At 41.1% G+C, this 139,800-nt stretch overlaps 6 protein-coding genes across 13 annotated transcripts in view; all 6 read left to right on the top strand.

The window, feature by feature from the left end:
* Positions 1–7,051: 7,051 nt before the first annotated feature.
* LOC148043052 (IgGFc-binding protein-like) lies at positions 7,052–98,078 on the top strand (the record flags this gene model as incomplete). Its single annotated transcript, XM_087728017.1, has 18 exons — positions 7,052–7,118; positions 10,923–12,125; positions 12,812–13,011; positions 14,026–14,164; positions 71,466–71,975; positions 72,479–72,843; positions 73,788–74,352; positions 74,793–75,388; positions 82,321–82,891; positions 83,758–83,957; positions 84,376–84,520; positions 85,110–85,619; positions 86,123–86,487; positions 87,432–87,996; positions 88,436–89,031; positions 95,916–96,486; positions 97,353–97,552; positions 97,971–98,078. Coding segments are annotated over exons 1-18 (7,461 nt in total), but the record flags the coding sequence as incomplete, so codon positions are not given.
* LOC148043053 (IgGFc-binding protein-like) lies at positions 14,361–22,562 on the top strand. Its single transcript, XM_087727916.1, has 6 exons — positions 14,361–14,430; positions 14,755–15,957; positions 18,167–18,768; positions 19,721–20,285; positions 20,724–21,319; positions 21,884–22,562. Exons 1-6 carry the CDS (start codon positions 14,361–14,363, stop codon positions 22,481–22,483), a joined length of 3,636 nt encoding a protein of 1,211 aa, XP_087584042.1. The 3' UTR covers positions 22,484–22,562.
* Positions 52,064–71,240, top strand: LOC148043054 (IgGFc-binding protein-like). Its single transcript, XM_087727918.1, has 12 exons — positions 52,064–52,152; positions 55,879–55,932; positions 56,650–56,759; positions 59,799–61,001; positions 63,926–64,516; positions 65,019–65,383; positions 66,328–66,892; positions 67,331–67,926; positions 68,426–68,996; positions 70,114–70,313; positions 70,732–70,876; positions 71,191–71,240. Exons 1-12 carry the CDS (start codon positions 52,064–52,066, stop codon positions 71,238–71,240), a joined length of 4,539 nt encoding a protein of 1,512 aa, XP_087584044.1.
* A 1,617-nt stretch (positions 98,079–99,695) lies between the features above and the next one.
* LOC148043055 (IgGFc-binding protein-like) lies at positions 99,696–106,434 on the top strand. The gene is made up of 7 exons (XM_087728019.1): positions 99,696–100,082; positions 101,027–101,591; positions 102,032–102,627; positions 103,128–103,698; positions 104,565–104,764; positions 105,183–105,327; positions 105,917–106,434. Exons 1-7 carry the CDS (start codon positions 99,696–99,698, stop codon positions 106,432–106,434), a joined length of 2,982 nt encoding a protein of 993 aa, XP_087584145.1.
* Positions 106,435–106,907: 473 nt separating this feature from the next.
* LOC148043056 (IgGFc-binding protein-like) lies at positions 106,908–115,593 on the top strand. Its single transcript, XM_087728020.1, has 7 exons — positions 106,908–107,294; positions 108,239–108,803; positions 109,243–109,838; positions 110,339–110,909; positions 111,786–111,985; positions 112,690–113,070; positions 114,017–115,593. The coding sequence occupies exons 1-7, from the start codon at positions 106,908–106,910 to the stop codon at positions 114,308–114,310; spliced, it is 2,994 nt and encodes a 997-aa protein (XP_087584146.1). The 3' UTR covers positions 114,311–115,593.
* Positions 115,594–131,331: 15,738 nt separating this feature from the next.
* The window catches only part of LOC148043057 (uncharacterized), a 20,321-nt gene continuing 11,852 nt past the window's right edge, over positions 131,332–139,800 (top strand). The window contains exons 1-7 of one of the 8 annotated variants that reach the window (XM_087727790.1): positions 131,332–131,392; positions 131,701–131,807; positions 131,936–132,005; positions 133,727–133,789; positions 134,431–134,507; positions 137,256–137,318; positions 137,959–138,034. In XM_087727790.1, coding sequence (XP_087583916.1) covers positions 131,759–131,807; positions 131,936–132,005; positions 133,727–133,789; positions 134,431–134,507; positions 137,256–137,318; positions 137,959–138,026 — 390 coding nt within the window. In that variant the 5' untranslated portion in view covers positions 131,332–131,392; positions 131,701–131,758 and the 3' untranslated portion in view covers positions 138,027–138,034. Of the gene's footprint in view, positions 131,418–131,700; positions 131,808–131,935; positions 132,006–133,726; positions 133,790–134,430; positions 134,508–137,255; positions 137,319–137,958; positions 138,035–139,800 lie in introns of all 8 variants that reach the window. The other 7 variants (XM_087727789.1, XM_087727791.1, XM_087727784.1 and 4 more) reach the window with 7 other exon arrangements.

The following is a 139,800-nucleotide window of genomic DNA, read 5'->3' on the forward strand; positions in this document are numbered from 1 at the left end:
TTTTAACTGCTCTCTTTCCCCACATCTGATGGCATTTGAATGTGAAAAAACGCCTATGTTAGAGGTGAAGCTGCTTGAGACTTGGTATCATCCATTCTTATAAATATTTATCTGATTTTTTTGTACATAATTCAAATTGAAGGAGAGATGAGATCTCTAATCGGAAAATGGTTCTCTATAAATTGACTGTGCTAAGATTTGTAAACTGCGGAATGCAAAATGACACAGAATGTAAACTAAGATCTTGAAGGGGCTGGAACAGTTTTTGAATGAGGAAAGGCTGCAATATTTGGGCCTATTTAGTTTAGAAAGGAGGTGAAGGAGAGGGAACATGATTGAGGGGTAGAACATGATGCATGGTGTGTATAAAAGGAGAAGGGGAAGTTATTTCCCCTTCCCAAAATAGTAGAACCAGAGCTCAGCCTACAAAATAAAACTGAATCCTCAAAATATCTGGATAGACAAAAGGGTGTTTTTTTTACATGACATAGAAAATATAGAAAATATAGAATAATAGAGTTGGAAGGGACCTTAGAGGTCTTCTAGCCCAATCCCCTACTTAGGCAGGAAACCCTACACCACTTCAGACAAATGGTTATCCAACATCTTCTTGAAAACCTCCAGTGTTGGAGCATTCACAACTTCTGGAGGCAAGTTGTTCCACTGATTAATTGTTCAAACTGTCAGGAAATTCTTCCTTAGTTCTAAGTTGCTTGATTAGCTTCCACCCATTGCTTCTTGTTCTACCTTCAGATGCTTTGGAGAATAGCTTGACTCCCCCTTCTTTGTGGCAGCTCCTGATCCATGATGTGCAATTCAACTTTGGAATTAACTCCTATGAAAGCTCCAGAGTCACCTTTTAGGAGAATCACCTTGTATGTGACCCAGAGACCTCTTGTAGGGGAGATGGGTGGATAAAAAATTAAATGAATGAATGAATGAAGAATGAATGAATGAATGCTGTGCAGGCTACCAGCTTGGCTGGCTTCAAACAGGGATTCAACCAGTTTATGGGATTCATGGAGATCCATGGCTCTTAGCCTTAATGGAGGTGTGTCTGTTTCTGAAGGCCATCTACTAGGAGATGTGTTGGCTTCTATATGCCATTGGTTGGTCATGGTGAGAACAGATTGCTGGACTAGGGGATTGGTTATGTTTGTATGTAACCCATGGTACTATCAAGAGTCTATACGGTTTACAGCAGTATGTAAATAATGAATGGATTGATAGGAAGGAGGGAGGGAGGGAGGGAGGGAGGAAGGAAGGAAGGAAGGGATAATAATCGACAAATGACCTATGAGTGACATGTGTGTTTCATACATGCCCATTCAGAAAGCTTAAATTAGCTGGTACTAAATATGTGGTAACATTTGGGGACAATGTTATGTGTGAATGCAGCCTGTGTTATTCCCATTGTCTGTTAGACTTCACGGTAGCAATAGCACTTCATACTGTTTTACAATTTCTCCACGCCACTTACAGAATCAGTATATTGCCCACAACTATCTGAGTCCTTTTTTGACCATTCTTGGAAGGATGGAAGGCTGAGTCAACCTTACGCCCATCAAGATCGAACTTCTGGCTGTGCGCAGAGTTAGCCTGCAATACTTATTCTAACTACTGCATCACCCTTGCTCTTCAAACCTTCAGTTTTATGGAGGCAAGTGTGCTTCTATGTGGTATCATGGTTAGACTATTGAATCGTGGTAAAGTGAAATCCTTAGAGTTCAAAAACCCATTGATCATAAAACACACACTGGTGATATGGGGCCCGTTACTTTCTTTCAGCTTAATCTTTTTCACCAGCTTGATGTTGAAGGGATAAAATAAAGATGGCTTCTTGTGAGTCATCTTGAGCTCTTTAAAAGCAGAGATGGATGGATGGATGGATGGATGGATGGATGGACAAATGAATGAATGAGGCTGCTGGATACTTCTCTGAACTACCGTATTTTCTGGAGTATAAGATGCTCCGGAGTATATTGGGGTGGGGGTGGGGGGAAAGATGCGTCTTATACTCCAAAAAATAGGGTAATCCTACTGTGGGTTTTCTATGCTTTTTGCAACACCCAGGGATATAACTGACTGCCTTATCTTTGAAACACAATGCAATGTAAGAAGATGTGGCCAGCTGGTCTGAAATAGAACCCATCATCATTGTAATTTGACAAAGTGTTCTTATTATTTTCTTTATCATCAATACTTTTATTAGCAATTTTGCAGCCCAGATTTATAAAGTGGTGTATAACCAAAGGGATCCAATTCAGGAAGTTATCAAAACAGTATTTGTGACGTGTCATGGTTGAATTCAGAGGAACTTCATGAGAACTTAATTCCTTTGCTGTACACAGTTTCAGTCAATAGCAGATTAAAGAGCCATGACGGTGAAAATCCCTTCCTATTTAATCCCCAGGGAAAGTGGGCAACAAATATTGATAGGATGGATCGGCAAACATTTAAATGTAAAGTTCTGAGAAAGGCTAAATAAAAAGAAAAAAGATTCTGGAAATACTTGGAGCAGAAAATGGCCTAAGGGCTAAAAGTAGAGAAAAATGATAAAGGCTCTGAAACTGCTCTGGAAATACTCCCATCCTAAATTATGTTATAAGATAAATGCTTAGTTGAAAACTATGTGTTAGACTGTAAGAAACCCAAACGGCCCAATTTTTCCTAAAATAGTTTTCCATTAAGGAGTATGTCAAACTCAACTTCTCTGGTCTTTGGGAGATAAGACTCAAGCAGACCTTAGCAACCTTTTTATTCCTTTTAACAACCCTGGGTGTCAAACAGAAGGCCCATGGGCCTGAGATGTGGTCAGATCCAGCCTGTGGCCCAGTGGTGGGTTTCAAATTTTTTTAGATCCTCTTCTGTAGGTGTGGCCTGCTTTGTGGGAGTGGCTTGCTGGCCATATGACCAGGTGGGAGTGGCTTTCCAGCAATGTGACCGGGTGGGAGTGGCTTGCCAGCCATGTGACTGAGTGGGCATGGCCAACTTGTAAAATGTGGTGAAACTCACTTAACAATGCTCTTGCTTAGCAACCAAAATGTTGGCTCAGAAACTCTGGCATTTGAAGCATGCAAGTCTTAAAGCTGTCAAGTTACAAGATCCTTGCACCCCTAACCCTTTAGGAAAAAACCCCAGGGGTGTTCAAACTTGACAGCTTTAAGACCTGTGGACTTCAACTCCCAGAATTCCTCCTCTCGCTCTTCATCTTGATGATGTGCGGACGGGTGGGGGGGAGGGAGCTGGAACCGGTTCTAAATGGCACTGTCGATTTGTGGAACCTCTTCTATAGAGGAGGTTAGAACTGACAGATACCCACCCCTGCTGTGGCCCCATCCTGGAAAATGTAAGGAGCCGGTCTGCATCACTTTAGCCTGGTCTACCCGTGTTGCTTCAGCCTGGTCTATTCAGTGCAAAGAAGAAACATCGAGCCAGCATGGCTTCAGCCCGGTCTATCCAGTGTGAAAAGGAAACATTCCAGCAGTTTGGGGAATGGTGTCAAGCTGGCCACACCCACCCAGTCCCCGAGGTCAACCACAGCCCTGATGCAGCCCTCAATGAAATTGAGTTTGACACCCCTGTGGTAATCCCTTGCATCGGGGTGCAATTGGGGCGACTAAATGGAGTTGAGCATTTACTAGCTGGAGGCCCTTCCTGATGCCTATGCAGAGGTCACAGCGGGTATTTCCTCATCCAGAGAGAGAAACATCTGCTGCTTTCTGGGATTGAGCTCAGAGCCTCCTGATTATGAGGTGAGTGCGCCACCTCTACTCCACCAGAACATAGCAATGTGTTTCCAAAAGTGTAAGACTCCACTTCCTTCAGAAAAGCTTTCTTCCAAGTAAGTGTACTTGAAGCTGCTTCAAACAAATAGCAGGTTGTCATGCAAACTGCAACTCAAATTACGAAAACTGCAAATAGACACTGTGTTTGGAATCCAGCTGCGATGTGAAGGAATTGCATTTAGATTTTTTTTAAAAAAAAAGACAAATAAAATAAATATGTTCCAGAATGCTAATTGAATAATTCATATGATGTGGATTTTTGAAATTTTAAATTTTAAAGATTAAGGCAATCCAAAAAGAGTTTTGAATGGAAATTTACACACCAGGTAAGAAATAATAATATCTGTCCATCTTGTGTTTTTTAGAGGTGGTATTCAGCAGGTTCTGATCAGTTCTGCAGAACCGGTAGTGGAAATTTTGAGTAGTTCGGAGAACCGGTAAATACCACCTCTGACTGGCCAAACCCCATCTATTCTCTTCCTCCTGAGTCCCAGTTGATTGGGAGGCAATGGGGATTTTACAATATCCTTCTGCTGCCACGCCCACTGAGACACGCCCACCGAACCGTGCCCACTGAGCCATACCATGCCCCCCCACACCATGCCTTGCCCACTGTGCCAGGCCCACAGAACTGGTGAACAATTTTGAATCCCACCACCGTTGTTTATGTAAACTCCAGCCCTATAACTTCTTATGTGGGACTGTACTTCCTTGATCTCAGAGTTACATCAATGAAAAACATCCATCCAATTATACTGTCAAAGAACTCTGCAGGGAAATTTTCCAAAAAGGTTAACTTTCTGTAAACATATCAGAGAACACAATTTATGAAAGAGCATGGGAAATTCCACCAAATAAGGTGATGTAGGCTGGAGATTTTTTTTTTAAAAAGAGAGAGGATTCCTTTAATTCTACTGAGCGGGGGGGGGGGGGACTATAGAAAACTTAGCTTGCATCCCAACCTCAATACTTTGATGAGGTGAATTAAATATCATTTTAAACAATCCAAACACTTTTGTGTTCCTGAGAATTTGTATTGACGCAAAAACCACTGGTAGCCTCCCTCCAGAAACAACAATGACTCAACTGGTCACTCCCATATTTGATTGAGTTTTAGATTCCCACCTATATATTAAGCCTGCAAAGGTGGCACTGGGATAGAGGCTCTAACGTTTTGCGAAATAAATATGGGAAGGTGGAGTCCTTGTAGGTATTGCCTAAATAGCAATAGCGCTCGGACTTATATGCCGCTTCGCAGTGCTTTACAGCCCCCTCTAAGCAGTTTGGGTCCTCGTTTTACTGACTTCGGAAGGATGGAATTTCCTGACGGTTAGAAAAAATTAATCCGTGGGATTGCTTGCCTTCAGAAGTTGTGGGGGCTTCAACGGTTTTAAGAAAAGACTGGACAGCCGCTTGTCTGGAATGGTATAGGGCAGGGCTGGCTAACCTTTTTGTTAATGCAGTGTGACCTCCCCCCCATGCTCCACCACCCCCGCATGACCCCCTGTGCTCCCTTGCCCATTTTTGGCTTCCAGGTTGGTGCAGGAGTCCTTCCAGGGCCAAAATGGGGCACAGGGGGCCACGCGAGGCCCAAAAATGCAATGTGAGTGCCCACAGCGCATGCGCCCCAGAGACCCAAAGTTATGCATGGTGGAGCTGGACTGGGGTGACCACTGGCGTGCCTGCAGAGGATTCTGCATGTCACCTGTGGCACATTGGCAATAGGTTCGCCATCATGGGGGTAGGGTCTCCTGCTCGAGCAGGGGGTTGGACTGGAAGACCTCCAAGGTCCCTTCCAACTCTGTCATCCTGTTATCTCCTGAAGATTATGTAATACAGGCTCTTCTTCTGGGAGCACCTCTTCCAAAATTCCCCTAATGGATGGGATTTCTATCCCATGATAGATTACAGGTGCCAAGCTGGGGAAAACTCTGTAGCAGATAAATTCCCTGGAAATCTGACAATAATCTGAGATATTTTTTCCCCCAAAAGAATGTGCACATTCTGAAAGATTTTCTATCTCTCTGTTCATGCAGCCTAGGACTGGGTTGGCTTTTTTATTTTTTAAATTTGTTGAACATGTACTAGATAACAGGTATAAGTATAAACATGGGCACGAAGAAGGAATGAGTGCAAGTAAATGAGGACGGTAGGACAGGGACGGTAGGCGCAATGATGCACTTATGTACGCCTCCTTTTACTGACCTCTTAGGAATGGGGTGAGGTCCACACTAGACAGTTTAAGGTTGAAGCTGTGGGGGTTAGATAATGTAACAATGGAGTCAGGTAGAGAATTTCAGGTGTTGACCACTGTTGCTGAAGTCATGTTGGCATTTTTGGCAACTGCAGCACACTATGTGCTCATATTTAAGTGATTGTCTGCTATGACTCCAAGATCCCTCTCGACAATTATTGCTAATATCATAATTGCTTATACTGTCACTTTAAAAATGACCATTTGAGAGATATGTTTACTTTCCCTTACTTCACCCAAACTTATTCAGTTTCTCTCAAAAGCCTCACAAGGACTAGTCCCTTAACTATAGGCTGCAACACTGAGGCATTTTCATATATTTATTGGCTCTGACCAAAGTTGGGTCATGTATTTCATCTAGTGTGAATTATACCAAATAATCACGCAAAGATGGGCAGGAACATTTCAAAAAAATTATTTCTGCTCAGAACTAATGCCTTAAAACAAGCGCACCAAATCTCCTCACAACAGGCATTGTATGCAATTCATATATTACATCGGCATTTCTGATTGGCTGGTTAAATTTACCTCACCAGCTACCTTAACTTTTGGCGGGCTTTTTAATCTCTGGGTTGATTTGCCTAACACCCTCAAGGGGGCCCCTAATAACACACTATATGTAACCCTTTTCCCTTCCAGAAACTTCTAGCCTCCCTTGTGTTGCCCTCCCATTGATACCAGTGTCATCATATTGAACCAAATATTCAAAAAATAAAGAATATTTTTGGGGTGGCTTTAAATATCACTGACTGATTATTGATCTGCTATCAAATTTGTGCCATTTCTTAATGACCACTTTGATTTTCTCTGATCTTCCATGGGTGTCCCAGCGTCAGGCTGCAAGGCGGTTTTGCTATGCACACAAACTAATTATCATCGTTTCACCTTTAAAATTTCATGCCAGTTACATTAATGATGTCTGCATGGTGACAGCTGGGCTTTGTTTCCCCAGTGGATCTGGAGGTGCAGGATGTGTCGGTGCAGAGAGAGAAAAAAATCCTTAATCTCTTCTCCTTTTGTAGGTATGGCACTGAGAAGACTTCTGCTCCTTTTGGCAGGTTTGGCCCAAATCTGTGGTGAGTAAACTGGACTGTTTGATGTATATTTCTGTTATTTCAAATGCATGGAAGGAATTTTGGGGTGTCTCTGTATTTGCCCACCCATGGAGGGAATGCTGAGCTTGGAACTATTTCTCCTCAAGATCGTTTTAAAGTTACTATCCCTCTAGCACAGTGATGGTGAACATCTGATGGGGGAAGCCCCCCTCTTAGAAGAATGAAATATTTTGGGAAGTATTAAAAAAGGCAGAATATTATACTTCCCTAAATGAGAAATAGAGAAACGTCCTCTTAAAAGCCAGAAAGGAGACTCAGTCTTCCCACCCACCCACCCCCAAAACTGAGGAGGCCACCTTTTTAAAAATGCAGATTTGGTAATCCATTCAAGACAGGACTAAAACCCCAAGGAAGGCAGGATCTACGATTAATTGTGTTTGTTAAACAAGATGGAAAAAAACCAAGGAAGCCAGCACTTTTAAGAACATATTTCTCTATTTCTCATTTAGGGAAATGAAATATTCTGCCTTTTTTTAATACTTCCCAAAATATTTCATTCTTCTAGGAGGGGGGCTTCCCACACGTGTCAAAAGTGACACATAGTGACATTTTGGGTGACACGCCAGTTCGCAACCTCCAAGCGTGCCCCTTTGTCGCAGGGGTTTTAGAGGCTGTGGAAGTGAGAATGGAGGGTGAATGGAGAGTCTCTGCACGGGGTGTGCTTTTGCGTGGTTTTGAAGGCTGCAGAGCCTTCGCCAAAGCCACTTTGAGAATGAAGGCCTGGTGAGTCCTGGAGCAGGTTCTGTTAGGCCGCAGAGGCCTCTCCAAAGAGAGAAAACACCACCTAAAGGTAAACAATGTGCTCACCTTTCCCCTCAGGTAAGCTCCTGGGGAGCCCTAAGCAGCGTGGAAAATTGCGCTGTTCCCTAAGGCAGCCTTTTTTGAGGGGTACTAGAGCCAAAGGTGCTTTTAAAAAGCCAACATTCTTGGGGTTTTTTTTTCTCCTTGAAAATGTAACATCCAGATAACTACAAACACCATAAATCTTTCTATTCCGCCACGTTCAGAAGAACGGAAGAAGCTTCTTGGATGAGAAGTGAAATGTTTTCAAGGAAAAAAATTAAATCCAGTTGCCTTTGGAACACACATTTGGGACAACCATGACCTGGATAATTGAGAATCTCCATAGACACTAGAATTGAAGTTGAGGCCCAGATCTCTACTTCAGGCCCAGCCTCGGCCCTGCCTCCCAGTAGGATAGCCTAGATGGGGGTCGGGGTGGGGTGGGAAATTGTCTCTGTTGTTTGAGGGAGGCATTTTGACACTGCAGTGTCAAGTTCGACATTTTTCAATTTTTTGACAGGTTTGCCATAAGTCCTCAAGCATTTAAATGCACTTGATCAGGAAAAATTACAACCCCTTCTTATCTATTGGGAAACTATTTGCTGTGGTTCTTTTTGAGCCGAGGTGGCGCAGTGGTTAAATGCAGCACTGCAGGCTACTTCAGCTGACTGCAGTTCTGCAGTTCGGCTGTTCAAATCTCACCAGCTCAGCTCAGCCTTCCATCCTTCCGAGGTGGGTAAAATGAGGACCCGGATTGTTGTTGGGGGCGATATGCTGACTCTGTAAAACGCTTAGAGAGGGCTGAAAGCCCTATGAAGCAGTATATAAGTCTAACTGCTATTGCTATTGCTATTGATGGCCCAATGTTGGCTCTGGGTTGGTGCCTCAGTGTGATGCACCTCAATTAAATACCGAGACAGGAAGACCATTTAATTCATAATTTAGGATTATTATTATTATTATTATTGTTGTTGTTGTTGTTGTACAATTGTATCACAGCGGCCAGTTGTTTCGCCGGATTTGGCATTGGTTACTAGTCGGGCCCCACCCAGGGGCCTAGGACGTCGTAACGTATTTTCGTAATATGCGTGCAGATCCAAGCAGTGCGGCTTTTTGCATTTGACTGATGGTGATTTTGTCAATTTTTAACTGTTTTAAATGTAATTCCAGTGCTTTTGGAATAGCACCCTGTGTGCCAATTACCACTGGAATTACCACTGCTGGTTTGTGCCATAGTCGTTGAATTTAGATTTTTAAGTCCTGGTATCTTGCGATTTTTTCATGTTCCTTCTCGGCGACCCTGCTATCACCTGGTATTGCGATGTCTATGATTGTGACCTTGTTTTTCTCAACCAATGTGATGTCTGGTGTATTATGCGCCAGTATTTTGTCGGTTTGTATACGGAAATCCCACAAGATCTTGACCATCTGATTTTCGGTGACTTTTTCAGGCTGATGTTCCCACCAGTTTGTTGCTGTTTTAATATTATAATTTTTGCACAAATTCCAATGGATCATTTGTGCTACTGAATTGTGCCGCAATTTATAATCAGTCTGCGCGATTTTTTTACAGCAGCTGAGTATGTGATCAACAGTTTCATCAGCTTCTTTGCAAAGTCTGCATTTGGCATCATCAGAGGATTTTTCGATTTTGGCCTTAATGGCAGTTATATCATGAAAAATTAGTCATCCAATAACATGTAAACATAAGGATTTTAAAAAAGAATTATATTCTGAATAAAAGTAAAAAAAAACATTTGCAAGGAAAAATGTCAGAATGGGTATTGGTAAATATACATTTCAGAGCTTTTCCAAGTTTCAACAGCTTACTTTTTAATTGAAGTTTGGGAATAGTAAAAAACAAAAGTACATTTTTACAATGTAGCAAATAATTTGGACAGTCCTGGTTTCCTAAATAAAATGCTTTTAGTTAAGGCTTTTAATTACATACATACATACATACATACATACATACATACATACATACATACATACATACATAGTAACAGTTCCCCTTGGACATATGTTCTAGTTGTTCCTGACTCTAGGGGGCGGTGCTCATCTCTGTTTCAAAGCACTGTCAAAAGATGTCTCTCCATGGTCATGTGGCCTGCATGACTAAATGCTGAAGGTGCACAGAACTCTATTACCTTCCCCTCAAGGTGGTTCCTATTTTTTTACTTGCATTTTTATCTGCTTTCGAACTGCTAGGTTGCAGAAGCTGGGACAAGTAATGGGAGCTCACTCTGTTACGCGGCACTAGGGATTCAAACTGCCAAACTGATGACCGTTCTGATTGACAAGCTCAGTGTATTAGCCACTGAACCCCTGCATCCCACACATACATACATACATACATACATACATACATACATACATACATACACGTGCGTGCGTGCGTGCGTGTGAACACACGGACACACGCAAACAGAATGGATTACAAATTTTATATCGAGTGGCTCTCATTTTCAATTCAAAATTTCATTAAAAAAAAACTAATAATCCAGGTTTAAATTTGTTGATCCATTTAGAAAGCACAGCACTGTGAAGAGCGATTTGAAGTTTACTTCTTCCTTGTGAGAACTCAGAAAAACTGCTGTCCAACTATGCAGTCCATTCAGACCAAAAATGTATTTTTTTAAAATAATACTTGCTCCTTTAAAGAACCACCAGGATGCTTTAGAGCAGTGGATGGGAGGAAGACTTGATCAATTGTTCTGCAAAAGCAAACCGTTTTTATTATACCAGTTTCCCAAAATAGGCTATGCTCATGTGGTAATTATGATTAAGCTTTACTTAAGCCGAATCTTTATGATCAGTCTTTATCTATCATCCTCAAGTTGTTAGGATCAGTCGGTCATCTGAGGTGGCCACATAGAAATGGTAAGTTTAACAGAGTCAAATCCAAGGAGGAAAGTATCCTAATTTAATACAAAAGTAGATCAATCCACTCCTACAAGACCTTCTTTTTTTTTTTTTCAGGAACTTGTCATTTAAGTTCCCGGGGAAAGAGTTTTGTTACTGCCTTCATGCAAAATCACAATCCTGGGCAAGCTACTCAAAAGCTTGAGTTGTACATCTCTGGATATAATTTTGTGACAAATATTACAGTGTCAACAAGCAATACAATACTACACAAAACCATCAATGAAGGAGAAGTCATTTCCATTCAATTACCACTGTCCTTAGCAATGGTGGGAAGTGACAAATTTAATAAGGTGGTGCTGATCGAAGCTGACCAAGACATTTCTGTCATCTCCTACAATTACTTGCCTTTTACAAGTGAGGGAACAATCACCTATCCCATCCACCAGCTGGGACAGTTATATTATGTGGTCACCCCCATAAGTAATGGGACAAAAGAATTTGCTATCATAGCCCATGAGGTTCTCACAAAAGTGACAATCCACCTGAAAGGCACTGTGACATACAAAAGCAAGGTTTATGGTCCTGGGTCCATCTTGATGACTGACCTCGAGGCCTTTGAAGCAATTCAGTTGCAAAGCACAGAAGATTTATCAGGCACCAGGATTGAATCGACCAAACCTGTGGCTGTCTTGAGTGGACATACCTGTGTTTCCAAGTTCACAGCCTGTGATCATGTTGTTGAGCAGCTCCTGCCAGTTCAGAGCTGGGGAACCACCTTCATCGTCCCTCCTCTTTCTTTCCAGACAAAATTTGATATTGCGTATATTGTTTCTGCAGAGAACACTTTACTCAAATATCAATCCAGCTCCAGGAAAGGATCTCGTCCCCTGGTGGCTGGAGAAGTGGTTCAACTTGAGATCCCGGCCTCTCAACCACTTTTTATCTCTGCTGATGCTAGAATCCAAGTCGTGTTTTTTTTCACTGGTGCCAAAAGAGGAGACAATTCCTATGACCCTTTCCTCATGAACATCCCTGCCATAACATGCTATTGCAATTCATACCACATTTATGGAATGAAAAACTTTACTAATCATGCCATGATTATAGCCAAATCCTCAGAATCTGGTAGAATCATAGTGGAAGGCAGGACGATCCGGTGGTCACAGATCCCAGGGACCAAATATTCATGGGCTGAAGAAGATGTGGAGATAACAGATCGTGCCCTGCCAGTGGAACACGAAAACTCTCCATTTGGACTTTTCGTCTTCGGAGGTGGTAAAGCTGATGGCTACGGCACTGCTGCTCTTTGTTCTTCAGGTAAGTATCCTCATAAATTGATGAAGCTGTTTACGTTGTTATTAGAATTGAATGGACACACAGGTTGTTCATCTTTATCAGGGATCACTTTGGGATCTATAATTCCGCCTGCAAGTTTCTCTTCTCAAAGATCCCTCTCACCCATTCCACTCCTTCTGGCTATTGTGAGAATGCAGGGATCCTTGCTTCACATGAATACTCTGATCCCATTCCCCCCAGATCCTGAAGTAATGAAAATTCTTTAACTTTCAGTCTACTAAAAAAGTGCATGAGATAAATCACTAAAGACTCTCCTCTTGCCATTCATAGGAAGTACATTACACTATGTGGGGTTTCTTGCTGATAACTGGAATGACTGATTGGAAAGTGTGAGGTTGTTTCCAACCATAAATCAACTCAGCTTTCAAAGCCAGCTCAGCTCATAGGTCCAGAGCTGCTCCTAAGGCTGGACAAAGCTCATGTCTGCTGACATTGAAAACTGATATTGAAATCTCAGTGTAAAAAAACCCTTCGTAATAAAAATATAAAATGTGTCTCAGATCCTTAAAGGGAATCCTACGGAGCATCTGAGCAGTACATTCAATGGGTAGCTACGTCCACTTCATTCCATTTTCCTCTGCCTTGAGTAACACCCAAGAAATGTCAACTAATATGTACCGTATCAATATATTTTTTTTCCAATGTAGTTCCAAGCTGCCCAGTCAATAGCCACTACCGGGTCTGTTCCAACCTGTGCCCCACTAGTTGTGCCAAGATCAATAACCCTGATCCATGCCCGGACACCTGTGCAAAAGGATGCCAGTGCGATGCCGGTTTCTTCTTTGATGGCCTTTCCTGTGTTTCTGTGGAAACCTGTGGCTGTTCCCAAGATGGACACGACTATGAGGTTAGCAAATATATAGATAGTCTTCACCTTACAAACACAATTTCTCCTGCTCAGTGATGACAGTTGTTATGGGACTTGTGCCTATTTTGCAACCTGTTTCGCCACATTGGTTAAGTGAAGCATGGTATCACTAGGAAAATTTGGCTTCCCCCATTGACTTTCTTTGTCAGCTGCCAGCTGGGAAGGTTACAAATGATAATCAAGGGAGAATGCTTCTTTTACACCAGTTGCTAAGGGCACAAATTTTGATCATGTGACCATGGGGATGCCGCAATTATGAATATGCTGCAACAGTCATAAGTTTGAAAACAGGTTGGGAGTCCCTTTTTCTTCTAATGCTGTTGTATATTTGAATAATCACTAAGCAAATGGTTTTAAGTCGAGGACTACATGCAGGCTACCTTCATCCAACACAAGAGATATATGTGCATGTATGTGGAAACCTATGGTTTTTCATGCTCAATTTTCTGATTTTTGTTAGTGATGAACTAAAAAAAACAGTCTGTTCACAAGTTCAGTTTGTTCTTTCACAAAAGAAGTATTTTCAGTATTATGTTATGTGGCTGAGGTTTTAAAGCATTCCGAGTAGCTTAAAACCAGAAATGGTTATGTCAAATTCTGAAGAAGTATCTAAAGTATTATTTTCTTCATATACGTACCTACTGGTGATTATTTCCCTGAATATTTCTTCTAAATTGACAGCATCTAAAGGAATTTATTGGGAAATTAGAAAATCAGACACATTTTTTTTCTGTTATGACATTTCGCAAAAACGTCACCTTTTTAAAAGCTAAAAGAACTCAAAGAAAATAATAATAAGAAAATAAGGGAGGAATATCGGCTGCTACATAGAATTGAACTCAGAGCCTCCTGACTGTGAGGCAAGAACTCTACCTCTAGGCCACCATGCCATTCAATAAATTCAAATAAATAATATAATTAAATAAAGTTTATATCCCAAAGTCAATATATATCTATATTGTAATTCCGAAAATCTCTGTTTCTTCCTACCAGCCCCATGAGACTGTTCTGCTGAATACCTGCCAGGAAAAATGTACTTGTGTCCCCGGTAAAGGGCTCCTATGTGAGGCCCACTCTTGTGCCGCTGATGAAACCTGCCGCCTTCAAGAAGAAGTCCTGACCTGTGTTAAGGGTAAGTATTCATTCCTTTATGTTCACTGGCTAAGTATCCTTGGGGAAAGATAATTGTAGCTTGAGAACTATAGCCCAAGAAAGTGTGGACTTCAACTCCCAGAATTCCTCAGTCAGCTATTTCAGAACGGTGGCTGAAAGGGGTTCTTAATACTTCAGAGTTATCTCAAAATACGATTCACAGGATATTTATCCACATGGAAGACAATCCAAACCAAGGGGAAAAGGTGAAATGTGCATATTGTCTTAAACCAATGATACCAATGAGTAAAAGATGGTCAGGGGCCATAGTGTGACATTTTGTCCTGTCTGAAGGTCACATGGGCATAGAGGGAGGTGTTGCACTGTCACCAAAGTCGATGTGATTGATATATTTTTTTAAATGTAGAAGGGGGAGAAGCGGATGATGGTGTGATAAAACGGTACCATTTTCACCTAGGGGTTACATATCTGAAGTTGCCAATGGCTCTTATGTACCTCGCTTTATTCTTGACTTTCTGATAACCAGAAACAAGAATAAAGATGGTGAAGTATTCTAATTTAAGGTATGATGAGATCTATCCTCTCCTAAGAGTCCTTCTTTTTTTTCAGGAACATGTCATTTAAGTTCCCGGGGAAAGAGTTTTGTTACTGCCTTTATGCAAAATCACAATCCTGGGCAAGCTACTCAAAAGCTTGAGCTGTACATCTCTGGATATAATTTTGTGACAAATATTACGGTGTCAACAAGCAATACAATACTACACAAAACCATCAATGAAGGAGAAGTCATTTCCATTCAATTACCACAGTCCTTAACAATGGTGGGAAGTGACAAATTTAATAAGGTGGTGCTGATCGAAGCTGACCAAGACATTTCTGTCATCTCCTACAATTACTTGCCTTTTACAAGTGAGGGAACAATCACCTATCCCATCCACCAGCTGGGACAGTTATATTATGTGGTCACCCCCACAGGAAATGGCATAAAAGAATTCGCTATCGTAGCCCATGAAGTTCTCACAAAAGTGACAATCCACCTGAAAGGCACTGTGACATACAAAAGTAAGGTTTATAGTCCTGGGTCCATCTTGATGACTGACCTCAAGGCCTTTGAAGCAATTCAGCTGCAAAGCACAGAAGATTTATCAGGCACCAGGATTGAGTCGACCAAACCTGTGGCTGTCTTGAGTGGACATAAGTGTGTTTCCAAGTTCACAGCCTGTGATCATGTTGTTGAGCAGCTTCTGCCAGTTCAGAGCTGGGGAACCACCTTTATTGTCCCTCCTCTTTCTTTCCAGACAAAATTTGATATTGCGTATATTGTTTCTGCAGAGAACACTTTACTCAAATATCAATCAAGCTCCAAGAAAGAATCTCGTACTCTGGTGGCTGGAGAAGTCGTTCAACTTGAGATCCCGGCCTCTCAACCACTTTTTATCTCTGCTGATGCTAGAATCCAAGTCGGTTTTTTTTCCACTGGTGCCAAAAGAGGAGACGATTCTTATGACCCTTTCCTCATGAACATCCCTGCCATAACATGCTATTGCAATTCATACCGCATTTATGGAATGAAGAACTTCACAAATCATGCCATGATTATAGCGAAATCCTCAGAATCTGGTAGGATCACAATGGAACGCAGGACGATGCGGTGGACAAAGATCCCTTACACCGAATATTCATGGGCTGAAGAAGACATGGAGATAACAGATCGTGCCCTGTTAGTGCAACACGAAAACTCTCCATTTGGACTTTTTGTCTTCGGAGGTGGTAAATCTGATGGCTACGGCACTGCTGCTCTTTGTTCTTCAGGTAAGCATCTTCATAAATTGATGGTGATGGTGGCGATGATGATGATGATGATGATGATGATAATTTCTGTCTTTTAAAGCTGGTTCTTATTAGAATATACATTTAAATGTATAAAGCTTTATTGGATACTCAGATTGTTCATATGTAACTGGGGCCACTTTCAATTCCTTATATCTTCCACTGACTTCTCTATTTGGAAATCAAGCCGAGTTGATCTAGATTCTATTTGCAGCTAACCAGGAGGAGAATGCAAAGACTATAAGAATCACTTCATATCCTTACATATTAAAAAAACTCCTTAATTTTCCCTCTATGGAAAAAAGGAACAAAAGAATTACCCACAGTAATACAAACACTCTCTTGCTCTCTCTCTCTTTCACTTTCTCTACCTCCCGCCATCTCCTTTATCCGTTCATCTTAGTATTGCCATTTGCTGAGAAACTTGGCATGACAGATTACAAGATGTAAAGGTGTATCCCTCCATTAAATATAACATGCAATGTGTACTTTGAAAATAGCAAGATTGTATTCTTTGACATCCAGGGCATGTTTTGGTGTGGGTAACCTTGGCTAAGGGTGCCAGTGGAAATTTCGTCTAAGCAAAAGCACTGAGATGCAAGTAAGTGAAGCTGAGAGGGGGGAGAGGAAAGAGTGATATAAATCTGAGATCCAGAAGGGAAGATGATGCAGCACGAAATATAAAGCAAGCAAGATCCTTGTAAAACAGCAGAGCCCAAAACCAAACAGCATCAACATTGTTGCAGATTGCAGATAATATGGTCATCCCATTTTGCTTAAAAATGCATTCATTGTGGGCAATATTTCTTTGGCCTGTATGGTATGGATCCTCTTTCCATGATTAAATCTCATGAAATGTACATGGGAGTAAATTTTGACTTCCTCGGACTGCAAATCCGTATTTTTCATTGAAAAATAAACTGACAATAAATCAAATCTTTATATGCAAGATTAAATGTGAAATCAATTTGCATTTCTCTTGCATTTGAATAATTGCTTATTTTGACTTAAATGCTGCTCTAATCACTGAGTTGCTTCCAAAACAGTAATAAAATAAAAAACCAAATCCAACAATATAACAGAATCTAACGGTAGAAACAAAGTCGTAAGGCAAAGTCCAAATGATCCATGGTTTCATTATTTCCCTACCAACCCACCCAACCTTAAAGTGTGAAGTAATACGTCTAAAATTTTAGGAATAGAAAAAAGAAATATTACATGTTAGGCTTGTTTTTTTCTTCCATGGTTCCCTGTACTCTGTAAATAATGTTTTATTAACTGGCAAATAAGAGATAGGGGAGTAAATAGAAAGTACTAACTTTTTCTCCTCTTGCTATGTGGGTAAGACAATGTTTCTCAACTTTGGCGGTTTGAAGATGTGTGGACTTGGCTTGCTGGGGAATTCTGAGAGTTGAAGTCCGCACATCTTCAAACTGCCAAGGTTAAGAAACATTGAGAGTAAAAGTATTTTTCTTCCTTCCACCCATTCCTGTATTACTTTTCCACAGCTTATTCATCATTTTTCAGTAATTAAGCTGAACAAGTGCAGTCCAGTAGCATCTTATCCAACCAACCAATTTTATTACAAGGTGTTGGCTTTTGTGGCTCTTTGCATCTGATGAAGGGTGTGCAGCTCACAAAGGCTTCTGCCTTTTAATAAAATAGGTTTCTTCTGATTTTTTTTCCTCTCATAAACTAACACAACTCTCCTCCCACAATGCAGAGTTTCGTGCATAAAGATGCTTTCCTCTCTTCCCAAAGCTTTTAAAGGACTTTCTTTTACTTTCTCTTTCAAAATCCCACAAGGAAAGCCTGCTACTCTTTTGATTATTAAGAGCCAAGGTGGCGCAGTGGTTAAATGCAGCACTGCAGGCTACTGCTAGATCAGCAGGTAAGCGGTTCAAATCTCACCGGCTCAGGGTTGACTCAGCCTTCCATCCTTCCGAGGTGGGTAAAATGAGGACCCAGATTGTTGGGGGCAATATGCTGACTCTCTGTAAACCGCTTAGAGAGGCCTGAAAGGCCTATGAAGCGGTATATAAGTCTACTGCTATTGCTATTGCTATTGCTATTATCCAGAACCAATGTGAATCTTTTTGTTGTTTTGCTTTAGACACGCAGGGTGTTTTCTCAGTAATAAGTGCATGTTAATAGTCACTAATCTTGTTTTAACCATGGTTTTGTAAAATAGTCCCAATATCCTGCCCTGAGAACAGCCACTATGAAGCCTGTGGAAATGCCTGTCCAGCCACCTGCTCTGACCATTGTGCTCCCAGCACCTGTAACAACACCTGTGCGCAAATCTGCCATTGTGACGAAGGCTTTGTCCGCAGCGGTGAGAAGTGCGTTCCGGTAGACACCTGCAATTGCATTTACCAAGGCGTGACCTATAAGGCAGGGGAAGAGTTCTGGGGAGATGAAGACTGCCAGAGTCATTGCAAGTGTGATGCTAAATTAGGCAAGGCTGTATGCCAAAAGTCTTCTTGCAAGGGCAAGACAAAATGCAGCGTGGTCAATGGTGTCCGGGGATGCCATGCTGTCACTTACAAGACCTGCATAGGAACCGGAGACCCTCACTATACAACCTTCGATGGGAAGAAATACAATTTCATGGGAACCTGCATTTACCAAATGGCTGGGCTCTGCTCCCAGGATCCTTCTCTGACCCCGTTTTTGGTCACCGTGGAGAATAACCACCGAGGCAACAAGGCAGTGTCCTTCACCAAAGTGGTGACCCTGGAAATCTACAACTTTACCATCAGTATGAGCCAAGAGTTTCCCAAAAAGATCCAGGTATGTAAACTAATCCAAGGGGGTGTTCAAATGTCCTATTAATAAACAAAAAAAGAGTCATTGCAAGTTTTAGGTTCTCAGGCATAAGAGCTTCATAGGTGTTAAGTTCTCAATGTTTCTTAGTTCTTGTATGGAGGTTTAGCTACGATTCAAACCAGGATGGGATTATAGTTGCAGATTTAGGGGTCAGATATATGGGACTTGCACAGGCCAAAATATTATCATGCTTAATTTAATTCCTCCAATATAAATGCTGGAATAGCAAAATAATCTTCTGCAAGGTGGAATCCCACAAAATCCTTTTCAAGACTTATTAATCTCACACAAGAATTTTCATGAGAAAAGCCAACTTGCATATGTTTTCATGGAACAACCCCAAAAACTCAGTCTAAAAAGATTGCTGGCTTCTGGTTTAGGGAGGTGATACTATATATAGAGAGTACTTTGTTTCTTATTTCTTAGTGAAGATATTAAAGGCAAGACCTCCCTATTGTTTTTCATCCAGTTCCCAAATGGATATTGGTTTAATGGGGAGGATGTCAGTCACTTATTTGAAATTATAAAAATATCTATTTATGATCTATAGTATTTAGAAATGTATACAGAATTTGTTCTTCGGCATAGAGAATTTCACGAGAAGTAGAAATTATTTTAGTTATCAAGCTAGCGTTTTAATTGTTTTGTGTAATTTTTACAACTTATTCTATTTGTTATATTGTTTCATCTTCTAGGGCTAAATTTAAATTACATCTTTTGCATTTGTTTTTTTTTTCTATGTCTAAATTTATTGTTATTAAATAGTGATAGAATTCTTACTTTGCTTATTTGTCAAACAGCCCATCGAGTGGAATAGGGGAGATGATGAGTCTGAAATCTAATAAGACCAAATCTACTCTTTAGTTTGAAATAATTGTTAATGCCTTGACTATTTTTTTTCTATATTTTAATTCAGGTCAATGGCATCTTTGTGGAACTGCCCTTTTCCTATGAAAATAAACTGAGCATCTATCAGAGTGGAGTTCACGGCTTCATCAACACAGACTTTGATCTGCGTGTCAGCTTTGACTGGTACAGCTATGCCAGGGTCATCGTTCCCGACTCTTATGCCAATGCACTCTGTGGCCTTTGTGGTAATGCCAATGAAGATCAAAATGATGACTTTCTCATGAAAGATGGAACCCAAGCAGAGGATGAAATTCAATTTGCAAACAGCTGGAAGGTGAAAGATATTCCTGGCTGCTCTTCTGGATGCACCAAAAATTGCCCAGTGTGCAGTGATGCTGATAAACAAACCTACCAAGGTCCATCCTACTGTGGGATTCTTACAAGAAAGAGTGGGCCTTTCAGGCAATGCCATGATGCCATTGATCCTCAGTCTTACCTTGATGATTGTGTCTATGATACCTGCGCATATCAAGGTCACCATGAGACCCTCTGTATTGCCATCAGCTCCTACGTGACAGCATGTCAAGCTCACGGCATCCAAGTTGAGGAGTGGAGATCACCATCCTTCTGCAGTAAGTCTTCCCTCCTGCATTCAAAGTTTACCGTGTTTTCTCCAAAATAAGACAGGGTCTTGTTTTCTTTTGACTCCCCCCCTTGAAATAAGCACTTGGCCTTATTTTTGGGGAGGTCTTATTATTTTTGAGGTGCAGGAGGCAGTGAGTATGGTCACCTCATGACTGCTGCTGTTTTGCAATATTTTCGGGGATGTCTTATTTTCAGGAAAACAAAATAGCTGGTATAAGAGATGAAAGAGAGCCTAAATCCAGTAATAGAAATGGGAGAGTCATTTGATGAAGACCCCATTTATATCACAGTAGCCTTCCTCAACTTTTTGCCCCCAGATGTGTTGAAGTAGTTTCCATCCATTTTTACTTATCTTGCCTTCTGCTTTAACCCCCTCTTCTTTGTGATAATTTGATAAGCAACATTCTCTTTATTCTGTTCTTCAGGTATGTCTTGCCCACCTAACACCCACTATGAGCTCTGTGGCAGTGGTTGTCCAGCAACATGCAAGAGCCTCATCTCACCGCAGGAGTGTGATGTTCCATGCCTGGAAGGATGTTTTTGTGACTCTGGATCTATCCGCAGTGGGGATCATTGTGTTTCAAATGCAAACTGTGGCTGTTTTGACCAAGGGCGATACTACAAACTGGGAGAAGAGTTTTATCCCACCACTTCCTGCCAGAAAAAGTGCATCTGCAAGGATAACGCAACCATAGAATGTCAAAAGTTCTCTTGTGAAGAAAATGAGGAATGCAAGATTGTAAAAGGCGTTCAAGGCTGCTACCCCATATGCTATGGAAAGGCCATTGTATTGGGGGGACCTCATTTCATTTCCTTTGATGGAAGGCATTTTGAACTCTACGGTTCCTGTACTTACACCATAGCTCAAGTCTGCCAGCACAATCCTCAGCTCCAGAACTTCACTGTGTGGATAGAGAATGAGAAGCTTGGTGATGGTCCTTTAATTCTAATCCGGAATCTGAAGGTCTTCATTCATGGTTCCACAATCACCCTTCAGAGGGGACTAAAGTGGCAGGCTATGGTAGGTGAAAGAGCTTATCACTAGGAAGTTTATTTTATGGGTTTTTATTATCATATTTGGGGAAAAGGCTTTGAATCCTAGAGCCAGCAAACTTTTTGAAGAATAGGGGCTACACACCCACACAGACATTTTATTTGGTCTTTGTATAACTTCAGAGAACATGGAAATATTGCAGGGATGGCGCCCAAATGACTGGAAGCAGAAATCTCTGCCTGTTTTCTTTTAATAAAACAGGTGCATTAAATTTATTAGGGGTTTAATGCAGCACAATCAAGCAGAAAAATTCAGTTTCACATTCAGTAGTGACATTTTGGTCTTAATCTCAGAAGATTTTTAAAAATTGGGGGGAGGGATTTGGGAGTTAAATGCATGCTTTCTACCTTTGATGATTTGCTAATGCAGACTGCAAGATCATAATTGAATCTAGATTTTATTCTTTTCCCAGAGTTGTGAAGAGGAAAACAAACAATATTAATTACTGCTATGAAGCAATGTGAAACATGCATTAAATTCTATGCATGTAAAACCAGAACTTATCCCCAATTTCATTCTTTGTTGGTACAGGTGGATGGACAGTTGTATACCCTGCCAATGAATGCAGCTGATGGGAAATTCTGGATCACCCAAGAAGGGAACAACATCATTATCTATACAACCTTTGGCCTCACAGTCCTCTATGATACTTCTTCATATATTCAGGTTTCTGTGCCCAGTACTTACATGGGTCATATGCGTTGCCTAGCTGGCAACTTCAATGGGTATAAGAAGGATGACTTCATGCTACCTAATGGAAAACTCACTGAAAATGTGGAAGAATTTGTGGCTTCTTGGAAGGTCCCAGTGAATGGTGTAATTTCTTCTGATGGCTGCGGGGACAGATGTCCAGTCTGCAACAAAGCCCAGAAAACAAAATATGAAGCTGAGAACTTCTGTGGAATGATCCCATCCAAGACAGGTCCATTCATAGGCTGCCATTCACTGGTGGACCCTGCAGAATATTTTGAACACTGTTTGAATGAGGCCTGCACAACCAATGAGGTTCAGGAGTCCCTTTGTCGCAGTCTTCAAGCCTATGTAGCTGCTTGCCAGGCATCTGGTGCCAACATTAGAGCCTGGAGAAGCTCTTCCTTCTGCCGTAAGTTTGTAGGAAGTTACTTTCCATAAATAGCCAACTCTCTGCCTCAAATGTCTTCGTCTATCTTCCTGTGCCTTGCCTTACTATTCTTATTCATGGCTGAGTCTATCCAGTTCACAACCATTTAAATCCTAACATCCTCTAGTGCTTAACCAACCATGGATGCATCCTGATTCAAAGAGATTCCAGAGTTGTTTCAGCAATTACTGTGTTTCCCCAAAAATAACACCTATCCCAAAAATAAGCCCTACCATGGTTTTTGCTTGTCTGCACAATATAAGCCCTATCCCCAAAACAAGGCCTTCTTAAGCATCTGCACAACTGCCCAGCTGCCCATTCCATCTGGTTGCTTGTGGTGTCCTGGCCGCAAGACTTCCTGCCCTGCCACGATGAAGCAGAAGAAGTGGGCCTCCCATGTACTCTTCAAGTACATGGACAAAGAAACAAGTCATTTCCCCAAAATGAGACCTAGTTCTTATTTTGGAGCCCAAAAGAAATTAAGACTGGGTCTTATTTTTGAAAAAACATGGGTACTTGTTCCAAGAATCCTTAACTTTATTGCCTACTTGCTTATAATCTCTCAATATTTTACTCAGGTTCTTTGTTATGTCATTCGTCCCAACATGAAGGAGGAGGGAAGATTAGTAGTTTGTGGGCCTAATTGTTTTGGTTAGGTTCTCGGCCACATTTTGATTTTTGGCTCCAGGGAGACAAGATGCCTCTCTAGATTGTACTCTTCTCCCCTGGAAGATGTGATTGTTAGTCCTTAGCACTTCCTTAGTGCAGTGTTTGTCACTTGGGCAATTTTAGGAGATGTGGACTTCAATCCACATTGACTTTAATCTATTTGCTTCTTCTGCTTTGCACAGCTCTCACTTGTCCGGCCCACAGCCAGTATGAGCCATGTACCAGAACTTGTGATTCCACCTGTGCCGCCTTGTCTAGTCCAAGTCATTGTTCAGAGAACTGCTTTGAAGGCTGTCAGTGTGATGAGGACTATGTCTTTGATGGATCTCAGTGTGTAACCATGAAGCAATGTGGCTGCACTTATCGCGGAGCCTACCTCAAGGTAATTTCTCTCTCCCTTGACGTGGCTGGGAGCAAAAAGGGGCTATTTCTCATGAGATGGAGACTAGGAGTGATTCCTGACAGACTACAGACTTACAACAGTTTATTTAGTGACCATTCCCCTTGGTCATGTGATCAAGACTCAGATGTTTGACAACTGGTTCATATTTATGACGGTTACAGTGTCCTGAGGTCACACAATCACTTTTTGCAACATTTTGACAAGTCAAGTAAATGGGCAAGCCAGATTCACTTAACAACCAGGTTACTAACTTAACAACTGCAGTGATTCACTTAACAACTGTGACAAGAAATGTCATTAAATGGGGCAAAACTCACTTAACAAATGTCTCACTTATGGTTGTGTAAGCCCATGAACACCATATATTTTATGTGGTATTTATTTTATCTCTGTCAAGATTATCTTCCTTGCTCTCCACATCATGCACCTTAGCTCCAAGAATGCATTTGTTTATGGTTAAATATATTGTGCAAATACAGAAAATGAAATAATCCAGTAAAGAAGTTAAATGTTTTATGCGAACTCCATTATCATTATGGCTTGAATGTGCTGGAGAACAACTGCATTTTTAAGCTTAGCCTACGGACATAGTGAAGTCGAACCAAGTTATACTCAATTCTACATCCAGCAAAGATTGGTGGGGAAACATTACTCACCACACTAGATAATCGTAAAGCGGTTTAGGCAATTGCAGGGCTGACTGCAAATCGCTCATAAGCTTGGTCCTCTCCTATGTTCCTCCCACTCAAAGTTTCAACTGCAATGGCAACTTTCCTTTTGTTTAATATTTAAAACCGCTTGCTTGTGCAGCACACATTACTCACGAAATATTACAGTAACCCTGGGCACTAATTCATTCAGAGATTTAACTGATGCAAATGTGAAGGAGAAACAACTAAGATATTGTTTCCATTTCAAAATGTCATAAAGTTGGTGTCAGCGTTCCAAGTATCATGTAGAATTAAATCAGAGACCAAGGCAAAACTATCCTTAAAGTTCCAATTTAATAAAGCAAAGATCTTAGGCACATCTGTGTTAATCCCAATACTGGAAATGACATCAGAATTCCACCCAGTTAAAAGTTCACAATCTTGTCCCCACATAAGAGACTGGGGAGGGCAAAAACAGCCTCCCCCGCCCACCCAGAGGCCCTCTGGAGGCTTCAGGAGCTTCCCTGAAGCCTCCGGAGCGCAAAAAATTAGCCATACCGGCAAACTGGAAGTTCGGGAACGGACTTTCGGTTTGCTCGTAGGGCCGGTTTAAGCCCTCCGTAGCATTCAGGGTCTTCTGGAGGCTTCCCTGAAGCTTCGGGAGGATGAAAAATGACCCTACGAACAAACCAGTAGTCCATTCCCAAACTTTCGGTTTGCTGGTGGGGCCGTTTTTTTTGCCCTCCGGAGGCTTCAGGGAACCTCCAAAGCCCCCGGAGAGCCTCTGGGGGGAGGCTGTTTTCGCCCTCCCCAGGCTCCTATAAAGCCTCTGGATCCTGTGAAGGGTGAAAAATGGCCTTAAAAAAAAGGCTCAAATCAGCTGACAGTTCAATGCCTTGTGTGCTCTGACAAACGGCTCCATGTGCCACCTGTGGCACGTGTGCCATAGATTCGCCATCCCGATCATAGGGCAACAATTTTTAAATCAAAATACCTCAAAAATGCTAATCTACAGTATATGTTAATTCTGGAGCCAGAAATAAAAGTTTTTCAAAGTTATGTCATTGTTGAAGTTACTGAGGAATCTGATAAGGAAATATCTCTGAAAATACGACCCAACAGCTACTTCTTATACTTTAACCAAAGTCACACTGTGTGAGTTAATTCATCAGGACAATAATTCTCTGCCACACTTAACCAGAGTATATAATAATACTTCATTTTTGAACAATAAATTCTATGACCCTAAAAATGGTCAACATTTTTAATAAAAGAACTGAAAAATTCAATATAAAAATTATCACAGAAAGACCTATAGGTTGAATAAGGCACTGCTAGGAATCTTAATTTGAAGTAAGAGATATTGAGCAGTTTTATGGCCTGGTATTTCTGTTTGTGTGCATACATATACACTGTATAATTATTGATTGATCAATTGATACAGACAGAGTTTGTACAATATGGGTTACCATAGTACCGTTTACCAAAGCTACCTAGCCATTCTGAAGTTTAACCACATCTATATTTTAACATGTCTGCAGTTATAACATCTACACAAGTGGGGGGGATTCAAATAATTTAAAAATTGGTTCTCTGCCCTAACGACCAGCTGGGTAGGAGTGATTCAGTGGTCATGTGACTGGGTGGGCGTGGCCAACTCAATGTCAATCAGGTCACTGGGCACTTCACTTTAATTGTTACACTGTAATAAGGGTTAACCCAGAGGCAGTTTCTGTAAACAGGGCAATAAAGATGAGGCTAGAAACAACACCAGAATGTTTCCTTCCTGCCTTCCTTACAGGATTAGCCCTGTAAGGTGGAAAAAAACAAAAGGATATTTCTTCCAACAACCGGTTCTCCGAACTGCTTAGAAAGTTAACAACCGGTTATTCTGAATTGGTGTGAACTGGCTGAACCCCACCAATGTTCTATACCTGCAGCTTTATCGGTGTTCCACATGGCATTTATGATTTGTCTATTTTGTTTTTCTTAACTAACATGGCACTTAAGTCTATTTTGAGGAATGTCACTACTGTTCTGATACATATCTCTAAAATACTCTCCCAGTGTGTTCTCACTTTAGTTTGTTCTCAAAATGTTTAATCACTTTTAATTTATTCACTCTCCTGGACATCCCTTGTTTAGCTTTCTTTGTCTATTTCCAGAACACATTGATTAATTCCATCAAAATCACCTTTCATTTTCTCCATCCCTTATCTGGCCCTTGTTCTCCTTGACTCCATTCCTGGCTTCTAAGAGACACAAATGGATATGTTCCCTAAATTAGGCAGGAAGCAGTTCCAACCTATGTAATCTCGTTCTCTCTCATCCTCCCCTCTCCTCTAGCACAAAAGACCAAGTCAATGTCCTTCTTTTCTTCCTTCCAACATTCAATTATGAGAGGACTGAAATCTATACTGTGATTTAATAAAAGACAAGTAGAGTGGAGAACAGAACAGAGATATTCTATAAGGCTCCTTGCCAAGCAAGGGAGTAAATCCCCTGATTAAAGGCATATGGCTGCAGCCTGGTTTAAGAGGAAGCCCTGAGCCATGATTCCTCATTGGAATCAACTGTGCAATTTCTGGATCATGTGTGAGGTTGTGATTATTCTACTTGTAAAAGTTTGACCTCTGGACCAGCTGATAACCCTGACCTGGGTCTTGGAACTCTGGCCTGATTTTTGATTATTCTTCTGTGTACCCTTATTAAAAACAAAACCCTTCTTTTGTGGATTCTGTTTTGATTGGCATTCCTTGTCTGCTGTTACCGTCTAGACCTTGAATAAATTGCTAATTGCCATAGCAACTCTCCATATGAATGTATAACTGTAATGAAACATCAGAGTCACTTGGTTGAGATGAACTGCTGTAGAAATTAAATAAATAATAAAGGAGGACACATGGTTTATATCCTTAACACAGATAACAGAGAATAGGATTAAATTGTAGCTATGTCCGCTTTGTTGATGAATTTAGGCATGGTGTCATGAGAGGTTTAACGTAAATTAGGAGGATGCCCCAATGCATCAGAGAAGAAAATGGACACCCTCCAGATATTTTGGATTATAACTCCCATAATAGAGAAGCTGTAGGATTATGTAAACTGTAGTCTAAGCCTGCAAACTCTATCTTATCCAGGGTTACCTTTATTCATGGCTTGTACCAGGTGGCTTGTACCAAGTTGAGGGAACTATCAGATACAAAATGGAAAATTGCACTTTTCCTGTTCAAAGATGCACAATCATAGGCACAAGTTATTGGGTACTTTCACAATATCACAGCTTTGTCCCTAAGGGAGATCGCAAAGTTTGAGGAATTAGGCATCAGTTACTTGCTTTTTCAAATGAAAAACTGACAAATATTTTCCTGTTCTTGGAAGTCATTAATAAAATCTGCATGGGCAGCACTCCGAGGATTTCAAGTTTCCATCCAAATAAACTAGCTAACCCCAAAATTATTATCTTTACTTTGAGAGTTTATAAATAGCCACAATGACCTTTGCTTTCTTTGGAATCAATCATAATCAAATATTCAATTTTAAAAAAACCCAGGCTGCAGCAGAAAAACATAGATTTAGCTTTGGAAAAATATGCTCAGGATTTCTTATTGGTTGATGATTTGAAAAAGTATAGATGAAAAATTAACACCTTATAATTGGCAGCTACTAAATACCATTAATTGACTCAACCAAAATTGAGCCCAAAATTTCTGTTGCTATGTGAGGCAGTTATTAAGTGAGTTTAGCCCCATTTTATGACCAGAGTTGTTAAGTGAATTGCTGCAGTTGTTAACTTAGTAACATGGTTATAAAGTGAAACTGGCTTCCCTATCGACTTTGCTTATCAGAAAGCTGCAAAAGATGATCACATGAGCCTAGGACACTGCAAGTGTCATAAATATGAGCCAAGACTGAATTTTGACCATGGGACCATTTACAGTAGATGTGTAAAAAATGGTCACAAGTCAGTTTTTCAGTGCCACTGAAGCCCTGAGCCATGATTCCTCATTGTGTAATTTCTGGATCATGTGAGAGGTTTGTGTGAATTCTACTTGTAAAAGTTTGACCTCTGGATCAGCTAAGAACCCTGACCTGGGTCTTGGAACTCTGACCTCAATTTTGATTATTCTTCGGCATACTCTGGTTAAAAGCACAACCTTTCTTTTGGGGATTTTGTTTTGATTGGCATTCCTTGTCTGCTGTTACCTTCTCGACCTTGAATAAATTGCTAATTTCCATAGCAACTCTGCATATGAATTTATACCTGAAATGAAGGTTCAGAATCACTTGGTTGAGATGGACAGCTATGTAAATTAAAAGAATAATATATAAAAGAAGGATACATGGTTTATATCAGTGGTGGGATTTATTTATTTATTTATTTATTAGACTTATATACCGCTTCATAGGGCTTTCCGCCCTCTCTAAGCGGTTTACAGATTTTTTAGCAAATTGAGTCAGCAACTTTCCCCCACAGTCTGGGTCCTCATTTCACCCACCTCGGAAGGATGAAAGGCTGAGTCGACCTTGAGCCGGTGAGATTTGAACCGCTGAACTGCAGATCACAGTCAGCTGAAGTGGCCTGCAGTACTGCACCCTAACCACTGCACCACCTCGGCTCTTAAATAAATTCAAATAATTCTAATAATTTAACAACTGGTTCTCTGTCCTAATGACCAGGTGGTAGGCAGGGCTTAGTTAGTCCTTCACTTACAACCACAATTGAGGCCAAATTTCAGTTGCTAAGTGACAGATGAAAATGAGTTTGGTCCCATTTTACGATATTTCTTGTCACTGCTGCACATACAGTTAGTAGTACATCTTAATTCTCAAAAATCAAAACAGTCAGGATTACCTGTTTATTTTATCTATTATGCTGTTGCCCCAAAGATGAACTGTTAGACTCATCAAATATTCTGGCCGACCATAGACCAATGCTAGACAAGGATTTGCAACCAGTCACTCTCTCTTTCCCCCAACCCACTTCACACAATTTGCTCTTTGGGGTCAAACAGGGGAGCAGCCAGTGCCATCTCCAGCTGGTGAAACAACCATATGATATAAATCACATTGATTTATTACATGCCATCAAGTCAGGTTTGACTTCTAGTGACCACTTAGATTTTTCTCCGTGGGAAATATATATATTTTCACACTTAGCGACCGTTGTGACATCCTCATGGTCATGCGATCAAAATGTTGATATTTGGCAACAGATTCGTATTTCTGATGGTCGCTAAGTGTGAAAAATGGTCATCAGTCGCTTTTTTCAATGCATTGTATCTTCCTGATTATTAAAAGTGCAAATTCACTCAGTGTCAATCATGACTCCTGAGTCTATTTCAAAGTATTGAGTATAGAATTTTTTTAAATGATTTTACTTCAATTTATTCTGTGTGGAATAGTTTGAAATGGTGACAGTATAAATTATTGCTGGTGTAATACTTAACAATGGTTTTTAAGGATTTCTTTTATTTATAGAATACCTTTTTTATTATTTTGGGGGGATTTTTATTTTTAATTTGTTTATAAAATATATTTACTACAAGAAATGTTCCTTTTTGCAAATGATTTTTTGTGATGCAATATGTTCAGACCAGGTTTATGTGTCTCAAAGTGGCTGCTATTCTATGGGCAGGGCAGGTTGGTGCAAGGCAGCTTTGCCAGATTTGGTGTGTTTCACCCTCGTTGAATTTTATATAGTGTAAAATCATATAATTTTAATTTTTTAAAGATTATTAACATAATGAGTAAGAAAAGAGGATGCAAATTCAACGATGATCTAAGAAGTGAATTTCCTTTTCTTAAAAAAACCAAAAGCGATCACATAGTAAGATGTGAGAAATGTAATGGTGAATTTTCTATTTCGCACGATGGGAGGCATGATATTACAAAGCACTTGGAGACGCAGAAACATAAAAGATATGTAGATGCTGCTGCATCTTCCTCCAGAATGCAGGAATATTTTCGTAAACCAACGTATTCAGACAAAGAAAAGAAATTAGCATTAGCAGAAGGACTTATGTCTTTTCATGCTATTAATCACAATCATTCCTTCAGATCTATGGACTATACATCACAAGTTGTCAAAAAGTTATCCAACAAAAAAATTACCTGTGCTAGAACAAAATCCGAGGCAATTGTGCGTAATGTGCTTTCCCCATATGCATTTTCAGAATTAAAAAAAAATCTAGAGAAAATTAATTTTGTATCCATATATTCTGATGCATCTAATCATAAGGATATCAAATTATTTCCAACCCTTATTAGATTTTTTGATTCAGGAACGGGAATGCAAATTAGAATTTTAGATTTTGTTTCTTTGCCTGGCGAAACTTCTGAAATAATTTTCAGTTCCATTGTTAATATTTTGGAACAAAACAATTTAAAACACAAAATAATTGCATATTGTGGAGACAATATGAATGCAAATTTTGGAAGAAAAGCGAGAAGAGGTACAAATAATATTTTTTATAAATTAAACAAAAAGCTTAATCAAAACATTATTGGTGTTGGTTGTGCAGCGCACATAATACATAATGCCATTCAAACAGCTGCTGACTTGTTGCCCGTAGATGTGGAAAATATTATTGTTAAAATATATTCTTATTTCTATATATACACTGTGCGCGTTGAAATGCTTAAAGAATTTTGTGAAAATGCAGAAGTCGAATATCGCAAAATACTTGGATACAGTAAAACGCGCTGGTTAGCTCTTTTGCCAGCTGTAAAAAGAATTTTGCAAATATACGATCCTTTGAAGTCCTACTTTCTATCACAGGATAAATGTCCTAGAATTTTAGAAGAGTTTTTTGAAAAAGAATCTTCAAAAATTTGGCTAGAGTTTGTACACAATCAAGCAGCTGTTTTTCAAAATAGTATAAAACTTATTGAAGGTGACAAAATTTTGGTAATCAAAGTAGCAAATGAACTTAATAATTTAATATTTCAGTGTCAGGAGCGGTTAGAAAATATTTTTATTCCCATAACTATCCGTAATAGTATAAGGCAGCTAGAAGAACAAGGTGCAATAAATCGTGCAGACACCATGAATCATGTTAAAAAGTTCTATAGTAACTGCGTAGATTATTTAGAAGAGTGGACGGTACATTATAATGATATTGAACATTTTAATTGGGTTGCATTAAAAAAAGAACTTGATTGGCATGATGTGCAAAAATCATTCAATCATATTAATCAAAATTTCCCAAATAGTGATATTTCTGAAACTAATCTTTTTACTGAGGTATCATATTTAAAACAATATATGAATAAGGATTGCTGTCATTGTTTAAATGTCATGAAATTTTTCATATGTTCAAGGGAACATATGGACTGTCCATTAAGACACCAGAAGTCTGTGACCCGTCAAAACCGCGGTCCACTAAAGCGTGCCTGATTAAAGCGCATACCTGACGTCATCAGCAGCGCGACAAATAAAATTAAAAATAAATTAAATTAAAATTAAAATTAAATTAAAGCAAGCCGATTCACATAAAGGTAAGGGTTAGGTTTAGGGTAAGGGTTAGGGTTTGGTTAAGGGTTAGGGTTAGGTTTAGGGTTACATTAAGCATTAGGGTTAGGTTTAGGGTTAGGTTAAGGGTTATCGTTAGGTTTAGCGTTAGGTTAAGGGTTAGGTTTAGGGTTAAGTTAAGGGTTAGGCTTAGGGTTAGGTTTAGGGTTAGGTTTGGGGGGGTTAGGTTTAGATTTACGCGTTAATTTTAAGTTTACCACTCACAGCGTGCTGTTTTCGTCACGCTGTGATGACGTCACGTACGCGCTTTCGTCGAGCGCGCTTTATTCTACCGCAGTTTTGTGGTGGAACCCCAGAAGTCAAACTCAACTTGAAGGAGATTTGAGCTTTGTCTGGCTAGAAAGGCATTTCATTGAGAGCATCCATAACCCACCATCTCTGCCTCTCCCCCCACCCCCGAATATCAGACAGGGGGTATTGAAATGCAATATTCAGCTTCTGGCTCACATATAAGTGGTCCCATCCCCAAAAATGTGGCTGCCAGTCTAATAAATCAGCTCAAAGTACATTTTTAAAATGAAATTAATGATGTACAAATACAACCACTCTCAATAAATGTAACCACGCTTCCCGTTTGCTATAGTGCAGATTACAAATTACAGACTACCGAGGGGCTCTCTGTGGATCTGGAGGGGTTGGAGGTACATGGGGTGTTTCCACCCCCTCCAGTTCTTTCTCCTAACAGCCATTTGGCTGCAGCCCTTCTGCCAGCAGCTGATTGGTTGGCAGCTAACTGTCCCAGGTGGCGAAAAAACCAGGAAAAAAACCCCTTTGGCTAATGGGCTGTGCCGAAGCGTGTGGGACAGAGGGATGGTGACCCATTGACCAGGGTGAATGGGTGGGGCATGTCAGCCAAGGAGAAAAGTCGGGAGATTTTGCCCAAGGAGGAGTGCTGGCAGAGAAGGAGGCACAGCCAAGGGTAAGAGACGAATAGTCCCAGACCCCTCGCGAGCATCTGTTAATTATCTGCAGTTCTGGTTTTCCCTTTCGGATTTAGCCGATAAAGTTCTGTTAGCTTTTCATCCATTCTGCAGCTTTATTAGTAGCAGTATTTTCCAGGGGGCTGTAATTTCAATTTCTGAGATCTCTGCAGAGTGTTTGACAGTAGTTATTTCCCACCCTTTGCTATAGTGCAGATTACAAATTACAGACTACCGAGGGGCTCTCTGTGGATCTGGAGGGGTTGGAGGTACATGGGGTGTTTCCACCCCCTCCAGTTCTTTCTCCTAACAGCCATTTGGCTGCAGCCCTTCTGCCAGCAGCTGATTTTCATCCATTCTGCAGCTTTATTAGTAGCAGTATTTTCCAGGGGCCTGTAATTTCAATTTCTGAGATCTCTGCAGAGTGTTTGACAGTAGTTATTTCCCACCCTTGGAAACAGAGTGGTGGATGGCTTATAGAAATGAGGGGATGACCAAAAAGAATTAATTCAAATTACAGATGTGCTCTCCCTTACTTGCCTAAGGATAAGGTTGACGGAGAAAATTCAGCAGAGAAATAACTAATCAGCCTACTATAATCATAGCAGTTAAAGCTCATATACATGCAAGCATGGATTTCTAGTCTGATGGCATGGTCTGTTAAGCTGAAACCAGAAAACAGGAAGCATCAGGAAATTTCTGTCCTGATTTGAATAATTTGGATATCTCAGTGGTTTTTATTGCATTGGTTTCATGGGGGAAAGAATAGGACTATATGAACTGGAAAACAATTATACACTGAATGCTCTTTTTTTTTAAAGATTTGCAAGGCAGTTTTCATCTTTAAAAAAAAGTGCACCCAGAAGTACATATTAGGGGGAAAATTTCCTTTGCACACTGTTGCAATTTCAAATACTTTAGGAACATTCAATTTTTACAAACATGTATATGTGTGTGTGTGTTTCTTACATGGGAAAAGACCCGAATACAACAAGAATACAAGACCAGCATATGTGTGTGTGTGTGTGTGTGTGTGTGTGTGTGTGTATCATTTTTGCTGATAAACAAATGAGACTAGCATAGATCTATTTCAAGCTATTTAGCTGTCATCAGCTAGCCATACCCTTACTGGGATTCAAACTTGGGCTGTTTTTACATGTTACATGGAAGACTCCTGGAGTGGGACTGAAAGGCAAAAGGGAAGCACTATGCTCCCTCCCATATTTGGGCTTACCAGGTGCTTTGACAAAAAAAAACAAAAAAAAACACTTAATCATTTCCCTGGCTCAGCTGATAAGGAAGGAGAGCTTGTGGCTTAGAGGTTAATATAACTGCCTAACATGTAAAAACAGCCCAAGTTCAAATCCCAGTAAGGGTATGGCTAGCTGATGACAGCTAATTAGCTTGAAATAGATCTATACTACTCTCCCTTCATTTATTTCCCCAGCCAGCATAGGAGTTTTGGGAATTCTGGGAGTTGAAGTCCACACATATTCTGATGCAGAAGGGGGTGCACAGGTAAATCCACCAGTGGCTGGCCAGGTTAGGAGATCCTAATATGCCGAATACTATAAATCCTAATATGCTGAATATTATAAATTTATGTACTTCTCTGTTTGTAACATTCCAAAGTGAACTTCTCCTTTTCGAAATGTCATGTTTGTCTCGTGTATGGAAACGCCTTGAGAATGCACAGTGTGGAACACGGCATAAAAGTAGCATCCTGGGCAGAGCCCAGGCAGTTCAGATTTTGGTGTGTTAGCACGCTGAACTCAATGCATCAATAAACCTGTTTCTTTCGCACCTTCGTGGTCTCGAGTCCTGGTCTTTTGTAAGTAGATTGCAAACCTCAATCTGCTGCAACATTTTTGGCGAGCCAGCCAGGAGTTGAGGGGTCTTGGGGCCCTCTGGAACATCCACCCCGGTGTCGGGGCTCATCCTGTCAGGGGGAACCTCCCTGGCGTCAACGGACCCTTGATTTGAGGGACTTCCCAGCGACAGAGGGCTCCGGCAGCAGCGGTTGGCGATTCCAAGAACCACCAGACAAGGACCAGAGACCAGGAATCTGAAGGCTGGCCAGCATCGCAGGAGGGAAGCCAAGTACAGGAGGCAAGTACTGTGGGGACCCCATTAGCCCCGGACTCCTTGTTGAGCCGGAGGCGAGGCCCGATCTCCCTTGCTAGGTGGAAGGTTTTGGGAGGATTGTTTAGAGTATGTGTGTTTGTGTGATTGAGGGGGGCTACTGCATTTCCCTACGGTGGCCGTGTCGATCCGGTACCCTGGGTCAGAGCCTGTGTGGGGTGACTGCTAAATCTTTGTTGTCTGGTGCCCTGGGAGGACCATGGGTGGTGGCAGCAGTGTTCCCCTGACCCCCTTGCAATGTATGTTAAAACATTTTAAAGAAGGGTATATGACCCAGGATTATGGCAGTGAGTGGAGCAGGCATGAGCTTAAAAAATTTTGTGAATCTGAATGGCCCACTTTTGGTTTTGGGTAGCCTGACAAAGGCACTTTTGATCCCACCATAGCTTTAAATGTCCATAGGTTAGTGTTTGATCCCGTTGTAGGACATCCGGATCAGGCCCCGTGTATTGACATGTGGTACAATTTGTTGAGGAGACAGCTTGGCTAGAAAGATGCAAAGACAAACAGCGTATGCTTATGGCTGTTCGGGTTAAGCGCCCCAAATGTCCCAAGCAGAGACCACCAATCCTAGCTAGTGCCCCAGAAGAGTTGCCCCAACCACCGCCCTACATGACCCCACCAGGGGTGGCAGTAAGAGGAAGAGGATCAGCACCACGACCCTCACCACGACCATACCTAAGGGGAGCCACACCTAGTAGCTAAGGAGACTTGAGGGCATCAACAAGCCGATCGTCTGTGGAGTGGATAGAGAGAGGGCTGGACGTTGTGACCTCTATGATGTCAGAAGAAAGTCCTGTCAGAAGGAGAGGGGATGTGGACCCTCTGAGCTCACCAGAAACACGGGGGGCAGAATTTTGGGAGAAGAAAGAAGAGGAGATAGAGCAGTTGCTGGGAGCTGTGGGAGGAAAGCCAGAACCAAGTGAGGACCAGCCAGTGGCAGCTAGAACCAGAGACAAAACTGCTCCTATTTTGACAGCCCCACTTCGGAGAGTGGATCAGTTTTTAGTGGATCCAAGCGATCCATGCCAAATCTCCACAGCCTCACTGTTTCAATATATCCCTTTTACCACCTCTGATCTGCTCAATTGGAAACTTCACTATGGCCCTTATAGTGCCAAGCCAAACGAGGTGGTTGATCTGGTTAAAACTATTGTGGACACCCACCACCCTACTTGGCTAGATCTCCAACAGCTAATGGCTACCCTGTTTAATGCTGTAGAGAGGGAGAAGATTAGAATTGCAGTGTCTAACATTCTAAAACCTGATGTCCCTGCCCACACCACTCTGGCTGACTTTACTGAGCAACACTTCCCTTCAAGGGACCCCAGATGGAGCCCCTATGACCCCCACCAGCTGACTCTGCTACGCAATTATCAACAGTTAATTGTAAGGGCTGTTCGGCTGGGAGGAAAACCAGCCACCAATATGTCTAAACCCAGCCTCATCACTCAAGGTGCTACCGAAAGCCCCGAGGCTTTTTATGCTCGATGGATAGAAGCCTACCAAATGTATACTCCTATCGACCCCACCCTTCCTGAAAAGGCTCGGATGCTGGCTATGGCCTTTATTTCTCAGTCAGCCCCTGACATCAGACACAAGCTGCAGAAACTGGAGGGGCACTAGGGAAGGCCCTCAGCGAACTTATGGAAGTGGCTAGAAAAACCTTTGTCAATAGGGATCTGTTGGAGGAAAGGAAGAAGGATCAAAAGATGCAGAAAAAAAGCAGAACTGCTAGCGGCAGCAATTATGACCATGCCAGGAGGGAGAAGAGGAACTAGGGAGAGGGACAGGGCCCCACCCTTGGGACGGAACCAATGTGCCATCTGTTATGAACATGGACACTGGAAAGGGGGGTGCCCCCATCGGGACTGGGCTCCACCCCTTGAGGAAAGGGAAGATGACCGCCCTAGGATGCCAAGGGATCCCCCTCCCCTACCAAGCCGCCCCAGGAGACGTGAATCTCACAGGAGGCCCTTCAATGGCATGCAGAGGCAAAATGGTTTTCAGTCATTGATTCAAAGTATGCTTTCTTTGCAATCCCCATCCATCAGAAAAGTCATCACTTGTTTGCCTTCGAATGCCCAGTCACAGGCAGGAAGCAACAATATGCTTGGACACGCTTGCCTCAAGGCTTTAAAAGCTCCCCCACCTTATTTGGAGCTGCATTAGCCATGGATTTGGAACTTTTAGACATTGCCCCACCCGATGTGGTTTTGCAAGATGTAGCTGACTTGTTGGTCACAGGCCAGATAGAGGAAGCCTGTCATGCCAATGCAGCAGCCCTACTGCTCCTCCTACAGGAGAAAGGCTACAAGGCCTCTCGGACCAAGGCTCAGTTAGTCCAGTTGGAAGTTAGATATTTGGGTTCCAACATCCAGCAGGGACAGAGGACTTTGGGCCATGAAATTGGCCATTTGCCAATTGCCAGCCCCACAAAATAGGAAGGAATTAAGGGGCTTTTTGGGAGCAGCTGGGTGTTGCCGCATTTGGATTCTCAACTTCGCATTGTTAGCAAAGCCACTCTATGAAGCTACCAAGGGGAATGAAAAGGAACCCTTGAGGTGGGAGAAAGAGGAACAGAATAGCTTTTTGGAATTGAAGCATGCTGTGACTCAGGCTCCTAGTTTCCTGACTTTGACAGCCCTTTCCAGTTGGCTGTGGACATTAAGCAGAATATGGCCTTGGGGTACTGACCCAAAAGTTAGGAACAGGGTATCGCCCGGTTGCATATTTGTCCAAACAGCTGGATCAGGTGGCCAAAGGGTGGCCAGCCTGTCTCAATGCTGTGGCAGGAACTGCCCTACTTACTCAGGAAGCCAATAAGCTCACCTTTGGACAACAATTAGACATCTACACCCCCCATGTTCTTAGAGCTGTCCAGAAAGGACATCTGTGGCTTACCAATCCATGAATGCTCAAATACCAGGGGCATAACCCCCTCATCAAGCTTGTCCAGTCATATGCTTTGAATCCAGCAACCTTATTGCCTGAACCAGATTCTGAAACAACCCATGATTGCTTACAAACAATTGAAAAGACCTATGCCAGCCACCCAGATTTGAAGGATGAACCCCTCTCCAACCAGATGCAACCCTTTTTACAGATGGCACCAGCTTTCTACATGAGGGCAGGTGAAAGGCAGCTTATGCTGTAGTCACCCTTGATGATGTGTGGGAAGCCATGCCCCTACTACCAGGAACCAGTGCCCAATTGGCAGAACTATATGCCCTCTCAAGGGCTCTAGAATTGGCATGAGATCTACGAGTCAACATTTACACAGACTCCAAATATGCCTTCCTAACCGTCCAAGTCCATGGAGCTTTATATAAGGAAAGAGGCCTCATCACAGCTGGAGGAAAGGACATCAGATATGGCCCCCAAATTATGCGTCTGCTGGATAGTGTATGGGCCCCAAGCAGGTTGCCATTATGCATGTACGAGGTCATCAGAAAGGGGTCTCAACAGCTGAAAAAAGGAAACAACAAAGCTGATCGAGTTGCCAGAGCAGCAGCCTTGGATCACCCTTCTTTACAAGCCACCTGCCTCACTCTGTGGACCCCGGCCCAGGAAGAACAGCCCCCATCGTATAGTCACTCAGAAATCCAACAAGCTGAAGCAATAGGGGTGGAACTACTACATGGGTGGTGGGTTCTGCCAGACAAAAAGGTGTTTATTCCCCAACAGTTGGCATGGGATGCTGTCTCCTCCCTGCATAAGCATTTGCACTTAGGGAAGACGGCTTTGGAAAAAGCCTTGGCTCAGGGAGGTCTATATTAACAATTTGTCTTGTCTAGCAGCCGCTGTTTGCTCTCAATGTCAGGTATGTGCTGCTAAAAACCGACGTCAAGGCCCAGTTCAGGTGGGAGGGTCGAGAGGGCAGATCACACCATAAAAGATAAGTTGGCCAAAATTTGTCACTAAACCCATCTCAAATGGCCGGATGCCCATATGTTAAATGTCCATAGGTTAGTGTTTGATCCCGATTTAGGACATCCGGATCAGGTCCCGTATATTGACGTGTGGTACAATTTGTTGAGGAGACAGCTTGGCTAAAAAATGCAAGGACAAACTGTGTATGCTTATGACTGTTCGGGTTACGCGCCCCAAATGTCCCAAGCAGAGACCACCAATCCTAGCTAGTGCCCCAGAAGGCTTTTGAGGTAACCCGGACACTGTTAAATTTAATCATCCCTCGCTATGGTTGCCTTCACGCATTTCCTCAGATAATGGGCCCAAGTTCATGCACAAGGCCACTCAGAAAATTGCTCAAATGTTGGGGATCACATGGAAATTGCACTGTGCTTTTCGCCCCAGTTCCACTGGGAAATTCGAGAGGGCTAATCACACCATAAAGGATAAGTGGCCAAAATTTGTCAGGAAACCCATCTCAAATGACTTTGGTCATTTGATTTTGTTCAGATTTTGGTGCGTTAGCACGCTGAACTCGATGCATCAATAAACCTGTTTCTCTCGCACCTTCATGGTCTCGAGTCCTGGTCTTTCAATCTTTAGAAAAGAGACTATTAAAAATCAATACGAGCAAAGACCAACTTGTGAACCTTAAAACCTTTCTCTATCTGAAATACCAGCTTCAATGTTATAAAAACCTCTTTTGTTTAATTGTCTTCAAAATGGCGTTTACAGCTTCTGCATTTGTTATCTCCGGCTTCCTGCTACAGAATTAAAGAAATAATCTCTTATAATTTAATCAGAGCTACTCCCTTAAAGCTTTCAAGACTCTTTGTTGATTCAGAGACATTCCAAACATTCCAAACGGACTTTCTCTTTTGAAATCCTCCGTAAAACCCCTTGAAAAAAAAAAAAAAAGAAGGAAAAAAAAGGGGGGGGGGAGGAATTTCTTTTTCTCCACATAGCACAGTGGATTAGTAATTTAGAATAAATAATTAAAACCAAAATATAATGGCATCCAAATCAACCTCTGTTAAATTACCTCCGAAAAGGTCTCCCATACCTGGCACAAAGTTGCAGCCCCCACCATTTATGCCCCCTAGTGGAGATGTACTAACAAAAGAATTTTTTCTGGAAATGTTCAAAGAATCCAGAGAACAGAACTTAGAAATGTTTAAAGAATTCAGAGAACAGAATCTAGAAATGATTAAAGATTTCAAAGATGAAATAAGGAATGAGATGGAAGTTCTATATGACAAATTCGATACCAGGGTCACTAAAATGAATGATAATATGATGGGAATTGTAAATGTGATAACAGAATATATTTCTGGAATGGAAGATAATTTAGAAACTCTCAATGAAGCTAAAACTAACCTGATATCCAAAACTGAAGTGGTGGAACAAAAAATTGATAATGCTGAAAAACAAATTATTATGATACAGTATAAGCAGATGGAGCTTGCATTAAGAGTGAGGGGGCTGCGTGAAGAAAAGCAGGAGAACTTAAAGCAAATGTTTTCTGAAGCTTTTGACCGTCTGGTGGGAAAACCGGGATCCAATTTTGATTGGCAGATTGACAGGATTTTTCGTGTTAACTCATGGGCGGCAAAACAAAGGCAACTTCCCCGAGACGTGGTAATATACTTTGTTACAAGAGAATTTAGAAATATGATACTACAAGAGTCCTACAATACTAAGCTTCAAATTGGTGGACAGGACCTGATTGTTTTGAAAGAAATACCGCCTCAGATGCTAAGAGCCAGAAGAGATTATGCTTTTCTGGTGGAAGAGCTCAGAAGGCGTCAGATACAGTACAGATGGGATGCCCCATTCGGTATTATAGTTACAATGGACAAACAAAGATATCGTCTCAGCTCTGTATGGAAAGCTCGTGATTTTTATCATAAGATTCTGAAGATGGGATACCCTGAACCTTCGGGATATGGTGAAAAACCACGAGACGAACAAGATAAACAGCAAACTACACAACCATTAGATAAAATGTATCATCTCCCTCTTCCGGAAGGGCAAGGAGTCAAGGAAAAAAGATCCAACCGTAAGACCACCAGACAAATGGATAAACAAGCTACTATGCAACAATCTCAACAATCATTGGCCACTGACCAAGGAGCTACTGCAACAAGCTCAGAAGCTGTGGGAGGAGCCAAACCAAAGGTGAGACAGGCCTTGCGGGAGGCTCTAAAAAAGCTTCAGGCAACCAAAAATGACAACTAAGATTTTGACATGGAATGTTAATGGACTGAACTCTCCACAGAAAAGAAAGAAAATATTTCATTATCTTAAACAGTTTAAGAATGACATAATTTGCTTGCAAGAAACTCATATCAAATCAACCGATCAAAAATATTTGTTTAACCCCAAACTGGGCCAACATTTTGCGACCTCAGCCATGGAAAAGAAAAATGGCATAGTAGTATATTTAAGAAAAGACATTAAAGCTGAGCTAATTGAAGCAGATCCCTTTGGAAGATATATTGCATTAGATTTAATCTTAGAAGGGAAAAAGACGTTACTTTTGGGAATTTATGCTCCTAATCAACAACAAGATGGATTTTATAGAAATCTCCATGCTAAACTAGTACAGTGGGATTTTGAGTCTTGTATATTAATGGGTGACTGGAATGGTGTGATCGACACCAAAAGAGATAAGAAGACAGCTCGCCTGAACACCAAATTTCGAGCTAAGTTACCCAAACCCTTTTTTGACATGCTGGACGACTTTGAATTGCGAGACGCTTGGCGCGAGAGGCATGCAGAAGAATATGACTTTACCTTTTTTTCCAATAGACATCAATCTCTTTCAAGGATTGATTTTATACTAATTACAAATGATTTACTTTGTAGGGTGAAGAAGACAAAGATTATGGCGAGAGTTCTTTCAGACCATAATCCAGTCTGGATGGAATTGGGAAGGGTAGCCCAGGCAAGAAGGTCATGGAGGTTGAATGAAAACTTATTTAGATATGAAAAGTATGTTAATGATTGTAAAAAATTGCTATCGGAATATTTTGTCTTCAATATGAACAAGGGTACATCTTTGGAATATGTATGGGATGCAAGCAAAGCGTATATGAGAGGAGTATTAATGAATATAAATAAAATACATAGATACAAACAAGGGCAAAAACGAAAAGAACTGGAAGAGGAAATTAAAGGGAAAGAGTCAGAACTAACACTGAATCCAGGAGATACAAAGATTAGGGAAACAATTGCTATATTAAAATCTCAGTTTGATATGCTGATCTCTGACCAGGTAGCTACTAGTTTATTATATGCTAAACATAATACTTTCTGCAATGCAAATAAACCCGGTAGGTGGTTGGCTTATCAGATTAGAAAAAAAAGGAAAGCTCGAAATGTATCCAAATTGTGTTACAGAGGGAAGGAAGTGTTTCAACAGGAAGAGATTCAAAAGGTATTTCGGGAATTTTTTACAGAGTTGTATAAAGGGGATAAAATTAAGGACGGAGATATAGACAAATACCTAGATAAAGAGAAAATCCCCCTAGTCAGAGAAGAACATAGGCATAAGCTGAACCAACCTATAACCTCTGGGGAAATTTTGCAGGCAATTAAACAGTTAAAGTTAGGGAAAGCACCAGGCACAGATGGTCTAACAGCTGTTTATTATAAATATCTACAGTTAGAAATGGTAGAACCCCTCAGAGAACTATTCAATAAAATTCAATCGGGAGGGAAAGTGCCTCCCTCGTGGAAGACTGCGTTCATATCGTTGATACCCAAAGAAGATCAAGACCTTACCCAACCAAAAAATTACAGACCTATTTCATTACTCAATGTAGATTATAAAATTTTTACTAAAATATTAGCAAATAGGCTAATGGGGGTAACTCAGCAACTGATACATACCGATCAAACTGGTTTTATACAGGGCAGACAGATGAAGGATAACGTTAGATTAATTATCAACGCTTTAGAATACCTGGGAAAGAACAATCAAATCCCGGCCGCATTCATATTTTTGGATGCGGAGAAAGCCTTTGATCGAGTTAATTGGCAATTCCTGCTGAAGACATTGCAAAAAATGCAGATAGGAGATGGCTTTTTACGGTCAATTGGTGCAATATATCAGCAGCAAACAGCCCAGATCATTGTTAATGGAAGTCTGACAGACTCCTTTCAAATTGAAAAAGGTACAAGACAGGGCTGTCCTCTGTCCCCATTATTGTTTATTATAACTTTGGAAATACTGTTGAATAAGATACGGGGCCTGGGCGGTCTAAAAGGGATCAAAATTAGACAGCAAGAATATAGAGTTCGTGCATTTGCGGATGATCTGGTTATAATATTGGAACAACCGCAGGAAACTAGTAGGGTATTATTGAATACGATCAATCAATATGGTCAAGTCTCGGGATTTAAAATAAATCTAGGAAAAACCAAAATAATAGCTATAAATATGACTATCAAACAGAAGGAAGAACTGGGGGCGACGCTAAGATGTGAGGTAGTTAAAAAAGTTAAATATCTTGGAGTTAATATTTCAATTTCAAATGGGAAATTATACAAGTATAATTATGAATCACTTTGGCATAGTACACAGCTGGAGTTGAAAAGGTGGGAAAAACTGCATTTGTCCTTGCTGGGTAGAATAGCGGCAGTAAAAATGAACATTTTACCAAAATTTTTATTTCTTTTTCAAATGTTACCAATACTTAAAAGAGATGCGAATCTTTTAGAATGGCAGAAGGGTATTAACAAATTTGTGTGGGCAGGAAAGAAGCCAAGGGTAAAGATGAAAATAATGCAAGATGCACGTGAAAGAGGAGGATTGAAATTACCTAACTTAAAATTATACTATGACGCAGTGGCATTATCTGCAATTAGTGATTGGATTCATCTAACTAATGACAGAATTTTGAATATCGAGGGATATGATTTGTTATATGGTTGGCATGCTTACCTGTTATTTAACAAAAAAACGGATAAGAAATTTAAAAATCACATCTTAAGAAATGCTTTATTGCGGGTTTGGAAAAAATATCAACATAAACTAAATGATAAAGTGCCCATGTGGGCAATTCCTAGACATGCAATTGAAAATATGAATGTAGAACAAAAACACGATAGAACCACCTATAGACAACTTCTTATCTCAGAAAGAGGGGTGATGGAACTAAAATCTTTAGAGGTACTTAAAGAAGAGAAGGTAGTTCAAACGTGGTTTCAGTATGGTTAACTACAAGCTAGGTGGAAAACAGATAAAAAAACTGGCTTTGTAAAAGTTGAGGATAATTTGTTTAAACAAATAAGAGATCAAAGCTCAATGCATATAAAGAGGATATATAATGTATTAGTACAGATGGATTCTGAAACGGAACTGATTAAGGATTGTATGATAAAGTGGGCTCAGAATGTCGAGGAACCAATAATGCTTGAAACATGGGAAAGAATCTGGGTAAGAAATGTGAAATTTACACAAGCACAAAACTTGAGAGAAAATTTTTATAAGATGTTTTATAGATGGCACCTAGATCCTAAAAAGCTTGCCTCTATGTATCCAAATGTTCAACCTAAATGTTGGAGATGTGGTTCTTGTGATGCTACATATTTTCATATATGGTGGACATGTCGTAATGTTAAGGCATTTTGGATAAAAATATGATGGATCCTGCAAAACATCTTTAAAAGAAGGATAAAATTTACCCCCCAGTTGTTTTTACTGGGTATATGTATTGATTTTACAGTAGCAGAGACTAATTTGATCCTGTATTTAATAACGGCAGCAAGACTCTTGGTGGCGCAGTATTGGAAGAAGAAAGATTTACCCACAATTCAAGAATGGACTTTGAAAGTTATGAACTTAGCCGAAATGGCCAAAATCTCAGCATATCTCAAAGAACATTCAAACGAGAGATACAAAAGAGACTGGAAAAAGTGGATTGATTACATAAAAAGTAAATATGGGACTAAGAAACTCCAGATAGCGTATGCTTAGTATCAGTAATAATTTAAATTGTTTAAAATTTGGGTAACAGTAAGAAGCTGAGTTCAATGTAGAGATATTTCAGACTGTGATTGTTCAAAAATTATACCACGTATGGTCTTTGGGAAGTCGGGGGGAGGGAAGGGAGGTGGGGATTTAGGGGGAGGGGGGAGGGGGGAAATACAATATGTGCTAAATTCCATGATTGTATTTGTATACTGTGGCTTTTCAATGTTAGTGCGAAAATAGAACAAACCAAATATACTGGAAGGTAATAGATACCGAAGGAAAGAGTCGAGTGAAAGAAGAAGGAGGGCGGAGAGGGTGAGAGAGAGGAGAAGGGAGGGAGGGAATGGATTAGAGGGAGTGACAGGGTTAGGGTTAGAAAGAAGGGGAGGGGAAGTAGGCGTAGAGGGGTGTGTGAGAAGGAAGAATGAAAGTTGGAGGGGGTTGAAAGAGGGTGTATGGCAGGTCAAGGTGGTATACTGGGTTTGTATTGCAGAGGGCATTTTCTATATAAGTGAGGGCCGTGTTTATTATTCAATGTTATATGCCCTGATCAAGCACAGTGAATATGTGATTGTATAGAATGAAAACATAATAAAATATATATTTAAAAAAAAAAGAAACAGTGAAGGACCAGCCCTCAGTGCCTCTGCCAGAGAAAATGGAGCTCAGGAGGGCCGTAGGCTGCCCTTCCGAGCTCCATTTTCACTGGCAGAGGATTGCAGGAGGCCGTCGCAGCTGAAAACAGAGCTCAGGATCATATTTTCTCTGGCAGAGTGCTCGGGCCACCACAGGCACCCCCAATATGAGTTGAGCTGGCCATGCCCACACTGCCTCCCCAAGGTCAAACACAACCCTGATGCGGCCCTCAATAAAATCGAGTTTGACACCCCTGCTCTAGGACAACTGAAAGAACACACTTGCTCTGTTAACATCTCTGCCTGATTCTGCGCTATCTATGATGGCTTTCTACTGGTAATCAAGGAAACAGCCATAAATCATGGCTAAGTGTAATTTGTCATAGTTCAATGAGGCATTGGGAGATGATAGGACAGGAAATATTTGTATCATTGCTTTACTAAGAAATTGTCTTCATAGAATTTACTATTTGAGAATATTATTTAGATTCTCATCAGGCACTGTTCAGCATTGAATCAAGGAGCAACAATGACTATTGTGGCAAATATTTCATGACATCACAAACCCACGTTGGTTCTTTCTGAATCAGTAGATCGATGCTGGATTTCTCCTGATGCAAACTGAGATGGAAGGATTAAATTTCAACATGTGTTAAGTCTGATTTTTAACTGCTCTCTTTCCCCACATCTATGGCATTTGAATGTGAAAAACGCCTATGTTAGAGGTGAGGCTGCTTGAGACTTGGTATCATCCATTCTTATAAATATTTATCTGATTTTTTTTGTACATAATTCAAATTGAAGGAGAGATGAGATCTCTAATCGGAAAATGGTTCTCTATAAATTGACTGTGCTAAGATTTGTAAACTGCGGAATGCAAAATGACACAGAATGTAAACTAAGATCTTGAAGGGGCTGGAACAGTTTTTGAATGAGGAAAGGCTGCAATATTTGGGCCTATTTAGTTTAGAAAGGAGGTGAAGGAGAGGGAACATGATTGAGGGGTAGAACATGATGCATGGTGTGTATAAAAGGAGAAGGGGAAGTTATTTCCCCTTCCCAAAATAGTAGAACCAGAGCTCAGCCTACAAAATAAAACTGAATCCTCAAAATATCTGGATAGACAAAAGGGTGTTTTTTTTACATGACATAGAAAATATAGAAAATATAGAATAATAGAGTTGGAAGGGACCTTAGAGGTCTTCTAGCCCAATCCCCTACTTAGGCAGGAAACCCTACACCACTTCAGACAAATGGTTATCCAACATCTTCTTGAAAACCTCCAGTGTTGGAGCATTCACAACTTCTGGAGGCAAGTTGTTCCACTGATTAATTGTTCAAACTGTCAGGAAATTCTTCCTTAGTTCTAAGTTGCTTGATTAGCTTCCACCCATTGCTTCTTGTTCTACCTTCAGATGCTTTGGAGAATAGCTTGACTCCCCCTTCTTTGTGGCAGCTCCTGATCCATGATGTGCAATTCAACTTTGGAATTAACTCCTATGAAAGCTCCAGAGTCACCTTTTAGGAGAATCACCTTGTATGTGACCCAGAGACCTCTTGTAGGGGAGATGGGGGGATAAAAAATTAAATGAATGAATGAATGAAGAATGAATGAATGAATGTTGTGCAAGCTACCAGCTTGGCTGGCTTCAAACAGGGATTCAACCAGTTTATGGGATTCATGGAGATCCATGGCTCTTAGCCTTAATGGAGGTGTGTCTGTTTCTGAAGGCCATCTACTAGGAGATGTGTTGGCTTTTATATGCCATTGGTTGGTCATGGTGAGAACAGATTGCTGGACTAGGGGATTGGTTATGTTTGTATGTAACCCATGGTACTATCAAGAGTCTATACGGTTTACAGCAGTATGTAAATAATGAATGGATTGATAGGAAGGAGGGAGGGAGGGAGGGAGGGAGGGAGGGAAGGAAGGAAGGAAGGAAGGAAGGAAGGAAGGAAGGAAGGAAGGAAGGGATAATAATCCACAAATGACTTATGAGTGACATGTGTGTTTCACACATGCCCATTCAGAAAGCTTAAATTAGCTGGTACTAAATATGTGGTAACATTTGGGGACAATGTCATGTGTGAATGCAGCCTGTGTTATTCCCATTGTCTGTTAGACTTCACGGTAGCAATAGCACTTCATACTGTTTTACAATTTCTCCACGCCACTTACAGAATCAGTATATTGCCCGCAACTATCTGAGTCCCTTTTTGACCGATCTTGGAAGGATGGAAAGCTGAGTCAACCTTAAGCCCATCAAGATCGAACTTCTGGCTGTGGGCAGAGTTAGCCTACAATACTTATTCTAACTACTGCATCACCATTGCTCTCCAACACCTTCAGTTTTATTGAGGCAAGTGTGCTTCTATGTGGTATCATGGTTAGACTATTGAATCATGGTAAAGTGAAATCCTTAGAGTTCAAAAACCCATTGATCATAAAACACACACTGGTGATATGGGGCCCGTTACTTTCTTTCAGCTTAATCTTTTTCACCAGGTTGATGTTGAAGGGATAAAATAAAGATGGTTTCTTGTGAGTCATCTTGAGCTCTTTAAAAGAAGAGATGGATGGATAGATGGATGGATGGATGGATGGATGGACAAATGAATGAATGAATGAGTCTGCTGGATACTTCTCTGAACTACTGTATTTTCCGGAGTATAAGATGCTCCGGAGTATATTGGGGTGGGGGTGGGGGGAAAGATGCGTCTTATACTCCAAAAAATAGGGTAATCCTACTGTGGGCTTTCTATGCTTTTTGCAACACCCAGGGATATAACTGACTGCCTTATCTTTGAAACACAATGCAATGTAAGAAGATGTGGCCAGCTGGTCTGAAATAGAACCCATTATCATTGTAAGTTGACAAAGTGTTCTTATTATTTTCTTTATCATCAATACTTTTATTAGCAATTTTGCAGCCCAGATTTATAAAGTGGTGTATAACCAAAGGGATCCAATTCAGGAAGTTATCAAAACAGTATTTGTGACGTGTTATGGCTGAATTCAGAGGAGCTTCATGAGAACTGAATTCCTTTGCTGTACACAGTTTCAGTCAATAGCAGATTAAAGAGCCATGACGGTGAAAATCCCTTCCTATTTAATCCCCAGGGAAAGCGGGCAACAAATATTGATAGGATGGATCGGCAAACATTTTAATGTAAAGTTCTGAGAAAGGCTAAATAAAAAGAAAAAAGATTCTGGAAATACTTGGAGCAGAAAATGGCCTAAGGGCTAAAAGTAGAGAAAAATGATAAAGGCTCTGAAACTGCTCTGGAAATACTCCCATCCTAAATTATGTTATAAGATAAATGCTTAGTTGAAAACTATGCGTTAGACTGTAAGAAACCCAAATGGCTCAATTTTTCCTAAAATAGTTTTCCATTAAGGAGTATGTCAAACTCAACTTCTCTGGTCTTTGGAAGATAAGACTCAAGCAGACCTTAGCAACCTTTTTATTCCTTTTAACAACCCTGGGTGTCAAACAGAAGGCCCATGGGCCTGAGATGTGGTCAGATCCAGCCTGTGGCCCAGTGGTGTTTTTCAAATTTTTTTAGAACCTCTTCTGTAGGTGTGGCCTACTTTGTGGGAGTAGCTTTCCGGCCATATGACCAGGTGGGAGTGGCTTGCCAGCCATGTAACTGGGTGGGTGTGGCCAACTTGTAAAATGTGGTGAAACTCACTTAACAATGCTCTTGCTTAGCAACCAAAATGTTGGCTCAGAAACTTTGGCATTTGAAGCACGCAAGTCTTAAAGCTGTCAAGTTACAAGATCCTTGCACCCCTAATCCTTTAGGAAAAAATCCCAGGGGTGTTCAAACTTGACAGCTTTAATACCTGTGGACTTCAACTCCCAGAATTCCTCCTCTCGCTCTTCATCTTGATGATGTGTGGGCGGATGGGGGGAGGGAGCTGGAATCGGTTCTAAACAGCACTGTCGATTTGTGGAACCTCTTCTATAGAGCAGGTTAGAGCTGGCAGGAACCCACCCCTGCTGTGGCCCCATCCTGGAAAATGTAAGGAGCCGGCCTGCATCACTTTAGCCTGGTCTACCCGTGTTGCTTCAGCCTGGTCTATTCAGTGCAAAGAGGAAACATCGAGCCAGCATGGCTTCAGCCCGGTCTATCCAGTGTGAAAAGGAAACATGCCAGCAGTTTAGGGAGTGGTGTCAAGCTGGCCACACCCACCCAGTCCCTGAGGTCAACCACAGCCCTGATGTAGCCCTCAATGAAATTGAGTTTGACACCCCTGCGGTAATCCCTTGCATCGGGGTGCAATTGGGGCGACTAAATGGAGTTGAGCATTTATTAGCTGGAGGCCCTTCCTGATGCCTATGCAGAGGTCACAGCCGGTATTTCCTCATCCAGAGAGAGAAACATCTGCTGCTTTCTGGGATTGAGCTCAGAGCCTCCTGATTGTGAGATGAGAGCGCCACCTCTACGCCACCAGAACATAGCAATGTGTTTCCAAAAGTGTAAGATTCCACTTTTTTCAGAAAAACTTTCTTCCAAGTAAGTGTGCTTGAAGCTGCTTCAAACCATGGGAGCGGTAAGCCATGGGAGCGGTGAGTGCCTCCACATGTGTACTGGACCCGTGCCCCTCCTGGCTGGTCGCGAACAGCAGGGAGGTGACGCGGGGCTGGATCCAGGCGATGGTGAATGCCTCTCTTTGGGAGGGTTTCTTTCCACCGGCATTGAAGGTAGCGGAGGTGAGACCCCTCCTGAAGAAGCCATCACTGGACCCAGCCAGTTTGAACAACTACCGTCCAGTCTCCAACCTCCCCTTCATTGGGAAGGTTGTTGAGAAAGTGGTGGCCTCGCAACTCCGGCGGTCCTTGGATGAAGCCGATTATCTAGACTCCTTTCAGTCTGGTTTCAGGCCTGGCTACAGCACGGAAACCGCTTTGGTCGCACTGACCGATGATCTCTGGAGAGCCAGGGATGGCGGTAATTCCTCTATCCTAGTGCTCCTTGACCTCTCAGCGGCCTTCGATACCATCGACCATGGTATCCTTCTGCGACGGTTGCGAGAGGTGGGGGTGGGAGCCACCGTTTTTCAGTGGTTCTCCTCCTACCTCTCGGACAGGTCGCAGTCGGTGTTAGTTGGGGAGGAGAGGTCGACCTCTAGGCCCCTGAAATACGGGGTTCCTCAGGGTTCGGTCCTGTCCCCCCTGCTATTTAATATCTACATGAAGCCACTGGGTGAGATCATTCGACGGCACGGGATAAAACACCATCAATATGCGGACGATACACAGTTGTATCTGTCCGCCCCGTGCCAACTCAGTGAAGCGATTGACATGATGTGCCAGTACCTGGAGGCTGTTAGGGTCTGGATGGGGGTTAACAAGCTTGTACTCAATCCAGACAAGACCGAGTGGCTGTTGTGTTTCCCTCCCAAAAACTTGGTCAATATTCCATCACTCAGGCTGGGGGGTGAAAATCTACGCCCCTCAGACAGGGCTGGGGTCCTCCTGGATCCACAGCTGACTTTAGAACACCATTTGTCGGCTGTGACCAGGGGGGCATTTGCCCAGGTTCGCCTGGTACACTAGTTGCATCCCTACCTGGACCGGGAGGCGCTCACAACAGTCACTCACGTCCTCGTGACCTCAAGACTGGACTACTGCAATGCGCTCTACATGGGGCAGCCCTTGAAGAGTATTCGGAGACTTCAACTCGTCCAGAACGCAGCTGCGCGAGCGATTGTGGGTGCACCTCGGTACACCCACGTTACACCTATCCTCCGCGAGCTGCACTGGTTACCGATCAGTCTCCGGATGCGCTTCAAGGTGCTAGTCGTACCTTATAAAGCCCTTCATGGTATTGGATCTGGGTACTTGAAAGACCGCCTGCTGCCAATTACCTCCCACAGACCCATTAGATCTCACAGGGTTGGCCTCCTCCGGGTGCCATCTACCAGCCAATGCCACCTGGCTATTACCTGGGAGAGGGCCTTCTCTGTGGCAGCTCCGGCCCTCTGGAATGAACTCCCCGCAGGGATTCGGACCCTCACCTCTCTCCAGGCCTTCCGAAAAGCCGTCAAAACCTGGCTTTGCCAGGAGGCCTGGGGGTGATGAGTTCCTTCCCCTCTCGACATGTATGGTTGTGCGACTGTTGTCTACTTTTATTATTTGTATTTTGTCTTTTTATGTTCCCTCTTTTTTCCCCCTTGAATTGTTCGCTGCTCTGAGTCCTCCCGGAGAAGGCATACAAATAATAAAATACAATAAAAATACAATACAAACAAATTGCAGGTTGTCATGCAAACTGCAACTCAAATTATGAAAACTGCAAATAGACACTGTGTTTGGAATCCAGCTGCGATGTGAAGGAATTGCATTTAGATTTTTTTTAAAAAAAAGACAAATAAAATAAATATGTTCCAGAATGCTAATTGAATAATTCATATGATGTGGATTTTTTAAATTTTAAAATTTAAAGATTAAGGCAATCCAAAAAGAGTTTTGAATGGAAATTTACACACCAGGTACCGTAAGAAATAATATTATCTGTCCATCTTGGGTGTTTTTTAGAGGTGGTATTCAGCAGGTTCTGATCAGTTCTGCAGAACTGGTAGCGGAAATTTTGAGTAGTTCGGAGAACTGGTAAATACCACCTCTGACTGGCCAAACCCCATCTATTCTCTTCCTCCCGAGTCCCAGTTGATTGGGAGGAAATGGGGATCTAACAATATCCTTCTGCTGCCATGTCCACTGAGACACGCCCACTGAACCATGCCCACTGAGCCATACCATGCCCCCCACACCATGCCACGCCTGCAAGCCTGCAAAGGTGGCACTGGGATAGAGGCTCTCATCCACAGGTAAGTGGGGTACTCTAACGTTTTGCGAAATAAATATGGGAAGGTGGAGTCCTTGTAGGTATTGCCTAAATAGCAATAGCGCTCGGACTTATATACCGCTTTGCAGTGCTTTACAGCCCCCTCTAAGCAATTTATAGAGTCAGCCTATTGTTCCCAACAATTTGGGTCCTTGTTTTACCGACTTCGGAAGGATGGAATTTCCTGACGGTTAGAAAAAATTAATCCGTGGGATTGCTTGCCTTCAGAAGTTGTGGGGGCTTTAATGGTTTTAAGAAAAGACTGGACAGCCGCTTGTCTGGAATGGTATAGGGCAGGGCTGGCTAACCTTTTTGTTAATGCAGTGTGACCTTCCCCCCATGCTCCACCACCCCCGCATGACCCCCTGTGCTCCCTTACCCATTTTTGGCTTCCAGGTTGGTGCAGGAGTCCTTCCAGGGCCAAAATGGGGCACAGGGGACCACACGAGGCCCAAAAATGCAATGTGAGTGCCCACAGCGCATGCGCCCCAGAGACCCAAAGTTATGCATGGTGGAGCTGGACTGGGGTGACCACTGGCGTGCCTGCAGAGGATTCTGCATGCCACCTGTGGCCATTGGCAATAGGTTCGCCATCATGGGGGTAGGGTCTCCTGCTCGAGCAGGGGGTTGGACTAGAAGACCTCCAAGGTCGCTTCCAACTCTGTCATCCTGTTATCTCCTGAAGATTATGTAATACAGGCTCTTCTTCTGGGAGCACCTCTTCCAAAATTCCCCTAATGGATGGGATTTCTATCCCATTATAGATTGCAGATACCAAGCTGGGGAAAACTCTGTAGCAGATAAATTCCCTGGAAATCTGACAATAATCTGAGATATTTTTTTTCCCCAAAAGAATGTGCACATGCTGAAAGATTTTCTATCTCTCTGTTCATGCAGCCTTGGACTGGGTTGGCTTTTTTATTTTTTAAATTTGTTGAACATGTACTAGATAACAGGTATAAGTATAAACATGGGCACGAAGAAGGAATGAGTGCAAGTAAATGAGGACGGTAGGACAGGGACGATAGGCGCAATGATGCGCTTATGTACGCCTCCTTTTACTGACCTCTTAGGAATGGGGTGAGGTCCACACTAGACAGTTTAAGGTTGAAGCTGTGGGGGTTAGATAATGTAACAATGGAGTCAGGTAGAGAATTTCAGGTGTTGACCACTGTTGCTGAAGTCATGTTGGCATTTTTGGCAACTGCAGCACACTATGTGCTCATATTTAAGTGATTGTCTGCTATGACTCCAAGATCCCTCTCGACAATTATTGCTAATATCATAATTGCTTATACTGTCACTTTAAAAATGACCATTTGAGAGATATGTTTACTTTCCCTTACTTCACCCAAACTTATTCAGATTCAGATTCTCTCAAAAGTCTCACGAGGACTAGTCCCTTAACTATAGGCTGCAACTATATGGATATTTATTGGAGTTTAAATTGCATGAAGAACAAGTTAAAGAAACTATGATTGCTTGGGGGAAAAATTTTAAGTATGGGATTGATTTAGAGAATTGGCAGAAATTGTGGTCTCAAAATTACAAAATGACAATGTCTACTGCATATAGAGAAAACTTGTATAAGATGTTTTATAGGTGGCATCTACCCCCGACCAGAATCGCAAGAATGTTTAAGAATAAATCAGAAAAGTGTTGGAAATGTCACCAGATACCTGGCTTATACTACCACATGTGGTGGACTTGCACTGAAGCCAAAAGATACTGGACTAAAATCCACATGTGGTTGGAGAAAATGATACATAAACAAATAGACTTTAAACCAGAGGTCTTTTTATTGGGAATTTTACCAGAAACCTACAACAAAGACTTAAAATATTTGATTGTAAATGTTGTAACAGCAGCCAGAATTGTATTTGCAAAAAACTGGAAAAATGAAACAATACCAAAAGAGGAAGAAATCATTCGAAAAATAATGGACTGTGCCGAAATGAGTAAATTGACATTTGAAATTAGAGAGCAAGAGGATGAACAATTTTATAAGATATGGGACTTGTTTTATCAATGGCTAAGGGAAAAAGAACAAAATTTTGGAAATGAAAAATGATATACTTATGCCTTAATTGGAAAAAGTAAATGATGATATAATTATGCTGTGAAATAATTCAACAATGATATAAGGAAGTACTAATATAAGGTCTGGTGATATAATGTATAAGGTTAAGAATTTATTATAATGATATTTCGCTGCTGATAAGGCAATTCTAGTAGGGGAACAAATGAAAACTGGTATATATAGGCAGCGATGCCTTGTTGAACAATGAAGGAATAAGATCTCTGTTTGAAGGTATGAAATGCAAGGTTAACAATGAATAGAAGTATATTCTCTGGGGGAAAACAATGCTAATGTTAACTGAATATATATGGTAGAAGGAAAATGAGACCTTTAGTTACATTAGAGGAAATATCTGAGATGGTAAACATTATTTGAAGATGTAGATGTTAAAACAACCGTAATCAAATGACATGCTGCATGTGATGATGGTTTTTTTCTTTTTTTGTTTTTGTTTTTTTTGTTTTTTCCCCCCCCTTCCTTTTTGGACCTTTTTTGTCCTTTTTGGCCTTCCCCCCTCCCCCCACCCTTTTTTTTCTTTTCCCCTTTTCTTCTTGAACTTTTTTTTTTGTCCTTTTTGGCCTCCCCCCCTTCCCCCACCCTTTTTTTTTCTTCCTCTCTCCCTTGTTTTATTTTGTTGTTTTTTGTTTTTTAAACCCTAGCTTATTGTGGTGCTTATTAAATATACAATAGAGAGATACGGGATGTATAAACTTAGTAGGGATGCACCTGTGATTAAACGACATATTGTTTGTGAAGATGGGTTTTCCCTCCCCCCCCCCCCATTTTTTTTTCTTCATCCTCTCCCTTTCCCATTGTTGCCTATGTAATAAAAAATAAAAATAATTTATAAAAAAAAAAAAACAATAAAAAAAATATAGCAAAAACAAAACAAAACTATAGGCTGCAACACTGAGGCATTTTCATATATTTATTGGCTCTGACCAAAGTTGGGTCATGTATTTCATATAGTGTGAATTATACCAAATAATCACACAAAGATGTGCGGGAACATTTCAAAAAAATTATTTCTGGTCAGAACTAATGCCTTAAAGCAAGCGCACCAAATCTCCTCACAACAGGCATTGTATGCAATTCATATATTACATCGGCATTTCTGATTGGCTGGTTAAATTTACCTCACCAGCTACCTTAACTTTTGGCGGGCTTTTTAATCTCTGGGTTGATTTGCCTAACACCCTCAAGGGGGCGCCTAATAACACACTATATGTAACCCTTTTCCCTTCCAGAAACTTCTAACATCCCTTGTGTTGCCCTCCCATTGATACCAGTGTCATCATATTGAACCAAATATTCAAAAAATAAAGAATATTTTTGGGGTGGCTTTAAATATCACTGACTGATTATTGATCTGCTATCAAATTTGTGCCATTTCTTAATGACCACTTTGATTTTCTCTGATCTTCCATGGGTGTCCGAGCGTCAGGCTGCAAGGCGGTTTTGCTATGCACACAAACTAATTATCATCGTTTCACCTTTAAAATTTCATGCCAGTTACATTAATGATGTCTGCATGGTGACAGCTGGGCTTTGTTTCCCCAGTGGATCTGGGGGTGCAGGATGTGTCGGTGCAGGGAGAAAAAAAATCCTTAATCTCTTCTCCTTTTGTAGGTATGGCACTGAGAAGACTTCTCCTCCTTTTGGCAGGTTTGGCCCAAATCGATGGTGAGTAAACTGGACTGTTTGATGTATATTTCTGTTGTTTCAAATGCATGGAAGGAATTTTGGGGTGTCTCTGTATTTGCCCACCCATGGAGGGAATGCTGAGCTTGGAACTATTTCTCCTCAAGATCGTTTTAAAGTTACTCTCCCTCGAGCACAGTGATGGTGAACCTCTGATGGGGGAAGCCCCCCTCTTAGAAGAATGAAATATTTTGGGAAGTATTAAAAAGGCAGAATATTATACTTCCCTAAATGAGAAATAGAGAAACGTCCTCTTAAAATCCAGAAAGGAGACTCAGTCTTCCCACCCACCTCCCGGAAACTGAGGAGGCCACCTTTTTAAAAATGCAGGTTTGGTAATCCATTCAAGACAGGACTAAAACCCCAAGGAAGGCAGGATCTACGATTAATTGTGTTTTTTAAACAAGATGGGGAAAAAAACAAGGAAGCCAGCACTTTTAAGTGCATGTTTCTCTATTTCTCATTTAGGGAAATGAAATATTCTGCCTCTTTTTAATATTTCCCAAAATATCTCATTCTTCTAGGAGGGGGGCTTCCCACACGTGTCAAAAGGGACACATCGTGACATTTTGGGTGACACACCAGTTCGCAACCTCCAAGCGTGCCCCTTTGTCGCAGGGGTTTTAGAGGCTGTGGAAGTGAGAATGGAGGGTGAATGGAGAGTCTCTGAACGGGGTGTGCTTTTGGGTGGTTTTGAAGGCTGCAGAGCCTTCGCCAAAGCCACTTTGAGAATGAAGGCCTGGTGAGTCCTGGAGCAGGTTCTGTTAGGCCGCAGAGGCCTCTCCAAAGAGAGAAAACACCACCTAAAGGTAAACAATGTGCTCACCTTTCCCCTCAGGTAAGCTCCTGGGGAGCCCTAGCAGCATGGAAAATTGCGCTGTTCCCTAAGGCAGCCTTTTTTGAGGGGTACTAGAGCCAAAGGTGCTTTTAAAAAGCCAACATTCTTGGGGTTTTTTTTTCTCCTTGAAAATGTAACATCCAGATAACTACAAACACCATAAATCTTTCTATTCCGCAACCTTCAGTCAGAACGGAAGAAGCTTCTTGGATGAGAAGTGAAATGTTTTCAAGGAAAAAAATTAAGTCCAGTTGCCTTTGGAACACACATTTGGGACAACCATGACCTGGATAATTGAGAATCTCCATAGACAATAGAATTGAAGTTAAGGCCCAGATCTCTACGTCAGGCCCAGCCTTGGCCCTGCCTCCCTACTGCCAACTCAGTTCTCCATTGTTTCATCGCCTTTTCAGTAAAGGATGTAATATTTTTGCTAATGCCAGTTGTTTCTAAGCATTTTATCATCCAACTATGTGGCAGTGAGTCAAATGCCTTTTTGTAATCAATCCAGACCATATTCAAGTTCATTTTTCTGTTCTTACAATTTTCTAATATCATTTTATCAATTAGAAGCTGATCTTTTGTGCCCCTGCTCCTTCTTTTGTTGCCTTTTTGCTCTACTGGCAAGATGTTGTTTGTTTCCAAATAATCCATCATGTTATCTGCAATAATGCCTGTGAGTAATTTGAAGGTTGTTGGCAAGCATGTCTGTAGTTTTGTCTGTAGTTTTCAGGTGTTGTTCCTTTAGTTGCATCTTTCTGAATCAAGTATGTTTTTCCAGTTGTCAACCATTCATCAATTTGGCCCTTTTGTAAAATTTCATTCAGTTGCCTGGCCAATATTGCATGTAAACTGGTCAGATATTTGAGCCAGAAACCATCTAATTGGTCCTTTCCAGGTGATGTCCAATTCTTTACCTTTTTAACTCGATTTTTGACCATCTCAGTTGTTATTTCTAATACTTGCATGTGTTTGTTGCCAATGCTTTTCTCAAAGTCATGTATCCACTTTGCTTCCTTGTTGTAGTCCTTTGCATTTTCCCACAATTCTTTCCAGAATTCAACTGTGGCCTGTTTTTCTGGTTTTTCACTTTTGGTGTCACCATTCACATTAAGACTTTGATAAAAATGCCGTTGGTCTGATCGAAATTGCTGATTTTGTTAATATTGGATGATTCGTGCCTCATATCTTTCAATTTTTCTAGCTGTTGCTGTTATCTGCTGTTTTACAATCTCTACAGCTTCATTGATGTTTCTTGTATCCAATCTATATCTTCTGATTAGCCTATCTATGATTTTGTTGTTTTTAAGCCGTTGCTCATGCATGTTCTTTCAGTTACTAGCATCTGCCCTTAATTTTTTGACTTTTTGTTCTAAACGGATTTTTCACTTTGGCTTTGATGCTTTTTCTGTTGTGTGACTAGGTACTTTAATTTTAATGCCTAGTTCATTAGTGACTATTACAGCTGCGCTGTACATTAACTGGTTTGTTTCCAAGATGGATCCCGGTTCAATTGTTGAAAACACTGCATTAACCATTTTCATGATAGGGGCCAAAATTTTCTTAGGCACAGTTTTTAGTGATGGTAAACGTTGCCTTTCCTCATTAAGCAGAAAATGCTCCATGATCTTATCCTTCAATTCTTTTTGTTTTTGAGTTAGTTCATCAGTTGGTTCAGTGATAACTGGTTCTAGTGGTGGTGATGTTATTTCCTCCCCGAGAGCTTCTTCTGGGAGTTCTACTATAATGTCTTTAGTTGTTTCTTGAATATCAGTTATTTCCGCTTGTGATATTGTTTTTTGGGTTTTGCAATTTGCCTGAATTTCCTCATGTTCAACTTCACTAAACACTTTATTCCATATAATAAATCGCCTTTGATCTGCTAGTCGTTGTTCACTAACATTTGAATCTGGATATTGTTGTTTCCATAATTCATACATTCGCTTTAAATAGCCTCTTTTTTCTGGCTCTGAGTTGTAGTAACAGGCCATTATGGCACGATTTTCATCTGCACTATATTTTTGTCATTTTGTTGGCTGGTCCACTTGTAGCCCACTTGTCGACGGATGTCCAGGGACCCCAACATCCGCCGCGGACATATGTTCTAGTTGTTTCTGACACTAGGGGGCAGTGCTCATCTCTGTTTCAAAGCACTGTCAAAAGATGTCTCTCCGTGGTCATGTGTCCTGCATGACTAAATGCTGTAGGTGCACAGAACTTTGTTACCTTCCCCTCAAGGTGGTTCCTACTTTTCTACTTGCATTTTTATCTGCTTTCGAACTGCTAGGTTGCAGAAGCTGGGACAAGTAATGGGAGCTCACTCTGTTATGCAGCACTAGGGATTCAAACTGCCAAACTGATGACTGTTCTGATTGACAAGCTCAGCGTATTAGCCACTGAACCCCTGCATCCCATACATAGATACATACGCATGCGCGCATGCGCACACACGCAGACACACACAAACAGAATGGATTACAAATTTTATATCGAGTGGCCCTCATTTTCAATTCAGAGTTTCATTAAAAAAAATAATCAGGTTTAAATTTGTTGATCCATTTAGAAATCACAGCACTGTGAAGAGCGATCTGAAGTTTACTTCTTCCTTGTGAGAACTCAGAAAAACTGCTGTCCAACTATGCAGTCCATTCAGACCAAAAATGTATTTTTTTAAAATAATACTTGCTCCTTTAAAGAACCACCAGGATGCTTTAGAGCAGTGGATGGGAGGAAGACTTGATAAATTGTTCTGCAAAAGCAAACCGTTTTTATTATACCAGTTTCCAAAAATAGGCTATGCTCATGTGGTAATTATGATTAAACTTTACTTAAGCTGAATTTTAATGATAAGTCTTTATCTATCATCCTCAAGTTGTTAGGATCAGTCGGTCATCTGAGGTGGTCACATAGAAATGGTAAGTTTAACAGACCCGAATCCAAAGAGGAAAGTAACCTAATTTAATACAAAGGTATTATCCTCTCCTACGAGTCCTTCTTTTTTTTTCCCCAGGAAGTTGTCATTTAAGTTCCTGGGGGAAGAGTTTTGTTACTGCCTTCATGCAAAATCACAGGTCTGGACAACCTACTCAAAAGCTTGAGCTGTACATCTCTGGATATAATTTTATGACAAATATTACAGTGTCAACAAGCACTACAATACTACACAAAACCATCAATGAAGGAGAAGTCATTTCCATTCCATTACCACAGTCCTTAGAAATGGTGGGGAGTGGCAAATTTAAAAAGGCGATGCTGATCGAAGCTGACCAAGACATTTCTGTCATCTCCTACAACTACTTGCCTTTGACAAGTGAGGGAACAATCACCTATCCCATCCACCAGCTGGGACAGTTATATTATGTGGTCACTCCCATAGGAAAAGGCACAAAAGAATTTGCTATCATAGCCCATGAGGTTCTCACAAAAGTGATCATCCACCTGAAAGGCACTGTGACATACAAAAGAAAGGTTTATGGTCCTGGGTCCATCTTGATGACTGACCTTGAGGCCTTTGAAGCAATTCAGCTGCAAAGCACAGAAGATTTATCAGGCACCAGGATTGAATCAACCAAATCTGTGGCTGTCTTGAGTGGACATAAGTGTGTTTCCAAGTTCACAACTTGTGATCATGTTGTTCAGCAGCTTCTGCCAGTTCAGAGCTGGGGAACTACCTTCATCGTCCCTCCTGCTCCTTTCCAGACAAAATTTGATATTGCATATATTGTTTCTGCAGAGAACACTTTACTCAAATATCAATCCAGCTCCAAGAAAGGATCTCGTACTCTGGTGGCTGGAGAAGTGGTTCAACTTAAGATCCCGGCCTCTCAACCAATTTTTATCTCTGCTGATGCTAGAATCCAAGTCTTGTTTTTTTTCACTGGTACCAAAAGAGGAGTCCATTCCTATGACCCTTTCCTCATGAACATCCCTGCCATAATATGCTATTGCAATTCATACCGCATTTATGGAATGAAAAACTTCACAAATCATGCCATGATTATAGCGAAATCCTCAGAATCTGGTAGGATCACAATGGAAGGCAGGACGATCCGGTGGTCACAGATCCCAGGCACCAATTATTCATGGGCTAAAGAAGACGTGGAGATAACAGATCATGCCCTGTCAGTGGAACACGCAGACGCTCCATTTGGACTTTTTCTCTTTGGAGGTGGTAAAGATAAAGGCTACGGCACTGCTGCTCTTTGTACTTCAGGTAAGTATCCTCATAAATTGATGGAGCTGTTTATGTTGTTATTAGATTTGAATGGAAACACAGGTGGTTCATCTTTATCAGGGATCACTTTGGGGTCTATAATTCCGCCTGCAAGCTTCTCTTCTCAATGATCCCTCTCACCCATTCCACCCCTTCCCTCTGGCTATTGTGACAATGCAGGGACCATTGCTTCACATGAATACTCTGATCCCATTCCCCCCAGATCCTGAAGTAATGAAAATTTTTTAACTTTTAGTCTACTAAAAAAGTGCATGAGATAAATCACTAAAGGCTCTCCTGTTGCCATTCATATGAAGTACATAACACTATGTGGGGTTTCTTGCTGAGAACTGGAATGACTGATTGGAAAGTGTGAGGGTGTTTCCAACCATAAATCAACTCAGCTTTCAAAGCCAGCTCAGCTCATAGGTCCAGAGCTGCTCCTAAGGCGGGACAAAGCTCATGTCTGCTGACATTGAAAACTGATATTGAAATCTCAGTGCAAAAAAACACTTTGTAATAAAAATATAAAGTGTATCTCAGATCCTTAAAGGGAATCCTATGGAGCATCTGAGCAGTACATTCAATGGGTAGCTACGTCCACTTCATTCCATTTTCCTCTGCCTTGAGTAACACCCAAGAATTGTTAACTAATATGTACCGTATCAATATTTATATTTTCCAATGTAGTTCCAAGCTGCCCAGTCAATCGCCACTACCGGGTCTGTGCCAACCTGTGCCCCACTAGTTGTGCCAAGATCAATAACCCTGATCCATGCCCGGACACCTGTGCAAAAGGATGCCAGTGCGATGCCGGTTTCTTCTTTGATGGCCTTTCCTGTGTTTCTGTGGAAACCTGTGGCTGTTCCGAAGATGGACACGACTATAAGGTTAGCAAATATATAGATAGTCTTCACCTTACAAACACAATTTCTGCTGCTCAGTGATGACAGTTGTTATGGGACGTGCCTATTTTGCAACCTCTTTCGCCACATTGGTTAAGTGAAGCATGGCATCACTAGGAAAATTTGGCTTCCCCCATTGACTTTCTTTGTCAGCTGCCAGCTGGGAAGGTTACAAATGATAATCAAGGGAGAATGCTTTTTTATACCAGTTGCTAAGGGCACAAATTTTGATCATGTGACAATGGGGATGCCGCAATTATGAATATGCTGCAACAGTCATAAGTTTGAAAACAGGTTGGGAGTCCCTTTTTCTTCTAATGCTGTTGTATATTTGAATAATCACTAAGCAAATGGTTTTAAGTCGAGGACTACATGCAGGCTACCTTCATCCAACACAAGAGATATATGTGCATGTACAGGGCGGGGCATAACCTTTTCCTAGGGGGTCACAGCAACACTTGTAATAACAACACAAATAATTCATACACCATTCGAAAGCCCATCAAAAACTGAGTTTATTGACACGATTTAATAGTCAGTATGACCACCATTAGCCCTTCAAACAGCATTCAAACGAGGTGGATAAGAACACAACAAATCTTCAAACAGTTCCGTTCGATTTTCCAGATTTTTCAACACAGTTTCCAAATTCATTCTCAAAGTTTCAACCGAATATCGACACCTCATTTTAAAGCCCATAAAAAACTGAATTGAATGAGCTATTAAATGTTAAATTTGTTTCGGTTGAAACTTTGAGAATGAATTTGGAAACTGTGTTGAAAAATCTGGAAAATCGAACGGAACTGTTTGAAGATTTGTTGTGTTCTTATCCACCTCGTTTGAATGCTGTTTGAAGGGCTAATGGTGGTCATACTGACTATTAAATCGTGTTAATAAATTCAGTTTTTGATGGGCTTTCGAATGGTGTATGAATTATTTGTGTTGTTATTACAAGTGTTGCTGTGACCCCCTAGGAAAAGGTTATGTCCCACCCTGTATGTGGAAACCTATGGTTTTTCATGCTCAATTTTCTGATTTTTGTTAGTGATGAACTAAAAAAAACAGTCTGTTCACAAGTTCAGTTTGTTCTTTCACAAAAGAAGTATTTTCAGTATTATGTTATGTGGCTGAGGTTTTAAAGCATTCTGAGTAGCTTAAAACCAGAAATGGTTATGTCAAATTCTGAAGAAGTATCTAAAGTATTATTTTCTTGATATACGTACCTACTGGTGATTATTTCCCTGAATATTTCTTCTAAATTGACAGCATCTAAAGGAATTTATTGGGAAATTAGAAAATCAGACACATTTTTTCTGTTATGACATTTCGCAAAAATGTCCCCTTTTTAAAAGCTAAAAGAATTCAAAGAAAATAATAATAAGAAAATAAGGGAGGAATATCTGCTGCTACCTAGAATTGAACTCAGAGCCTCCTGACTATGAGGAAAGAACTCCACCTCTAGGCCACCATGCCATTCAATAAATTCAAATAAATAATATAATTAAATAAAGTTTATATCCCAAATTCAATATATGTCTATATTGTAATTCCGAAAATCTCTGTTTCTTCCTACCAGCCCCATGAGACTTTTCTGCTGAATACCTGCCAGGAAAAATGTACTTGTGTCCCTGGTAAAGGGCTCCTATGTGAGGCCCACTCTTGTGCTGCTGATGAAACCTGCCGCCTTCAAGAAGGAGTCCTGACCTGTGTTAAGGATTCTCAGAATATTTATCCACAGGGAAGCCAAACCAAACAAAGGGAAAAAGGTGAAATGTGCATATTGTCTTAAACCAATGATACCAATGAGTAAAAGATGCTCAGGGGCCATAGTGTGACATTTTGTCCTTTCTGAAGGTCACATGGGCATAACGGGAGGTGTTGCACTGTCACCAAAGTCGATGTGATTGATATATTTTTTTAAATGTAGAAGGGGGAGAAGCGGGTGATGGAGTGATAAAACGGTAACGGAACCAATGGTTCTTATCTACCTGGATTTATTCTTGTCTTTCTGACAACCAGAAACAAGAATAAAGATGGGGAAGTATCCTAATTTAATGTATGACAAGATCTATCCCCCCCTAAGAGTCTTCTTTTTTTTCAGGAACATGTCATTTAAGTTCCGGGGGAAGAGTTTTGTTACTGCCTTCATGCAAAATCACAATCCTGGGCAGGGTACTCAAAAGCTTGAGCTGTACATCTCTGGATATAATTTTGTGACAAATATTACAGTGTCAACAAGCAATACAATACTGCACAAAACCATCAATGAAGGAGAAGTCATTTCCATTCAATTACTACAGTCCTTAGCAATGGTGGGGAGTGACAAATTTAATAAGGTGGTGCTGATCGAAGCTGACCAAGACATTTCTGTCATCTCCTACAATTACTTGCCTTTTACAAGTGAGGGAACAATCACCTATCCCATCCACCAGCTGGGACAGTTATATTATGTGGTCACCCCCACAGGAAATGGCATAAAAGAATTTGCTATCATAGCCCATGAGGTTCTCACAAAAGTGACAATCCCCCTGAAAGGCACTGTGACATACAAAAGCAAGGTTTATGGTCCTGGGTCCATCTTGATGACTGATCTCGAGTTCCCTGTACTCTGTAAATAATGTTTTATTAATTGGCAAATAAGAGATAGGGGAATAAATGGAAAGTACTAACTTTTTCTTCTCTTGCTATGTGGGTAAGACAATGTTACTCAACTTTGGCGGTTTGAAGATGTGTGGACTTGGCTTGCTGGGGAATTCTGGGAGTTGAAGTCCACACATCTTCAAACTGCCAAGGTTAAGAAACACTAAGTGTAAAAGTATTTTTCTTCCTTCCACCCATTCCTGTATTACTTTTCCACTGCTTATTCATCATTTTTCAGTAATTAAGCTGAACAAGTGCAGTCCAGTAGCATCTTATCCAACCAACCAATTTTATTACAAGGTGTTGGCTTTTGTGGCTCTTTGCATCTGATGAAGGGTGTGCAGCTCACAAAGGCTTCTGCCTTTTAATAAAATAGGTTCCATCTGATTTTTTCCCCTCTCATGAACTAACACAACTCTCCTCCCACAATGCAGAGTTTCCTACATAAAGATGCTTTCCTCTCTTCCCAAAGCTTTAAAAGGACTTTCTTTTACCAAATTAGGCAAGGCTGTATGCCGAAAGTCTTCTTGCAAGGGCAAGAGAAAATGCAGCGTGGTCAATGGTGTCCAGGGATGCCATGCTGTCAGATACAAGACCTGCATAGGAACCGGAGAGCCTCACTATACAACATTCGATGGGAAAAAATATGATTTCATGGGAACCTGCATTTACCAAATGGCCGGGCTCTGCTCCCAGGATCCTTCTCTGACCCCATTTTTGGTCACCGTGGAGAATAACCACCGAGGCAACAAGGCAGTGTCCTACACCAAAGTGGTGACCCTGGAAATCTACAACTTTACCATCAGTATGAGCCAAGAGTTTCCCGAAAAGATCCAGGCATGTAAACTAATCCAAGGGGGTGTTCAAATATCCTATTAATAAACAAAAAAAGAGTCATTGCAAGTTTCAGGTTCTCAGGCATAAGAGCTTCATAGGTGTTAAGTTCTCAATGTTTCTTAGTTCTTGTATGGAGGTTTAGCTACGATTCAAACCAGGATGGGATTATAGTTGCAGATTTAAGGGGTCAGATATATGGGACTTGCACAGGCCATAATGTTATCATGCTTAATTTATTTCCTCCAATATAATAGCAAAATAATCTTCTGCAAGGTGGAATCCCACGAAATCCTTTTCAAGACTTATTAGTCTCACACAAGAATTTTCATGAGAAAAGCAAAATTGCATATGCTTTCATGGAACAACCCCAAAACTCAGTCTAAAAAGATTGCTGGCTTCTGGTTTAGGGAGGTGATACTATATATATATAGAGTACTTTGTTTCTTATTTCTTAGTGAAGATATTAAAGGCAAGACCTCCCTACTGTTTTTCAGCCAGTTTCCAAATGGATATTGGTTTAATGGGAAGGATGTCAGTCACTTATTTGATATCATAAAAATATCTATTTAGGATCTATAGTATTTAGAAATGTATACAGAATTTGTTCTTCGGCATAGAGAATTTCACGAGAAGTAGAAATTATTTTAGTTATCAAGCTAGCTTTTTAATTGTTTTGTGTAATTTTTACAACTTATTTTATTTGTTATATTGTTTCATCTTCTAGGGCCAAATTTAAATTACATCTTTTGCATTTGTTTTTTTTTTCTATGTCTAAATTTATTGTTATTAAATAGTGATAGAATTCTTACTTTGCTTATTTGTCAAACAGCCCATCGAGTGGAATAGGGGAGATGATGAGTCTGAAATCTAATAAGACCAAATCTACTCTTTAGTTTGAAATAATTGTTAATGCCTTGACTATTTTTTTCTTTATTTTAATTCAGGTCAATGGCAAGTTTGTGGAACTACCCTTTTCCTATGAAAATAAACTGAGCATCTACCAGAGTGGAGTTCATGGCTTCATCAAGACAGACTTTGATCTGCGTGTCAGCTTTGACTGGTACAGCTATGCCAGGGTCATCGTTCCCGACTCTTATGCCAATGCACTCTGTGGCCTTTGTGGTAATGCCAATGAAGATCAAAATGATGACTTTCTCATGAAAGATGGAAACCAAGCAGAGGATGAAAATCAATTTGCAAACAGCTGGAAGGTGAAAGATATTCCTGGCTGCTCTTCTGGATGCACCGAAAATTGCCCAGTGTGCAGTGATGCTGATAAACAAACCTACCAAGGTCCATCCTACTGTGGGATTCTTACAAGAAAGAGTGGGCCTTTCAGGCAATGCCATGATGCCATTGATCCTCAGTCTTATCTTGATGATTGTGTCTATGATACCTGCGCATATCAAGGTCACCATGAGGCCCTCTGTATTGCCATCAGCTCCTACATGACAGCATGTCAAGCTCAAGGCATCCAAGTTGAGGAGTGGAGATCACCATCCTTCTGCAGTAAGTCTTCTCTCCTGCATTCAAAGTTTACGGTGTTTTCTCCAAAATAAGACAGGGTCTTGTTTTCTTTTGACCCCCCCCCTTGAAATAAGCACTTGGCCTTATTTTTGGGGAGGTCTTATTATTTTTGAGGTGCAGGAGGCAGTGAGTATGGTCACCTCATGACTGCTGCTGTTTTGCAATATTTTCGGGAATGTCTTATTTTCGGAGAAACAAAATAGCTGGCATAAGAGATGAAATAAAGCCTAAATCCAGTAATAGAAATGGGAGAGTCATTTGATGAAGACCCCATTTATATCACAGTAGCCTTCCTCAACTTTTTGCCCCCAGATGTGTTGAAGTAGTTTCCATCCATTTTTACTTATCTTGCCTTCTGCTTTAACCCCCTCTTCTTTTTGATAATTTGATAAGCAACATTCTCTTTATTCTGTTCTTCAGGTATGTCTTGCCCACCTAACACCCACTATGAGCTCTGTGGCAGTGGTTGTCCAGCCACGTGCAAGAGCCTCATCTCACCGCAGAAGTGTGATGTTCCATGCCTGGAAGGATGTTTTTGTGACTCTGGATCTATCCGCAGTGGGGATCAGTGTGTTTCAAATGCGAACTGTGGCTGTTTTGACCAAGGCCGATACTACAAACTGGGAGAAGAGTTTTATCCCACCACTTCCTGCCAGAAAAAGTGCATCTGCATGGATAACGCAACCATAAAATGTCAAAAGTTATCCTGTGGAAAATATGAGGTTTGCAAGATTGTAAAAGGCGTTCAAGGCTGCCACCCCATAGGCTATGGAAAGACCATTGTATTGGGGGAACATCATTTCATTTCCTTTGATGGAAGGAATTTTGAACTATACGGCTCCTCTACTTATATCTTAGCTCAAGTCACCCAGCACAATCCTCAGCTCCAGAACTTCACTGTGTGGATAGAGAATGAGAAGCTTGGTGATGGTCCTTTAATTCTAATCCGGAATCTGAAGGTCTTCATTCATGGTTCCACAATCACTCTTCAGAGGGGACTAAAGTGGCAGGCCACGGTAGGTGAAAGAGCTTATCACTAGGAAGTTTATTTTATGGGTTTTTATTATCATATTTGGGGAAAAGGCTTTGAATCCTAGAGCCAGCAAACTGTTTGAAGAATAGGGGCTACACACCCACACAGACATTTTATTTGGTCTTTGTATAACTGCAGAGAACATGGAAATATTGCAGGGATGGCGCCCAAATGACTGGAAGCAGAAATCTCTGTCTGTTTGTTTTCTTTTAATAAAACAGGTGCATTAAATTTATTAGGGGGTTTAATGCACCACAGTCAAATAGAAAAACTCAGTTTTACATTCAGCAGTGACGTTTTGGTCTTAATCTCAGAAGACTCAGGATTTCAAAAATAGTGGGGGGGGAGGGAGATTTGGGAGTTAAATGCATGCTTTCTACTTCTGATGATTTTCTTAATGCAAAAGCAATGTGAAATGAGCATTAAATTCTATGCATGTAAAACCAGAACTTATCCCCAATTTTTATTCTTTCTTGGTACAGGTGGATGGGCAGTTGTATACCCTGCCAATGAATGCAGCTGATGGGAAATTCTGGATCACCCAAGAAGGGAACAACATCATTATCTATACAACCTTTGGCCTCACAGTCCTCTATGATACTTCTTCATATATTCAGGTTTCTGTGCCCAGTACTTACATGGGTCATATGCGTGGCCTAGCTGGCAACTTCAATGGGAATACGAAGGATGACTTCATGCTACCTAATGGAAAACTCACTGAAAATGTAGAAGAACTTGCGGCTTCTTGGAAGGTCCCAGTGAATGGTGTAATTTCTTCTGATGGCTGCGGGGACAGATGTCCCATCTGCAACAAAGCCCAGAAAACAAAATATGAAGCTGAGAACTTCTGTGGAATGATCCCATCCAAGACAGGTCCATTCATAGGCTGCCATTCACTGGTGGACCCTGCAGAATATTTTGAACACTGTTTGAATGAGGCCTGCACAACCAATGAGGCTCAGGAGTCCCTTTGTCGCAGTCTTCAAGCCTATGTAGCTGCTTGCCAGGCAACTGGTGCCAACATTAGAGCCTGGAGAAGCTCTTCCTTCTGCCGTAAGTTTGTAGAAAGTTACTTTCCATAAATAGCCAACTCTCTGCCTCAAATGTCTTCGTCTATCTTCCTGTGCCTTGCCTTACTATTCTTATTCATGGCTGAGTCTATCCAGTTCACAACCATTTAAATCCTAACATCCTCTAGTGCTTAACCAACCATGGATGCATCCTGATTCAAAGAGATTCCAGAGTTGTTTCGGCAATTACTGTGTTTTCCCCAAAATAACATCCCAAAAATAAGCCCTACCATCGTTTTTGCTTGTCTGCACAATATAAGCCCTATCCCCAAAACAAGGCCTTCTTAAGCATCTGCACAACTGCCCAGCTGCCCATTCCATCTGGTTGCTTGTGGTGTCCTGGCCGCAAGACCTCCTGCCCTGCCACGATGAAGCAGAAGAAGTGGGCCTCCCATGTCCTCTTCAAGTACATGGACAAAGAAACAAGTCATTTCCCTCAAAATAAGACCTAGTTCTAATTTTGAAGCCCAAAGGAAATCAAGACTGGGTCTTATTTTTGAAAAAACATGGGTACTTGTTCCAAGAATCCTTAACTTTATTGCCTACTTGCTTATAATCTCTCAATATTTTACTCAGGTTCTTTGTTATGTCGTTCGTCCCCAAGTGAAGGAGGAGGGAAGATTAGCTCATTTTTTTTTTAACTCATTTATTAAAATTTATAGGCCGCCCTTTTCCCTGAGGGGACTCAGGGCGGCTTACAATCACAAGGGAGGGGGGTGCAGTATCAAAAGACAAAACAAAATGTGAACAAAGAAAAAATAATAAAACACAACTTTCGTTCAGCAATCAACACTCGGGCGGGTAACTTGGAAACCTATCCCCAGGCCTGCTGGGAGAGCCAGATCTTGAGGGCTGCGCGGAAGGTCTGGATGGTGGTAGTTTGTGGGCCTAGTTGTTTTGGTTAGGTTCTCGGCCACATTTTGATTTTTGGCTCCAGTGAGACAACATGCCTCTCTAGATTGTACTCTTCTCCCCTGGAAGATGTAATTGTTAGTCCTTAGCACTTCATTAGTGCAGTGTTTGTCACTTGGGCAATTTTAGGAGATGTGGACTTCAATCCACATTGACTTTAATCTATTTGCTTCTTCTGCTTTCCACAGCTCTCACCTGTCCGGCCCACAGCCAGTATGAGCCATGTACCAGAACTTGTGATTCCACCTGTGCCGCCTTGTCTAGTCCAAGTCAGTGTTCAGAGAACTGCTTTGAAGGCTGTCAGTGTGATGAGGACTATGTCTTTGATGGATCTCAGTGTGTAACCATGAAGCAGTGTGGCTGCACATATCGTGGAGCCTACCTCAAGGTAATTTCTCTCTCCCTTGATGTGGCTGGGAGCAAAAAGGGGCTATTTCTCATGAGATGGAGACTAGGAGAGATTCCTGACAGACTACAGACTTACAACAGTTCATTTAGTGACCATTCCCCATGGTCATGTGATCAAGACTCAGATATTTGACAACTGGTTCATATTTATGACGGTTGCAGTGTCCTGGGGTCACACGGTCTCTTTTTGCAACCTTTTGACAAGCCAAGTAAACGGGCAAGCCAGATTCACTTAACAACTGGGTTACTAACTTAACAACTGCAGTGATTCACTTAACAACTGTGACAAAATATGTCATAAAATGGGGCAAAACTCAAAAAACTGAAAAATTGGAAGAACTGAGGGAGGGAGGGAATGCTTTCCTTATTGTAACTGACTCTGGGACTTTGCTCAACAGATTGGCGAGCACATTTACTTGGAAGGCTGCACAAAAAAATGCACCTGCCAGTCAGCAGGCCACCTCCAGTGCAAAGAAAGCAGCTGCCCGCTTGGAGAGACCTGTGCCCTTCGGGAAGGCGCGCGTGTCCTGACCTGTGTTAAGGGTAAGTATTCATTCCTTTATGTTCACTGGCTAAGTATCCTTGGGGAAAGATAATTGTAACTTGAGAACTATAGCCCAAGACAGTGTGGACTTCAACTCCCAGAATTCCTCAGTCAGCTATTTCAGAACGGTGGCTGAAAGGGGTTCTTAATGGTTCAGAGTTATCTCAAAATACGATTCACAGGATATTTATCCACAGGGAAGACAATCCAAACCAAGGGGAAGAGGTGAAATGTGCATATTGGCTTAAACCAATGATACCAATCAGTAAAAGATGCTCAGGGGCCATAGTGTGACATTTTGTCCTTTCTGAAGGTCACATGGGCATAGAGGGAGGTGTTGCACTGTCACCAAAGTCGATGTGATTGATATATTTTTTTAAATGTAGAAGGGGGAGAAGCGGGTGATCGAGTGATAAAACGGTAACATTTTCACCTAGGGGTTAGATATCTGAAGTTGCCAATGGTTCTTATCTACCTGGCTTTATTCTTGACTTTCTGACAACCAGAAACAAGAATAAAGATGGGGAAGTATCCTAGTTTAATGTATGACAAGATCTATCCCCCCCTAAGAGTCTTCTTTTTTTTCAGGAACATGTCATTTAAGTTCCCGGGGGAAGAGTTTTGTTACTGCCTTCATGCAAAATCACAATCCTGGGCAGGGTACTCAAAAGCTTGAGCTGTACATCTCTGGATATAATTTTGTGACAAATATTACGGTGTCAACAAGCAATACAATACTGCACAAAACCATCAATGAAGGAGAAGTCATTTCCATTCAGTTACCACAGTCCTTAGCAATGGTGGGGAGTGACAAATTTAATAAGGCGGTGCTGATCGAAGCTGACCAAGACATTTCTGTCATCTCCTATAATTACTTGCCTTTTACAAGTGAGGGAACAATCACCTATCCCATCCATCAGCTGGGACAGTTATATTATGTGGTCACCCCCACAGGAAATGGCATAAAAGAATTTGCTATCATAGCCCATGAGGTTCTCACAAAAGTGACAATCCACCTGAAAGGCACTGTGACATACAATAGTAAGGTTTATGGTCCTGGGTCCATCTTGATGACTGATCTCGAGTTCCCTGTACTCTGTAAATAATGTTTTATTAATTGGCAAATAAGAGATAGGGGAATAAATGGAAAGTACTAACTTTTTCTTCTCTTGCTATGTGGGTAAGACAATGTTTCTCAACTTTGGCGGTTTGAAGATGTGTGGACTTGGCTTGCTGGGGAATTCTGGGAGTTGAAGTCCACACATCTTCAAACTGCCAAGGTTAAGAAACATTGAGTGTAGAAGTATTTTTCTTCCTTCCACCCATTCCTGTATTACTTTTCCACTGCTTATTCATCATTTTTCAGTAATTTAGCTGAACAATTGCAGTCCAGTAGCATCTTATCCAACCAACCGATTTTATTACAAGGTGTTGGCTTTTGTGGCTCTTTGCATCTGATGAAGGGTGTGCAGCTCACAAAGGCTTCTGCCTTTTAATAAAATAGGTTCCTTCTCATTTTTTTCCCCTCTCATGAACTAACACAACTCTCCTCCCACAATGCAGAGTTTCCTACGTAAAGATGCTTTCCTCTCTTCCCACAGCTTCAAAAGGACTTTCTTTTACCAAATTAGGCAAGGCTGTATGCCGAAAGTCTTCTTGCAAGGGCAAGAGAAAATGCAGCATGGTCAATGGTGTCCAGGGATGCCATCCTGTCACTTACAAGACCTGCATAGGAACCGGAGAGCCTCACTATACAACATTCGATGGGAAAAAATATGATTTCATGGGAACCTGCATTTACCAAATGGCTGGGCTCTGCTCCCAGGATCCTTCTCTGACCCCATTTTTGGTCACCGTGGAGAATAACCACCGAGGCAACAAGGCAGTGTCCTACACCAAAGTGGTGACCCTGGAAATCTACAACTTTACCATCAGTATGAGCCAAGAGTTTCCCGAAAAGATCCAGGCATGTAAACTAATCCAAGGGGGTGTTCAAATGTCCTATTAATAAACAAAAAAAGGGTCATTGCAAGTTTCAGGTTCTCAGGCATAAGAGCTTCATAGGTGTTAAGTTCTCAATGTTTCTTAGTTCTTGTATGGAGGTTTAGCTACTATTCAAACCAGGATGGGATTATAGTTGCAGATTTAAGGGGTCAGATATATGGGACTTGCACAGGCCATAATGTTATCATGATTAATTTATTTCCTCCAATATAATAGCAAAATAATCTTCTGCAAGGTGGAATCCCACGAAATCCTTTTCAAGACTTATTAGTCTCACACAAGAATTTTCATGAGAAAAGCAAAATTGCATATGCTTTCATGGAACAACCCCAAAAACTCAGTCTAAAAAGATTGCTGGCTTCTGGTTTAGGGAGGTGATGCTATATATATATAGAGTACTTTGTTTCTTATTTCTTAGTGAAGATATTAAAGGCAAGACCTCCCTACTGTTTTTCAGCCAGTTTCCAAATGGATATTGGTTTAATGGGAAGGATGTCAGTCACTTATTTGATATCATAAAAATGTCTATTTATGATCTATAGTATTTAGAAATGTATACAGAATTTGTTTTTCGGCATAGAGAATTTCATGAGAAGTAGAAATTATTTTAGTTATCAAGCTAGCGTTTTAATTGTTTTGTGTAATTTTTACAACTTATTTTATTTGTTATATTGTTTCATCTTCTAGGGCGAAATTTAATTTACATCTTTTGCATTTGTTTTTTTTTCTATGTCTAAATTTATTGTTATTAAATAGTGATAGAATTCTTACTTTGCTTATTTGTCAAACAGCCCATCGAGTGGAATAGGGGAGATGATGAGTCTGAAATCTAATAAGACCAAATCTACTCTTTAGTTTGAAATAATTGTTAATGCCTTGACTATTTTTTTCTTTATTTTAATTCAGGTCAATGGCATCTTTGTGGAACTGCCCTTCTCCTATGAAAATAAACTGAGCATCTACCAGAGTGGAGTTCATGGCTTCATCAAGACAGACTTTGATCTGCGTGTCAGCTTTGACTGGTACAGCTATGCCAGGGTCATCGTTCCCAATTCTTATGCCAATGCACTCTGTGGCCTTTGTGGTAATGCCAATGAAGATCAAAATGATGACTTTCTCATGAAAGATGGAAACCAAGCAGAGGATGAAAATCAATTTGCAAACAGCTGGAAGGTGAAAGATATTCCTGGCTGCTCTTCTGGATGCACCGAAAATTGCCCAGTGTGCAGTGATGCTGATAAACAAACCTACCAAGGTCCATCCTACTGTGGGATTCTTACAAGAAAGAGTGGGCCTTTCAGGCAATGCCATGATGCCATTGATCCTCAGTCTTATCTTGATGATTGTGTCTATGATACCTGCGCATATCAAGGTCACCATGAGGCCCTCTGTATTGCCATCAGCTCCTACGTGACAGCATGTCAAGCTCAAGGCATCCAAGTTGAGGAGTGGAGATCACCATCCTTCTGCAGTAAGTCTTCTCTCCTGCATTCAAAGTTTACGGTGTTTTCTCCAAAATAAGACAGGGTCTTGTTTTCTTTTGACACCCCCCCCCTTGAAATAAGCACTTGGCCTTATTTTTGGGGAGGTCTTATTATTTTTGAGGTGCAGGAGGCAGTGAGTATGGTCACCTCATGACTGCTGCTGTTTTGCAATATTTTCGGGAATGTCTTATTTTCGGAGAAACAAAATAGCTGGCATAAGAGATGAAAGAGAGCCTAAATCCAGTAATAGAAATGGGAGAGTCATTTGATGAAGACCCCATTTATATCACAGTAGCCTTCCTCAACTTTTTGCCCCCAGATGTGTTGAAGTAGTTTCCATCCATTTTTACTTATCTTGCCTTCTGCTTTAACCCCCTCTTCTTTTTGATAATTTGATAAGCAACATTCTCTTTATTCTGTTCTTCAGGTATGTCTTGCCCACCTAACACCCACTATGAGCTCTGTGGCAGTGGTTGTCCAGCCACGTGCAAGAGCCTCATCTCACCGCAGAAGTGTGATGTTCCATGCCTGGAAGGATGTTTTTGTGACTCTGGATCTATCCGCAGTGGGGATCAGTGTGTTTCAAATGCAAACTGTGGCTGTTTTGACCAAGGGCGATACTACAAACTGGGAGAAGAGTTTTATCCCACCACTTCCTGCCAGAAAAAATGCATCTGCAAGGATAATGCAACCATAGAATGTCAAAAGTTATCCTGTGGAAAATATGAGGTTTGCAAGATTGTAAAAGGCGTTCAAGGCTGCCACCCCATAGGCTATGGAAAGACCATTGTATTGGGGGAACATCATTTCATTTCCTTTGATGGAAGGAATTTTGAACTCTACGGCTCCTCTACTTATATCTTAGCTCAAGTCACCCAGCACAATCCTCAGCTCCAGAACTTCACTGTGTGGATAGAGAATGAGAAGCTTGGTGATGGTCCTTTAATTCTAATCCGGACTCTGAAGGTCTTCATTCATGGTTCCACAATCACCCTTCAGAGGGGACTAAAGTGGCAGGCTATGGTAGGTGAAAGAGCTTATCACTAGGAAGTTTATTTTATGGGTTTTTGTTATCATATTTGGGGAAAAGGCTTTGAATCCTAGAGCCAGCAAACTTTTTTTTAATATATATATATATATATATATATATATATATATATATATATATATATATATATATATATATATATATATATATATATATATATATATATATATATATATATATATATATATATATATATATATATATATATATATATATATATATATATATTATGTTTTCATTCTATACAATCACATATTCACTGTGCTTAATCAGGGCATATAACATTGAATAATAAACACGGCCCTCACTTATATAGAAAATGCCCTCTACAATACAAACCCAGTATACCACCTTGGCCTGCCATACACCCTCTTTCAACCCCCTCCAACTTTCATTCTTCCTTCTCACACACCCCTCTACGCCTACTTCCCCTCCCCTTCTTTCTAACCTTAACCCTATCACTCTCTCTCCATTCCCTCCCTCCCTTCTCCTCCTCCTCTCTCTCACCCTCTCCACCCTCCTTCTTCTTTCACTCAACTCTTTCCTTCGGTATCTATTACCTTCCAGTATATTCGGTTTGTTCTATTTTCGCACTAACATTGAAAAGCCACAGTATACAAATACAATCATGGAATTTATTTCCCCCCTCCCCCCTCCCCCTAAATCCCCACCTCCCTTCCCTCCCCCCGACTTCCCAAAGACCATACGTGGTATAACTTTTGAACAATCACAGTCTAAAATATCTCTAAATTGAACTCAGCTTCTTACTGTTTCCCAAATTTTAAACAATTTAAATTATTACTGATACTAAGCATAAGCTATCTGGAGTTTCTTAGTCCCATATTTACTTTTTATGTAATCAATCCATTTTTTCCAGTCTCGTTTATATCTCTCGTTTGAATGTTCTTTGAGATATGCTGAGATTTTGGCCATTTCGGCTAAGTTCATAACTTTCAAAGTCCATTCTTGAATTGTAGGTAAATCTTTCTTCTTCCAATACTGCGCCACCAAGAGTCTTGCTGCCGTTATTAAATACAAAACCAAATTAGTCTCTGCTGCTGTAAAATCAATACATATACCCAGTAAAAACAACTGGGGGGTAAATTTTATCCTTCTTTTAAAGATGTTTTGCAGGATCCACCATATTTTTATCCAAAATGCCTTGACATTACGACATGTCCACCATATATGAAAATATGTAGCATCACAAGAACCACATCTCCAACATTTAGGTTGAACATTTGGATACATAGAGGCAAGCTTTTTAGGATCTAGGTGCCATCTATAAAACATCTTATAAAAATTTTCTCTCAAGTTTTGTGCTTGTGTAAATTTCACATTTCTTACCCAGATTCTTTCCCATGTTTCAAGCATTATTGGTTCCTCGATATTCTGAGCCCATTTTATCATACAATCCTTAATCAGTTCCGTTTCAGAATCCATCTGTACTAATACATTATATATCCTCTTTATATGCATTGAGCTTTGATCTCTTATTTGTTTAAACAAATTATCCTCAACTTTTACAAAGCCAATTTTTTGATCTGTTTTCCACCTAGCCTGTAGTTGACCATACTGAAACCACGTTTGAACTACCTTCTCTTCTTTAAGTACCTCTAAAGATTTTAGTTCCATCACCCCTCTTTCTGAGATAAGAAGTTGTCTATAGGTGGTTCTATCATGTTTTTGTTCTACATTCATATTTTCAATTGCATGTCTAGGAATTGCCCACATGGGCACTTTATCATTTAATTTATGTTGATATTTTTTCCAAACCCGCAATAAAGCATTTCTTAAGATGTGATTTTTAAATTTCTTATCCGTTTTTTTGTTAAATAACAGGTAAGCATGCCAACCATATAACAAGTCATATCCCTCGATATTCAAAATTCTGTCATTAGTTAGATGAATCCAATCACTAATTACAGATAGTGCCACTGCGTCATAGTATAATTTTAAGTTAGGTAATTTCAATCCTCCTCTTTCACGTGCATCTTGCATTATTTTCATCTTTACCCTCGGCTTCTTTCCTGCCCACACAAATTTGTTGATACCCTTCTGCCATTCTAAAAGATTCGCATCTCTTTTAAGTATTGGTAACATTTGAAAAAGAAATAAAAATTTTGGTAAAATGTTCATTTTTACTGCTGCTATTCTACCCAGCAAGGACAAATGCAGTTTTTCCCACCTTTTCAACTCCAACTGTGTACTATGCCAAAGTGATTCATAATTATACTTGTATAATTTCCCATTTGAGATTAAAATATTAACTCCAAGATATTTAACTTTTTTAACTACCTCGCATCTTAGCATCGCCCCCAGTTCTTCCTTCTGTTTGATAGTCATATTTATAGCTATTATTTTGGTTTTTCCTAGATTTATTTTAAATCCCGAGACTTGACCATATTGATTGATCGTATTCAATAATACCCTACTAGTTTCCTGCGGTTGTTCCAATATTATAACCAGATCATCTGCAAATGCACGAACTCTATATTCTTGCTGTCTAATTTTAATCCCTTTTAGACCGCCCAGGCCCCGTATCTTATTCAACAGTATTTCCAAAGTTATAATAAACAATAATGGGGACAGAGGACAGCCCTGTCTTGTACCTTTTTCAATTTGAAAGGAGTCTGTCAGACTTCCATTGACAATGATCTGGGCTGTTTGCTGCTGATATATTGCACCAATTGACCGTAAAAAGCCATCTCCTATCTGCATTTTTTGCAATGTCTTCAGCAGGAATTGCCAATTAACTCGATCAAAGGCTTTCTCCGCATCCAAAAATATGAATGCGGCCGGGATTTGGTTGTTCTTTCCCAGGTATTCTAAAGCATTGATAATTAATCTAACGTTGTCCTTCATCTGTCTGCCCTGTATAAAACCAGTTTGATCGGTATGTATCAGTTGCTGAATTACCCCCATTAGCCTATTTGCTAATATTTTAGTAAAAGTTTTATAATCTACATTGAGTAATGAAGTAGGTCTGTAATTTTTTGGTTGGGTAAGGTCTTGATCTTCTTTGGGTATCAACGATATGAATGCAGTCTTCCACGAAGGAGGCACTTTCCCTCCCGATTGAATTTTATTGAATAGTTCTCTGAGGGGTTCTACCATTTCTAACTGTAGATATTTATAATAAACAGCTGTTAAACCATCTGTGCCTGGTGCTTTCCCTAACTTTAATTGTTTAATTGCCTGCAAAATTTCCCCAGAGGTTATAGGTTGATTCAGCTTATGCCTATGTTCTTCTCTGACTAGGGGGATTTTCTCTTTATCTAGGTATTTGTCTATATCTCCGTCCTTAATTTTATCCCCTTTATACAACTCTGTAAAAAATTCCCAAAATACCTTTTGAATCTCTTCCTGTTGAAACACTTCCTTCCCTCTGTAACACAATTTGGATACATTTCGAGCTTTCCTTTTTTTTCTAATCTGATAAGCCAACCACCTACCGGGTTTATTTGCATTGCAGAAAGTATTATGTTTAGCATATAATAAACTAGTAGCTACCTGGTCAGAGATCAGCATATCAAACTGAGATTTTAATATAGCAATTGTTTCCCTAATCTTTGTATCTCCTGGATTCAATGTTAATTCTGACTCTTTCCCTTTAATTTCCTCTTCCAATTCTTTTCGTTTTTGCCCTTGTTTGTGTCTATGTATTTTATTTATATTCATTAATACTCCTCTCATATACGCTATGCTTGCATCCCATACATATTCCAAAGATGTACCCTTGTTCATATTGAAAACAAAATATTCCGATAGCAATTTTTTACAATCATTAACATACTTTTCATATCTAAATAAGTTTTCATTCAACCTCCAGGACCTTCTTGCCTGGGCTACCCTTCCCAATTCCATCCAGACTGGATTATGGTCTGAAAGAACTCTCGCCATAATCTTTGTCTTCTTCACCCTACAAAGTAAATCATTTGTAATTAGTATAAAATCAATCCTTGAAAGAGATTGATGTCTATTGGAAAAAAAGGTAAAGTCATATTCTTCTGCATGCCTCTCGCACCAAGCGTCTCGCAATTCAAAGTCGTCCAGCATGTCAAAAAAGGGTTTGGGTAACTTAGCTCGAAATTTGGTGTTCGGGCGAGCTGTCTTCTTATCTCTTTTGGTGTCGATCACGCCATTCCAGTCATCCAATAATATACAAGACTCAAAGTCCCACTGTACTAATTTAGCATGGAGATTTCTATAAAATCCATCTTGTTGTTGATTAGGAGCATAAATTCCCAAAAGTAACGTCTTTTTCCCTTCTAAGATTAAATCTAATGCAATATATCTTCCAAAGGGATCTGCTTCAATTAGCTCAGCTTTAATGTCTTTTCTTAAATATACTACTATGCCATTTTTCTTTTCCATGGCTGAGGTCGCAAAATGTTGGCCCAGTTTGGGGTTAAACAAATATTTTTGATCGGTTGATTTGATATGAGTTTCTTGCAAGCAAATTATGTCATTCTTAAACTGTTTAAGATAATGAAATATTTTCTTTCTTTTCTGTGGAGAGTTCAGTCCGTTAACATTCCATGTCAAAATCTTAGTTGTCATTTTTGGTTGCCTGAAGCTTTTTTAGAGCCTCCCGCAAGGCCTGTCTCACCTTTGGTTTGGCTCCTCCCACAGCTTCTGAGCTTGTTGCAGTAGCTCCTTGGTCAGTGGCCAATGATTGTTGAGATTGTTGCATAGTAGCTTGTTTATCCGTTTGTCTGGTGGTCTTACGGTTGGATCTTTTTTCCTTGACTCCTTGCCCTTCCGGAAGAGGGAGATGATACATTTTATCTAATGGTTGTGTGGTTTGCTGTTTATCTTGTTCGTCTCATGGTTTTTCACCATATCCCGAAGGTTCAGGGTATCCCATCTTCAGAATCTTATGATAGAAATCACGAGCTTTCCATACAGAGCTGAGACGATATCTTTGTTTGTCCATTGTAACTATAATACCGAATGGGGCATCCCATCTGTACTGTATCTGACGCCTTCTGAGCTCTTCCACCAGAAAAGCATAATCTCTTCTGGCTCTTAGCATCTGAGGCGGTATTTCTTTCAAAACAATCAGGTCCTGTCCACCAATTTGAAGCTTAGTATTGTAGGACTCTTGTAGTATCATATTTCTAGATTCTCTTGTAACAAAGTATATTACCACGTCTCGGGGAAGTTGCCTTTGTTTTGCCACCCATGAGTTAACACGAAAAATCCTGTCAATCTGCCAATCAAAATTGGATCCCGGTTTTCCCACCAGACGGTCAAAAGCTTCAGAAAACATTTGCTTTAAGTTCTCCTGCTTTTCTTCACGCAGCCCCCTCACTCTTAATGCAAGCTCCATCTGCTTATACTGTATCATAATAATTTGTTTTTCAGCATTATCAATTTTTTGTTCCACCACTTCAGTTTTGGATATCAGGTTAGTTTTAGCTTCATTGAGAGTTTCTAAATTATCTTCCATTCCAGAAATATATTCTGTTATCACATTTACAATTCCCATCATATTATCATTCATTTTAGTGACCCTGGTATCGAATTTGTCATATAGAACTTCCATCTCATTCTTTATTTCATCTTTGAAATCTTTAATCATTTCTAGATTCTGTTCTCTGAATTCTTTAAACATTTCTAAGTTCTGTTCTCTGGATTCTTTGAACATTTCCAGAAAAAATTCTTTTGTTAGTACATCTCCACTAGGGGGCATAGATGGTGGGGGCTGCAACTTTGTACCAGGTATGGGAGACGTTTTCGGAGGTAATTTAACAGAGGTTGATTTGGATGCCATTATATTTTGGTTTTAATTATTTATTCTAAATTACTAATCCACTGTGCTATGTGGGGAAAAAGAAATTCCTCCCCCCCCCTTTTTTCCCTTCTTTTTTTTTTTTTTTTTCAAGGGGTTTTACGGAGGATTTCAAAAGAGAAAGTCCATTTGGAATGTTTGGAATGTCTCTGAATCAACAACAATCAACAACAAAGAGTCTTGAAAGCTTTAAGGGAGTAGCTCTAATTAAATTATAAGAGATTATTTCTTTAATTCTGTAGCAGGAAGCCGGAGATAACAAATGCAGAAGCTGTAAACGCCATTTTGAAGACAATTAAACAAAAGAGGTTTTTATAACATTGAAGCTGGTATTTCAGATAGAGAAAGGTTTTAAAGTTCACAAGTTGGTCTTTGCTCGTATTGATTTTTAATAGTCTCTTTTCTAAAGATTGTCCTGAGGGGGAGGGGGTCCTGTCTAGTGCTGTGGATAACAGCTGCGAAGTTCAGGTCGGAGTTGAATGACTCAGCTTTGGGTTGATCCTCCCCCTCCGTCCACAGCTCACAAAGAAACAAACTGTGAACTTCAAAGAAGATTCTTACCAGCTGAGATTCCTCACTGCTTTTTTCTTGTCTGAAAAAAGAGTTATCTTCTTGATATTGAGTAGATAACGAACCTGAATTCTGGGGGCAGCTCTGTTAAGCTGCCGACGGCAACAGGCCACTCCCCGGACAGCCAGCAAACTTTTTGAAGAATAGGGGCTACACACCCACACAGACATTTTATTTGGTCTTTGTATAACTGCAGAGAACATGGAAATGTTGCAGGGATGGCGCCCAAATGACTGGAAGCAGAAATCTCTGTCTGTTTGTTTTCTTTTAATAAAACAGGTGCATTAAATTTATTAGGGGGTTTAATGCACCACAGTCAAATAGAAAAACTCAGTTTTACATTCAGCAGTGACGTTTTGGTCTTAATCTCAGAAGACTCAGGATTTCAAAAATAGTGGGGGGGGAGGGAGATTTGGGAGTTAAATGCATGCTTTCTACTTCTGATGATTTTCTTAATGCAAAAGCAATGTGAAATGAGCATTAAATTCTATGCATGTAAAACCAGAACTTATCCCCAATTTTTATTCTTTCTTGGTACAGGTGGATGGGCAGTTGTATACCCTGCCAATGAATGCAGCTGATGGGAAATTCTGGATCACCCAAGAAGGGAACAACATCATTATCTATACAACCTTTGGCCTCACAGTCCTCTATGATACTTCTTCATATATTCAGGTTTCTGTGCCCAGTACTTACATGGGTCATATGCGTGGCCTAGCTGGCAACTTCAATGGGAATACGAAGGATGACTTCATGCTACCTAATGGAAAACTCACTGAAAATGTGGAAGAACTTGCGGCTTCTTGGAAGGTCCCAGTGAATGGTGTAATTTCTTCTGATGGCTGCGGGGACAGATGTCCCATCTGCAACAAAGCCCAGAAAACAAAATATGAAGCTGAGAACTTCTGTGGAATGATCCCATCCAAGACAGGTCCATTCATAGGCTGCCATTCACTGGTGGACCCTGCAGAATATTTTGAACACTGTTTGAATGAGGCCTGCACAACCAATGAGGCTCAGGAGTCCCTTTGTCGCAGTCTTCAAGCCTATGTAGCTGCTTGCCAGGCATCTGGTGGCAACATTAGAGCCTGGAGAAGCTCTTTCTTCTGCCGTAAGTTTGTAGAAAGTTACTTTCCATAAATAGCCAACTCTCTGCCTCAAATGTCTTCGTCTATCTTCCTGTGCCTTGCCTTACTATTCTTATTCATGGCTGAGTCTATCCAGTTCACAACCATTTAAATCCTAACATCCTCTAGTGGTTAACCAACCATGGATGCATCCTGATTCAAAGAGATTCCAGAGTTGTTTCAGCAATTACTGTGTTTCCCCCAAAATAACATCCCAAAAATAAGCCCTACCATGGTTTTTGCTTGTCTGCACAATATAAGCCCTATCCCCAAAACAAGGCCTTCTTAAGCATCTGCACAACTGCCCAGCTGCCCATTCCATCTGGTTGCTTGTGGTGTCCTGGCCGCAAGACTTCCTGCCCTGCCACGATGAAGCACAAGAAGTGGGCCTCCCATGTACTCTTCAGGTACATGGACAAAGAAACAAGTCATTTCCCTCAAAATAAGACCTAGTTCTAATTTTGAAGCCCAAAGGAAATTAAGACTGGGTCTTATTTTTGAAAAAACATGGGTACTTGTTCCAAGAATCCTTAATTTTATTGCCTACTTGCTTATAATCTCTCAATATTTTACTCAGGTTCTTTGTTATGTCATTCGTCCCCAAGTGAAGGAGGAGGGAAGATTAGTAGTTTGTGGGCCTAATTGTTTTGGTTAGGTTCTCGGCCACATTTTGATTTTTGGCTCCAGGGAGACAAGATGCCTCTCTAGATTGTACTCTTCTCCCCTGGAAGATGTAATTGTTAGTCCTTAGCACTTCATTAGTGCAGTGTTTGTCACTTGGGCAATTTTAGGAGATGTGGACTTCAATCCACATTGACTTTAATCTATTTGCTTCTTCTGCTTTCCACAGCTCTCACCTGTCCGGCCCACAGCCAGTATGAGCCATGTACCAGAACTTGTGATTCCACCTGTGCCGCCTTGTCTAGTCCAAGTCATTGTTCAGAGAACTGCTTTGAAGGCTGTCAGTGTGATGAGGACTATGTCTTTGATGGATCTCAGTGTGTAACCATGAAGCAATGTGGCTGCACATATCGCGGAGCCTACCTGAAGGTAATTTCTCTCTCCCTTGACGTGGCTGGGAGCAAAAAGGGGCTATTTCTCATGGGATGGAGACTAGGAGAGATTCCTGACAGACTACAGACTTAAAACAGTTCATTTAGTGACCATTCCCCATGGTCATGTGATCAAGACTCAGATATTTGACAACTGGTTCATATTTATGACGGTTGCAGTGTCCTGGGGTCACACGGTCTCTTTTTGCAACCTTTTGACAAGCCAAGTAAACAGGCAAGCCAGATTCACTTAACAACCGGGTTACTAACTTAACAACTGCAGTGATTCACTTAACAACTGTGACAAAATATGTCATAAAATGGGGCAAAACTCAAAAAACTGAAAAATTGGAAGAACTGAGGGAGGGAGGGAATGCTTTCCTTATTGTAACTGACTCTGGGACTTTGCTCAACAGATTGGCGAGCACATTTACTTGGAAGGCTGCACAAAAAAATGCACCTGCCAGTCAGCAGGCCACCTCCAGTGCAAAGAAAGCAGCTGCCAGCTTGGAGAGACCTGTGCCCTTCGGGAAGGCGCGCGTGTCCTGACCTGTGTTAAGGGTAAGTATTCATTCCTTTATGTTCACTGGCTAAGTATCCTTGGGGAAAGATAATTGTAACTTGAGAACTATAGCCCAAGACAGTGTGGACTTCAACTCCCAGAATTCCTCAGTCAGCTATTTCAGAACGGTGGCTGAAAGGTGTTCTTAATGGTTCAGAGTTATCTCAAAATACGATTCACAGGATATTTATCCACAGGGAAGACAATCCAAACCAAGGGGAATAGGTGAAATGTGCATATTGGCTTAAACCAATGATACCAATCAGTAAAAGATGCTCAGGGGCCATAGTGTGACATTTTGTCCTTTCTGAAGGTCACATGGGCATAGAGGGAGGTGTTGCACTGTCACCAAAGTCGATGTGATTGATATATTTTTTTAAATGTAGAAGGGGGAGAAGCGGGTGATCGAGTGATAAAACGGTAACATTTTCACCTAGGGGTTAGATATCTGAAGTTGCCAATGGTTCTTATCTACCTGGCTTTATTCTTGACTTTCTGACAACCAGAAACAAGAATAAAGATGGGGAAGTATCCTAATTTAATGTATGACAAGATCTATCCCCCCCTAAGAGTCTTCTTTTTTTTCAGGAACATGTCATTTAAGTTCCCGGGGGAAGAGTTTTGTTACTGCCTTCATGCAAAATCACAATCCTGGGCAGGGTACTCAAAAGCTTGAGCTGTACATCTCTGGATATAATTTTGTGACAAATATTACAGTGTCAACAAGCAATACAATACTGCACAAAACCATCAATGAAGGAGAAGTCATTTCCATTCAATTACCACAGTCCTTAGCAATGGTGGGGAGTGACAAATTTAATAAGGTGGTGCTGATCGAAGCTGACCAAGACATTTCTGTCATCTCCTACAATTACTTGCCTTTTACAAGTGAGGGAACAATCACCTATCCCATCCATCAGCTGGGACAGTTATATTATGTGGTCACCCCCACAAGAAATGGCATAAAAGAATTTGCTATCATAGCCCATGAGGTTCTCACAAAAGTGACAATCCACCTGAAAGGCACTGTGACATACAAAAGCAAGGTTTATGGTCCTGGGTCCATCTTGATGACTGATCTCGAGTTCCCTGTACTCTGTAAATAATGTTTTATTAATTGGCAAATAAGAGATAGGGGAATAAATGGAAAGTACTAACTTTTTCTTCTCTTGCTATGTGGGTAAGACAATGTTTCTCAACTTTGGCGGTTTGAAGATGTGTGGACTTGGCTTGCTGGGGAATTCTGGGAGTTGAAGTCCACACATCTTCAAACTGCCAAGGTTAAGAAACATTGAGTGTAGAAGTATTTTTCTTCCTTCCACCCATTCCTGTATTACTTTTCCACTGCTTATTCATCATTTTTCAGTAATTTAGCTGAACAATTGCAGTCCAGTAGCATCTTATCCAACCAACCGATTTTATTACAAGGTGTTGGCTTTTGTGACTCTTTGCATCTGATGAAGGGTGTGCAGCTCACAAAGGCTTCTGCCTTTTAATAAAATAGGTTCCTTCTGATTTTTTTCCCCTCTCATGAACTAACACAACTCTCCTCCCACAATGCAGAGTTTCCTACGTAAAGATGCTTTCCTCTCTTCCCACAGCTTCAAAAGGACTTTCTTTTACCAAATTAGGCAAGGCTGTATGCCGAAAGTCTTCTTGCAAGGGCAAGAGAAAATGCAGCGTGGTCAATGGTGTCCAGGGATGCCATCCTGTCACTTACAAGACCTGCATAGGAACCGGAGACCTTCACTATACAACATTCGATGGGAAAAAATATGATTTCATGGGAACCTGCATTTACCAAATGGCCGGGCTCTGCTCCCAGGATCCTTCTCTCACCCCATTTTTGGTCACCGTGGAGAATAACCACCGAGGCAACAAGGCAGTGTCCTTCACCAAAGTGGTGACCCTGGAAATCTACAACTTTACCATCAGTATGAGCCAAGAGTTTCCCCAAAAGATCCAGGTATGTAAACTAATCCAAGGGGGTGTTCAAATGTCCTATTAATAAACAAAAAAAGGGTCATTGCAAGTTTCAGGTTCTCAGGCATAAGAGCTTCATAGGTGTTAAGTTCTCAATGTTTCTTAGTTCTTGTATGGAGGTTTAGCTACGATTCAAACCAGGATGGGATTATAGTTGCAGATTTAAGGGGTCAGATATATGGGACTTGCACAGGCCATAATGTTATCATGCTTAATTTATTTCCTCCAATATAATAGCAAAATAATCTTCTGCAAGGTGGAATCCCACGAAATCCTTTTCAAGACTTATTAGTCTCACACAAGAATTTTCATGAAAAAAGCAAAATTGCATATGCTTTCATGGAACAACCCCAAAACTCAGTCTAAAAAGATTGCTGGCTTCTGGTTTAGGGAGGTGATACTATATATATATAGAGTACTTTGTTTCTTATTTCTTAGTGAAGATATTAAAGGCAAGACCTCCCTACTGTTTTTCAGCCAGTTTCCAAATGGATATTGGTTTAATGGGAAGGATGTCAGTCACTTATTTGATATCATAAAAATGTCTATTTATGATCTATAGTATTTAGAAATGTATACAGAATTTGTTTTTCGGCATAGAGAATTTCATGAGAAGTAGAAATTATTTTAGTTATCAAGCTAGCGTTTTAATTGTTTTGTGTAATTTTTACAACTTATTTTATTTGTTATATTGTTTCATCTTCTAGGGCGAAATTTAAATTACATCTTTTGCATTTGTTTTTTTTTTCTATGTCTAAATTTATTGTTATTAAATAGTGATAGAATTCTTACTTTGCTTATTTGTCAAACAGCCCATCGAGTGGAATAGGGGAGATGATGAGTCTGAAATCTAATAAGACCAATTCTACTCTTTAGTTTGAAATAATTGTTAATGCCTTGACTATTTTTTTCTTTATTTTAATTCAGGTCAATGGCAAGTTTGTGGAACTACCCTTTTCCTATGAAAATAAACTGAGCATCTACCAGAGTGGAGTTCATGGCTTCATCAAGACAGACTTTGATCTGCGTGTCAGCTTTGACTGGTACAGCTATGCCAGGGTCATCGTTCCCAATTCTTATGCCAATGCACTCTGTGGCCTTTGTGGTAATGCCAATGAAGATCAAAATGATGACTTTCTCATGAAAGATGGAACCCAAGCAGAGGATGAAAATCAATTTGCAAACAGCTGGAAGGTGAAAGATATTCCTGGCTGCTCTTCTGGATGCACCGAAAATTGCCCAGTGTGCAGTGATGCTGATAAACAAACCTACCAAGGTCCATCCTACTGTGGGATTCTTACAAGAAAGAGTGGGCCTTTCAGGCAATGCCATGATGCCATTGATCCTCAGTCTTATCTTGATGATTGTGTCTATGATACCTGCGCATATCAAGGTCACCATGAGGCCCTCTGTATTGCCATCAGCTCCTACGTGACAGCATGTCAAGCTCAAGGCATCCAAGTTGAGGAGTGGAGATCACCATCCTTCTGCAGTAAGTCTTCTCTCCTGCATTCAAAGTTTACGGTGTTTTCTCCAAAATAAGACAGGGTCTTGTTTTCTTTTGACACCCCCCCCTTGAAATAAGCACTTGGCCTTATTTTTGGGGAGGTCTTATTATTTTTGAGGTGCAGGAGGCAGTGAGTATGGTCACCTCATGACTGCTGCTGTTTTGCAATATTTTCGGGAATGTCTTATTTTCGGAGAAACAAAATAGCTGGCATAAGAGATGAAAGAGAGCCTAAATCCAGTAATAGAAATGGGAGAGTCATTTGATGAAGACCCCATTTATATCACAGTAGCCTTCCTCAACTTTTTGCCCCCAGATGTGTTGAAGTAGTTTCCATCCATTTTTACTTATCTTGCCTTCTGCTTTAACCCCCTCTTCTTTTTGATAATTTGATAAGCAACATTCTCTTTATTCTGTTCTTCAGGTATGTCTTGCCCACCTAACACCCACTATGAGCTCTGTGGCAGTGGTTGTCCAGCCACGTGCAAGAGCCTCATCTCACCGCAGAAGTGTGATGTTCCATGCCTGGAAGGATGTTTTTGTGACTCTGGATCTATCCGCAGTGGGGATCAGTGTGTTTCAAATGCGAACTGTGGCTGTTTTGACCAAGGCCGATACTACAAACTGGGAGAAGAGTTTTATCCCACCACTTCCTGCCAGAAAAAGTGCATCTGCAAGGATAACGCAACCATAGAATGTCAAAAGTTATCCTGTGGAAAATATGAGGTTTGCAAGATTGTAAAAGGCGTTCAAGGCTGCCACCCCATAGGCTATGGAAAGACCATTGTATTGGGGGAACATCATTTCATTTCCTTTGATGGAAGGAATTTTGAACTCTACGGCTCCTCTACTTATATCTTAGCTCAAGTCACCCAGCACAATCCTCAGCTCCAGAACTTCACTGTGTGGATAGAGAATGAGAAGCTTGGTGATGGTCCTTTAATTCTAATCCGGACTCTGAAGGTCTTCATTCATGGTTCCACAATCACCCTTCAGAGGGGACTAAAGTGGCAGGCTATGGTAGGTGAAAGAGCTTATCACTAGGAAGTTTATTTTATGGGTTTTTGTTATCATATTTGGGGAAAAGGCTTTGAATCCTAGAGCCAGCAAACTTTTTTTTAATATATATATATATATATATATATATATATATATATATATATATATATATATATATATATATATATATATATATATATATATATATATATATATATATATATATTTATGTTTTCATTCTATACAATCACATATTCACTGTGCTTAATCAGGGCATATAACATTGAATAATAAACACGGCCCTCACTTATATAGAAAATGCCCTCTACAATACAAACCCAGTATACCACCTTGGCCTGCCATACACCCTCTTTCAACCCCCCCCAACTTTCATTCTTCCTTCTCACACACCCCTCTACGCCTACTTCCCCTCCCCTTCTTTCTAACCTTAACCCTATCACTCTCTCTCCATTCCCTCCCTCCCTTCTCCTCCTCCTCTCTCTCACCCTCTCCACCCTCCTTCTTCTTTCACTCAACTCTTTCCTTCGGTATCTATTACCTTCCAGTATATTCGGTTTGTTCTATTTTCGCACTAACATTGAAAAGCCACAGTATACAAATACAATCATGGAATTTATTTCCCCCCTCCCCCCTCCCCCTAAATCCCCACCTCCCTTCCCTCCCCCCGACTTCCCAAAGACCATACGTGGTATAACTTTTGAACAATCACAGTCTAAAATATCTCTAAATTGAACTCAGCTTCTTACTGTTTCCCAAATTTTAAACAATTTAAATTATTACTGATACTAAGCATAAGCTATCTGGAGTTTCTTAGTCCCATATTTACTTTTTATGTAATCAATCCATTTTTTCCAGTCTCGTTTATATCTCTCGTTTGAATGTTCTTTGAGATATGCTGAGATTTTGGCCATTTCGGCTAAGTTCATAACTTTCAAAGTCCATTCTTGAATTGTAGGTAAATCTTTCTTCTTCCAATACTGCGCCACCAAGAGTCTTGCTGCCGTTATTAAATACAAAACCAAATTAGTCTCTGCTGCTGTAAAATCAATACATATACCCAGTAAAAACAACTGGGGGGTAAATTTTATCCTTCTTTTAAAGATGTTTTGCAGGATCCACCATATTTTTATCCAAAATGCCTTGACATTACGACATGTCCACCATATATGAAAATATGTAGCATCACAAGAACCACATCTCCAACATTTAGGTTGAACATTTGGATACATAGAGGCAAGCTTTTTAGGATCTAGGTGCCATCTATAAAACATCTTATAAAAATTTTCTCTCAAGTTTTGTGCTTGTGTAAATTTCACATTTCTTACCCAGATTCTTTCCCATGTTTCAAGCATTATTGGTTCCTCGATATTCTGAGCCCATTTTATCATACAATCCTTAATCAGTTCCGTTTCAGAATCCATCTGTACTAATACATTATATATCCTCTTTATATGCATTGAGCTTTGATCTCTTATTTGTTTAAACAAATTATCCTCAACTTTTACAAAGCCAATTTTTTGATCTGTTTTCCACCTAGCCTGTAGTTGACCATACTGAAACCACGTTTGAACTACCTTCTCTTCTTTAAGTACCTCTAAAGATTTTAGTTCCATCACCCCTCTTTCTGAGATAAGAAGTTGTCTATAGGTGGTTCTATCATGTTTTTGTTCTACATTCATATTTTCAATTGCATGTCTAGGAATTGCCCACATGGGCACTTTATCATTTAATTTATGTTGATATTTTTTCCAAACCCGCAATAAAGCATTTCTTAAGATGTGATTTTTAAATTTCTTATCCGTTTTTTTGTTAAATAACAGGTAAGCATGCCAACCATATAACAAGTCATATCCCTCGATATTCAAAATTCTGTCATTAGTTAGATGAATCCAATCACTAATTACAGATAGTGCCACTGCGTCATAGTATAATTTTAAGTTAGGTAATTTCAATCCTCCTCTTTCACGTGCATCTTGCATTATTTTCATCTTTACCCTCGGCTTCTTTCCTGCCCACACAAATTTGTTGATACCCTTCTGCCATTCTAAAAGATTCGCATCTCTTTTAAGTATTGGTAACATTTGAAAAAGAAATAAAAATTTTGGTAAAATGTTCATTTTTACTGCTGCTATTCTACCCAGCAAGGACAAATGCAGTTTTTCCCACCTTTTCAACTCCAACTGTGTACTATGCCAAAGTGATTCATAATTATACTTGTATAATTTCCCATTTGAGATTAAAATATTAACTCCAAGATATTTAACTTTTTTAACTACCTCGCATCTTAGCATCGCCCCCAGTTCTTCCTTCTGTTTGATAGTCATATTTATAGCTATTATTTTGGTTTTTCCTAGATTTATTTTAAATCCCGAGACTTGACCATATTGATTGATCGTATTCAATAATACCCTACTAGTTTCCTGCGGTTGTTCCAATATTATAACCAGATCATCTGCAAATGCACGAACTCTATATTCTTGCTGTCTAATTTTAATCCCTTTTAGACCGCCCAGGCCCCGTATCTTATTCAACAGTATTTCCAAAGTTATAATAAACAATAATGGGGACAGAGGACAGCCCTGTCTTGTACCTTTTTCAATTTGAAAGGAGTCTGTCAGACTTCCATTGACAATGATCTGGGCTGTTTGCTGCTGATATATTGCACCAATTGACCGTAAAAAGCCATCTCCTATCTGCATTTTTTGCAATGTCTTCAGCAGGAATTGCCAATTAACTCGATCAAAGGCTTTCTCCGCATCCAAAAATATGAATGCGGCCGGGATTTGGTTGTTCTTTCCCAGGTATTCTAAAGCATTGATAATTAATCTAACGTTGTCCTTCATCTGTCTGCCCTGTATAAAACCAGTTTGATCGGTATGTATCAGTTGCTGAATTACCCCCATTAGCCTATTTGCTAATATTTTAGTAAAAGTTTTATAATCTACATTGAGTAATGAAGTAGGTCTGTAATTTTTTGGTTGGGTAAGGTCTTGATCTTCTTTGGGTATCAACGATATGAATGCAGTCTTCCACGAAGGAGGCACTTTCCCTCCCGATTGAATTTTATTGAATACTTCTCTGAGGGGTTCTACCATTTCTAACTGTAGATATTTATAATAAACAGCTGTTAAACCATCTGTGCCTGGTGCTTTCCCTAACTTTAATTGTTTAATTGCCTGCAAAATTTCCCCAGAGGTTATAGGTTGATTCAGCTTATGCCTATGTTCTTCTCTGACTAGGGGGATTTTCTCTTTATCTAGGTATTTGTCTATATCTCCGTCCTTAATTTTATCCCCTTTATACAACTCTGTAAAAAATTCCCAAAATACCTTTTGAATCTCTTCCTGTTGAAACACTTCCTTCCCTCTGTAACACAATTTGGATACATTTCGAGCTTTCCTTTTTTTTCTAATCTGATAAGCCAACCACCTACCGGGTTTATTTGCATTGCAGAAAGTATTATGTTTAGCATATAATAAACTAGTAGCTACCTGGTCAGAGATCAGCATATCAAACTGAGATTTTAATATAGCAATTGTTTCCCTAATCTTTGTATCTCCTGGATTCAATGTTAATTCTGACTCTTTCCCTTTAATTTCCTCTTCCAATTCTTTTCGTTTTTGCCCTTGTTTGTGTCTATGTATTTTATTTATATTCATTAATACTCCTCTCATATATGCTTTGCTTGCATCCCATACATATTCCAAAGATGTACCCTTGTTCATATTGAAAACAAAATATTCCGATAGCAATTTTTTACAATCATTAACATACTTTTCATATCTAAATAAGTTTTCATTCAACCTCCAGGACCTTCTTGCCTGGGCTACCCTTCCCAATTCCATCCAGACTGGATTATGGTCTGAAAGAACTCTCGCCATAATCTTTGTCTTCTTCACCCTACAAAGTAAATCATTTGTAATTAGTATAAAATCAATCCTTGAAAGAGATTGATGTCTATTGGAAAAAAAGGTAAAGTCATATTCTTCTGCATGCCTCTCGCGCCAAGCGTCTCGCAATTCAAAGTCGTCCAGCATGTCAAAAAAGGGTTTGGGTAACTTAGCTCGAAATTTGGTGTTCGGGCGAGCTGTCTTCTTATCTCTTTTGGTGTCGATCACGCCATTCCAGTCATCCAATAATATACAAGACTCAAAGTCCCACTGTACTAATTTAGCATGGAGATTTCTATAAAATCCATCTTGTTGTTGATTAGGAGCATAAATTCCCAAAAGTAACGTCTTTTTCCCTTCTAAGATTAAATCTAATGCAATATATCTTCCAAAGGGATCTGCTTCAATTAGCTCAGCTTTAATGTCTTTTCTTAAATATACTACTATGCCATTTTTCTTTTCCATGGCTGAGGTCGCAAAATGTTGGCCCAGTTTGGGGTTAAACAAATATTTTTGATCGGTTGATTTGATATGAGTTTCTTGCAAGCAAATTATGTCATTCTTAAACTGTTTAAGATAATGAAATATTTTCTTTCTTTTCTGTGGAGAGTTCAGTCCGTTAACATTCCATGTCAAAATCTTAGTTGTCATTTTTGGTTGCCTGAAGCTTTTTTAGAGCCTCCCGCAAGGCCTGTCTCACCTTTGGTTTGGCTCCTCCCACAGCTTCTGAGCTTGTTGCAGTAGCTCCTTGGTCAGTGGCCAATGATTGTTGAGATTGTTGCATAGTAGCTTGTTTATCCGTTTGTCTGGTGGTCTTACGGTTGGATCTTTTTTCCTTGACTCCTTGCCCTTCCGGAAGAGGGAGATGATACATTTTATCTAATGGTTGTGTGGTTTGCTGTTTATCTTGTTCGTCTCGTGGTTTTTCACCATATCCCGAAGGTTCAGGGTATCCCATCTTCAGAATCTTATGATAGAAATCACGAGCTTTCCATACAGAGCTGAGACGATATCTTTGTTTGTCCATTGTAACTATAATACCGAATGGGGCATCCCATCTGTACTGTATCTGACGCCTTCTGAGCTCTTCCACCAGAAAAGCATAATCTCTTCTGGCTCTTAGCATCTGAGGCGGTATTTCTTTCAAAACAATCAGGTCCTGTCCACCAATTTGAAGCTTAGTATTGTAGGACTCTTGTAGTATCATATTTCTAGATTCTCTTGTAACAAAGTATATTACCACGTCTCGGGGAAGTTGCCTTTGTTTTGCCGCCCATGAGTTAACACGAAAAATCCTGTCAATCTGCCAATCAAAATTGGATCCCGGTTTTCCCACCAGACGGTCAAAAGCTTCAGAAAACATTTGCTTTAAGTTCTCCTGCTTTTCTTCACGCAGCCCCCTCACTCTTAATGCAAGCTCCATCTGCTTATACTGTATCATAATAATTTGTTTTTCAGCATTATCAATTTTTTGTTCCACCACTTCAGTTTTGGATATCAGGTTAGTTTTAGCTTCATTGAGAGTTTCTAAATTATCTTCCATTCCAGAAATATATTCTGTTATCACATTTACAATTCCCATCATATTATCATTCATTTTAGTGACCCTGGTATCGAATTTGTCATATAGAACTTCCATCTCATTCCTTATTTCATCTTTGAAATCTTTAATCATTTCTAGATTCTGTTCTCTGAATTCTTTAAACATTTCTAAGTTCTGTTCTCTGGATTCTTTGAACATTTCCAGAAAAAATTCTTTTGTTAGTACATCTCCACTAGGGGGCATAGATGGTGGGGGCTGCAACTTTGTACCAGGTATGGGAGATGTTTTCGGAGGTAATTTAACAGAGGTTGATTTGGATGCCATTATATTTTGGTTTTAATTATTTATTCTAAATTACTAATCCACTGTGCTATGTGGGGAAAAAGAAATTCCTCCCCCCCCCTTTTTTCCCTTCTTTTTTTTTTTTTTCCAAGGGGTTTTATGGAGGATTTCAAAAGAGAAAGTCCATTTGGAATGTTTGGAATGTCTCTGAATCAACAACAATCAACAACAAAGAGTCTTGAAAGCTTTAAGGGAGTAGCTCTAATTAAATTATAAGAGATTATTTCTTTAATTCTGTAGCAGGAAGCCAGAGATAACAAATGCAGAAGCTGTAAACGCCATTTTGAAGACAATTAAACAAAAGAGGTTTTTATAACATTGAAGCTGGTATTTCAGATAGAGAAAGGTTTTAAAGTTCACAAGTTGGTCTTTGCTCGTATTGATTTTTAATAGTCTCTTTTCTAAAGATTGTCCTGAGGGGGAGGGGGTCCTGTCTAGTGCTGTGGATAACAGCTGCGAAGTTCAGGTCGGAGTTGAATGACTCAGCTTTGGGTTGATCCTCCCCCTCCGTCCACAGCTCACAAAGAAACAAACTGTGAACTTCAAAGAAGATTCTTACCAGCTGAGATTCCTCACTGCTTTTTTCTTGTCTGAAAAAAGAGTTATCTTCTTGATATTGAGTAGATAACGAACCTGAATTCTGGGGGCAGCTCTGTTAAGCTGCCGACGGCAACAGGCCACTCCCCGGACAGCCAGCAAACTTTTTGAAGAATAGGGGCTACACACCCACACAGACATTTTATTTGGTCTTTGTATAACTGCAGAGAACATGGAAATGTTGCAGGGATGGCGCCCAAATGACTGGAAGCAGAAATCTCTGTCTGTTTGTTTTCTTTTAATAAAACAGGTGCATTAAATTTATTAGGGGGTTTAATGCACCACAGTCAAATAGAAAAACTCAGTTTTACATTCAGCAGTGACGTTTTGGTCTTAATCTCAGAAGACTCAGGATTTCAAAAATAGTGGGGGGGGGAGGGAGATTTGGGAGTTAAATGCATGCTTTCTACTTCTGATGATTTTCTTAATGCAAAAGCAATGTGAAATGAGCATTAAATTCTATGCATGTAAAACCAGAACTTAGCCCCAATTTTTATTCTTTCTTGGTACAGGTGGATGGGCAGTTGTATACCCTGCCAATGAATGCAGCTGATGGGAAATTCTGGATCACCCAAGAAGGGAACAACATCATTATCTATACAACCTTTGGCCTCACAGTCCTCTATGATACTTCTTCATATATTCAGGTTTCTGTGCCCAGTACTTACATGGGTCATATGCGTGGCCTAGCTGGCAACTTCAATGGGAATACGAAGGATGACTTCATGCTACCTAATGGAAAACTCACTGAAAATGTGGAAGAACTTGCGGCTTCTTGGAAGGTCCCAGTGAATGGTGTAATTTCTTCTGATGGCTGCGGGGACAGATGTCCCATCTGCAACAAAGCCCAGAAAACAAAATATGAAGCTGAGAACTTCTGTGGAATGATCCCATCCAAGACAGGTCCATTCATAGGCTGCCATTCACTGGTGGACCCTGCAGAATATTTTGAACACTGTTTGAATGAGGCCTGCACAACCAATGAGGCTCAGGAGTCCCTTTGTCGAAGTCTTCAAGCCTATGTAGCTGCTTGCCAGGCATCTGGTGGCAACATTAGAGCCTGGAGAAGCTCTTTCTTCTGCCGTAAGTTTGTAGAAAGTTACTTTCCATAAATAGCCAACTCTCTGCCTCAAATGTCTTCGTCTATCTTCCTGTGCCTTGCCTTACTATTCTTATTCATGGCTGAGTCTATCCAGTTCACAACCATTTAAATCCTAACATCCTCTAGTGGTTAACCAACCATGGATGCATCCTGATTCAAAGAGATTCCAGAGTTGTTTCAGCAATTACTGTGTTTCCCCCAAAATAACATCCCAAAAATAAGCCCTACCATGGTTTTTGCTTGTCTGCACAATATAAGCCCTATCCCCAAAACAAGGCCTTCTTAAGCATCTGCACAACTGCCCAGCTGCCCATTCCATCTGGTTGCTTGTGGTGTTCTGGCCGCAAGACTTCCTGCCCTGCCACGATGAAGCACAAGAAGTGGGCCTCCCATGTACTCTTCAGGTACATGGACAAAGAAACAAGTCATTTCCCTCAAAATAAGACCTAGTTCTAATTTTGAAGCCCAAAGGAAATTAAGACTGGGTCTTATTTTTGAAAAAATATGGGTACTTGTTCCAAGAATCCTTAATTTTATTGCCTACTTGCTTATAATCTCTCAATATTTTACTCAGGTTCTTTGTTATGTCATTCGTCCCCAAGTGAAGGAGGAGGGAAGATTAGTAGTTTGTGGGCCTAATTGTTTTGGTTAGGTTCTCGGCCACATTTTGATTTTTGGCTCCAGGGAGACAAGATGCCTCTCTAGATTGTACTCTTCTCCCCTGGAAGATGTAATTGTTAGTCCTTAGCACTTCATTAGTGCAGTGTTTGTCACTTGGGCAATTTTAGGAGATGTGGACTTCAATCCACATTGACTTTAATCTATTTGCTTCTTCTGCTTTCCACAGCTCTCACCTGTCCGGCCCACAGCCAGTATGAGCCATGTACCAGAACTTGTGATTCCACCTGTGCCGCCTTGTCTAGTCCTCGTCAGTGTTCAGAGAACTGCTTTGAAGGCTGTCAGTGTGATGAGGACTATGTCTTTGATGGATCTCAGTGTGTAACCATGAAGCAATGTGGCTGCACATATCGCGGAGCCTACCTGAAGGTAATTTCTCTCTCCCTTGACGTGGCTGGGAGCAAAAAGGGGCTATTTCTCATGGGATGGAGACTAGGAGAGATTCCTGACAGACTACAGACTTAAAACAGTTCATTTAGTGACCATTCCCCATGGTCATGTGATCAAGACTCAGATATTTGACAACTGGTTCATATTTATGACGGTTGCAGTGTCCTGGGGTCACACGGTCTCTTTTTGCAACCTTTTGACAAGCCAAGTAAACAGGCAAGCCAGATTCACTTAACAACCGGGTTACTAACTTAACAACTGCAGTGATTCACTTAACAACTGTGACAAAATATGTCATAAAATGGGGCAAAACTCAAAAAACTGAAAAATTGGAAGAACTGAGGGAGGGAGGGAATGCTTTCCTTATTGTAACTGACTCTGGGACTTTGCTCAACAGATTGGCGAGCACATTTACTTGGAAGGCTGCACAAAAAAATGCACCTGCCAGTCAGCAGGCCACCTCCAGTGCAAAGAAAGCAGCTGCCCGCTTGGAGAGACCTGTGCCCTTCGGGAAGGCGCGCGTGTCCTGACCTGTGTTAAGGGTAAGTATTCATTCCTTTATGTTCACTGGCTAAGTATCCTTGGGGAAAGATAATTGTAACTTGAGAACTATAGCCCAAGACAGTGTGGACTTCAACTCCCAGAATTCCTCAGTCAGCTATTTCAGAACGGTGGCTGAAAGGGGTTCTTAATGGTTCAGAGTTATCTCAAAATACGATTCACAGGATATTTATCCACAGGGAAGACAATCCAAACCAAGGGGAAGAGGTGAAATGTGCATATTGGCTTAAACCAATGATACCAATCAGTAAAAGATGCTCAGGGGCCATAGTGTGACATTTTGTCCTGTCTGAAGGTCACATGGGCATAGAGGGAGGTGTTGCACTGTCACCAAAGTCGATGTGATTGATATATTTTTTTAAATGTAGAAGGGGGAGAAGCGGGTGATCGAGTGATAAAACGGTAACATTTTCACCTAGGGGTTAGATATCTGAAGTTGCCAATGGTTCTTATCTACCTGGCTTTATTCTTGACTTTCTGACAACCAGAAACAAGAATAAAGATGGGGAAGTATCCTAATTTAATGTATGACAAGATCTATCCCCCCCTAAGAGTCTTCTTTTTTTTCAGGAACATGTCATTTAAGTTCCCGGGGGAAGAGTTTTGTTACTGCCTTCATGCAAAATCACAATCCTGGGCAGGGTACTCAAAAGCTTGAGCTGTACATCTCTGGATATAATTTTGTGACAAATATTACGGTGTCAACAAGCAATACAATACTGCACAAAACCATCAATGAAGGAGAAGTCATTTCCATTCAATTACCACAGTCCTTAGCAATGGTGGGGAGTGACAAATTTAATAAGGCGGTGCTGATCGAAGCTGACCAAGACATTTCTGTCATCTCCTACAATTACTTGCCTTTTACAAGTGAGGGAACAATCACCTATCCCATCCATCAGCTGGGACAGTTATATTATGTGGTCACCCCCACAGGAAATGGCATAAAAGAATTTGCTATCATAGCCCATGAGGTTCTCACAAAAGTGACAATCCACCTGAAAGGCACTGTGACATACAAAAGCAAGGTTTATGGTCCTGGGTCCATCTTGATGACTGATCTCGAGTTCCCTGTACTCTGTAAATAATGTTTTATTAATTGGCAAATAAGAGATAGGGGAATAAATGGAAAGTACTAACTTTTTCTTCTCTTGCTATGTGGGTAAGACAATGTTTCTCAACTTTGGCGGTTTGAAGATGTGTGGACTTGGCTTGCTGGGGAATTCTGGGAGTTGAAGTCCACACATCTTCAAACTGCCAAGGTTAAGAAACATTGAGTGTAGAAGTATTTTTCTTCCTTCCACCCATTCCTGTATTACTTTTCCACTGCTTATTCATCATTTTTCAGTAATTTAGCTGAACAATTGCAGTCCAGTAGCATCTTATCCAACCAACCGATTTTATTACAAGGTGTTGGCTTTTGTGACTCTTTGCATCTGATGAAGGGTGTGCAGCTCACAAAGGCTTCTGCCTTTTAATAAAATAGGTTCCTTCTGATTTTTTTCCCCTCTCATGAACTAACACAACTCTCCTCCCACAATGCAGAGTTTCCTACGTAAAGATGCTTTCCTCTCTTCCCACAGCTTCAAAAGGACTTTCTTTTACCAAATTAGGCAAGGCTGTATGCCGAAAGTCTTCTTGCAAGGGCAAGAGAAAATGCAGCGTGGTCAATGGTGTCCAGGGATGCCATCCTGTCACTTACAAGACCTGCATAGGAACCGGAGACCTTCACTATACAACATTCGATGGGAAAAAATATGATTTCATGGGAACCTGCATTTACCAAATGGCCGGGCTCTGCTCCCAGGATCCTTCTCTCACCCCATTTTTGGTCACCGTGGAGAATAACCACCGAGGCAACAAGGCAGTGTCCTTCACCAAAGTGGTGACCCTGGAAATCTACAACTTTACCATCAGTATGAGCCAAGAGTTTCCCCAAAAGATCCAGGTATGTAAACTAATCCAAGGGGGTGTTCAAATGTCCTATTAATAAACAAAAAAAGGGTCATTGCAAGTTTCAGGTTCTCAGGCATAAGAGCTTCATAGGTGTTAAGTTCTCAATGTTTCTTAGTTCTTGTATGGAGGTTTAGCTACGATTCAAACCAGGATGGGATTATAGTTGCAGATTTAAGGGGTCAGATATATGGGACTTGCACAGGCCATAATGTTATCATGCTTAATTTATTTCCTCCAATATAATAGCAAAATAATCTTCTGCAAGGTGGAATCCCACGAAATCCTTTTCAAGACTTATTAGTCTCACACAAGAATTTTCATGAGAAAAGCAAAATTGCATATGCTTTCATGGAACAACCCCAAAACTCAGTCTAAAAAGATTGCTGGCTTCTGGTTTAGGGAGGTGATACTATATATATATAGAGTACTTTGTTTCTTATTTCTTAGTGAAGATATTAAAGGCAAGACCTCCCTACTGTTTTTCAGCCAGTTTCCAAATGGATATTGGTTTAATGGGAAGGATGTCAGTCACTTATTTGATATCATAAAAATGTCTATTTATGATCTATAGTATTTAGAAATGTATACAGAATTTGTTTTTCGGCATAGAGAATTTCATGAGAAGTAGAAATTATTTTAGTTATCAAGCTAGCGTTTTAATTGTTTTGTGTAATTTTTACAACTTATTTTATTTATTATATTGTTTCATCTTCTAGGGCGAAATTTAAATTACATCTTTTGCATTTGTTTTTTTTTTCTATGTCTAAATTTATTGTTATTAAATAGTGATAGAATTCTTACTTTGCTTATTTGTCAAACAGCCCATCGAGTGGAATAGGGGAGATGATGAGTCTGAAATCTAATAAGACCAAATCTACTCTTTAGTTTGAAATAATTGTTAATGCCTTGACTATTTTTTTCTTTATTTTAATTCAGGTCAATGGCAAGTTTGTGGAACTACCCTTTTCCTATGAAAATAAACTGAGCATCTACCAGAGTGGAGTTCATGGCTTCATCAAGACAGACTTTGATCTGCGTGTCAGCTTTGACTGGTACAGCTATGCCAGGGTCATCGTTCCCAATTCTTATGCCAATGCACTCTGTGGCCTTTGTGGTAATGCCAATGAAGATCAAAATGATGACTTTCTCATGAAAGATGGAAACCAAGCAGAGGATGAAAATCAATTTGCAAACAGCTGGAAGGTGAAAGATATTCCTGGCTGCTCTTCTGGATGCACCGAAAATTGCCCAGTGTGCAGTGATGCTGATAAACAAACCTACCAAGGTCCATCCTACTGTGGGATTCTTACAAGAAAGAGTGGGCCTTTCAGGCAATGCCATGATGCCATTGATCCTCAGTCTTATCTTGATGATTGTGTCTATGATACCTGCGCATATCAAGGTCACCATGAGGCCCTCTGTATTGCCATCAGCTCCTACATGACAGCATGTCAAGCTCAAGGCATCCAAGTTGAGGAGTGGAGATCACCATCCTTCTGCAGTAAGTCTTCTCTCCTGCATTCAAAGTTTACGGTGTTTTCTCCAAAATAAGACAGGGTCTTGTTTTCTTTTGACCCCCCCCCCCTTGAAATAAGCACTTGGCCTTATTTTTGGGGAGGTCTTATTATTTTTGAGGTGCAGGAGGCAGTGAGTATGGTCACCTCATGACTGCTGCTGTTTTGCAATATTTTCGGGAATGTCTTATTTTCGGAGAAACAAAATAGCTGGCATAAGAGATGAAAGAGAGCCTAAATCCAGTAATAGAAATGGGAGAGTCATTTGATGAAGACCCCATTTATATCACAGTAGCCTTCCTCAACTTTTTGCCCCCAGATGTGTTGAAGTAGTTTCCATCCATTTTTACTTATCTTGCCTTCTGCTTTAACCCCCTCTTCTTTTTGATAATTTGATAAGCAACATTCTCTTTATTCTGTTCTTCAGGTATGTCTTGCCCACCTAACACCCACTATGAGCTCTGTGGCAGTGGTTGTCCAGCCACGTGCAAGAGCCTCATCTCACCGCAGAAGTGTGATGTTCCATGCCTGGAAGGATGTTTTTGTGACTCTGGATCTATCCGCAGTGGGGATCAGTGTGTTTCAAATGCAAACTGTGGCTGTTTTGACCAAGGGCGATACTACAAACTGGGAGAAGAGTTTTATCCCACCACTTCCTGCCAGAAAAAGTGCATCTGCAAGGATAACGCAACCATAGAATGTCAAAAGTTATCCTGTGGAAAATATGAGGTTTGCAAGATTGTAAAAGGCGTTCAAGGCTGCCACCCCATAGGCTATGGAAAGACCATTGTATTGGGGGAACATCATTTCATTTCCTTTGATGGAAGGAATTTTGAACTCTACGGCTCCTCTACTTATATCTTAGCTCAAGTCACCCAGCACAATCCTCAGCTCCAGAACTTCACTGTGTGGATAGAGAATGAGAAGCTTGGTGATGGTCCTTTAATTCTAATCCGGAATCTGAAGGTCTTCATTCATGGTTCCACAATCACCCTTCAGAGGGGACTAAAGTGGCAGGCCACGGTAGGTGAAAGAGCTTATCACTAGGAAGTTTCTTTTATGGGTTTTTGTTATCATATTTGGGGAAAAGGCTTTGAATCCTAGAGCCAGCAAACTTTTTGAAGAATAGGGGCTACACACCCACACAGACATTTTATTTGGTCTTTGTATAACTGCAGAGAACATGGAAATGTTGCAGGGATGGCGCCCAAATGACTGGAAGCAGAAATCTCTGTCTGTTTGTTTTCTTTTAATAAAACAAGTGCATTAAATTTATTAGGGGGTTTAATGCACCACAGTCAAATAGAAAAACTCAGTTTTACATTCAGCAGTGACGTTTTGGTCTTAATCTCAGAAGACTCAGGATTTCAAAAATAGTGGGGGGGGGAGGGAGATTTGGGAGTTAAATGCATGCTTTCTACTTCTGATGATTTTCTTAATGCAAAAGCAATGTGAAATGAGCATTAAATTCTATGCATGTAAAACCAGAACTTATCCCCAATTTTTATTCTTTCTTGGTACAGGTGGATGGGCAGTTGTATACCCTGCCAATGAATGCAGCTGATGGGAAATTCTGGATCACCCAAGAAGGGAACAACATCATTATCTATACAACCTTTGGCCTCACAGTCCTCTATGATACTTCTTCATATATTCAGGTTTCTGTGCCCAGTACTTACATGGGTCATATGCGTGGCCTAGCTGGCAACTTCAATGGGAATACGAAGGATGACTTCATGCTACCTAATGGAAAACTCACTGAAAATGTGGAAGAACTTGCGGCTTCTTGGAAGGTCCCAGTGAATGGTGTAATTTCTTCTGATGGCTGCGGGGACAGATGTCCCATCTGCAACAAAGCCCAGAAAACAAAATATGAAGCTGAGAACTTCTGTGGAATGATCCCATCCAAGACAGGTCCATTCATAGGCTGCCATTCACTGGTGGACCCTGCAGAATATTTTGAACACTGTTTGAATGAGGCCTGCACAACCAATGAGGCTCAGGAGTCCCTTTGTCGAAGTCTTCAAGCCTATGTAGCTGCTTGCCAGGCATCTGGTGGCAACATTAGAGCCTGGAGAAGCTCTTTCTTCTGCCGTAAGTTTGTAGAAAGTTACTTTCCATAAATAGCCAACTCTCTGCCTCAAATGTCTTCGTCTATCTTCCTGTGCCTTGCCTTACTATTCTTATTCATGGCTGAGTCTATCCAGTTCACAACCATTTAAATCCTAACATCCTCTAGTGGTTAACCAACCGTGGATGCATCCTGATTCAAAGAGATTCCAGAGTTGTTTCAGCAATTACTGTGTTTCCCCCAAAATAACACCCCAAAAATAAGCCCTACCATGGTTTTTGCTTGTCTGCACAATATAAGCCCTATCCCCAAAACAAGGCCTTCTTAAGCATCTGCACAACTGCCCAGCTGCCCATTCTATCTGGTTGCTTGTGGTGTCCTGGCCGCAAGACTTCCTGCCCTGCCACGATGAAGCACAAGAAGTGGGCCTCCCATGTACTCTTCAGGTACATGGACAAAGAAACAAGTCATTTCCCTCAAAATAAGACCTAGTTCTAATTTTGAAGCCCAAAGGAAATTAAGACTGGGTCTTATTTTTGAAAAAACATGGGTACTTGTTCCAAGAATCCTTAATTTTATTGCCTACTTGCTTATAATCTCTCAATATTTTACTCAGGTTCTTTGTTATGTCATTCGTCCCCAAGTGAAGGAGGAGGGAAGATTAGTAGTTTGTGGGCCTAATTGTTTTGGTTAGGTTCTCGGCCACATTTTGATTTTTGGCTCCAGGGAGACAAGATGCCTCTCTAGATTGTACTCTTCTCCCCTGGAAGATGTAATTGTTAGTCCTTAGCACTTCATTAGTGCAGTGTTTGTCACTTATGCAATTTTAGGAGATGTGGACTTCAATCCACATTGACTTTAATCTATTTGCTTCTTCTGCTTTCCACAGCTCTCACCTGTCCGGCCCACAGCCAGTATGAGCCATGTACCAGAACTTGTGATTCCACCTGTGCCGCCTTGTCTAGTCCTCGTCAGTGTTCAGAGAACTGCTTTGAAGGCTGTCAGTGTGATGAGGACTATGTCTTTGATGGATCTCAGTGTGTAACCATGAAGCAATGTGGCTGCACATATCGCGGAGCCTACCTGAAGGTAATTTCTCTCTCCCTTGACGTGGCTGGGAGCAAAAAGGGGCTATTTCTCATGGGATGGAGACTAGGAGAGATTCCTGACAGACTACAGACTTAAAACAGTTCATTTAGTGACCATTCCCCATGGTCATGTGATCAAGACTCAGATATTTGACAACTGGTTCATATTTATGACGGTTGCAGTGTCCTGGGGTCACACGGTCTCTTTTTGCAACCTTTTGACAAGCCAAGTAAACAGGCAAGCCAGATTCACTTAACAACCGGGTTACTAACTTAACAACTGCAGTGATTCACTTAACAACTGTGACAAAATATGTCATAAAATGGGGCAAAACTCAAAAAACTGAAAAATTGGAAGAACTGAGGGAGAGAGGGAATGCTTTCCTTATTGTAACTGACTCTGGGACTTTGCTCAACAGATTGGCGAGCACATTTACTTGGAAGGCTGCACAAAAAAATGCACCTGCCAGTCAGCAGGCCACCTCCAGTGCAAAGAAAGCAGCTGCCAGCTTGGAGAGACCTGTGCCCTTCGGGAAGGCGCGCGTGTCCTGACCTGTGTTAAGGGTAAGTATTCATTCCTTTATGTTCACTGGCTAAGTATCCTTGGGGAAAGATAATTGTAACTTGAGAACTATAGCCCAAGACAGTGTGGACTTCAACTCCCAGAATTCCTCAGTCAGCTATTTCAGAACGGTGGCTGAAAGGTGTTCTTAATGGTTCAGAGTTATCTCAAAATACGATTCACAGGATATTTATCCACAGGGAAGACAATCCAAACCAAGGGGAAGAGGTGAAATGTGCATATTGGCTTAAACCAATGATACCAATCAGTAAAAGATGCTCAGGGGCCATAGTGTGACATTTTGTCCTTTCTGAAGGTCACATGGGCATAGAGGGAGGTGTTGCACTGTCACCAAAGTCGATGTGATTGATATATTTTTTTAAATGTAGAAGGGGGAGAAGCGGGTGATCGAGTGATAAAACGGTAACATTTTCACCTAGGGGTTAGATATCTGAAGTTGCCAATGGTTCTTATCTACCTGGCTTTATTCTTGACTTTCTGACAACCAGAAACAAGAATAAAGATGGGGAAGTATCCTAATTTAATGTATGACAAGATCTATCCCCCCCTAAGAGTCTTCTTTTTTTTCAGGAACATGTCATTTAAGTTCCCGGGGGAAGAGTTTTGTTACTGCCTTCATGCAAAATCACAATCCTGGGCAGGGTACTCAAAAGCTTGAGCTGTACATCTCTGGATATAATTTTGTGACAAATATTACAGTGTCAACAAGCAATACAATACTGCACAAAACCATCAATGAAGGAGAAGTCATTTCCATTCAATTACCACAGTCCTTAGCAATGGTGGGGAGTGACAAATTTAATAAGGCGGTGCTGATCGAAGCTGACCAAGACATTTCTGTCATCTCCTACAATTACTTGCCTTTTACAAGTGAGGGAACAATCACCTATCCCATCCATCAGCTGGGACAGTTATATTATGTGGTCACCCCCACAGGAAATGGCATAAAAGAATTTGCTATCATAGCCCATGAGGTTCTCACAAAAGTGACAATCCACCTGAAAGGCACTGTGACATACAAAAGCAAGGTTTATGGTCCTGGGTCCATCTTGATGACTGATCTCGAGTTCCCTGTACTCTGTAAATAATGTTTTATTAATTGGCAAATAAGAGATAGGGGAATAAATGGAAAGTACTAACTTTTTCTTCTCTTGCTATGTGGGTAAGACAATGTTTCTCAACTTTGGCGGTTTGAAGATGTGTGGACTTGGCTTGCTGGGGAATTCTGGGAGTTGAAGTCCACACATCTTCAAACTGCCAAGGTTAAGAAACATTGAGTGTAGAAGTATTTTTCTTCCTTCCACCCATTCCTGTATTACTTTTCCACTGCTTATTCATCATTTTTCAGTAATTTAGCTGAACAATTGCAGTCCAGTAGCATCTTATCCAACCAACCAATTTTATTACAAGGTGTTGGCTTTTGTGACTCTTTGCATCTGATGAAGGGTGTGCAGCTCACAAAGGCTTCTGCCTTTTAATAAAATAGGTTCCTTCTGATTTTTTCCCCCTCTCATGAACTAACACAACTCTCCTCCCACAATGCAGAGTTTCCTACGTAAAGATGCTTTCCTCTCTTCCCACAGCTTCAAAAGGACTTTCTTTTACCAAATTAGACAAGGCTGTATGCCGAAAGTCTTCTTGCAAGGGCAAGAGAAAATGCAGCGTGGTCAATGGTGTCCAGGGATGCCATCCTGTCACTTACAAGACCTGCATAGGAACCGGAGACCTTCACTATACAACATTCGATGGGAAAAAATATGATTTCATGGGAACCTGCATTTACCAAATGGCCGGGCTCTGCTCCCAGGATCCTTCTCTGACCCCATTTTTGGTCACCGTGGAGAATAACCACCGAGGCAACAAGGCAGTGTCCTTCACCAAAGTGGTGACCCTGGAAATCTACAACTTTACCATCAGTATGAGCCAAGAGTTTCCCCAAAAGATCCAGGTATGTAAACTAATCCAAGGGGGTGTTCAAATGTCCTATTAATAAACAAAAATGAGTCATTGCAAGTTTCAGGTTCTCAGGCATAAGAGCTTCATAGGTGTTACGTTCTCAATGTTTCTTAGTTCTTGTATGGAGGTTTAGCTACGATTCAAACCAGGATGGGATTATAGTTGCAGATTTAAGGGGTCAGATATATGGGACTTGCACAGGCCATAATGTTATCATGCTTAATTTATTTCCTCCAATATAATAGCAAAATAATCTTTTGCAAGGTGGAATCCCACGAAATCCTTTTCAAGACTTATTAGTCTCACACAAGAATTTTCATGAGAAAAGCAAAATTGCATATGCTTTCATGGAACAACCCCAAAAACTCAGTCTAAAAAGATTGCTGGCTTCTGGTTTAGGGAGGTGATACTATATATATATAGAGTACTTTGTTTCTTATTTCTTAGTGAAGATATTAAAGGCAAGACCTCCCTACTGTTTTTCAGCCAGTTTCCAAATGGATATTGGTTTAATGGGAAGGATGTCAGTCACTTATTTGATATCATAAAAATATCTATTTATGATCTATAGTATTTAGAAATGTATACAGAATTTGTTCTTCGGCATAGAGAATTTCACGAGAAGTAGAAATTATTTTACTTATCAAGCTAGTGTTTTAATTGTTTTGTGTAATTTTTACAACTTATTTTATTTGTTATATTGTTTCATCTTCTAGGGCTAAATTTAAATTACATCTTTTGAATTTGTTTTTTTTTTCTATGTCTAAATTTATTGTTATTAAATAGTGATAGAATTCTTACTTTGCTTATTTGTCAAACAGCCCATGGAGTGGAATAGGGGAGATGATGAGTCTGAAATCTAATAAGACCAAATCTACTCTTTAGTTTGAAATAATTGTTAATGCCTTGACTATTTTTTTCTTTATTTTAATTCAGGTCAATGGCATCTTTGTGGAACTGCCCTTTTCCTATGAAAATAAACTGAGCATCTACCAGAGTGGAGTTCATGGCTTCATCAAGACAGACTTTGATCTGCGTGTCAGCTTTGACTGGTACAGCTATGCCAGGGTCATCATTCCCAACTCTTATGCCAATGCACTCTGTGGCCTTTGTGGTAATGCCAATGAAGATCAAAATGATGACTTTCTCATGAAAGATGGAAACCAAGCAGAGGATGAAAATCAATTTGCAAACAGCTGGAAGGTGAAAGATATTCCTGGCTGCTCTTCTGGATGCACCGAAAATTGCCCAGTGTGCAGTGATGCTGATAAACAAACCTACCAAGGTCCATCCTACTGTGGGATTCTTACAAGAAAGAGTGGGCCTTTCAGGCAATGCCATGATGCCATTGATCCTCAGTCTTATCTTGATGATTGTGTCTATGATACCTGCGCATATCAAGGTCACCATGAGACCCTCTGTATTGCCATCAGCTCCTACATGACAGCATGTCAAGCTCAAGGCATCCAAGTTGAGGAGTGGAGATCACCATCCTTCTGCAGTAAGTCTTCTCTCCTGCATTCAAAGTTTACGGTGTTTTCTCCAAAATAAGACAGGGTCTTGTTTTCTTTTGACCACCCCCCCTTGAAATAAGCACTTGGCCTTATTTTTGGGGAGGTCTTATTATTTTTGAGGTGCAGGAGGCAGTGAGTATGGTCACCTCATGACTGCTGCTGTTTTGCAATATTTTCGGGCATGTCTTATTTTCGGAGAAACAAAATAGCTGGCATAAGAGATGAAAGAGAGCCTAAATCCAGTAATAGAAATGGGAGAGTCATTTGATGAAGACCCCATTTATATCACAGTAGCCTTCCTCAACTTTTTGCCCCCAGATGTGTTGAAGTAGTTTCCATCCATTTTTACTTATCTTGCCTTCTGCTTTAACCCCCTCTTCTTTTTGATAATTTGATAAGCAACATTCTCTTTATTCTGTTCTTCAGGTATGTCTTGCCCACCTAACACCCACTATGAGCTCTGTGGCAGTGGTTGTCCAGCCACGTGCAAGAGCCTCATCTCACCGCAGAAGTGTGATGTTCCATGCCTGGAAGGATGTTTTTGTGACTCTGGATCTATCCGCAGTGGGGATCAGTGTGTTTCAAATGCAAACTGTGGCTGTTTTGACCAAGGGCGATACTACAAACTGGGAGAAGAGTTTTATCCCACCACTTCCTGCCAGAAAAAGTGCATCTGCAAGGATAACGCAACCATAGAATGTCAAAAGTTATCCTGTGGAAAATATGAGGTTTGCAAGATTGTAAAAGGCGTTCAAGGCTGCCACCCCATAGGCTATGGAAAGGCCATTGTGTTGGGGGAACATCATTTCATTTCCTTTGATGGAAGGAATTTTGAACTCTACGGCTCCTCTACTTATATCTTAGCTCAAGTCACCCAGCACAATCCTCAGCTCCAGAACTTCACTGTGTGGGTAGAGAATGAGAAGCTTGGTGATGGTCCTTTAATTCTAATCCGGAATCTGAAGGTCTTCATTCATGGTTCCACAATCACCCTTCAGAGGGGACTAAAGTGGCAGGCCACGGTAGGTGAAAGAGCTTATCACTAGGAAGTTTCTTTTATGGGTTTTTGTTATCATATTTGGGGAAAAGGCTTTGAATCCTAGAGCCAGCAAACTTTTTGAAGAATAGGGGCTACACACCCACACAGACATTTTATTTAGTCTTTGTATAACTGCAGAGAACATGGAAATGTTGCAGGGATGGCGCCCAAATGACTGGAAGCAGAAATCTCTGTCTGTTTGTTTTCTTTTAATAAAACAAGTGCATTAAATTTATTAGGGGGTTTAATGCACCACAGTCAAATAGAAAAACTCAGTTTTACATTCAGCAGTGACGTTTTGGTCTTAATCTCAGAAGACTCAGGATTTCAAAAATAGTGGGGGGGGGAGGGAGATTTGGGAGTTAAATGCATGCTTTCTACTTCTGATGATTTTCTTAATGCAAAAGCAATGTGAAATGAGCATTAAATTCTATGCATGTAAAACCAGAACTTATCCCCAATTTTTATTCTTTCTTGGTACAGGTGGATGGGCAGTTGTATACCCTGCCAATGAATGCAGCTGATAGGAAATTCTGGATCACCCAAGAAGGGAACAACATCATTATCTATACAACCTTTGGCCTCACAGTCCTCTATGATACTTCTTCATATATTCAGGTTTCTGTGCCCAGTACTTACATGGGTCATATGCGTGGCCTAGCTGGCAACTTCAATGGGAATACGAAGGATGACTTCATGCTACCTAATGGAAAACTCACTGAAAATGTGGAAGAACTTGCGGCTTCTTGGAAGGTCCCAGTGAATGGTGTAATTTCTTCTGATGGCTGCGGGGACAGATGTCCCATCTGCAACAAAGCCCAGAAAACAAAATATGAAGCTGAGAACTTCTGTGGAATGATCCCATCCAAGACAGGTCCATTCATAGGCTGCCATTCACTGGTGGACCCTGCAGAATATTTTGAACACTGTTTGAATGAGGCCTGCACAACCAATGAGGCTCAGGAGTCCCTTTGTCGAAGTCTTCAAGCCTATGTAGCTGCTTGCCAGGCATCTGGTGGCAACATTAGAGCCTGGAGAAGCTCTTTCTTCTGCCGTAAGTTTGTAGAAAGTTACTTTCCATAAATAGCCAACTCTCTGCCTCAAATGTCTTCGTCTATCTTCCTGTGCCTTGCCTTACTATTCTTATTCATGGCTGAGTCTATCCAGTTCACAACCATTTAAATCCTAACATCCTCTAGTGCTTAACCAACCATGGATGCATCCTGATTGAAAGAGATTCCAGAGCTGTTTCAGCAATTACTGTGTTTCCCCAAAAATAACACCTATCCCAAAAATAAGCCCTACCATGGTTTTTGCTTGTCTGCACAATATAAGCCCTATCCCCAAAACAAGGCCTTCTTAAGCATCTGCACAACTGCCCAGCTGCCCATTCCATCTGGTTGCTTGTGGTGTCCTGGCCGCAAGACCTCCTGCCCTGCCACAACGAAGCAGAAGAAGTGGGCCTCCCATGTACTCTTCAAGTACATGGACAAAGAAACAAGTCATTTCCCCAAAATAAGACCTAGTTCTTATTTTGGAGCTGAAAATAAATCAAGACTGGGTCTTATTTTTGACAAAAACATGGGTACTTGTTCCAAGAATCCTTAACTTTATTGCCTACTTGCTTATAATCTCTCAATATTGTACTTGGGTTCTTTGGTGTGTCATTCGTCCCAACATGAAGGAGGAGGGAAGATTAGTAGTTTGTGGTCCTAATTGTTTTGGTTAGGTTCAGCCACATTTTGATTTTTGGCTCTAGGGAGACAACAATCCTCTCTAGATTGTACTCTTCTCCCCTGGAAGATGTAATTGTTAGTCCTTAGCACTTTCTTAGTGCAGTGTTTCTCAACTTGGGCAATTTTAGATGTGAACTTCACTTCTGGGAATTGCCTACCCACTTTAATCTATTTGCTTCTTCTGCTTTGCACAGCTCTTACCTGTTCGTCCCACAGCCACTATGAGCCATGTACCAGAACTTGTGATTCCACCTGCGCCGCCTTGTCTGGTCCAAGTCAGTGTTCAGAGAACTGCTTTGAAGGCTGTCAGTGTGATGAGGACTATGTCTTTGATGGATCTCAGTGTGTAACCATGAAGCAATGTGGCTGCACATATCGTGGAGCCTACCTCAAGGTAATTTCTCTCTCCCTTGACATGGCTGGGAGCAGAAAGGGGCTATTTCTCATGGGATGGAGACTAGGAGTGATTCTTGACAGACTACAGACTTACAACAGTTCATTTAGTGACCATTCAAAGTTACAACGACACTGAAAAAAGTGACTTTATGACTATCTATCAAAGTTATGACCTTTGTACCATCCCCATGGTTGTGTGATCTAGACTCAGATGTTTGGCAACTGGTTCATATTTATGATGGTTGCAGTGTCCTGGGGTCACACGGTCACTTTTTGCAACCTTTTGACAAGCCAAGTCAATGGGCAAGCCAGATTCACTTAACAACCAGGTTACTAACTTAACAACTGCAGTGATTCACTTAACAACTGTGACAAGAAATGTCATTAAATGAGGCAAAACTCACTTAACAAATGTCTCACTTATGGTTGTGTAAGCCCATGAACACCATATATTTTTATGTGGTGCTTATTTTATTATTTATTATATTTTATTTGATTATTTTTCAAAGTCCATCTATCTTCATCTTCTCAGGACCATCAAACAATAAGTATTATCTTAACTGTTCCGACCCCTCTGTTGATGCCCCTGGTTATGGGACCGGCAATATGAATTTATATTACAGTAATTTAAAAATTGGAAGAACGGAGGGAGGGAGGGAATGCTTTTCTTATTGTAACTGACTCTGGGACTTTGCTCAACAGATCGGCGAGCACATTTACTCGAAAGGCTGCACAAAAAAATGCACCTGCCAGTCAGCAGGCCACCTCCAGTGCAACGAAAGCAGCTGCCAGCTTGGAGAGACCTGTGCCCTTCGGGAAGGCGTGCGTGGCTGCGTGACGCTGGAAACTCAATGCCAACTCACTGCCCAAGCGCGGTTCACTTCTTTCGATGGTGCCAGGGGGAGATATTCCTGCAGTGGAGTCTACGAAATAGCTTCTCTTTGTGACCAGAACTCTGCCTCATGGTTCAGGCTCTTAGTGAGCATTGGAAAAGTGTATACGAAGGAGATGGTGGTTGGAAAATCTGTCTTCTTTTACTTTCGAGGTGGCTTCATTCAGATAATAAACCGAGAAAGGTTTTGGGTAAGTGAAAATCAAGAGCAAATCAAGAAGTTATGGAACACTTAGTAGCCTTCAACATACATTCTTCAAAGTCTCTCCACCCCTCCACCCCCATCTCCACCCACCCCACCCCTAGAAGAATCCTTCATAAATTCTGGCTGGAGAATGCAGATGGGACAATTCATACTCTACCCTTACTCATCTTTACATATTTAAAGAATAATATTGCCTTTTAAATTTGGTAGTAGTAACTGAATAAAAGATACTCTCCTTTGAGTCAAGCTAGATTCTGGTTGAATTAATGGACACTCCTCTGTTATACAGAAAATGTTGCTACTGCCATGTTCAGGAATGCTCTTTGATATTTCAGTAAAAGGGCAGTTGAAACATTTTATTATAGAATAAAATACAAAGACACAAAACAAATAGTAGGATTGTGGGGAGGAGGAGAAGGAGAAAGACAAATGAGGAGGGGAGAGAGAAAAAAAATTGACTTCCGACTCCCTCTGTTGCAGTAGAATAAGGCATTAAACCTCAACTTTTAATGTTTCCATAATATTAGAAACTAGCCATTTCTATAACGATAAATCATTCTAATCAGCAAAACCCCAAATCAAAGTTTCATGTTTTTCCAACTCAAGGAAACCCCTTTCAATTGCTAACCAAGTTTCCATTGCTTGCCTTCCAAATCTAGACTATAATAGTCAGGAGCAGGTATAAACGAATGAGTTGACACCTGATGAAAAAAGTATGCAGATGTTTTTGCAAAAAATGGGGTGATACCTAATATCTTCTTTTCTTTCTAATCAGCTGTTGTCTGCAAGACATCTGATCTCTTGCAAAAGATTTTGTAATTAAGCTGAGGACTATTTGAGTAGATTCAAAGGAAGAAAACAAACATTTAAAAATGGATGCGGGGATGTTTTCAAGTTGCTAACTGTTTTCCTACCTCAATCATGTTTTCCAGGTAAACGGTCAGAATATAAAGCTGCCATATGAGAACAGCCCTGTGTCCATGAGGAAAATTCAAGATAAAATTGTTATTGACCATGATTCTGAAGTGCAAGTTTATCTCCATCCTGATGGGATGGTGACAATGGCAGCCAAGGAGAGCCTCAGAGGGAAGCTGTGTGCCGCCTGTGGAAACTTCAACAAGGACCATTTGGATGACTTGAAGCTGGCCAGTGGAGAGAGAACAAATAATTTTGATGAAGTACTCAAGTCCTGGGAGGCGGAAGATTTTCTTGAAAATTGCTTCTAGATTGTTCCATCTGTGCTTGCGATCTGATGTAACTAGACTACAGCAAAGCACAAGGAAAGCCCAACATTTTGTGTAGGATATGGTCAAATACTTTTTTAGGAGAAACAGCATTCTTGATATCCCAGAGTTTCAGCTTCTCTTTGAAGGACATCCCAGAAACATCCCTCAAAAGTGACATTTCAGAATCTCTAAACCCACAAATAATGGAACAGACAACTTTGATTAATTTCTGCATTTGGGAGGAATTATTGTTAGCCTCACTAGGTAGATCAGACCAGAAAATCACAAGAAATCTGAAACCACTATTATTGAGACTGGCTGTAGTAGTAGAATCTTGCAAATCTGACTCTGTTCTACATTGTCCTTATACTCCAGGGAATTAGAGAGATGTCTGCCTGAGATACTTTAGAATGTAATCTTCCTGCTAAGGACTTCATCTCCTTTTGCCTAGGTTAACAATTCCTGCATATCTCTGTCAAGATTATGACCTGTCAAGATGTTAAAGAAGAGATGGATAAAAGCCTTCTAATAGCATGGGAGGGAAATTTTGGCTATGAGATTGAAATGGGCAAATGGTGGGATCTATGGAGTAAGACTATTAAACTTACAATATCTACAGCGTTTAAAGAAAACATATACAAGATGGTTTATAGGTGGCACTTCCCCCCCAATGAGGTTAGCCAAAATGTTTCCTGGGTTATCTCCACTGTGTTGGAAATGTGGAAGAAAGGATGGCACATTGTACCATATTTGGTGGTCCTGTACTGAGGCCACGAAATACTGGAGAAGGATTCAAAACTGGCTAAAAGAGGTTACCGGGGCAAGCATGGAATGGAAACCCGAGACTTTTTTACTAAGCATAAAACCAGAAAACATGAGTAAATCTATATGGCATTTGAGCCTACATATAATTGTGGCCGCAAGAATAACCTATGCGCAATTTTGGAAATCTACTACCATGCCATCGGAAGATGCCATAATTAAAAAGATTTATGAATGTGCAGAAATGGACAGAATGACAGGTTGGCTGAGGGACAAGGAGAAACGGAACATTATCTTAGCTGGAACCTATGGTACATAGGTTTACATGTTAATAAAAGGGAAATGTAGATAACTAAAGCAAAGCAAATTAAATACCTCCCCTCCAAAAAAAGAAAAGAAAAATGAAAAACACTGAGTGGGTTTCCAACTTCTCCATTTTTATACACCTGCTGATTTACAGTGTTTGCAGATATTTAAATGCCATGCTTTAATTAATTATATTTGCCATGCTGCATGATGTATTGTGTACACTGGAATTTTTCTTATTTAAACTTGATTAAACCTCTGTTGTGAATATATATTGTTAATTTTGCCGTTGCTGCTTATTCTCCAATTTTAAGTTTGCATATAGGATATTGTCAGAATTGCATCTTTCTTACATTGTTGGGCACAATTTAAGTTTACCTTTCTTTATTCTGTTGTGAATATATACTGTTAATTTTGCCATTGCTGCTTATTCTCCAAGTGTAAGTTCTCAATCTGATATTGTCAGAATTTCATCTTTCCCCCAGTGTTGGTCAAATTTTAAGTTTCCCCTTTCTTTAAAGACAGAAGCAAAAGCCACTTTTCCACATATTAAACCAAAGGTTAGTAGTTCACCCAAATTCTCAAAAATAGAAATGCTATTGGCCCAAAGATGAACTGTTAGACTCATCAAACATGTTGGCTAATCATAGCTGTTTCATTTCCCTTTCCTTGTTAACTAGCGAGAGTTTATTCTTGGGAAATAGTAGCTGTTTCTAATATGTATTCAATCACAAAACAAGGCCAACCTTAACTTTTTTTAAAAAAAATTGTGATACGGTTAAGACCCTTCTCACAACTGTCTACAAATACATGGAACTGCGAAGCCAGCTGATTTAGAATATGGAAGATGGGGCCTCTCCAAAATGGACATTGATTGGCATCCCAGAATTTGTCCCATCTCATTCTGTATCCTTATTCTCAAACTCCAGACGTTGGAGAGAGATAGGTGAGTTTAAATGAACACAGTGATGTTCAAAAGACACACAACACATGTGCAGGATGCTTCATGTGCAAAAACAGTTGGAAGCACAATGTAGCTTTAATAGCAATAGTAATAGAATTTAGAATTACATAGCAATAGCACTCAGACTTATATACCACTTCACAGTGCTTTACAGCCCCCTGTAAGCGGTTTACAGAATATTGCTCCCAACAATCTGGGTCCTCATTTTACCCACCTCAGAAAGATGGAAGGCTGAGTCGGTGAGAATCAAACTGCTGGCAGTGAGAAGAATTAGCCTGCAATATTGCATTTTAACTTCTGGGTGAACAGGATTTCTTTAAGGACACAAAATGGTGGCAACCAACAGAGAAGCAACTGAAAGAAATAATTTCCAATTAAATAAAAATTGTGAAGAGCTGAGTTTAGGCCATAGCTGTGTATAGGACGAAGTGTTTCAATGCCTTTCTTCAGACATCACTACAAGCAGGATTGAAGGTGAACGTAAGGTCAGCAATGGCAGGAAAATGCAATGGAAATATTTTTAAAATGTTGTAGTTCAATGTTGTTTTTATCTAGAAACTAAACATAACCAAAAGGGAAGGCCCCAAATCTCATTGAATGTCCTCTTGCTATAACACAAGGCTGGACAATTCCTACCCTGAAGCTACCATTCATGTAGTTCTGGAATATATTCAGGAACCAGCTGCTGAAAGTTTGGTGTGACCATTTTTTTTTCACATTATAAAGCCAAACAAAAGTGAAAACAGATGCATTAAGTCCCAATGTAGTCCTACAGATAGTCCTCAACTTATGACCACAATTGGGACCAGATTTTCCATTGGTAAGTCAGGCAGTTGTTAAATGAGTTTTACTGGAGATGCAAGCAGCTTGTGAGCCATGGCTGTACATGATATAAAATAGTCTTTCCCAACCCTGGCAGCTGGAAAGTGTGGGGAATTCTGGGAATTGAAATCCACACAGCTGCAAGTGGCCAAAGGTGTGAAACATTGCTTTAACATATATAAAATTGATTAGATTTTGTCATCTATTGTCTTGTTGGGGGGATAGTTACTGGCTGGGAACAGAAACAAGAGAGGCAGGAAAGGATTATTAATACAATGGCAAAATTCATGATATAATTTTTGATCACCTCATGGATGAATTGCTAACAACAAATCAATAGCCAATAACTCTCAGTCAGAATTCTCCAATAACTGGTAGGCTAATTTCATTCCTCACATCTCCATAATGGGAGGCACTTATGGCTTCTCCCCACTTTTGTAGCTCTACTATCCAATCATTCTGTGAAAGGAACATTTTCAACCTTCTACAGATTCTGTTTTCTGCAAGGCTGCTGTTGATTCGAAGAAAGATTCACCAGGTATGGGTGTGTCAAACAATAATTGGTGTCAATTTTATTTGCCTCCCTTGTAAATCAGATTCATTCAACTGCAAACTACTACATGTTTTCCTTCAATTTAATATTGATTTGAGCAAATATATCAGAAGCAATTCTGTGGACCAACTGTATCAGAGGTGGGTTCCTACCAGTTCGCACCTATTCGATAGAACCGGTTCGTCAAATCTACCGAACCGGTTAGAAGAGTTTCCATCAGTGAACCCGGAAAGCAGGCCACATCTACAGAAGAGGTTCCAAAAATTTTTGAAACCCACCACTGGTCCTTGGATATGATTATTCTACACTATCATGCAATATTTATAAAACTCAGTGCCTCTGTGAAAGGTAAGGATGACTACTGCGTTTGTGGTGCAATCAGAACATTGCGTGTGTTGAAGTTGTTTTAACGCAAACCAAAGATGCCTTTTAAAAACCAAGTTTACATCATATTCTTATGCATGCCAGTGCTGTGTGTGAGGTAATTTAAGGTGGTTCTGACAAGTGTCGTTGGCATCTTCATATCCAGTGACATGGGCGGCAAGCCACTCCCATCTGGTCACATGGGTGGCAAGCCACTCCCACAAAGGAGGCCACACCCACAGAATAGGTTCGAACAATTTTTGAAACCCACCACTGAACTGTATAGTAGGTTGTTCTGATCCCCACCTTGTCCGTTCAGAAACGAAAGCCAAACAGAACGTTCAAAGGAATGTTTTTATCAGTCCCGGATCTTGCTGGCTGCGAGCCAAAAATAAACACAGATAAATGCTCTGGCAAAAGTCCTCACTCATAAACTACTACAAAACAGGATTATATAAATCAAGTCACTTATCCAAATGCTTTTCTCGATGGTTGCACACAAATGGAGAACGTTGAACAGAACGGAACGTTGACTTCTGCAACCAGGGCGTGGCACCATCAGTCTTTTATCCACATGAGGAGATCCTAACGAGCAACAGCTGCTTGTTATCATCTCCTGTGAGTCCTCAATTGTTCCTTACATTGGTCAGCCCTTTTCCTGCGTGCATCCCGAAACAAATCACAGGAGGTTTCTGTGTCAGCCTCTCTCACTGATCCAAGGCTCAGTCATTACCTGGGGACCAACTAATCTCTCTGAGCCCTGCTTGGAGTCGGAACTCTGTCCAGGGCCCTCCACCTCCTCCAGGTCTGACTAAGGTGACCAGATTTTCAGATTGGTAAAGAGGGACACCATTGACGGGGTGGGGGGGGGCTTGATTAAAATTTTTATATTCTGTCAAAAGGTCACCCCAGGACACTGAAACCAGCATAAATATGAATCTGTTGCCAAGCAAAATTTTGATCACGTGACCATGAGGATGCTGCAATGGTCACTAAGTGTGAAAAATGGTCACAACGGTCACTAAGTGTGAAAAATGGTCATCAGTCACTTTTTTCAATGTCATTGTAACTTTGGTCACTAAATGTTTTCCCCCTCCTCGAGACACCTCACTTCTTCCTTCATTCCTCTTGCTTATCTACCTTCACCTTATCCGTCTTCTGCTCTTTCCCTCTCTTCCTTCCTTTCTCCTTCCATCCTCTCTTCTTTCCTCACTCACTCCCTTCCTCCTTTTCTCTTCCTTCCTCCTTCCATTCTTTCAGCTTCATTTCTTTTGCCTATCTACCTTCTCTGTCTTTCTGCTCTTTCCATTTCTTCCTCTTTGCTTCTGTTCCTTCTTCCTTCCCTCCTTTCCTATTTCTTCCTTCTTCCTTCCTTCTGCCTATCTACCTTCACCTTCTCTGTCTTTCTGCTCTTTCCCTGCCTTCCCCTTTCCTCCCTCCCTCCCTTCTTTCCTTTCTAGTTCCATCTTTTCTTCTTTCCTCTCTCCCTCCCTTTTTCTTTTTTCCTTCCTTCCTCCTTCCTCTTGCCTATCAACTTCATCCTCTTTGTCTTTCTGCTCTTTCCCTCTCTTCCCTCTCTACTCCTTTTCTTCCTACCTCCTTCCCTCTTTTCTCCCTCCCTTCTTCTTTTTCTTCCTTTCTTCTTTTTCTTCCTTTCTTCTTCCATCTTCCTCCTTCTCCTTCCATTCTTTCTCCTTCCATCCATCTTTTCTCCTTCCATCTTCTCCCCCCTCCCTTCTTCTTTTCCATCCCCCCTCCCTCCTTCCTTCCTCGCCTTCCCTTTCTCGCACACAGGAAGGGGAGGGGGGATTTCTAGTCGCTTTCACAGCATAATTTCTTTATCTAACTTTTAAAAAACAGTGTGCAAATCAAACATGAGATTTTCGTAACCTGCGAAGCACCAAGTTATTATCTTCTGTTGTTGTTACAAATTCGCAGCTATTCCATTCTTTCTGATAGGGAACTTCATTTCCCAAGATGCATCAGGTCCTCAGTTTTGCAATTGACTACAGCGAGGCCCGGTAACTGCCGGTGGGGGTGGCTGTCAGGGCGCTGATGGCGGAGTGGACGTGTCCAGTTTGTTACTGCTTCCAGCAATCGAGACGGACGAGGGAAGCGGCGGTGGAGGACGTCAGCAGCGACTGTAATGACTGCTCGGGTGAGGTGCGGAGGAAGAATGGAAGGTCCCTCTCACCCGCGACGACGGCTCCAGCCATGGACGAGCAGGCTGGCCCCGGCGTCTTCTTCAACAACAACAACAACAACAATGCACTGTTCTTGCCGCCACCTCCGGGTGGGAAGCAACTATGCCTCACGGACTCGCTTCCCACCACAGCATAGGCGCCGCACAGGCGTGGTTGCTTCCCACCCGGAGGTGGCGGCAAGAGCAGCATGTTGTTGTTGTTGGGGCCAGCCTGCTCTTCCATAGCTGGAGCCGTCGTCATGGGTGGGAGGGACCTTCCGTTCTTCCTCTTCACCTCACCTGAGCGGTCATTACAGTCGCTGCCGACATCTGCCACCACCGCTTCCCTCGTCCGTCTCGATCCCTGGAAGCAGTAACAAACTGGGCGCGTCCGCTCCGCCGTCAGCGCCCTGACAGCCACCCCGGGCTCTGGAAGAGGCGGAGGTAAAGAAGGCACTGGTGCCGGCGGGAGGACCCGCAGCTCGCTTCCCACCACAGCACAGGCGCCGCCAGCAGGCTTGCTGACCACGGGGGCGACTGACACTAGTTTGAGCGGCCGCGGCCAGCACAAACTACCGTCAGTCGCTCCGTGCTCATCAAAACAAGTCTGCTAAAGGGCCACAGTTCCCCATTCCTGTTCTAAAAAAGCATCAAGGAACAAGACCAGATGGAGGTACTGCTCAGCATACGCTCAGCCCCACTAGCTAGTCCTAGTGAGTAACATTAGGCAAAGGGGCAGAATAGCCCGACTTTAACTTGCTTCTTTGAGAACTCTTCTGTCCTGAAAAACAGGAGAAAAGAGTCTGTAATTTAGCCCGGCCACCATCCTTCTGCATTACAGGAAAGCGATAATAACGCACTGAGCATTAATCTCGTGGAGCCTCCAGAGAACACCAGGGCTACGGTGCAAAAGACGCTCCGAAGCAAATCGCCTTTCTCCTCTCGGCACTCACCATTGCTGCGCTGAATATTAATTGATAAGCCAGGCTGAAGGCACTTGTAAATGTTGGAATCCATACTAAACTAATGCTTCCGGCTCTTCTAAAGAAGGGGGGGCTTGTGCAGAAAGGAATTTCTCTTCTCCTCCCTGTATGCACCACACTGGTGCCCGCATCAGAGCTCGGGCGTGTCTCAGGCAAAGGAAAGGACTTTTCTTTCGCCGGCATCAGAGCTCAGGCGAGCAAAAACAAGTATTTTAATCAATGGGCTGCGCGCAGGGATGAATATATCCTCTCCTCCCTGCACGCATCCCACTGATTAAAGTGGTTTCTCTGGCCCGCCCGATCTCTGCTGCGGGCGAAAGGGAGCTGAGAGGACAGGAGATTCCTCCCTGTACGCATCCCACTGAAAGTGCTTTAGTCAGTGGGGTGCGTGCTGGGAGGAATCTCTCTTCTCCCTGCACGCACCCCACTGGTGTCCGCATCAGAGCTCGGGCGTGATTCAGGCGAAGGAAAGGACTTTTCTTTCGCTGGCATCAGAGCTCGGCGACCCCTTTTCTTCCTACCTCCTTCCCTCTTTTCTCCATCCCTTCTTCTTTTTCTTCCTTTCTTCTTCCATCTTCCTCCTTCTCCTTCCATTCTTTCTCCTTCCTTCCATCTTTTCTCCTTCCATCTTCTCCCCCCTCCCTTCTTCCTTTCCTTTCCCCCCTCCCTCCTTCCTCTCCTTCCCACTCCTTGCAACTGCAATTGGAACCGCAGACAGGGAAGAAGAAGAGGAGGAAGCGGTGGCCGAGCCGAATCCTTTTGAGAGGAGATGGGCATGACCTGGAAGACACAGGGAAACTCCGCAAAGGGGGAGAAGGATAAGAGGGCCATCTCCTCCCCCCAGTGCCTCCCGATTCCCACCAGTACCGTTACTCACCAGTTAAGCTGCAGCAAGCAAAAGACGAAATGAAATGGAGACTCGCGCGGTAAGCTAAGCGGACTCCAGCCAATCAGTGAGCTGGCTGGGATGGAAAACTGCGTGCTTAAAGTTTTCCATCCCAGCCAGCTCAATGATTGGCTGGAGTCCAGGCCAATCAGTGAGCGACAGGCTGGGCTGGCTTAGATTTTTAGTGTAGATAGAACGGAACGAGCGAGCAAGCTAGCAGCTGATGGGCGGGGGAGCGAGGGAGCTGCGAGCACCAAAATAAAGTGGGTTTTTTTAAGAACGGCCAGGGACGTGGGAAAAATTATGAAAAGTCATGCCTGTCCCGCCAAATGCGGGACGTCTGGTCACCCTAGGTCTGACTCATAAGGCTCCTTGCTGTCAGAATCTGATAGCAGCTCCAAAGGCTCCTGCCGAGCCACAACAGTACGTAATATCCAAATCTTATTAACTTATGGTTATCTATCATGGTTCAGGTGGTTGAAGGATCCAACTCTCTTTTGCAGAGTTGCCTCTTAGATTACTAGCATTTTTATTTCTGATCACATAGTTGGGAAAGAAAGTGCTAAGTGTGTTCATTCAAATTTGTAATTGGATTGCCAAACAAATCAGGCAGTGTGTCATGGTTAAGGCTTCCCCTTTATTTTTCCAAGTAATATCCCCAGTCCTTGGGGCATGACTGATAATTCCACAGAAATTCATTATCTTTATCTCTGAATCTATAAAAAGGAGAAGGAACACTGATAAAAATAGAAGGAGAAGAATTTTCCCTTCTCTTCTTTCTCTGTCAGACCAAGGCTGATTTCTTGGGTTGAAGGTAAGCAAGATTTTTTTACATTGAGCATTAAGTGACTTCTAAACTGCTCCAGCAAACTAAACAAGAAATGATACTTGAGTTTTCTCAATTAAGCTTCAGGTTTTTCCCCTTATCATTTTGCAGTTTTAAACAGTTCCTCTTCGAATCTAGAATTTTAGAAAAAAAAATATTGGTAATGAAGAACAGGAGAACTCTTCACCTTATCAAATGAGGTTCTGCTCCAGGTTTTTCACCTATGCGTCTATTAAAGTATCTATATAGGAAAGGATGGAGCACTGAATCTGATCAGTTCAGGTTTTAGAAAATGGAAAATTCTATTCCAAAGGATTTGAAGACAAGTTGATGACATAAGTAAACTTTGTCGAAGCATAAAGAAGAACTCATTTCTTTCCACTTTTAACAATGCTGTCAGTCTAAGAAATATAGACTAGTCTAGAGTCATATTTTGAATTTTAAAGTTGTGGGCTGGTGGGAATCCTAACAATGAAGAAGGGTATATGGTAGGTATTTTTCCTGTAGCATATAAACTTCTACATCTGCTTCTTTCAACTGCTTCCATTAGCATCAATGTGTGTCATTCAACAGATTTGTTTGCTTTGTAATGCGCTGTTTTTTTTCTAGGTTTTTAAAAAATGTTGTGGGTGTGTGGTTGCATGGGTTCTTGGGCAACTGTTGGGGGTTGAGTTCAGTGTGTGTTTTTCTCTTAACATGTGTGATTTTCATTCATGAGATCAATCAATATTACAGTTATGTGAAGCTTCTGTTTGAAGGTAATGCAACCAAATTGGCCCTTTGATTTAAATAGATGAACCAAATTGCTGGATCAATTCAATGCTTCAGATCAAATCAAATGCACTCAACTGAGTTCAAAAATTTCATGGACTTTTGTGCATGCCTGACGTACATATTGAATTGATTTATCTCTTGAAACCGAAGCACAAATTTGAATTAGATACTAGCTGTTTTATAACCCCAGAATGAATAGTGGATCTGAAAATTCAATACTGTATGCAGTTTGGGAATTACTTTCCAACTTTGCTATTTACGCTATTTAAGCTGATTTGTTTTTATTTTAAAAAAAGCATTTTGAGCCCAATAACATCCATCTATAAGCATCCATGAGGGCTATGATGTCATAACACATTTTGACCAAAACTCCAATTGCCAAGGATGCCCATGCACTCATCAAGACAGCTATTTTTTGAGAGCACCTGCTACATTTTCTTACATATCAAATATACCCCTGGGTTTTACTTATTTGGCCTTAAAGCCCAGTCCTACACATATTTGCTCATAGATTAAAGGGGGCATTTTGTCAGCTTAATGCAGGCAGGAGTAGAGTCTAGAGAGCAATTTTTCCTTACTTCATCCAGCGTTACTCAGATTCAGATTCTCTCAAAAGCCTCATGAGGACTAGTTCCTTAACTAAAGCTGCAACACTGAGGCATTTGCATATATTTATTGGCTCTGACCAAAGTTGGGTCATGCATTTCATCTAGTGTTAGTTATACCAAATAATCACACAAAGATGGGCGGGAACATTTAAAAAAAAAAACATTTCTGCTCAGAACTAATGCCTTAAAGCAAGCACATCAAATCATCTCACAACAGGCATTGTATGCATTTCATATATTACATCGGCATTTGTGATTGGCTGGTTAAATTTACCTCAGCAGCTACCTTATCTTTTGGCGGGCTTTTTAATCTCTGGGTTGATTTGCCTAACACCCTCAAGGGGGCGCCCAATAACACACTATATGTAACCCTTTTCCCTTCTAGAAACTTCTAGCCTCCCTTGTGTTGCCCTCCTATTGATACCAATGTCTCATATTGAACCATATGTTCAAAAAATAAAGAATATTTTGGGGTGGTTTTAAATATCACTGACTGATTATTGATCTGCTATCAAATTTGTGCCATTTCTTAATGACCACTTTGATTTTCTTTGGTCTTTCACGGGTGTCCCATCATCAGTATAAATGAACTTATGCACTTTGCTGCTGGTCATCCTTTTCCCTTCCATCTTCCCCAGCAACACAGGCTCCTCCAGAGAGGTGGATCATTGCATAATGTGCCCCCAACCATCATCATTAATAATAGTTATACTTGGGAGCGATAGCTTCAATTTACCCGTGACTCCTGATGAGTAGATTGTCACCAACTGCTTCAGGACTAATATAGAGTTATAACTCCCAGCCAGGCCCACCGAGGGGATTATGAAGGGCTGGAAAAAGACTAATAGCCCCCCCATACACACACAACCTCCTACACATGGGCACAAAAATCAGTAATGTCATAATTGTACGTTTATTCAAACATACTTGCAAATATATTAAAAAGAGGAACAGGCACTTCTGTAAAAGATAATAAAAACAATAATACACATTAGTCTATAAACAATAATGAAACAAAATACATAAGCAATGCATTCAATAAAGGTTATGTCAAACAAGGCTGCAAGGCGGTTTTGCTGAGCACACAGAGTATAGAGTATGAAGTATCTATCCAACATTGTTTTTCTTTTAAAAAATTTGGCTTTGTAAAAATTTAAAAACAAATTTCCCTTTGAGCTCCATGGGCCCCGGAACAATGTACTGGTTGCACTCCCGTCTCCTCAGGCCTTTTCCCCGCCTCCTGTTTCCTGGCCTGGTGCCTTTTACTGCTATACCAAACTGGCTTGTCAATCATGGTTTGACAAACTCATTATCATCGTTTCACCTTTAAAATTTCATGCCATTAATGATGTCTGCATGGTGACAGCTGGGCTTTGTTTCCCCAGTGGATCTGGAGGTGCAGGATATGTCGGTGCAGGGAGAAAAAAAAAATCCTCAATCTCTTCTCCTTTTGTAGGTATGGCACTGAGAAGACTTCTGCTCCTTTTGGCAGATTTGGCCCAAATCTGTGGTGAGTAAACTGGACTGTTTGATCGGTAAAGTAAAGTACCGGCTGCATATTAAAAAGCACCTTTGTGCACAATTCTCCGCGTCTTGCTATCTTTTTTTCAGGCGGTGACCATTTCTGCAAGCTATTTCCCACCCACCCCCTTACACCTAGTGCAGTTTTCTCGATGTGAGTTTCATCATTAGGGGCGCTTCTCCATTAACAGTACAGCAGCAGGGCAGAAATTCAAAACGAGCGAAAATTCACGGTGCACATAAATTTCCAATAGGCCTTTTGGTTTAAGAGGAAGGAGTGGAGAAATCGCAAATGGCATTTTCTTCTTTTAATAAGGACGGCCAGACTGAATCTATAAATAAAATACAGTAGAATGCAGAACTTGGAGGCGAGATGGAAAACACCAGATGCTTCGCCATGGCTGAGAGCAAAGCAGGTGGGTTTGTTCCACAACCCGGAGAAGCCAATAGAGCAGCAAAGGCAAACCTATAATATGCATGTCAAAGGTGTCACACCACAATGTGGGGTTTTTTTGGGGGGGGGGGGAACACACTAGATGCATCAACACTAGATGACAGCTTTTCTTGAAAGCATCCCCCCCACCTTTCTCGCACAATTTTCAGAGGCCGCATGGGAATGTGGTGATTATAATTCCTGGATTATATTGATTGTTTCCTGATTGCTTATTTGTACCCTATAACTATCATTAAGTGTTGTACCTTATGATTTGTGATGAATGGATCTTGTCTTTTTATGTACACTGAGAGCTTATGCACCAGAGACAAATTCCTTGTGTGTTCAATCACATTTGGCTAATAAAGAATTCTATTCAATTCAATTCTATTCTATTCTATTCTATTCTATTCTATTCTATTCTATTCTATTCTGTTCTATTGTTCTTGATGAATGTATTTTATTCTCCTTATGTCCACTGAGAGCATAAGCACCAAAGACAAATTCCTTGCGTGTCTAATCACACTTGGCTAATAAAGAATTCTATTCTATTCTGTTCTGTTCTGTTCTGTTCTGTTCTGTTCTGTTCTATTCTATTCTATTCCATTCCATTCTATTCTATTCTATTGTTCTTGATGAATGTATTTTATTCTCCTTATGTACACTGAGAGCATAAGCACCAGAGACAAATTCCTTGTGTGTCCAATCACACTTGGCTAATAAAGAATCCTATCCTATCCTATCCTATCCTATCCTATCCTATCCTATCCTATCCTATCCTATTCTATGTTTTGGTGGTTTTGAGTCAGTCTTGACTCCTGATGACAGCATGGATAGCCTAGAATTTTCTGGGCCAGGATTTTCCGATGTGGCTTGCAATTGCCTTCTCCTTGGGGCTCAGAGAGAATGACTGGCCCGAGGTCATCCAGCTGGATTTGTGCCTAAAATGGGATTAGAATTCATGCCTTCCGGGTTTCTAGCCCGATGTCTTAACTGCTAGACCAAATGGACTGTTTTTGATTTTACAGCCCCTTTGTCTAAGTCAGTGGAACTGTTTTGAATGAGGTGGTGAAGTTAAAGGAACAGAACAGAACAGAATATGAGTTTAATGCAGTGTAATAATCTCTCACCTTGGAAGAGGATTTTGCTTAGTGTGCCCTCTAGTGGTCAAGGGGAGCTTCACAGAAGCCTAGCTAAGGCATTTGAACAGGTGTTTCGCTTGGAGCTCATTGGGTATTAGAGACAGAAACGACTGGAGGATTGTTTGCACCCACAGCTTTGTCTGTAGTTGCAATGTCGCATCTCCTTTGACATCAATGGCATCCTTGGTACGCTCTAAACTTGACCGTCTGCTTGCAGTCATTTCATTACCAGATTCAGTAACGTCTTCAGGGCTGGAAGGAAGCGGGATTTCGTTTGCTTACTTTAAATGCTTGTTTGGCCAAAGAGCCATTAAAAAGACATCTGAAATCACTTTCAAATAACAGCAGCCAGTTTAAAAAAAAGTTTACATCAGGAACATGAATGTTTAAAAAACTGCCTTAGGGAAATTCATACAAAGTGATGCTGGAAAAATATGTGTAAAGCAACAGGCCCCCCTAGTCGTTTACACAAATAGTTATGAACATGGAGAAGATTGCAGAAAAGCTCCATAGGTAGGATGCAGGCATAAGGAGCATGGTTATAATCCCCCCCCCTCTCCCGTCCTAGGGATTTGTTTCAGAACAGATTATGGATACTGCCTCATTGCGTAAACAAGAAATGGACCAGAATTTTTACCCATCTGCAATTATTAGTCTCCATGCAAGTTGCCTATCCTAATCACCACACTGTAAAAAAAAGATGTTGAGACACTAGAAAAAGTGCAGAGAAGAGCAAACAGGATGATTAGGGGACTGGAGGCTAAAATATACAATGGACGGTTGTAGGAACTGGGCGTGGAGAGAAGGACCAGGGGAGACATGATAGCAGTCTTCCAATATTTGAGGGGCTGCCACAGAGAGGAGGAAGGGGTCAAGCTATTTTCCAAAGCACCTGAAGGCCAGATTAGGAATAATGGATGGAAACTGATCAAGGAGAGATTCAACTTAGAGGTAAGGACAGTAATGGTATTCCATCTTCTTTATTATTGGTTCGGTAGTGTGAGTGCATACAGACATGCCTTAATGATGTTTGGGTGGATAGGTGGAGCCATGCGCTGTCGCCACTAATGGTACGCCCGAATATGTGCGAACCGGCAGCATGTTACCTCTGGAACTTTCTGATAGTGAGAACAATCAACAATCAAATCAATGGAACAGAAGTTGCCTTCAGAAGTTGTGGGAGCTTCATCCCTTGAGACTTTCAAGAAGAGATTGGACAGAAATGGTATAGGGTTTCCTGCTTGAGCAGAGGGTTGGACTAGATGACCTACAAGATCCCTTCCATCTCTGTTCATTTAATCTAAAAAAATCCAGCTCTAGCACTGATGATGTTACCTAGTTTGGGCCATGAAACGCCTGCGAGGAAACAACGAAGCGGAGAGGGCACCAAGGACCCCTCATTTCAACCGCGAGCTATAAATATTCTCCTCCATTGGACCCCCGGTTCAGTTTCAGGCTCAGGCATACAGATCTGCTTGCATGTTCCACTTGCAGACCCAACATTTGGAAAACAATCCATGCCAGAATTCATGTAAAAGCAAGATGGGTTTGATGACAAGGCAGCCTTAATGCGGATGGATGGGTTGGGGAGGTGGAGGCTACAATAATCTTTTCCAGGTGACTAGATTTCCCATGTTTCTGTGTCCAGAGGAGTTGCCTTCTGGATCAGCCGTTTTGCTGCACCCGTTGAGACTGATCCTATCCGAAGGCTACGACTTTCCCAGAAATTAAAACTACCGCTCCATTTAGAGGGAAATTCTGAATGACTAGTTAAATCAGCTTTGATTGTACTAAGTTTCCAGATAATATAGGTCAATGGATGCTCTGGGATGCCTGGCCCCATCAAATCAAAACACCTAGATTTTAGTTGGTTGCTTTGAAGATTCCTCAGGACCTCAGGCTGACCAAATAACACTGTGCCTTGTACTGTATGCCTGCTCGAACCGTGTTGATGGTACTTTCTGTCCCATTAATTTTGGATAATAGGACATCAGGATTCCGTTGTGGGAAAGACTAAGAAATGACTTGTGCATCTGTAGAATGCAAGAGGCGCACAAATGAATTGCATACAATCTAGCTGGGTGTTGATTAAAAAAAAAAGACAGGACTTTTTTGGGGGAATCTCGTGTATTAAAATAATTTTAATTGAACTCTAAAGACCGGTGGACTTGAATGTTGTTCATGAGATGGCAGGCAACATTCCACCCCAACTCCACCAGGGACACATTAACTTGACCTTTAGTGGACGACTGACGTGAGCATTTTTAAAATAAAGATAGGGTAGCAGGTTGAACCTGATGCTTCCTCCAAGCAGAGGGGAATGCAAACAATTCCAGATGGAGGAATTGAAGCTGAGCTTCACTACTCAAACTATATAAATGGGTGACATGAACACAGCAGTGGGATCCACAGAACTTGTCTGCAGGTAAGAGGACAGATGAGTGAAGGTATAGTGGAAGAGGGCTCATTCTTGTTCCGTTGGGTGGGCTTGCTGTGTTTCTAGATGGGTGGAGTAATGCTACTATTCTGGCAACAAGCTGGGAAGTCATGTTTGACTCTAATGGAGTAGACCAAGAGCAAACAACAACAAGCTTGAAATGAGCCTAGGGTTCCTTTTGTCTCAAATTGTGTAGTTTGAAGAAGGAGTTTGTACGTTCCTAGCTTCACTTAGCTTAGTTCTGTCGTGTTATCTGGCTAGCTATGTCCAATGCTAAATTCGATTTCTTGGCATTTCCAATGAAACAGGTTACTTTGAATGCACCGGAGGTGGTATTCAGCCGGTTCGGACTGGTTCAGGCAAACCGGTAGCGGAAATTTTGAGTAGATTGGAGAACCGGTAAATATCACCTCTAGCTGCCCCTGCCATCCCGTCCCCGTCATTCCCTGTCCTGTATTCCCTTGGGTTTTTCAGCTCAGCTGATTCATGCGGTTGAGTAGATTGCCCCTCCTTAGCTGAGCTATAAAAAAAACAGCTCCGCTCACCAGCGCTGACACCGAGGGCGGTCTTTGAGTGCTGTGCACGCGTGTGAAGTGGAACCGGAAGTAGAACCGGAAAGGAAAAGATTTGGAATCCCACCACTGGAATGCACCACTGCCGGCTCGAACCGAATCAAGAATGCCTATGAAATGCTGAAGAGTTACTAATGGTGCTAATGTAAACTAGAGCAAAATTGTTAAGGCTTCTCTAAGGTCGCAGGTGGGGAGAGGAGAAGAGAGAGGGGCACTAGAGCTCCAAGCTAGCTGTGACTCCTGCTCCTCTGGCTAACCCAAAGTGTACAACTTCCTTTCGTTCATAAGAAGCATAATGCTTTGCAATGTCAGGCTAAAGGTTGCATTGCTGTATTAAATTGTGTGTGGCCAGGATTCAAGAGTGGCCCAGTTATGGGCCAGAGATGGATGCCTGAAGCCTCTGTAAAGACTCAAACACCTATTTGGTCTCTTTGGCATCCTATGAAAAGGACTGCTGAAAGATGCCAAAGAGGTCCTTGTGGTATATGAACTTTGCTGCTCTGCTCAAACTATGGTTTGGCACGACATCTTAATGCGCCTATTAGTCTGATTTGCAATACGAAGCCAGAGTGTAACGAATGTGTAAATGGAAGTGAAGATTCAAATCCTTCTTCCCTTTGCAAGTTGCTTACTTAAGGGCTGTATTCTTACAAGGCATGGAAAATAAATACAGCTTCTTCTGTTCTCTCAATATGCTGTGTACATAACATAAGATCCAGAGGTGGGTTGCTACTGGTTCGTACCAGTTCGGGCGAAACGGTAGTGAAAATTAGGACTGGGTCCGTGAACCTATATGGATGGCAGGCTGGCCACACCCTGGTCGCTGCTGCTGTTGCCAGCTTGTTTTTTTACTAATCTTTTCATGTTCTGCGCATGCACAGAACAATTCGCAGTCAACTGTGCATGCGGGAAGCGAACCAGCAGCAATGCCGGCAACAACCCACCCTGGTAAGATCTTCCTCTTAAGGTAAAGGTATCCTTTCCAGGCCTAGTTTAAAAGTAAAGAGCCGCATAAATAAAACAGTCTTCTGATTTCTCTCTCCTGCTATGGCGAGGACTATGGCATTCCTTCTTAACTGATTGTTATTTCAAAATGCGTATGTTTGTGCATGCATAAAATATAGAAATCTGTTCCTTTTTTTTATTACACGTGCCTTCTTCTTTCCCATAAGTTTGTTTTAGAGCCATTGTGATCATCTAGTTAATTTTTAAGGAGTCACAGGATTTCTTTTGTTTCCCTGCGATGATACCAGTAGATTCTTCTAAACTTAAGTTCTCAGGAACGCTTTGGAAAATAGCAACAATGGAACCGTGATGGAGACTCCTATCTGCTTGAAGCTTCTTGCCGTTTCCGGTAGTATTTGTGTGTTTTATGTTTGTCATTTGATAAGAAATTATGCCAGCCTGCCTGCAGGTCATGGCCTTCTAAGATCAGAATTCTTTTATTCTTTAACTCAATCCAATCCTTCATCATTGTCATTGTTACTGCAGTTGCGTATATAGGCTCCCTGTGTGCTTCCATACATCGCTGCGAAGATCTGCTGACTCTGCCTGCCTGCTGGTAAGTGAGCCGGGTTTTTTTCTTTTATTTTTTTAATGTATTTTAAAATGATATTTTATTTATTGTGCATATGATTTTTTAAAATAGTGTTATTCTGTGTTGATTCTTTTTTTTTAAATTGTCTTAGACTATTTAAAAAAAGATTCTATCCAAAATAAATTGAAACAAGCCATTTTTAAAAATCCTATGCACAATACTTTGAAATGGACTCAGGAGTCATGGTTGACACTGAGTGAATTTGCATTTTTAATAATCAGGAAGATACAATGGCATTGAAAAAAGTGACTAATGACCATTTTTCACACATGGCGACCATCAGAAATACGAATCTCTTGCCAAACATCAACATTTTATGTGTGAAATATAATTTAACAAATTCTTGTGAAAAATTTCATGACCTTTTAAACAACGACAGCAATCTACTAAAAAAAAATTCACTCAAGTGAGAAATATGCCAAAGAGTAAAATTATACTGTACATAATTTTTTGTCAATATATTTAATAAATATAAATGTAAATAAACGTATTATATTTGTAAATTGTAGTTATGTTGAAATAAAAAAAAATTAAACTATTTTTTTTACTATTTTTGCATTGTATGAAAATTTTTGTTGCTCCGTATAAATTTTTTAATCAAGCTCCGCCCCCCCCTCCCCGGTCAAAGGTGTCCCTCTTTACCAATCTGAAAATCTGGTCACCTTACCTTAAACCCCAACCATGGCAACTTTAAGATACTTGGACTTCAACTCCCAGAATTCCCCAGGCAGCATGGAAAGGGTTTTGGCTTGTTGAAAAATGTGCCTGATCTGGGAGGGTGGAGATGTATAATTCCAAGTGCCATGGGAAGCTTGACATAAGTGTATAGGCAGGCAACCTTCTTATTTGCCTAACACTTCCTGCTAACAAAGGACAAAATTCTGTTTTAATCTAATCCAAACAGTGTAAATTTCCCAGTAATGGTTTAGGCAGGTGGCCAAAGTGCAAAAGAATGGAAACCAAGACTCTTAATTATAAATAAGCTGCTCAATCACAGTTAAAATATGGGGACTGGCTTCTTCATTGTTCTATATTCATTTGAGTACGTGAAATATATTTTCATCAGGCAGGGCGGAGAGCCTAATCAGTAAATACCTCTTTTGCTGAATAACATGGGGCAACTCTTACACAACTGTGCATTCTCCTTGGGCTCTAATAGCTGGAAGGAAAAATCACTCCAGAGTAGACCTTTTCTATATAGTCCAGGAAAAGTGCAATTTTGGAATATTTCAGGAACACAAGTCAGATGAGCTTATTGACTCATTTTCTTGTTGCTGAACTTGAAAAGAGTAAGTGAACAGGTAGGAAGAAAAAAAAGGGTGCAAAATTGTGATTCTGATCCAATGTTCCTTCCAATCAACCCTAGTGCAAAGCATAGCCGTTGACTTGGAAGTCAAGTTGTCAACTCGCAAAGCATCCCTGGCTTGCTCTTGAGTGCCATAGGCAAGGGAGATGGGGAAATCACAATGCAGCACAGCAGCCACAAACAGAAGCACATTCCACACAGATCTTTTTCAAGGCTGTCTCCCAGGTTACCCGCAGCAGCCGAAGTTCTCAGGAACACTTTGGAAAATAGCAACAATGGAACCGTGATGGAGACTCCTATCTGCTTGAAGCTTCTTGCCATTTCAGGTATCGCATCCAAGAACTGTTGATCTGAAGGCTTTCTCTTTCTTCTTTTTCAGCAGCTATGGGGAGGATCAAAGGCACCCTCCTCTGTTTCGGGCTCTGCAGCTCGGTCTTCTGGGGTGAGTAAGACCAAAGTTTTAAAAAATACTGTATTTTTCTGATTATAAGACGCACCCGACTATAAGACACGCCCAAATTTAGAAGAGGAAAACAATCCCCCAAAAAAGGTTTTTGGCTTCCGCACACTGCATTTTCAGCCCTTTTGAAGGGGGGATTTTTTGGCCCTTTTCCAGCCTTTTTTCCACCCATTTTCAAGGCTTTTTTGGACCGTTTTTGAGGGCTGTTTTCAAGGCTTTTTTCAGCCTGTTTTTGAGGCCTTTTGGCCCATTTTTGAGACTTTTTTCAGACTGGTTTTTTTTTTTTTTTTAAAAAAAGGAGCCAAAGAAAACCTCAAAAATGGGCCAAAAAATGCCTGAAAGAGGCCAAAACAAGCCCCCAAAATGGGGCAAGCAGAGCCCAAAAAATGGCCAATGGGTGAGTGGGGCTTTGGCAATATTCAGTGTATAAGATGCACAGATATTTTCACCCCTTTTGGGAGACAAAAAGGTGCATCTTATAGTCTGAAAAATACAGTACCTTTGTTTTAAAGAAACTGTTTCTTGCTCCCTCTATTGAAACACTCTTGAACTGTCCTCATTGAGAAATAGATTACCACCACCATCACAATTAAATATGACCTTGATTTGTCTCTTTGCTAAAGGCAAACAAAACAGAGCCAGCAAAAGAACTGGCAATTCTGCAGAGAAAGAGGCCCAAAGTGGTTCCTGAGCAATGAAGGTGAGACCTTAAACCCCAACCTTGGCAACTTTGTTTTTGTTTTGTTTGTTTTTGTTTTATTTATTTATAGGCCGCCCTTTTCCCTGAGGGGACTCAGGGCGGCTTACAATCAAAAAGGAAGCGGAGTGTAGGACAATACGAAAAAAGAAATGTGCACAAAGTAAATTAGACAATAAAACTCAACATTCACTCAGCATTCGGGAGGGGCGAAATAAGATTATCCCCAGGCCTGACGGGTTAGCCAGTTCTTGAGGGCTGTGCGGAAGGCCTGGACGGTGGTGAGGGTACGAATCTCCACGGGGAGATTGTTCCATAGTGTCGGAGCCGCAACAGAGAAGGCTCTCCTCCGAGTAGTCGCCAGTCGGCACTGACTGGCGGATGGAATACGGAGGAGGCCAACTCTATGCGATCTGATGGGACGCAGGGAGGTAATTGGCAGAAGGCAGTCTCTCAAATAGCCAGATCCACTACCATGGAGCGCTTTATAGGTGGTGAGTAGGACCTTGAAGTGCACCCGGAGACCAACAGGTAGCCAGTGCAGCTCACGGAGGATCGGTGTTATGTGGGCGAACCGTGGTGCGCCCACAATCACTCGCGCGGCCGCATTCTGGACTAGCTGTAGTCTTCGGATGCTCTTCAAGGGCAGCCCCATGTAGAGCACATTACAGTATTCCAGCCTAGAGATCACAAGGGCTCGAGTGACTGTTGTGAGGGCCTCCCGATTCAGGTAGGGCCGCAACTGGCGCACCAGGCGAACCTGGGCAAATGCCCCCCTGGTCACAGCTGAGAGATGGTGGTCAAAAGTTAGCTGTGAATCCAGGAGGACTCCCAAGTTGCGGGCCCTTTCTGAGGGGTTTAAATTTTGTCCCCCCAGCCTGAGTGATGGTATGGTGGTCAAATTTTTGGGAGGGAAACACAACAGCCACTCGGTCTTGTCTGGGTTGAGTATCAGCTTGTTTGCTCTCATCCAGTCTTTAACGGCTTCCAGTCCCCGGTTCATCACGTCCACCGCTTCATTGAGTTGGCACGGGGCGGACAGATACAACTGTGTATCGTCCGCATATTGGTGATATTTTATCCCGTGCCTTCGGATGATCTCGCCCAGCGGTTTCATGTAAATGTTAAATAGTAGGGGGGATAGGACCGACCCCTGCGGCACCCCATAAGTTAGGGGCCTCAGGGACGATCTCTGCCCCCCCCACTAACACCGACTGCGACCTGTCCGAGAGATAGGAGGAGAACCACTGCAAGACAGTGCCGCCCACCCCTATCTCCCGCAGTCGTCGCAGAAGGATACCATGGTCGATGGTATCGAAAGCCGCTGAGAGGTCCAGGAGAACTAGGATGGAAGCATGGCCTCCATCCCTAGCTCTCCAGAGATCATCAGTCAATGCGACCAAAGCGGTTTCTGTGCTGTAACCGGGTCTGAAGCCAGACTGGAAGGGGTCAAGATAGTTAGCTTCCTCCAAGGTACGCTGAAGCTGGAGAGCCACCACCTTCTCAACAACCTTCCCTACAAAGGGGAGGTTGGAGACTGGACGATAGTTATTAAGAACAGCTGGATCCAGAGACGGCTTCTTCAGGAGGGGTCTTACCACCGCTGTCTTAAGCGCGGTGGGAAAGTACCCCTCCCGAAGAGAAGCGGTAACAAACGCCTGGATCCAGCCTCGTGTCACCTCACTGCTGTTGGCAACCAGCCAGGAGGGACACGGGTCCAGTATGCAGGTGGAGGTACTCACAACTTTAAGATACTTGGACTTCAACTCCCAGAATTCCCCAGGCAGCATGGGAATTAATGGAAAGGGCTTTGGCTTGTTGAAAAATGTACCTGATCTGGGAGGGTGGAGATGTATAATTCCAAGTGCCATGGGAAGCTTGACATAAGTGTATAGGCAGGCAACCTTCTTATTTGCCTAACACTTCCTGCTAACAAAGGACAAAATTCTGTTTTAATCTAATCCAAACAGTGTAAATTTCCCAGTAATGGTTTAGGCAGGTGGCCAAAGTGCAAAAGAATGGAAACCAAGACTCTTAATTATAAATAAGCTGCTCAATCACAGTTAAAATATGGGGACTGGCTTCTTCATTGTTCTATATTCATTTGAGTACGTGAAATATATTTTCATCAGGCAGGGCGGAGAGCCTAATCAGTAAATACCTCTTTTGCTGAATAACATGGGGCAACTCTTACACAACTGTGCATTCTCCTTGGGCTCTAATAGCTGGAAGGAAAAATCACTCCAGAGTAGACCTTTTCTATATAGTCCAGGAAAAGTGCAATTTTGGAATATTTCAGGAACACAAGTCAGATGAGCTTATTGCCTCATTTTCTTGTTGCTGCACTTGAAAAGAGTAAGTGAACAGGTAGGAAGAAAAAAAAGGGTGCAAAATTGTGATTCTGATCCAATGTTCCTTCCAATCAACCCTAGTGCAAAGCATAGCCATTGACTTGGAAGTCAAGTTGTCAACTCGCAAAGCATCCCTGGCTTGCTCTTGAGTGCCATAGGCAAGGGAGATGGGGAAATCACAATGCAGCACAGCAGCCACAAACAGAAGCACATTCCACACAGATCTTTTTCAAGGCTGTCTCCCAGGTTACCCACAGCAGCCGAAGTTCTCAGGAACACTTTGGAAAATAGCAACAATGGAACCGTGATGGAGACTCCTATCTGCTTGAAGCTTCTTGCCATTTCAGGTATCGCATCCAAGAACTGTTGATCTGAAGGCTTTCTCTTTCTTCTTTTTCAGCAGCTATGGGGAGGATCAAAGGCACCCTCCTCTGTTTCGGGCTCTGCAGCTCGGTCTTCTGGGGTGAGTAAGACCAAAGTTTTAAAAAATACTGTATTTTTCTGATTATAAGACGCACCCGACTATAAGACACGCCCAAATTTAGAAGAGGAAAACAATCCCCCCAAAAAGGTTTTTGGCTTCCGCACACTGCATTTTCAGCCCTTTTGAAGGGGGGATTTTTTGGCCCTTTTCCAGCCTTTTTTCCACCCATTTTCAAGGCTTTTTTGGACCGTTTTTGAGGGCTGTTTTCAAGGCTTTTTTCAGCCTGTTTTTGAGGCCTTTTGGCCCATTTTTGAGACTTTTTTCAGACTGGTTTTTTTTTTTAAAAAAAAAAAGGAGCCAAAGAAAACCTCAAAAATGGGCCAAAAAATGCCTGAAAGAGGCCAAAACAAGCCCCCAAAATGGGGCAAGCAGAGCCCAAAAAATGGCCAATGGGTGAGTGGGGCTTTGGCAATATTCAGTGTATAAGATGCACAGATATTTTCACCCCTTTTGGGAGACAAAAAGGTGCATCTTATAGTCTGAAAAATACAGTACCTTTGTTTTAAAGAAACTGTTTCTTGCTCCCTCTATTGAAACACTCTTGAACTGTCCTCATTGAGAAATAGATTACCACCACCATCACAATTAAATATGACCTTGATTTGTCTCTTTGCTAAAGGCAAACAAAACAGAGCCAGCAAAAGAACTGGCAATTCTGCAGAGAAAGAGGCCCAAAGTGGTTCCTGAGCAATGAAGGTGAGACCTTAAACCCCAACCTTGGCAACTTTAAGATACTTGGACTTCAACTCCCAGAATTCCCCAGGCAGCATGGGAATTAATGGAAAGGGCTTTGGCTTGTTGAAAAATGTACCTGATCTGGGAGGGTGGAGATGTATAATTCCAAGTGCCATGGGAAGCTTGACATAAGTGTATAGGCAGGCAACCTTCTTATTTGCCTAACACTTCCTGCTAACAAAGGACAAAATTCTGTTTTAATCTAATCCAAACACATTCCACACAGATCTTTTTCAAGGCTGTCTCCCAGGTTACCCGCAGCCTCCGGAGGAGCGTGATCTCTACAGCCCATGAAAATGCTCTGTTGGAGAATGTGATTTATGACATGCTCTGGGGTGGGGGGTGGGGGAAACGGGGTCATAATTGGGTCATAAGGTACGTGGGGTCAGAGCTGGCTTCACTTGGGTACCTGCCGACATGTTGCTCCTAATAAATAACTGAATGTCTTTTGATGCTTGGCTTGAGACTCTGGGTTGATTAGGGCATCCGTCAGAATCCTAACACAAGTAGGGTCAAACTTGGTTAGTTCTTGGATGCTAAGCTCAAGGGAACATATGGACTGTCCATTAAGACACCAGGAGTCAAACTTAACTTGAAGGAGATTTGAGCTTTGTCTGGATAGAAAGGCACTTCATTGAGAGCATCCATAACCCATCATCTCTGCCTCTCGCCCCACCCTCGAGTATCAGACAGGGGGTATTGAAATGCAATATTCAGCTTCTGGCTCACATGTAAGTGGTCCCATCCCCAGAAATGTGGCTGCCAGTCTAATAAATCAGCTCAAAGTACATTTTTAAAATGAAATTAATGATGTACAAATACAACTACTCTCAATAAATGTAACCATGTTTCCCGTTTGCTACAGTGCAGATTACAAATTACAGACTACCAAGGGGCTCTCTGTGGATCTGGAGGGGTTGGAGGTACATGGGGTGTTTCCACCCCCTCCAGTTATTTCTCCTAACAGCCATTTGGCTGCAGCCCTTCTGCCAGCAGCTGATTTTCATCCATTCTGCAGCTTTATTAGTAGCAGTATTTTCCAGGGGCCTGTAATTTCAATTTCTGAGATCTCTGCAGAGTGTTTGACAGTAGTTATTTCCTACCCTTGGAAACAGAGTGGTGGATGGCTTATAGAAATGAGGGGATGACCAAAAAGAATTAATTCAAATTACAGATGTGCTCTCCCTTACTTGCCTAAGGATAAGGTTGACGGAGAAAATTCAGCAGAGAAATAACTAATCAGCCTACTATAATCATAGCAGTTAAAGCTCATATACATGCAAGCATGGAGTTCTACTCTGATGGCATGGTCTGTTAAGCTGAAACCAGAAAACAGGAAGCATCAGGAAATTTCTGTCCTGATTTGAATAATTTGGATATCTCAGTGGGTTTTATTGCATTGGTTTCATGGGGGAAAGAATAGGACTATATGAACTGGAAAACAATTATACACTGAATGCTCTTTTTTTTTTTTTAAGATTTGCAAGGCAGTTTTCATCTTTAAAAAAAAGTGCACCCAGAAGTACATATTAGGGGGGAAAGTTTCCTTGCACACTGTTGCAATTTCAAATACTTTAGGAACATTCAATTTTTACAAACATGTTTATGTGTGTGTGTGTCTCTTACATTGGAAAAGACCCGAATACAACACGACCAGCCTATATATGTGTGTGTGTGTGTGTGTGTGTGTGTGTGTGTGTGTGTGTGTGTGTGTATGTCTGTATAT

The sequence above is a fragment of the Thamnophis sirtalis genome, unplaced genomic scaffold, assembly GCF_051295495.1.
Source record: "Thamnophis sirtalis isolate CommonGarterSnake01/CBP01778 unplaced genomic scaffold, rThaSir2_p1.2 scaffold_13, whole genome shotgun sequence".
NCBI classification, from domain to species: Eukaryota; Metazoa; Chordata; class Lepidosauria; order Squamata; family Natricidae; genus Thamnophis; species Thamnophis sirtalis.

Excerpts from the sequence above, each read along its gene's own strand:
- LOC148043056 (XM_087728020.1), top strand. The coding sequence starts at position 106,908 with ATGCTTTCCTCTCTTCCCACAGCTTCAAAAGGACTTTCTTTTACCAAA. Across the intron at positions 110,910-111,785 it reads GAGAAGCTCTTTCTTCTGCC|CTCTTACCTGTTCGTCCCAC; the intron begins GTAAGTTTGTAG and ends TGCTTTGCACAG. Across the intron at positions 111,986-112,689 it reads ATCGTGGAGCCTACCTCAAG|ATCGGCGAGCACATTTACTC; the intron begins GTAATTTCTCTC and ends TTTGCTCAACAG.
- LOC148043055 (XM_087728019.1), top strand. The coding sequence starts at position 99,696 with ATGCTTTCCTCTCTTCCCACAGCTTCAAAAGGACTTTCTTTTACCAAA. Across the intron at positions 101,592-102,031 it reads GAGATCACCATCCTTCTGCA|GTATGTCTTGCCCACCTAAC; the intron begins GTAAGTCTTCTC and ends TCTGTTCTTCAG. Across the intron at positions 104,765-105,182 it reads ATCGCGGAGCCTACCTGAAG|ATTGGCGAGCACATTTACTT; the intron begins GTAATTTCTCTC and ends TTTGCTCAACAG.
- LOC148043054 (XM_087727918.1), top strand. The coding sequence starts at position 52,064 with ATGCCCACTGAGCCATACCATGCCCCCCACACCATGCCACGCCTGCAA. Across the intron at positions 52,153-55,878 it reads ATAGAGGCTCTCATCCACAG|GTATGGCACTGAGAAGACTT; the intron begins GTAAGTGGGGTA and ends CTCCTTTTGTAG. Across the intron at positions 68,997-70,113 it reads GAGAAGCTCTTCCTTCTGCC|CTCTCACCTGTCCGGCCCAC; the intron begins GTAAGTTTGTAG and ends TGCTTTCCACAG.
- LOC148043053 (XM_087727916.1), top strand. The coding sequence starts at position 14,361 with ATGGAAGACAATCCAAACCAAGGGGAAAAGGTGAAATGTGCATATTGT. Across the intron at positions 15,958-18,166 it reads TGCTGCTCTTTGTTCTTCAG|TCCCAATATCCTGCCCTGAG; the intron begins GTAAGCATCTTC and ends TTTGTAAAATAG. Across the intron at positions 21,320-21,883 it reads GACTAAAGTGGCAGGCTATG|GTGGATGGACAGTTGTATAC; the intron begins GTAGGTGAAAGA and ends TTGTTGGTACAG.